The sequence below is a fragment of the Hyperoodon ampullatus genome (assembly GCF_949752795.1).
Source record: "Hyperoodon ampullatus genome assembly, chromosome: 10".
Taxonomy (NCBI): Eukaryota; Metazoa; Chordata; class Mammalia; order Artiodactyla; family Ziphiidae; genus Hyperoodon; species Hyperoodon ampullatus.
Genome location: NC_136923.1, coordinates 97,956,843 through 98,101,021, shown reverse-complemented (window position 1 = coordinate 98,101,021; position 144,179 = coordinate 97,956,843). Strand labels below are relative to the sequence as shown.

Here is a 144,179-nt window from a genome sequence, read left to right as displayed (position 1 = left end):
CACGAAATGGTTCATTGAGTCATTCTCCTACTAATTGAAAATCAGTCTGTTTTCTTTTTTTTCCCACTATGAGCGATGCTACAACAAATATCCTTGTGTGTGCCTATGTGTATAGACGGATGTATAAAGACTGACAGCCCCACCCCTAGCCAGGGACCCAAGGCCTGTGCCCATGTGTGGGTAAAATGAGGGGGTGGAGGTGAGAGGGGGAGATTTTCTGAGACGCCTTGACACAGGGGCCCAATGCGCTGTGAATCTGAAACCTGTGGGTGAAGTCTTAATGTGAGCTAAGTTTAGATGGGGAGGATAGAGATGCAGTGGTTGACGGGATTAAGGTGAAAGTCTGGGGACTTCCCTGGCAGGCCAGTGGTTAGGACTCCGCACTCTCACTGCTGAGGGCCCGGGTTCAATCCCTGGTTGGGGGGAACTAAGATCCTACACGCAGTGTGGCACTACCAAAAAAAAAACATGAAAGTCTGAATGAAAATTGGGATTTTCAAACAGATTTTATGTGAAATGGTAATGGCTCCTTTACCTGAATGCATTATTAGGATGGATATTATGTCCTACTAGGCATTGCTTCTCCTAATTAAGTTTGTAAAACAGAGGCATGTAAGTTTGCCCTCGGGCCGGTCTTGATTGAATATGATGAATGGGAACCTGAGGACTGCTGAGCCCCCACAGTGGTTGATTTAAAACAATATAGAATACCTGGTTGGCAAAAGGAGATTACCACTTTAATTAATGACATGCTAGAAGCTGGCGGGCTGGTACCAATGAATGCTCTGCACAGTAGCCCTGTGTGGCACAGGGAAAAGGTAGATGGCGCCTGAAGATTCACAGCAGACCAGTGAGGCTTAACTAAGGTTGTGTTGCCCACAGCCCCAGCCTCACCCTCAAAAAATACAACAGGCTCAAGAAGACTGGGGCTCTGATTAATCTCTAGAATGCTTTCTTCTCTGTTTCAAACTCAAAAAGAGCCAACTGTAGTCATGTGAGAAGGACTCCAGTTTCTGTTCACTGTCCTGTCACAAGATTACCTGAACTCACCAGTTTACTGTCATAATTTGGTTAGAAGGGATTTGGCCTTGTTGCAGGTCCTGAGTGTAAGATTATAGCATACTGATGACATTACGAAAATATTGGAAACTGCAGAGCAAGCTAGGACTGACTTGAATGCAGTGATGGATCACATGACCAACTGAAGCTGGTTAATAAATCTAGCAAAGATCCAAGAGCCTGCCTGAAACGTGAAATTCTCAGGACTGTCATGGTCCAGAACCATTCAAGGTATTCCATAAGAGACTAAAAATAAAGTGCTGTCACCACTCACCCTTAGGACCCAACAAAACCTCCAGCCTTTGGTTAGCTTATTTGGATTCTGGAGAATGCATATTCTACATCTGGAAATACACTAGCTCCTATATGTAAGAATACCCAGAGGAAAGCCATATCTAGTTGAGGATCTGAACAAAAGCAGGATGTATCTGAATTACAAAATGCGATGGCTCTTTCACCACCTTTGGGGCCTTGGGATCCCCACTCAAATATGATTTTGGAAGTGTCTGCCTCTCCCACTCACGCAGACCAGAGCCAATGGCATAAGCCCATGAGCACCTACCAGTGGCAACCATTGGGATTTTGGACCAGAAAATTTCCAAATTCTGCCTCCCGCCCCTTACACATTATTTGAGAAACAATTACTAGTGAGCTATTGGACATTGATTTGGACTGCCTTAATAACTGTAGGTCATCCAAAATCATGAAATCTGAAGTGTCCACAGTGTCCTGGTGATGTCAGAGAAACACTCTTACAAGGAAGGCAGTGCTCAGAGGAGTTCCATTAAAAATGGAAATGGTTTACACAGGAGCATGCTACCAGGGGAACGCAGGGTGGTACTCACCATACCCACATCAGGTAGCTTCTTTTCCCCATGACTGACTTTGGAACCACTTGAAGAACTGCTGGGACTTACTGCCTCATGGCCAGTGGTGCTATGAACGTCTCTCAATTGACCAACAAAGAGCTGGCTGGTTTACAGATGACAGTTGCAAGATGAATAAACAGTATCCTGTCTGGAAAGACCGATTAAAGAAAGTAAGAATAAGTCAGCTCAATGGGCTAAATTGCAGGCTATTCTCCTAGCAGCGATGGAAGAATTGAACAATGGGAAAAGCTCCTACGTTTGGGTTTTCACTGACTCATGTGCAGTAGCTAATGGCCTGGTCGTATGGTCAGGTGATTGGACAATGGAAAACTGGACTATTAAAAGGATGCTCATGGGCTTCCCTGGTGGCGCAGTGGTTGAGGGTCCGCCTGCCGATGCAGGGGACACGTGTTCGTGCCCCGGTCCGGGAAGATCCCACATGCCACGGAGCGGCTAGGCCCGTGAGCCATGGCCGCTGAGCCTGAGCATCCGGAGCCTATGCTCCGCAGCGGGAGAGGCCACAACAGTGAGAGGCCCGCGTACGCAAAAGAAAAAAAAAAAAGCTGCTGGGTTTGCATGTGTGGCAGGTCACTGTGAACCACAGTTGCTCCACTGTCTTTGGTAGCCTTGCTTCTCTTCCTTATTCGTGGCCACCTGTGTCAGCTTTGCAATCTGAATGGAATGAGACTGAAGCAGGACCTTCGGATGGCGCCCCAGAAGGCTGGGGTGGCTGGTCACTCACCCTGCTCTTCCTTTCCTGGCAAGGGGACCTCTTTCTACTGCTGGTGCTGAGCACTGCCAGCCCAGGGATGGGCTGATGAAAGCAAAATTAAGCTGTCTTCCTTCTCTCTGTGTGCACTTATTCTTGGGTTTGTTGTTCTGCTCTATTGCTGAAGTTTCTTAAGTTGACGTAAGTGGGCTCCAGAGCCCTCTGTTTTTGTTCATGGATAGCCGTGTCACTGTGGCCCTTCACAGGGGTGGGGCAGAGCCTGGGGTCTCCTATGCTGCCATCTTGGTGACATCATTCTAAGGGGCACATTAAGTAGGACATGTCAATGCCCATCAGAAAAACTCCCTTCTTGGGACTTCCCTGGTGGCGCAGTGGTTAAGAATCCGCCTGCCAATGCAGGGGACACGGGTTCGAGCCCTGGTCCGGGAAGATCCCACATGCCGCAGAGCAACTAAGCCCGTGCGCCACAACTACCGAGCCTACACTCTAGAGCCCGAGAGCCACAACTACTGAAGCCCGCGCACCTACAGCCCGTGCTCCGCAACAAGAGAAGCCACTGCAATGAGAAGCCTGCACACCGCAACGAAGAGTAGCCCCAGCTCGCCACAACTAGAGAAAGCCTGTGCGCAGCAACAAAGACCCAACGCGGCCAGAAATAAATAATAAATAAATTTTAAAAAAAGAAAATGAGAAAAGGAAAACTCCCTTTTCGGGTATTCCCTGGCGGTCCAGTGGTGAGGACTGTGTGCTTCCACGGCAGCACTGCAGGGGGCACGGGTTCAATCCCTGGTTGGGGAACTAAGATCCTGCATGCTGCACGGCATAGCCAAAAAAAAGAAAAAGAAAAATTCCCTTCTAGGTTTGGAAGGTGATTGGATCCACCAAGTGGACCTTTTGGACACCTGGGTCCATGAAATGAGCGGATGGACGTGAGGCGTACTGCAGCAATGCAGAGAAGGACTAAAGTCAGACGCCTTCTGAGGCACAAAACAATAACCAGAACTGTTCTGTCAACAAGAGAGACAGAGAGTGCAGATGACTATGGGGGAAATTCCCTGGGGGAAGGCCTTGCACATAGCTGGCAAGTGGACTACACCCCCGGGGACTATGAATGGGTTGTAACAGTGATAGACACTTACTCTGGAATGGGCTTCCCGTAGGCAATGGTAGACACAAATGCTCAAAATACTGTTAAAGGATTGGAACAGAAGATCCTTACCCATTTGGGCTGCCAAGTTACATTTCTTCAGACCAAGGGATGTCCTCTCCAGCCCATAATATCCAACAGTGTCCATTATCAAATGGACAAATCGCATTGCATATCCTCATTAGAGTAATGTTTTAATAGAGGAGCAGAACAGACAGTTGAAACATTGGTTGTCGTAAACCGGGGGTGGCAGGGGGGAGAGAAAGGCATGCAGCACAGGCTTACATGCCTCCCCGAGTGTGTGCTCACACTCCACAAGAGGGGGCCTCAGTAGCTTCCTCTGCCGGGGTGGGGGGCCGGTGTGGAGGAGAGGGGGTGAGGGAGGATGCTGGTGCGACTCTGTAACTTTCTTTTTTTCCTACTCGATGCAGTCACCCCAGGACTAGGGATGCAACTGCAGGTGCTGGAAGCAGGGATGAGTCTTTTTTCTTTTCTTAATATTTATTTATTTGGCTGCACGGGTCTTAGTTGCAGCACGCGGGTCTTCAGTTGCCGGGTTCGGGATCTTTTAGTTGTGGCGTGTGGGATCTAGTTCCCTGACAAGGATCGAACCTGGGGCCCCTGCATTGGGAGCACAGAGTCTTAACCACTGGACCACCAGGGAAGTCCCAGCAGGGATGATTCTTGAGCAAGTAACTATCTCTTTCAACCTTTGGATCAGAATTCCTACAGTCCTGATAGGGTGAATTGTACCTTCACCCTGTCTAGAAAAGTTGGGGTGACAGTGAATGTACTGTTCTTCACCTGGGTAACCCCCTACTCTATATGAATGTGGGGGGACCAAGGGGGAGACACTGGCTAGACTAGTATAGCTGCCAGCAACCTGGACCAGCACACAGGCCGAAATGAATGTCCCTTCCAAAGGTGAAAAGGTCTGGGTAAAAATAAATGACAAATGGAGAGAAGGAGAGATAATAGCTGAGAGGAAAGGAATGAATAAGCGGGGCATGCAATGAGGGAAATCCAACTTTATATTATTGATAATACCTCAAAAGAGGCTCAGAACGAGAGGTTCATATTATCTTTTAGGACAATTGTACCTGACACCTGGGAGGGTAAAGCGATGTTTGCCAAGACCAGCCCAGGTTTGGGAACCTGAAAAGGTCTAGTGGCAGCCTGTAAACTTGAGGCACCACTCTGGGAGTCATGCTAGATGGATGGTTAATGACTAAATGGACTCTAGTTAATGACTAAGAGGATGTTACTAGACTCCGTTTAGCCATTAACAATAAGTCCAGTTTTGACTCTAGTTTTGTTTTGTTTTGTTTTGTTTTGTTTTGTTTTTTGCGGTACGTGGTCCTCTCACTGCTGTGGCCTCTCCCGTTGCAGAGCACAGGCTCCGGATGCGCAGGCTCAGCGGCCATGGCTCACGGGCCCAGCCGCTCCACGGCATGTGGGATCCTCCCGGACCGGGGCACGAACACGCGTCCCCTGCATCAGCAGGTGGACTCTCAACCACTGCGCCACCAGGGAAGTCCTGACTCTAGTTTTTTGACTCCTATTTTTCAGGCTCTATTTACTACAAGGAATGTGAGAGTGAATTCTGGGAGCACCTTTTCCTTCTGGGACTTCAGAACATGAGGTGTATGGCTCCTAGTGGACTGATGTCTGTGTAACCATGAACCTTGATGACTGAATACTTGGAAAGGTCCCTAGTTACAGTGGACAAAATACAATGGCAGCATGTCCAACATGCCACTGCTATGCACGAATGCACATCACCCCTTTTTTGTGGATGGAAAATTATTATGCAGAAAAGAGGAATACAATAGGTGTCGGATGAGATTATAGCATAAGCGCCATGTGGTGGATCCAAGCGCTCCTGCGGTACAGCCCCGCTCTGAGACCGAGGAGGCTGTGGGAGGCTTTGTGGCACACTCAAACTAGATTACATGTACTTGTGACTACCACTCATCTACCCCTATTACGGGGAACCCAACATTGTGGGGTGCAAAATAGGTATCCCAACTGCACCCATGCTGCAGCACACGATGCAACAACATGCGTGGTAGATTATACAACACTGGCCCACAAGACAGAAAAAGACCGTAGGAGAGAGAGGTGCTGGCCCAGGTAGTCTGGGACAAGCAAAGTTGGCTTTAATGAGGAGTGACATTAAGAGGGAAAAGACTGATTAACTAGAATAGACGGATTAGAGGGAGTTCTCTTCCTGGAAGAAGGAAAATGTTGAGTCAGCCTGGAAAGAAACAGAGGCTTTAGCAAAGTGAGTCAGGCAGACTCAGCAAATAATGCTGGATAATGCTAGAACCCAGCTTTGGGAAAGGTTCTGGGCCACCACCCAACGGAGCCTCTTGAGTATTTTAAATACCAGTGGAGGCTGAAGCAGCCACGGGTCTTGTCCCTCAATCCTAGCTGCAGCCGGCCGCTCACGGGCACACCTCTGGGAATCTCGTGGTTCTCCAAATTTATGGAAGTTTTCTGGGGGCACTTGTAACTTACACTGATGTACTGTGACTGCTCTCACCCTGGAATAGGTCAAAATCATATCGGGACTTCCCTGATGGTCCAGTGGTTAAGACTCTGCGCTCCCAACGCAGGGGGCCCAGGTTCGATCCCTGGTCAGGGAACTAGATCCCGCATGCCACAACTTAAGGTCCCGCACACGGCAATGAAGATCCCACATGCCGCAACAAAAGACCTGGCGCAGCCAAATAAATAACTATTTAAAAATAAATAAATAAATAAAATCAAAATCATATCATGTCTGCTCAAGCCCTTCTCTGGCTTGCCTCATAGTAGAAGCCAAATTATCCTAAGTTCCTGCTGATCTGGCCCTGCTGCCTCTCCTCCTGACTTTCCTCTCCTCATCCCTTCCTTTCTCTCCTCACTCCTTTGGTTCCATGTTGCCATGTGCTGCTATTTGCCTGTGCCAAACACAATCCCACCTCAGGACCTTTGCATGTGCTGCCATCTCTGCTGGATTGCTTTTTCTCCAGAAATCTTCAGGGCTCACTTCTCCTCCCCATTCAACTCTTTGCTCAACAGTCACCTTGATTGAGAAACCCCTCTGACCGCTCAGTTTAAATGGCACATACCCCCGCCCCATTGACCCTCACACTGTCTATCCCTCCACCCTGCTTGTATTTTCTCCATAGCACCTGAAGTATTATACATGTGTTTGTTTATGTGTATATTAGCTCTGTGAGTACAGGGGCTCTGTCTTAATTTCTGAAGTATCCCCAGAACAAAGAACAGGCAGTATCCCCAGCATCTTGGCACACACTGGGCACTCAACCAATACTGGCTGAATGAATAAGAAATAGCAGATAAAACTAAAGTTTTAATGACTATACTGTACCACTGAACTATTTGCATTTTACTTGAAGCTTAAAAAGAGACACACTTTCATCTGAAGAAATGGTTGGTGAACATTCACAGAATCTTCCTTGTAAGTGAGGGAAATGTTTTTGGTGGAGGGGCCTTTCACATACCCTCATGTTACAGCAGGTCAGAGAAATTCTGCTCTTGCCACCTGCCAGCTGGGCTGTGTGTGGGGGTCAGGGATGGAACCCCGGATCTAACAGCCCTGTCTGATAGAATCTTCTATGCTGATGGAAATGTTTTATACATGTACTTTCCAACAGGGCAGCACAAGCCACGAGAGTGTGGCTATTGAGCACTTGATATGCAGCTAGTCTGACCGAGAAACTGAATTGTCAATCTATCTATTTAATTTCAACAACTCAGGGGGCTGAGTCCAGACGACCAGGGTCCTCTGAAAAAGAGAGCCAGAGAGCTCCCTGCAGGCTTCGTGACAGACCCCGCCCCCAGCCCCACCCCGATGGCATGGACCAGCCCAATTACATTTCCCCTGTAGCTTCCACCAAGGTTTAAAAGGACCTGAGACAATGTGATTCCCTAGCTAACTACTTCTATATGGACCAGCCCAATTACATTTCCCCTGTAGCTTCCACCAAGGTTTAAAAGGACCTGAGACAATGTGATTCCCTAGCTAACTACTTCTATAAGGCCCAGCCCAGATCAATTTCTATTCCCCAAGAGTCCCAGGACCCCGTGAGATACATCCACTCTCTCTTGTCAAGAAGAGGAAACTGACTCACAGTATGACTGCCACAAGCCAAGGCCTCAGAATAATTTGCAGACTAGGTGAGGCTGGGCTTAGCTACATACCAACCCTCACCCACTCAGCAGGTGGGTGGGTCTGTGACATAAATACAAACCTGTTAGAACCTGGGCGTGATTATAATAGCTTTGATGGTATGCCAGATGCTGTTCCAAGTGATTTACATGATGGAGCAGATGCTAGCATTATTCCATTTCACAAGAAACTCATGTACAGACAGGTCAAGTTTGCCAAGATGACGCACCTTGTGTGAAATGATCAATGTTTTAAGCTGCTACATGTTGGAGAGCTTTGTTATACAGCAAGAGCTGACTGATGTTGGAGCTTTTCTGGGGGGACTCTGCTATCCCGGCTACAGCAGGATAGCACATTGGCCAAAGATGGCACAACAGGTAAACGGTAAAGGGAGGATTCAAACCTGGGAGTCTGATGGCAGAGCCACTAACCATGGCTGTATCAGCTGAGGTTCTTGGTGGCCAGCAACAGAAAACAATGCTCGCTAACACGTCTTTCAAGTTTTTGTAGAAAAGGCGATAGCACAGCCTGCGCCGTTTCCCCATTCTCTTTGAGATCGTGACCTTCTTCAAAGCCTGGGCCTCTAAGGTGACTGCTTATCTTTATTGTCCTTTCCTACCTGCTCTTTGTTTAAATTAATTAATTAATTAATTAATTAATTAATTAATTAATTAAACATCTTTATTGGAGTATAATTGCTTTACAATGGTGTGTTAGTTTCTGCTTCATAACAAAGTGAATCAGTTATACATATACATATGTTCCCATATCTCTTCCCTCTTGCGTCTCCCTCCCTCCCACCCTCCCTATCCCACCCCTCTAGGTGGTCACAAAGCACCGAGCTGATCTCCCTGTGCCATGCGGCTGCTTCCCACTAGCTATCTATTTTACGTTTGGTAGTGTATATATGTCCATGCCACTCTCTCACTTTGTCACAGCTTACCCTTCCCCCTCCCCATATCTTCAAGTCCATGCTCTAGTAGGTCTGTGGCTTTATTCCCGTCTTACACCTCGGTTCTTATGACCTTTTTTTTTTTTCTTAGATCCATATATATGTGTTAGCATACGGTATTTGTTTTTCTCTTTCTGACTTACTTCACTCTGTATGACAGACTCTAGGTCCATCCACCTCACTACAAATAACTCAATTTCGTTTCTTTTTATGGCTGAGTAATATTCCATTGTATATATGTGCCACATCTTCTTTATCCATTCATCTGTTGATGGACACTTAGGTTGCTTCCATGTCCTGGCTATTGTAAATAGAGCTGCAATGAACATTTTGGTACATGACTCTTTTTGAATTATGGTTTTCTCAGGGTATATGCCCAGTAGTGGGATTGCTGGGTCATTTGGTAATTCTATTTGTAGTTTTTTAAGGAACCTCCATACTGTTCTCCATAGTGGCTGTATCAATTTACATTCCCCCCAGCAGTGCAAGAGTGTTCCCTTTTCTCCACACCCTCTCCAACATTTACTGTTTCTAGATTTTTTGATGATGGCCATTCTGACCGGTGTGAGATGATATCTCATTGTAGTTTTGATTTGCATTTCTCTAATGATTAGTGATGTTGAGCATCCTTTCATGTGTTTGTTGGCAATGTGTATATCTTCTTTGGAGAAATGTCTATTTAAGTCTTCGGCCCATTTTTGGACTGGGTTGTTTGTTTTTTTGTTATTGAGCTGCATGAGCTGCTTGTAAATTTTGGAGATTAATCCTTTGTCAGTTGCTTCATTTGCAAATATTTTCTCCCATTCTGAGGGTTGTCTTTTGGTCTTGTTTATGGTTTCCTTTGCTGTGCAAAAGCTTTGAAGTTTTATTAGGTCCTATTTGTTTATTTTTGTTTTTATTTCCATTTCTCTAGGAGGTGGGTCAAAAAAGATCTTGCTGTGATTTATGTCATAGAGTGTTCTGCCTATGTTTTCCTCTAAGAGTTTGATAGTGTCTGGCCTTACATTTAGGTCTTTAATCCATTTTGAGTTTATTTTTGTGTATGGTGTTAGGGAGAGTTCTAATCTCATACTTTTACATGTACCTGTCCAGTTTTCCCAGCACCACTTATTGAAGAGTCTGTCTTTTCTCCACTGTATATTTTTGCCTCCTTTATCAAAGATAAGGTGACCATATGTGCGTGGGTTTATCTCTGGGCTTTCTATCCTGTTCCATTGATCTATATTTCTGTTTTTGTGCCAGTACCATACTGTCTTGATTACTGTAGCTTTGTAGTATGGAGTTTATTCCAGGAAAGCAAGGATTCTTCAATATATGCAAATCAATCAATGTGATACACCATATTAACAAAGTGAAGGAGAAAAACCCTATGATCATCTCAACAGATGCAGAGAAAGCTTTCGACAAAATTCAACACCCATTTATGATAAAAACCCTGCAGAAAGTAGGCATAGAGGGAACCTTCCTCAACATAATAAAGGCCATATATGACAAACCCACAGCCGACATCGTCCTCAATGGTGAAAGACTGAAACCGTTTCCGCTAAGATCAGGAACAAGACAAGTTTGCCCACTCTCACCACTATTATTCAACATAGTTTTGGAAGTTTTAGCCACAGCAATCAGAGAAGAAAAAGAAATAAAAGGAATCCAAATCGGAAAAGAAGAAGTAAAGTTGTCACTGTTTGCAGATGACATGATACTATACATAGAGAATCCTACAGATGCTTCCTACCTGCTCTTGCTGCAAGTTCCTGGTAGAACTCCCAGCCAAATTTCACACATCAATTCCTTTTGTTGAGAAAACACCCTCAGTGTCTGGGGAGTAATTGTTCCCAGCAAGGGTAAGGCAACTCTTTTTTCCCACCACCTACCTCATTCTTGTTGGCCCATGTCTCAAGATTACCTGTTCAGATTTGGGGCAAAACAGGGGATAAAGGGGACATTGTTTTCACATCCTACAATTTCTATACCCCATTCTCTCAAGGAAGAGGGTCAGATGTTTATCTGTTTGCTTTTTTTTTATATTAAAAAAAATAGATGTAGAACCTGAGCTATGGGCCTTCAAATCACTAGTAAGCAGAGGTCATTTTTTTCCATTGAAATATCAATACATTTGGCACATAACGTTGTGTAAGTTTAAGGTGCACAATATGGTGATTTGATACATTTATGTATTGCAATATGATTGCCATTGGAGCTCTGGCTAGCACCTCTGTCTCATCACGTAATGATTCAACGTATGAATTTGGGTGGAACACAGTTTCATCCAAAACAGTCTTTCTCCAAGAGATGACGAAACTAAGACTGAGAGAGGGCATACCCCTTGCCCAAGTTCACAGTGAAGATGTAAAAGAACAAGGATTTGAAGCCACATGTGTTTGTCCTCAAAACCTACACTCTTAGCCAGCACAGCACACTGCCTCAGGTGTCAGGACAGAGAGGGCAGGACTGGCATACACTGCCTGCTGCCCTGGTCCCGCGGAAAAGTGGGGTGCTGTCCTACCTAGTAGCTTGTGCAGGGAGGATTCTCTCTCTATGTTCTTAATGACGCCGATGGTAAGCGTGGATTACTGTTCACCTGTGGACACGTGTCAAGAAGAGAAGGCAGCAGGGCCATCGCAGGACAAGCCTGGCCAAGGCGGGCACAGAGCCCAAGCTTTCCAGTGTTTATTAATCCACCGGGCACTTATCAGCAAGTCTCTTGGTTTATCAGAAGGGTGGAACGTTTGTCTAAGTTAATATTTCTATCCAACCTTTCTAGACCCAAAGTTTCTTCTGGGGACATCCCCAGCTACTGAGGTTCCCACTGCAGCCGTCTGTCCAGGCCCACCCCTTTGGATGCTACTTACCCAACCCCCTCTACTTTGTTCGTTCACCTGGGTTGTATTGGAGACATTTCCTAAGGAGGGGCTCTGGACTCACACTGTGTTCTTGTGAAAAGAGCAAATGAGTGAATGAATAAAGGAATGAATGATTTTAGAAATCAGACAAACATGTCTCCCTTCAGCTTTTGAAGGACTCCAGAAAGTTTAAAGAGACCACAGGACATGAGCTCTGATTTCCTAAGCTAATGATTTCCAACGTGATGCTTAGTACAGAAGAGCAGTGAGGACAGTGGACACCGCCTTCGATCCGCCTAGGTTTGAATTGCATCCCCACTGCTGCCACCGCCATGTGACCTCAGCAAGTCACTTAACATCTCTGTGAGTCAGTTTCCTCTTCTGCAAAGTAAGTAACAGGAAAGCATCTAATTCACAATAGTGCTGTAAAGATGAAGTGAGTCACACCTATAAAGCACTCAGACTAGGGCCCAGCCCAAGGCAAGATCTATGTGTTACCTGCCACTGTACCGTTTTTATTTTTACAATGAGTGCTTCAGGTAGAGCTGCTTGTGAACCATACTCACCATGTGGGTCTCCTGAAATGCCTCTGACATGGGCTTTAGCACAGGAGTAGTAGGTGCCCAATAATGCCATGACAATAATGTCAATAATCACAACCATAGTGACAGCTGTGTGGCAGGCACTGTGTACCATGCGTTCCACATGCATTCTCTGAAACCTCCAGCAGCCTTGCAGGATAGTCATTTAATCCCTGTTTCCCAGAAGAAAGGATGGAAGCTCAGAGGGGAAAGAATGTCTTGCCTAAGGCTACATCATCAGAAGGTAGAGTTGGAATTCTCACCAGAATTGTTTGAAAGATCATACAATTTTACTGCTTTAGGCTAACTTCTCATTTAAAATCATTTAAATTAGAGATGAAGATAATAATTGTATTCATCTCTTTCCCAGCATCCAGTATGTGCAGGACACGGTAGAGGCTTTCCATGCAATTATTCAATTCTTACAAGGACCCTCTGAAGGAGTAAAGATTATTGTTCACACTTTACAGAGTGTGATGGTTGGTTTCAGAGGTCAGCATGGCTAGGCTCTGGTGCCCAATTACTTGATCAAACCCAGTTTGGATGTTGCTGTGAAAGGATTTATAGATGGGATTGATTACTGACATAATTAAATCAATTGACTTTGCTTAATGGAAATTATCCTTCATACTGTGGATGGGCTGCGTCCAGTCAGTTGAAGGCCTCAAGAGTAAAGACTGAGGTTTCTACCGGTTTGCAGGGCAGAAATAGAGACACAGATGTAGAGAACAAACATAGGGACACCAAGGGGGGAAAGTGGCAAGGGTGGGGGCAGGTGGTGGGATGAACTGGGAGATTGGGATTGACATATATACACTAATATGTATAAAATGGATAACTAATAAGAACCTGCTGAAAAAAAGAATTTTTTTAGTTAAAAAAAAAAAGACTGAGGTTTCCAGAAGAAGCACTTCTGCCTCACAGCAACACAGAAACGCTGCTGAGTTTCCTACCTGCTGCCCTGGGGGAATTCAGACTTAAGACTGCAGTTCAACTCTTGCCTGAATTTCTTATCAACTCTCAGCTGTATCTTCAGCCTGAGAGTCTACCCCACAGGTTGCTGTCTTGCTAACCTCCACAATCATGTGAGCCAATTCCTTAAAATAAATCAATGTCTCTTGATGTCGATCTATTGAGAGAGAAAGAGACAGAGAAGAGAGAGAGCCTCTATTGGTTCTGTTTCTCTGGAGAACCCTGACTGATACACAGAGTAAATGAAGACTAAAGATATTAACAGTCTGTTCCAAAGAACACAGCTTACGAGGGCCAGAGATGGGATTTAAACCCAGGTCTGTCTGTTCCCTGCTGCCCAGCTCTGAACAAGTCCTGAGGGGGATAAGTAGAAACCCAGACAATCATCCCTGGCCCTGAGCTTTCAAGGACCACAGCATCTGGGCACTGACTTTAGGTATCGGTGAGAATGGCTCCTCTGGACACTAATCCCAATAAGTAATACAAATAAAAACAGACCTGTGACATGTACACACTATCTGTGTGCCCTCTCTCCATCATCACCAAGGCAAAGTCAAAGGGCTTCTTCCTAATTCTCCCACAGATTCACCCTCCAGGGAGTGATCTGTCCATTATTTTCCTTTCAAGAACTCTCTCAAAGAAAGACCCAAACGAAATAAAATGTTGGAGATTTGTACTAATGGAGTACAAATCAGAGCAGACTTCTCTAGCTGCTCACTGGGATTCGGGGAACTGTCGCGTTCGCCACCTTTCCTGCCAGGCGCTCAATGGGCTGCGAGAGAAACTGTAATCCTTGACGCCACCTTCTTGCCCTCTTTACAAAAATAGGCACTGCCCTCTGACTACCCGGTTCTTCCATGCAGCTCCCAAGCTTTCCAGCCCTTGGGAGGCTCCGCGGAGCCAGCTGGGGCAGCAGAAGCCCAGGGTTCAGAGCCAGGCTTAGACCCTTTATCATCGCAAATGTCAGCCGAGCTCCTTTTTGACCTGATATTTATGGGAAATAAATGCTTCCAGAAATAAAAACAACAGAGAATAGGCCTGACGAGCCTTTAAGAGCCTTTGGTGACACTCTTTCCCAAGTCACTGAGTTTGATCCGAGGAGAGAGGGTGAGACAGGATTCATGGGGCCGCCTAGACCCAAGAGGTGGGAGCCAGTCTATGAGCAATTTTAAGAGGGAGAAATGTAAGCGACCACGTTTTTCTCAAAGCAAGGTTAAAGCTGGGGCAAGATCAAACTTGCTCAAGCATTCTGCCCAGTAACTGTATTTGCACTGCAAAGAGACAATCATCAGTTCTAGAGAAAGGGCGCTGGGAGCTGGGGTAGGGGGGCGGGTAGTGCATACTTTAGGAATGTACCCTCCTCTCCACTCCCTCAGGGCTCGCAGGGGACCAGAGTCCGAATGCTCCCGGATCAACGTGAATGTCTGAATTATCGAGGCAGACCGCCCCCAAATCCGTTTAGTTAGCTAGTTAGGGGACTTCCCTGGTGGTCCAGTGGGTAAGACTCAACGCTCCCAATGCAGGGGGCCCGGGTTCAACCCCTGGTTGGAGGACTAGATCCCGCAGGCCACAAATAAGAGTTACCATGCCGCAACTAAGGGTTCGCACGCCACAACGAAGTTCCCTCGTGCCGCAGCTAAGACCCAGTGCAGCCAAAATCAATCAAGCAATCAATCAATAAAAATAAATAAATAAAATTTAAAAATAAGTTAGCTAATTAGAACTGCTCCTCGGGATTGCATTCCGGACTAAGACGGAGATCATGATGGCAGCTCCAGGGCTACCCAAGGCCAGCTCTTCTCCATGTTGATGACTAATGGTTTTTTACTCCATAGCCAGTCTCAGTGTTGGGATTTTACTGCAAAGGTGTGGGGTTCTGGAAAGTTCTGAGATTGTACCACTAATGCCTGGGGGGAGGGTTACACAGGAAGGGAAGATGAAGGAGGGAGTTTGCCCAGAGATAAACCTATAGGGGTGTGTGTGTGCGTGCGTGTGTGTGTGTGTGTGTCTGAATGTCTGTCTGTCTGTCTTTCATCTAGGTTCCTCTGACTTCAGAATCTTGCTCAAATTTACACAGTAAGGGCAGGAACCAGAACTCTGCTCTTCTTACTAGAGCAGCAACCCAATAATAGGATTGTGCGTGTGTGTGTGTGTGTGTGTGTGTGTTCACCTTATCCCAAACTCTTCTGGAATGTTATCAAATTGATTATCAATGGATGCCACAATTAATGAAAGAACACATACCCTTATTCTCTTTATGGACACAGAGGACCTGAGGTCAATTTTTCACTTAGTGGCAGATTAAAGCTGTCAATGTTTAAGCTCCCCTAACAGCGTGAAACTTAAGCCAGTTGGCACTTTGGGCGCTCAGGGCTCGTGCTGGCATCGTGGCTGCAGAACTGGATGCTCCAACAGCAATGCTGGGATGGTCTGAAAGCCAGGCTGCACCCCTGCACCCCTAAGTGTTTCTTCCTGCACAGTAAGGGTCCAAGCTCAGCTTTTGCTTGAATAAAAGCTGCTGATTCGATTTTTAAGATACATTTTACTTTGGACTAATTCTAAATGTACAGAAAACTTGCGAAGATATTACAAAGGGTTCCTATATACCTACCATTGGTTTTCGTTTCTCCTAATGGTGTCGTCTCTCGTTACCTTTGTGGTATGTTTGTCAAAGCTTAGATATTGACATCAATACATTACTAATAACTAAACTCCAGACTCTATTTGGATTTCACCAGTTTTTCCATTAATGTCCCTTTTTGTCCCAGGATCCAGCTCGTGGTCCCTCATTCACTGAGCTGTCCTGTGTCCTTACTACCTCTGGTCTATGACAGTTTCTAGCTTGCCTTTTTTGCCTTGACTGTTTTGAGGAAGACTGGACAGATGTTTTCTAGACTGGATCTCAGTTGGGGTGTATCTGATGTATTTTCTCAAGTTCATAATGCGATTATGAGTTTGGGGGGAAGAATACCACAGAGGTGAAATGCCCTTCTCATCCCATCCTACCTGAGGGTCTCTGACATCCACAAGTGCCACTGAGGTGTTAACTTTGATCACTTGGTCAAGGTCATGTTTGCCAGATTTCTCCGCATTAAAGTAACAATTTTTGTCTTTCCATATGCTATTGTTTGGCAGTGAGTTACCAAATCCAGCCTACCTTCAGGGGTGGGGGAATTACCTGAGGTAATTGCTTTACCTCCTGAGGCGGGAGTAACTGGATTTGTTTTTTTGAAAACTCGGGATCACTCTGCTATATCCGACCTCGTTTATAATTTGCCATTTCTTTATATTATGTGAGGGAGAATGTGTCTCTCATCTTGTAGCTGATTTAGGGATTAAATCAGGGACACGGGACATAGGGAAGGACAGGAAATACACCGATGAACAAAGTGGATGGTGAGGCAGGCGAAATGAGGTTTATGCTCACATATGAAATCACTGTGGAACATGCTCTGAATTTAAGCAGTTTCATCTAAAAAACATGAAATGATATCTTCTATCTTCTTGAGTAATTGTGAGAATTAAGTTGTACAAGGAACCCAGAAGTACTGAGCACAATGTTTGGTATACAGTAGGTACTCAATAAAGGTTAGTTACCTTCCTTCAAGAAGAAAATGACATAATGTAGTTTTCAGGAGCATGGATCCTGGCTCCTGGCCCCAAACTGCCTGCTTTTGAGACTTGGTTCTCCTGCTTCAAGCTGTGTGACCTTGGGCCAGTTACTTAACCTTTCAGTGCCTCAGCTTTTTCTTGGGCAAAAGGGAGATAATAATAGTATCCCTCTGTTGGTGGCAATGTTAACTGATGCAGCCACTATGGAGAACAGTATGGAGTTACCTTAAAAAACTAAAAATAAAGTTACCATATGATCCAGCAATTCCACTTCTGAGCATATATTCAGAAAAGATAAAAACTTTAATTTGAAAAGATCCATGCACTCAAATGTTCATACCAGCACTATTAATAATAGCCAAGACGTGGAAGCAACCTAAATGCCCATCGACAAATGGATAAAGAAGATGTGGTACATATATACATATATACAATGGAATATTACTCAGCCATAAAAAAAGAATAAAATATTCCCATTTGCAGCAACAGGGATGGACCTAGAGATTTTCATACTAAATGAAGTAAGTCAGACAGAGAAAGACAAATATCATGTGATATTGCTTATATGTGGAATCTAAAATATGACACAAATGAACTTATTTACAAAACAGAAATAGACTCACAGACATAAAAAACAAACTTACTGGGCTTCCCTGGTGGCGCAGTGGTTGAGAGTCCACCTGCCAATACAGGGGACATGGGTTTGTGCCCCGGTCCGGGAAGATCCCACATGCCATGGAGCGGCTGGGCCCGTGAGCCATGGCCGCTGAGCCTGCGCGTCCGGAGCCTGTGCTCCGCGACGCGAGAGGCCACAACACTGAGAGGCCCGCGTACGGCAAAAAAAAAAAAAAAAAAAAAAAAAAAAACCCTTACAATTACCAAAGTGCCGGAGTCCAGCTCCAGCGAGTCCAGGGATACCCAAGGGATGGATAGCGTTGGCGAAGGAAATAATTCTATTACACTTCTTAAAGTATCAGCATCTCATGTTTTCTCTCTCTCATGTCTTTATTCTTCTTCTATTGTTTACAATCACAGGTTTATATATTATAGTTGATTACATTACCAGGTATGTGACCAAACAATCTTAGCACAATCAAACCTCAAAATATTCTATAAAGATTTTTAAAAAAAATATCCCCTAGTTTCTAGATGTCCTATTAAAATATTTCCCCAAGTTCCCATTAATCACAGGTTATTTCTTAGTAACCAAGCCAAGCAGTTATATGATTATTTTAATTGTAAAAGTTGGAGCTACTTGTTCCTATTTCTCTTCTTGCATGGGCAAGCTTTTACAATGGTTCCATGAAAATATTTACAATATACCCTGCATGCTCTTTTTTGTTGTTTCCTTCAACTGAGACAGTGTTTTCTCCCTATCCTAGCAACCAATTCTGCTCTAGTCATTTGCTTTTTTATAATTAATCTTCCTTTATAATAGAACCATAAATTTCCTATGTCATCAGGAACTCTGGCCCATGGCCATAACTCCATACTAGAGGGTGTTTTTCGTAAAAACATCCCCTTAGTTCCAGGCTCTTAATTCTTTACCCATTTCCCCGGGGCTTTAGTGGGTACTTCCCATTCTATGGTAGTTTCAGGAGGGGGAGTCCTAGAGGAATTTTTCTTTCACGTGGAGCAACATCCCCCCAAAATTGCCCCTGTATGTAAATTTATTATCATAAAACATAACAACAGAGCTGTAGTCCACCTTCCTGGCACGGCGCTGCCTTGCAGTTTCACCTTCCATTGCTCATGACTTTGTCATGATGCAATGGCTCCAGGATGGCTTCCGACACCAAAGGAGGGGAGGGATAAATTAGGAATTGGGGATTAACAGATATACACTACTATATGTAAAATAGATAAACAGCAAGGGCCTACCGTATAGCACAGGGAACTGTACTAAGTATCTTGGAATAACCTATAATGGAAAAGAATCTGAAAAAGAATATATATATATATATATATATATATATATACACATATATATATAACTAAATCACACCTGAGACTAACACACTGTAAATCAACTATGCTTCAGCAAAAAAAAATTAGTATCCCTCTCATGAAGAATAGTCGATATGAGTTTTAAATGATTTATTGTATGTAAAGGGCATAGAACAGTGCCTGGCACATTTGCAAATATTCCATATCATTCAGTACATTCATAGCTTGGGCATCAGGAGAAAAATACAATATGCATTATTTTAATATTTAATCATTCTCTGGATTACTATATCCCACTTTTTTTCTGTCAGATTTGTCCTCAGCATTATTGAGGTATCACTGAGATACAATAAACTGCCCATACATGTACAAGTGAAAAATTTTGACACATTAATATATCTGTAAAGCCATCAGTATAATCAAAATACTGAACACATCCATTAGGCCCCCAAAGTTATCTTATGTCTCTTTATAATTCCTCTCTTTTTTGCTTCCTGTTCCCAGGAAACTACTGATTTGCTCTCTGTTACCATAGATTAGTTTGTGATTTCTAGATATTTCTATGAATGGAATCATAGAGTAAGTACTTTCTTTTTGGGAGGTGTGGCTTCTTTCAGCCTGACTATTCTGAGGTTCGTCCATGTTGTTGCTTATATAGATAGTTTATTCCCTTTTATCCTGAGAAGTATTCCATTATATGGCTATATGATAATTTTTTAATCCATTCCTCTGTTTATGAACATTTGTATTATTTTATTATTTATTATTTTACTGTTATTATGTTTTGCTGTTGCAGATAAAGATGCCCTGAACAGCCATGCCCAAGACTATATATGAACACACGCTTTGATTTCTCTTGAGTAAACACCGTTGATCCTCATTATTCACTGATTCTATATTTGCAAACTTGTCTACTTTCTACAATGTGTAACCCCCAAATCCATACTTGTGGTCATAGGCCCACATGTGCAGAGCAGCAAAAAAACCTGAGTCGCCAGACTTGTACGTTCCCAGCTGAGGTCGAACAAGACAATGCTCTGCCTTCTTGATTCTGCTCTAAGACAGATGAGCTGAGAATGGAGATGGGGGCGGCAGGGTGCCTCCGTGCCATCAAAGACTCCAGCTCTGGGGCCAGTCGATGGGGCTTGAATCCCCACTCAGGCTCCTATCAGTGGGGCGGCCTCAGACAAGTCACCTAACATGACAGAACTTCTGTCTGGGTGGGTTTCTGTCCCTGGCAACCACGTGATTCCTAAGACTCTCACCAACTGGGCTGCGACTCGGACTCCAGAAGTCCTTCCTTCCTGTTATCACAGGCCTCTGGTGTTATACTGGCCTTGCTCTTGGTGATTAAGTATTGGTGGCAGTGGTTACCAGGGGCTGGGTGGGGAGGGGATATGGGAGTTGTTGTTCAATGGGTAGAGAATTTTCATTATGCGAGATGAGAAAGTTCTGGAGTTCTGCTGACAATATGCATCTATAGTTAACACGACTGTACTGCACACTTCAAGGTGGTTATGACGGCAACGTTTATGTTATATGCTTGTATGCCACAATAAAATTTTTAAAAAATGCTTTAACAAGTCTTCAGTGCCAGTGATTAGGGGTAGAATATGAATTTTCCAGGTTTCAGATCTCGGTATCAGAGACCGGAAGGGGATTCTGTGTTAAATTTTCCTGGGTCAGCATGTGCCCCTGATTAAAAACTACTCTTCCATTCAGCTAATTTGACAGAAATGTAAGAATGGGACAGGAGTAGGGGGCGTGCGGGGGAAGAGGGGTGAAAAGATCAGCAATGGCCTTCATAGTGGGGACAATGGGTAAGTGCTTGGAAATACGCTGATGGATTGGGTTAACTCTTGTTTTTATGAGAAATAATCTACTTACAGAAGATAACTAAGGATTTAGAGGACAGTCATAAATACAAATGTTATTAGAATTAGATGCCCTTAACAAGAGTTTTGAATAAACCTGTCAGTTTTGGTCGCAAAGTTTCCAAATTGTCTTTGTTTGGCTTTGGATATATTTACCTACTCCTGCTAAGACTAGCCCAAATACTGTATAAAAAAATAAATAAAATAAAATTCAAAACTTAAAAAAAAAAAGACTAGCCAGAATAAGTGTTATCACACTGGACTTCAAAGTGCAAATATGTTATCAGCCTCGTTTAAAAGCACAAATATTATCTTTAGCTTAGGTTTCTAAGGGTAGAATCTGAACTGAAGACCAATCTCATGAAGTTAAGATAATCTTGTGTAATCTGTCCTTCAGTTGAATAGGCGTATAGAAGCACTTGTGAAATGTTGTTTCCTGAAATCTTTATCAAAAGGAAGGAAACATTTTTGGAAGCAGTGCCTTGCGCTGGATCAGCCCTGACCAGTTGCCCCTCCTGGCTGTGGTGCTCACGGCTGTTTCCTTCTCTGAATGGCATCCTGCTTTCCTCTATAAAATGACAGCAGGTGACGAGATGACCTCTAAGCTTCTTCCCAGTGCTGTCACTGGACAGTTCTATTATGTGACCATTTAACTTTCCTGGAAAAAAAAAAAGTGAGAATTAAAAATTTGATACTCAAATTACATGAGAAGAATTAAAATTAAATGATTTGAGGGCTTCTCTGGTGGCGCAGTGGTTGAGAGTCCGCCTGCCCATGCAGCGGACGCGGGTTCGTGCCCCGGTCTGGGAAGATCCCACATGCCGCTGAGTGGCTGGGCCCGTGAGCCATGGTCTCTGAGCCTGCGCATCCGAAGCCTGTGCTCCACAACGGGAGAGGCCACAACAGTGAAAGGCCCGCGTACCACCAAAAAAAAAAAAAAAAAAAAAATTAAATGATTTGATTTTGATGTGAGTGTGCCTAGGACATTGGGGAAATTTTTATTTTTAGGACTGATATCTAATTCTGCAAATGAATAATAGAAGTGATGGCACACAACCCCTGGTGCATCCTACTGCCTTCATATGCTCTACAGGCTGCTCAGCTGTCCCTGCCGGAACATTCCAAAGAATCCCCAAGAGTACTCCGTGCTCCAGACCTTGCTTGCTTTTCTTCCATCTAATCTAACCTGTCTCTTGTCCCATTTTTTCAGAACCTTCGTTAAATGTCATTGTTTCCAATGACTTTTTTTTTCTGTCTGCGCCACACAGCACGCAGGATCTTAGTTCTCCCAACCAGGGATCGAACCATCCGTGTCCCCGGCATTGGGAGCGTGGAGTCATAACCACTGGCCTGCCAGGGAAGTCCACCAATGACTTAATGAGATGTATAGAAGTTATTGCTATGGTGTTTTTCTGGAATAACTCACAAAAACAATTTGCTTGCTTATGAGACAGCTTAAATGTCCTTATGGAAACCGCGGCTGGCTGGTTGGGTTGGGACCTTGAGGTCAGGGAAGTTCTTCAGGGTCGTTCAAATGCCATGTTGAGCCCTCCTCCTTATGTCTTCAAAGACGTGTTCTTCCCTCCGAGTTGCTCCCAGTCTATTGGGGGAATAAAATGCTGTATTGGCACAAAAATTCTCCCTTCCTGCCATGCACAAGATTTTCCACCTTGTCCAGCTACGCTGTACAGGGCCAGTGTGTGGCAGCACCACGTTTTGCCAGAGTTTGAGGAACAGTGGAGTCAGGCAAAGCAGCGTGCTCTGAATTTCCGGTTCACCAGAGGTGCAGGTGAGCCTCTAGAAGTGACCATCTGCAACTCAGTAGTTAGCAGTTTTAGTAGTCAGTAGTTTTCTATGTGCCAAGGTCTGAGCAAATTGCATTCCACTTATGAACCCATATTCATCCGCCAAACGACCTTACTGGTATTTTCTTTATTTGACAGATGACAAAACTGAAACAGAACAGTAAACCCCTTGCCCAAGCTCATACCACTAGGAACCAGCAAAACCAAGATTCAGGGCTTCCCTGGTGGCGCAGTGGTTGGGAGTCCGCCTGCCGATGCAGGGGACACGGGTTCGTGCCCCGGTCTGGGAAGATCCCACATGCCGCGGAGCGGCTGGGCCTGTGAGCCATGGCCACTGAGCCTGTGCTCCGCAGGGGGAGAGGCCACAACAGTGAGAGGCCCGCCTACCGCAAAAAAAAAAAAAAAAAACCAAGATTCAAACCCACCCAAGTCTCTCTCTCTCTTTTTTTTTAAATAACTTTTTTTAAGCGAGCATTATACATTTTTATTTATTTTTTATTTTTTATTTTTTTGAATTTTACTTTATTTTTTATACAGCAGGTTCTTATTAGTCATCCATTTTATACACATCAGTGTATACATGTCAATCCCAATTGCCCAATTCATCCCACCACCATCCCCACCCCTCCTGCCGCTTTCCCTCCTTGGTATCCATACGTTTGTTCTCTACATCTGTGTCTCTATTTCTGCCCTGCAAACCGGTCCATCTGTACCATTTTTCTAGATTCCACATATATGCGTTAATATACAATATTTGTTTTCCTCTTTCTGACTTACTTCACTCTGTATGACAGTCTCTAGATCCATCCACGTCTCTACAAATGACCCAACTTCATTCCATTTTACGGCTGAGTAATATTCCATTGTATATATGTACCACGTCTTCTTTATCCATTCGTCTGTTGATGAGCATTTAGGTTGCTTCCATGACCTGCCTATTGTAAATAGTGCTGCAATGAACATTGGGGTGCATGTGCCTTTTTCAATTATGGTTTTCTCTGGGTATATGCCTAGTAGTGGGATTTCTGGGTCATATGGTAATTCTATTTTTAGTTTTTTGAGGAACCTCCATACTGTTCTCCATAGTGGCTGTATCAATTTACTTTCCCACCAATAGTGCAAGAGGGTTCCCTTTTCTCCACACCCTCTCCAGCATTTGTTGTTTGTAGATTTCCAAGTCTCTCTTTAAAGCACGTGCTCTGCTACCAAATAGGGTGTCATTCTAGCATTCATGAGGAAATCCAGAAAATACAGGAAAAAGTGGTAAAGTTGTACCAAGTCCACAGTAGTCATCTTGGTGTGGTGAAAATATACTGGTTTGCAGAGACATCAGTAATTATAGGGGAGGGATCAAGAAATCTTTTCTGTCAAGGGCCAAAGAGTAAATATTCTAGTCTTGGGTGGCCAGATGGTTTCTGTTACAACTGGCCAGCTCTGCTGTTGCCATGGGAAAGCAGCTATGGACAATCTGTAAACCAATGGCTATGTTCCAATGACATTGTATTTATGGACACTGAAATTTGACTTTCATGTATCATGAAATATTCTTTTTCTTCAAATTTCCTTTCAGCCATTCAAAAATGTACAACAATTCTTAGCTCACAGGCTGTACAGAAACATGTGGCAGGTGGACTGGCCCTCACCCGTGATGCCCATTGTAGTTTTGTCCACCCCTGGTACAGAGGGAAGAAAAATGACGAGACTTAATTTAATGATGACTGCCTAACATCAGCGAGGTGCCAAAAACCCAGTGATCAGTAGACAGAAATCGCTCTCCATAGGCTAGAGGTGGGGCAAACAGACAAGCAAAGAGAGGGGCACCAGGTCCTAGTAGAACAGGTGGAAGGGCTCCTAACCCAGACTTGGCAGGGCAGGGAAGGGGTGCCACACGGGGGGCCTGATGGACGGGACGAACTCATCAAGAAAAGGGGGGGGGCGAGTATTCCAGGTACCATATTCTCGACCCTATTAGGGTTGAGACCTCATGCTACCATGAACTCATTTTTGACCCTCAGGCAAGTCAGTGCATGTGTGGGCTTCAGTCTCGTGGGTGTAACGTCAGTGCTCACCTCCTAGGTTGTCAGTGAGAAAACCGAGCCAAGAGGGTGATAGAGCATCAGTGACAGTTCATTTTCAAGATGCTCCACTTGTGACTTGAGCGAGCTGGTCTGAAAAAGCTGCAAGATTCCTTCCAATCCCGCGTCTCTGAATTCTTGATTTTTATCTTTAGGTAAAGAGAAACCCTGCTATTCAGCAATTCTGGGAGCTGTCAACATTAATACCAGTCACTACTGGTGGTGACCTGCCTCACAACAACTGATATGGCCCCAAGATGAAGAAATATACCGTCCCTTGTGGTCAAACATGATGTCGGTGATGGTGATGGTGTCCCTCTCCGGGGTAAAAGCGCTGCAAGACGGACACACGTTCTACCCCCTCCACACCGGGGGAACACCTTGAGTCAGCAGCCGTGACAGATTTGCTAGGGTCTTAACTTGAGATGGACCTGGACCAAGGTACCTAACACTGCTCAGCTCTTGCTCCGTTGGCCCCAGTGGCTCATGTTCTCAGATCCACTCAATCCCTTCATCGTTAGAGAAGAACTTCAGCTTGTGGTTGATCCACTGTCCCTTAAGTGAGCGGCAGTATTTCTCTTCTTGCTCAAAATAAGAAGTGGGAGTAGATTCCCCAGCAGTCGGGGGATGGACCTGAAGACTGCCTTCAGCAATGATATGAAGTGACAAACACAGAAGAGATGGTAGGAAACATGAAGCTGAAGGTATTCGAGTTCGTTGTAGGGCTTATGGCCGTTTCTATAATTCTTTTGTTCCTCTATACCAACAATTTAGTCCTGCCAAAATACCTGCCAGCGGGAAAAATCTCAAACTCTTCAGTGCTTGCAGAAGTCTGTGACATGATTATAACAGGAAAGAAAATCTTGTATGGAAATATACCAATGACACCACTGAGAAACAAAACTTGCCAACAATACTTGACCCAGAATCACTACATAATGAAACCTCTGTCCAAAGACGAAGCTGAGTTCCCTTTGGCATATGTCATGGTCATCCACAAAGACTTTGATACATTTGAGAGGCTTTTTAGGGCTATTTACATGCCTCAAAATGTCTACTGCGTTCATGTGGATGAGAAAGCCACCTCTGCTTTCAAGGATTCGGTAGGAAGGCTGCTGAGCTGCTTCGCAAATGCCTTTCTGGCTTCCAAGAGGGAGTCTGTGGTCTATGCAGGAATTTCCAGGCTCCAGGCTGACCTGAATTGCCTGCAAGACCTCATAGACTCGGAGGTCCCGTGGAAGTATGCCATCAACACCTGCGGGCAAGATTTCCCCCTGAAAACCAACAGGGAGATCGTTCAGTATCTGAAAGGATTTAAAGGGAAAAACATCACCCCAGGGGTGCTGCCTCCTCCTCATATTATCCGAAGGACCAGATATATGCACTTGGAGCAGAAATACCAATTGTTTTCCTTCATGCTGTGGACTTGGATAAGAAAAATGTCTCCTCCCCATAATCTCACCATTTACTTTGGCTCCAGCTATGTAGCCCTTACAAGAGAATTTGCTAATTTTGTTCTCCAAGACCAGAGGGCCACTGATTTACTTGGGTGGTCGAAGGACACCTACTCTCCTGATGAACATTTCTGGGTGACACTTAACAGGATTCCAGGTATGTGGAACTTGATTTCCATTCTACATAAAGTCTGGAAGCATTGTGTGTGTGTGTGTGTGTGTGTGTGTGTGTGTGTATTTTACACTTTGAAAATATCTTCAATTGCAATATATATAGTCACCTATGTTTCCAGCTTTATGGACACCCTGTAGACTGTTGTGTGTGTGTGTTTCAGTGGAATTCATATAACATAAGTTACAGTTCTTACATATCAGTTCTAAGGCTCTGTCTTTGTGACTGAAGGACAGGCCTTTGGGGGTGGGACTCAAGGTAAACAGAACTTTGCACTTCCACATTCCAGCTTTTGCTATTCTGCTTTTATTTTTTGTTAATGTTATTTTTTTCATATTTATTTAATTATTTATTTGGTTGCTCCAGGTCTTAGCTGAGGCAGGCAGGCTCCTTAATTGCAGCTTCAGGTCTCCTTAGTTGTGGCATGCGAACTCTTAGTTGCGGCATGCATGTGGGATCTAGTTCCCTGACCAGGGATTGAACTCGGGCCCCCTGCATTGGGAGCATGGAGTCTTATCAGCTGTGCCACCAGGGAAGTCCCCTGTTATTCTGCTTTTAAACAACAGAGTTAACTCCATTAACTGCCTCTACCTTAAAGAGAAGGAGAGACTTCGCACTAGTATGCTTCCAGGCAACTTTATCCTCCTGGGAATGGAGAGAGCTGTAGGAAGGGGCTGATTTTCTGGAAAACTACTGGAGGGAGGAGGTTGGAAGGAGATGGTTTTCTGGAAACATTACCTCATCCTTTTAATTGAAGTATAGTTGATTTACAATGTTGTGTTAGTTTCTGGTGTATGGCAAAGTGATTCAATTATATATATTCCTTTTCAGATTCTTTTCCATTATAGTTTATTACAAGATATTAAATATAGTTCCCTGTGCTATGCAGTAGGAGCTTGTTGTTTATCTATTTGATCTATAGTAGTTTGTATCTGTTAATCTCAGACTCCTAATTTATCTGTCCCCTCCCTTTCCCCTTGGTAACCATAAGTTTTTATGTCTGTGAGTCTATTTCTGTTTTGTAAATAAGTTCACTTGTATCACATTTTAGATTCTACATACGTGATGTCATATGATATTTGTCTTTCCCTGTATGACTTACTTCACTTAGTATGATAATCTTTAGATCCATCCTTTTTACTGCAAGTGGCATTATTTCGTTCTTTTCTATGGCTGAGTAGTATTCCATTGTATATATGTAATCACATGTTCTTTATCCATTTATCATTTTTTAAAATAAATTTATTTTTTTTTTTGGCTGTGTTGGGTCTTCATTGCTGCTAGCGGCTTCCTCTAGTTATGGCGAGCAGGGGCTACTCTTCGTTGTGGTGCGTGGGCTTCTCATTGTGGTGGCTTCTGTTGTTGCAGAGCTTGGGCTCTAGGCATGCAGGCCTCAGTAGTTGTGGCTCACGGGCTCTAGAGCACAGGCTCAGTAGTTGTGGTGCACGGGCTTAGTTGCTCTGCGGCATGTGACATCTTCCCGGACCAGGGCTCGAACCCGTGTCCCCTGAATTGGCAGGTGGATTCCCAACCACTGTGCCACCAGGGAAGTCCTCCCTTTGTGTGTTGATGGACATTTAGGTTGCTTGTCTTGGCTGTTGTAAATAGTGCTGCTATGAACACTGGGGTACATGTATCTTTTCAAATCAGAGTTTTTGTCTTTTCTGGATATATGCCCAGGAGTGGGATTGTAGGATCATATAGTAACTCTATTTTTAGTTTTTTAAGGAACCTCCATACTGTTTTCCACAATGACTGCACCGATTTACATTCCCACCAACAGTGCAGGAGGGTTCCCTTTTCGCCACACCCTCTCTAGCATTTATTATTTGTAGACTTTTTTAAATGATGCCCATTCTGACTGGTAAGAGGTGATACCTCATCGTAGTTTTGATTTGCATTCTCTAATAATTAGCAATGTTGAGCATCTTTCCATGTGCCTACTGGCCATCTGCATATCTTCCCTGGAGAAATGCCTATTTAGGTCTTCTGTCCATTTCTTGATTGGGTTGTTTGTTTTTTTGTTATTGAGTTGTATAAGCTGTTTGTATATTTTGGAAATTAAGCCCTTGGGACTTCCTTGGTGGTCCAGTGGTTAAGACTCCACGCTCCCAGTGCAGGGAACCTGGGTTCGATCCCTGGTCAGGGAACTAGATGCTGCATACCGCAACTAAAGATCTGGTGCAGCCAAATAAATAAATTAATTTTTTTTAAAAAAAGGAAATTAAGCCCTTGTTGGTCACATCATTTGCAAATATTTTCTCCCAGTTCGTAGGTTGTCTTTTTGTTTTGTTTATGGTTTCCTTTGCTGTATAAAAGCTTATAAATTTGATTAAGAAACATTACCTCTATTTAATCCCCAATAGCATTTTAAGATCTAGTAGCTGTGTACTCATTTGGGCTACACTTATGTTTTATATTTCCAGAATCTAGCACAGTGCCTGCATAAAGTACACAAGTACACACTAAGTACACAAAAAATGTTTGTGAATGAATGAATGAATCATTTGATTGGGGTACATGAGATTTCTATTTCTAAAGGTTTTTCAAAGCATAGCACTTATTAGTATGTTGTTTCATTATGTAATATACTTACAACGGTGATCATGAATTTTCATGTCTTGTTAAGTCATTAGTATCCATGTATATCTTAGCTACAAATTTTACTTTCTTATTAAAGGACAATGTTTCTTTTTTTTTAATAAATTTATTTATTTTTTATTTATTTATTTTTTGGCTGTGTTGGGTCTTTGTTGCTGTGTGTGGGCTTTCTCTAGTTGTGGCAAGCAGGGGCTACTTTTCGTGGCAGTGCGTGGACTTCTCATTGCAGTGGCTTCTCTTGTTGCAGAGCACGGGCTCTAGGCACACGGGCTTCAGTAGTTGTGGCACGTGGGCTCAGTAGTTGTGGCTCGCGGGCTCTAGAGCGCAGGCTCAGTAGCGGCGCACGGGCTTAGCTTCTCCGCGGCATGTGGGATCTTCCCGGACCAGGGCTCAAACCCGTGTCCCCTGCATTGGCAGGCGGATTCTTAACCACTGTGCCACCAGGGAAGCCCAGGACAATGTTTCTAATTAATGGTTTGCACTGTTTTCCTCAGTTCCCTTCAGTCAAAGGGAAAATGTTTCCAGAATTTAATAAAGTACTTGGCACCCTCTGGCATTTCAAACATGCTTTATTTGATTATTCACTCCACACAACATTCCTGTGAGGAATGAACTTCATTCCATAATATGTAAAACTGATAATGAAACCCTGGACCCGTTAGAAAAGTGATGGGGGGACTTCCCTGGCGGTCCAGTGGTTAAGACTCTGTGCTTCCACTGCAGGGGGTGCAGGTTGGATCCCTGGTCGAGGAACTAAGATCCCACACGCCTCGAGCCATGGCCAAAAAAAAGGAAAAATTTTGAAAAGTGATGAGGTCATTCTGCAAGTAGTTTCTATGAAAATCCATCTTCCAGAATTAAAGACTGATCTACTAAGTAAATTCAGGTTTTGCCAAACACAAAGCTATCTTTCTGTCTTCCATACGTTTTCAATCTGGGCTGTTGATGGTCATCCGTTGTAAAGAAGGTCTTTCCGCATCCAGCTGGCCAAATAGAGAGTAGGCATCAGGTTCCTCGTAGACTGTGAGCTTTGAGAAGAAATGGGGATACTGCGATCCAGCACCCAGGGACCCAAAAGAGTAGGGGATCCATTTCTTTGCACTCTGTTCTGATTGAACAGCATATTGCAATTGGAAGGAAGGGCTAGTGTCTTGCAGCACGGAATTCTCAGTGATCAGAAGCTCAAGGTCTCCCCTGGCTGGAAACACTCGCTGTAGCAGTGACCATGAGTTCCTGTAACTTCAAACTCATCAAGGACTCTGTGGGGTGCAGAGTGGAGGAAGGAAAGAGCAGAAGTCTAGAAAGGTGGAGAGCCCAGTTGGCACTGGGATTGGACCCTTGTTTTACCTTCTCCTTGCGACACCAACCTCTCAAATCCAGCCAAAACTCAAACCTGAGGCCTTTCTGAGCAGAGACATGTTAGACTGTGAAAACCTCAGAGGTTCTTGGGCTCAGCCTCCTCCTGTTAGCCTTTGGCATTGAAAGCCAAGGGTTGTCAGGTACCCTTTCAAGGGCAAGTGCAGCTGGAAAGGGCTTTGGGGGCACAGACTCTACTTAACGCCGAGGTGCTCTTCATCTGTCAGCTCTTCACCTCCGCTTTGGGTTGCCCCAATGATATCTAGTTGACTGTTTAGAAAAGAACCAGTTTTTTCTTGCACTTTCCTACCATTCTAACTGGGGTGATTTTATGTTAAATAATTGCAACCCTCCTCATTTCCTCTCTTCACTCTTTTCTTCCCAATGTCTTTCCCTCAAGGTATGAAATTAGCTCTGATGTCTCTGGCCAGCCCCCAGCTGGGTGCTTTCTGTATGTTACTTCTGGAATCCTCCAGCTGCACCAGGAGGTCGATGTTGGAAAAAACTCAGGCTCAGAGGTGTAGGTGACGTGGCTGGGAGGAAGCCACCACTGGTGACCCCCAGGAAGAACAGGGGTTGTTTTCTCAAATTCACCCCAGAGGAAGCTGTGAGGTGTGAGATCAAATCACTGGTTCAAGGGCTCCCGGCTGTCAAGAGTGGCTTTGGCCCAACTGGAGACCTTCTTTTTATTTTATTTTATTTTATTTTATTTATTTATTTTATTAGTTTCTGCTTTATAACAAAGTGAATCAGTCATACATATACATCTGTTCCCACATCCCTTCCCTCATGCATCTCCCTCCCTCCCACCCTCCCCATCCCACCCCTCCAGGCGGTCACAAAGCACCGAGCTGATCTCCCTGTGCTCTGCGGCTGCTTCCCACTATCTATCTACCTTACGTTTGGTAGTGTATATATGTCCATGCCTCTCTTTCGCTTTGTCACAGCTTACCCTTCCCCCTCCCCATATCCTCAGGTCCATTCTCAAGTAGGTCTGTGTCTTTATTCCCGTTTTACCCCTAGGTTCTTCCTGACTTTTTTTTTAAATTCCATATATATGTGTTAGCATACGGTATTTGTCTTTCTCTTTCTGAGTTACTTCACTCTGTATGACAGACTCTAGGTCTATCCACCTCATTACAAATAGCTCAGTTTCGTTTCTTTTTATGGCTGAGTAATATTCCATTGTATATATGTGCCACATCTTCTTTATCCATTCATCCGATGATGGACACTTAGGTTGTTTCCAGCTCCGGGCTATTGTGAATAGAGCTGCAATGAACATTTTGGTACATGTCTCTTTTTGAATTATGGAGACCTTCTGACACACAATCCAGGCTCTCTCTCACCACCCTCCTGGGCTATTTTAAGCCCTGTTGCTTCCAGCTATTTCCTGTGGCTAAAAACAAAAACAAACAAACAAACAAAAACAGTGATGATGAGAAAACAGTGTACAGAATTTAACATAGTAAATACATAAATAAACAGAGAAAGAAGATGGAGGGAGAAGAGAGCCTGGGCAGAGAGAAAGAGCTGCAGGAGTTCAAAAAGACAAAATGTCACGTGCACTTAAGACCAATTTAACCCAAGCTGCTCTTTCTCTGTGACCTCTGTGGACGCTGAGAAAGTTTCCATTTGGTTTCCCTGGTTTCTCACTTGGGCACAGAGGTGATGTCATGATGAAATGAATACTTGAAAAGTGGTTTGGGTACCACGTGGCCCCAAGAATAAGACGAGCATGATGCACAGTGCATCCACGTCTGTAGAAATGGAGCCCTTTTCTTCTGCTCCCTTTCTACAGTCAGTTGTTGAGATTAAACTCTAAGCACAATTTTCTTAGTGGAATAAAAATTAGTTTATGTCCTGGAGTGAGAATTCATAAGAGTGTATGTTATATAGAAATAAGCAAGTGTAGGTTGAATTCTGGGACATCAGTGAACACCTCACCACTTACAGAGCGGCCAGGCCACAAGTCTGTGTTGGTTGCCAACTTCTTCAGAATTCTATCCTACCCAATCACTGCCTCCAACTTAGAATTTGGGGTATTAATTTTGATCTAATGTTCAAGTTGGGATAAAGGAGCACGTCTGTTTTTTTTTTTTTTTTTTTTGTTCACTCGTTACCATCCCCTTCTACTATTTTGTACAAATGGCAAGAGCATTGTACCCAGAATTTAGAAGAATGATGAGTGGTATATTGCAAAAGGTCCTCAGGAAAGTCAGGAGGGTCCGGGGAACCAGCGTTTCCCACATGACCACCGGGAGAGTAAACATCAGATAGCACTGGGGTGATGCACAAAAAAAGATTGATATTAACTCCTGTAAAAAATGGCTAGTGTTGCCAAAATCAAAAGACCCTTGAAGCATTTCAGGTGAGAGGCAATTAAGGACTCCACTGCAGCAAAGTGCCAACTTGCAAACGTTCTTTACCCTGTAACTTTAAACTCAGGGAGCTGTAAATTCAGGGTAGAACAGGCAAATTATTAGAGATGCTTTTATGCATGAAATCTCTGGAGGGATGGAATTGTGTCAAGAATGAGGAGATAGCCAAAATCAACAAAGGAAGAGTTGATGTAATCAGCTGAATATATTAGGAGAAAAAGTTGTAAAAATTATTCAACTAGTTTAGAAAGCATAATTAGGCATTGATGCCACCATTTATTTATTTTATAATTTATTTTTTTAAGTATTTATTTATTTGTTTGCACCAGGTCTTAGTTGCAACAGGTCTTAGTTGCAGCATGCGCTCTTAGTTGTGGCATGCATGTGGGATCTGGTTCTGTGACCAGGGATTGAACCCAGGCCCCCTGCATTGGGAGTGTGGAGTCTTAACCACTGCATCACCAGGGAAGCCCTGAGGCCTCCATTTATTCATCCCTATAGTCGATTTCGTTTGATGTGGGCAGTGGCTGCCTAGAGAGATATTACAAATAAAACAAAAATTAACAAAATTTTAGTCATCACTTTAGAAAAGATTGCTCTCGTATGGCTACTGTATTGAAGAAATGATTTGTTCCAAAGAATTCTAGGTAGACACATGAAAGATAGTTATGTAGATAGATATTTGAGTTGTTTGAATTCATTTTGGGTCTTACAGACCAATCTGTATTCACTTGGATCATATTGTATGTAGAATCTGATTCCTAAAGCAAGTGAAGTCTGACCCCTTGGCTCTGGAAAACTTCCCTAAGTCCTTTCTTATCATCATTTCCTATGCTCCTGAGGATTATGAAACAGAGTTGGCAACCTTCTTGTTAATGCATTAGCTTTCAGCTGGGGTGGGAAAAAAACAACAACAAATGATAACTCCAGTCTTGTGTTCTAAGGTAATGGTGTGAAGACGATGTCCAGTGAAAACTGAGTAGCACGATGGAAAATGTTATGCTTGGGCTTCCCTGGTGGCTCAGTGGTTGAGAGTCCGCCTGCCAAGGCAGGGGACACGGGTTCGTGCCCCAGTCCTGGAAGATCCCACATGCCGCGGAGCGGCTGGGACCGTGAGCCATGGCCGCTGAGCCTGCGCGTCCAGAGCCTGTGCTCCGCAACGGGAGAGGCCACAACAGTGAGGGGCCCGCGTACCGCAAAAAAAAAAAAAAAAATGTTATGCTCTGACAGGAAGTGCAAAACGCAGGATGCAAACTTGCATCTCCCATGTTCTTGGTAAAATCAGAATGTGTATATCTATGGACAAGAGGGAAATAGGAGCACAGGACATGAAAACACTGTGTTCACAAACTATCTATAATATTATGTTGTCTTTATAATTAAGATGTATTGGAAAAACTAGGTACTTCGAACGTCCCCACATCCACAGATACAAATAGAGATCACAGATGACAAAATATAAATCACAAACGTAGGAACCTCACACTAAGGTGATCAGGGAAACAGGGAATACAAAATAGAGCTTTTGAGCGATAAGTATCTGATTGCCTAGTGTGTGCAGACAGTGATGGGAGCCAGAAACAGATGTGCCACCTGTGAGCCCAGTGCTGATAGCCCCTCCATGTGTGTGCACAGTGTACGTTCACCCCTGTGCAGCTGACTACCAAATAAAACAAAACTGATCAGAGTTATCCTAGATGTATACAACTTGGCATGGGCTCTCAGAGGGAGGAGTAGGGAAGACTAAGAAGATTTCAAAGGAGAGATGGTAATTGTGTCATTTCCTTGACGTGAGTGTTGGGGGAGGGGCTTTTGTTTATTCTTCTCTCCCAGTCCTGACCCCACGGGCTACAGGGTGAGGTGGCTTGAAGAGAGCGCAGAAACCTAACCACTAGATCACCAGGGCCAGCAGGCTTGAAACAGGACCTCAGTCCTTGTCTTCTCTGAAGAAAGAATTCAGCACAGAGACAAAAGGTAGTGAAGCAGGTAAAGCGTTTATTAGAAGAAAAGTATGTGCAGAAAGACACGCAGGCAGGCTCAGAGGGAGAGTCACGCTTTGGGGGTGGCAGGAATTACTTATATGGGGGCAGTTTTATGGGTTCCCTCTGGCCAATCACCTTGCTTTGTCTTGCTTCGTGCCCAAACTGGGTCTGACTCAGGGCCCCCCCAATGTGCCTGCACGTCTTTTAGCCAAGATGGATTCCTGTGTGAGGGTCTCTGGGAGGCTGGCAGGACCTATTACAGGCTAGCGCCGCCTCCCTTTTTTTGTTTTTGTTTGTTTTTTGTTTTTTTGGCTGCACCACACAGCATGTGGGATCTTAGTTCCCCAACCAGGGATCGAACCCGTGCCCCCTGCAGTGGAAGCGTGGAGCCCTAACCACTGGACTGCCAGGGAATTCCCACCCCCTTCCTTTTTTGACCCTGAGGAAACTTTCTGCACATGTGTAGTCAGGGAGGTCTCCTTGACCTCAAGAGTGAAGAATATGGTTGTCTTATCTTTTTACTCAAGCAGAGCTCAGCTCCTCTCTGCTACTGCCTTTTTTTTTTTTTTTTTTTGGCTGTATTGGGTCTTTGTTGCTGTGTTCGGGCTTCCTCTAGTTGTGGCGAGCAGAGGCTACTCTTCATTGTGGTGTATGGGCTTCTCATTGCGGTGGCTTCTCTTGTGGAGCACGGGCTCTAGGCACGTGGGCTTCAGTAGTTGTGGCACGCGGGCTCAGTAGTTGTGGCTTGCAGGCTCTAGAGCTCAGGCTCAGTAGTTGTGGTGCACGGGCTTAGTTGCTCTGCAGCAGGTGGGATCTTCCTGGACCAGGGCTCGAACCCGTGTCCCCTGCATCGGCAGGCAGATTCTCAACCACTGCGCCACCAGGGAAGCCCCTCTGCTGCTGCCTTTATTTTACCTTGAAGCACCAGCATCTCAGCCTGGGGCCCAGCTATCTTCTATCTCTGCCTCATTCATTGCTGGGCAGGCCATGAACCCTTGATGCGCTTTCTCATTGTGTTCTCACGACTGACCTATGAAGGTGAAAAAATTATTCTCATGTTTTACAGATAGGGAAACGGAATGGTTTATATATATATGAATCTAAGAGTTGGGAATGGTTTATATATATGAATCTAAGAGCCTCTCTCCTTAAGTTCTAAAACATCCCAAACTGAGATGATTCTTCTCTCCTGCCTCTCCAGGCCTCAGGCTGGTCTCCCTGCATCCTACCTGGGCTTGGGTGAAATAAACTTGACATTCACTAACTTCAGCTTTAGCAATTTGGGGGTTACAATGGGCTGTCAGTTTTGGGGGGGGTTGGTTCTTTTTTTTTTTCATTAGCCTTTATTCATCATACGGTAGCAAGTTAGGTGGGGAGGTTCCTTGCTAATGTGCCTTTTTAAGGACCTTACCTCGCAGCAGAGAAAATTAAGTGCTGGAGAGAATGGCTCAACAGTTAGTCATACGCCGTGCTTTAATAGCAGAGCCAGCCAGTATGGAGAGGGGGCGTGTGTGGAAAAAGGCAGGGTTAGGTGATTAATTTTTAAGCACTAAATATTTATTGACAGAATATCTCTCCAGGCAGTGTTCACATGCTTAGAACCCACGCTTTTAACTTGGCAGTGCTGTTTAAGCAAACAAACTCAGTCAGTTGTACACAATGATTAACAGGAAGTTGGAGCTGACACAGTTGCCAACCTTTTGGCCAGGAGAAGAGGCTGGGGTTAAAGTCTTAGAGCAATGGCTTTCAGAATAGTCAGTTCGCCCCTTGGTGATTTTCCTGTAGGGAAACGTGGACACATTGGAGTCAAAACCTCCCTGAGGCAACGTGTTTTTATGTAGAAACAGGTTGCAGGAAGGCAGCGTGGGGTCTGAGCAAAGCAAATCCCAAAGAGTTACTTCAGAAATGTGAGGAAGAAAGGTGGAAATGCAATGCAGTGGCAAACGAGGAGAAAAGGAAGACAGAAAAAAAGGACAAGCATACTCAACTGGAAGGTTACGGAACAGCCGATCAGAACTGCACCTTCTAAAAGGATGGTTATGGATTCTGGAGAAAATGTAAGTTAAATCTACCTACGCTCTGATCAGATCCCAAGAGACATTTTACTGATTTACTGGTTTTGAATGATGGGCTCTTGGAAGCAGTGTCTTTTTTGTGTGTCTCTGCTCACTGCTCTGATTTTTGTGTTTGTTTACAATCATGAGTTATGGGAGAATAAAAATTTCCTGGGAGCATCTCTGTCCAATGCTTCGCTATTAGCAGAAGTCTGTCGTCAGATTTTTAAGGGGAAGGTTTTTTACCCAACAGAGAATGCACTGAAAACTACCCTCAGTGAATCTACCTGTTATGAGTACATAGCTCAAAGTCACTACATAACAGAAGCGCTCTCTAAAGAAGAGGCTGGCTTCCCTTTGGCTTACATGATGACCATCCACAAAGATTTGGGCACTTTTGAGAGACTCTTCAGGGCAATTTACATGCCCCAAAATGTCTACTGTGTTCACGTGGATGAAAAGGCAACAGATACATTTAAAGATGCAGTGAAGCAATTATTGAGCTGCTTCCCAAATGCTTTTCTGGCTTCCAAGATGGAGCCCGTGGTCTACGGTGGGATTTCCAGGCTCCAGGCTGACCTGAACTGCATCAAAGATCTTGCAGGCTCTGAGGTTCTGTGGAAATATGCCATCAACACCTGTGGGCAAGATTTCCCCCTGAAAACCAACAGGGAGATAGTTCAGTATCTGAAAGGATTTAAAGGGAAAAACATCACCCCAGGCGTGCTGCCTCCCGATCATGCTATTGGACGGACTAAATATGTCCACCAAGAACTACTGAACAAAAAAAATTCCTACATGATTAAAACCGCGAAATTGAAAACTCCGCCTCCTCACAACATGACCATTTACTTTGGCACTGCCTACGTGGCCCTCACAAGGGAATTCGCTAATTTTGTCCTCCAAGACCAGCAGGCACTTGACTTACTGTCCTGGTCCAAGGACACCTACAGTCCTGATGAACATTTCTGGGTCACACTCAATAGGATTCCTGGTATGTATGTCTCTTAACTTTTGTTTTTATGAATAAACATTGCATGGCCAGTACTGAATGAACCACTGAAAAATAGTAAAAAAAAAATAACATTTTTAAAGATTTTTACAGTTTCAACTATTCATTAAAAAAATCTTTACAGCAGCTCTGCTCACAGAGTGGGTGATATAACTCATCTCCATTTTACAGATGAAGAAACTGAGGCATAGTGATTAGGGCAGAGGTAGAGACCGACTGTCTGACTTGATTTTGCTGACATACCAAGCTACCTTTCTGAACCCATAGACCCACTTCGAATATGTGCTGTAGTCATTTTTTTTTTTACATCTTTATTGGAGTATAATTGCTTTACAATGTTGTGTTAGTTTCTGCTTTATAACAAAGTGAGTCAGTTATACATAGACATATATCCCCATATCTCTTCCCTCTTGCGTCTCCCTCCCTCCCACCCTCCCTATGTGCTGTAGTCTTGAGACATGGCAAGGAACTGAGGAACACTGACTGGCAAATGAAAGATTAAACACAATTCTCCTTTAAATGTGATGGTATTTAAAATCAGGCATAAATATGATAAATTAAATTTGAGCAGCAATTTGAACACTTAAATAATACCTTTGCGCCTATTGAAGCTCCAATAGCTAAATTCAGATCATTTCAAAATGAGAGCAAGATACAACTTTAACAGTTTTCATTTGCAAGTTCTTTCCTGGAACTGAGTCCAAAATTTAGAGCATCTTAAAGATTCCTAGACCAGTGCCTTTATTTTATAGACAATGAAACCAGTGTGGTTATTTGATGTGCTCAAATTACCCTGCTAGTAAGCAAACATGCCAATTATAAACCAGGTTGCCTAAGCCTGATGTTCTTTTAAGGTGATTTTCAATTCCGTCTCAGTTGTTCCTAAACTAACTCCACATTTCCTTGGTCCAAGTTCCAAATGACTTGAATAATCTCCAGTTGTTTACAGTGAACTAATTCAGTTCTGCTAGTTCAATTTGAAATAAAAATTCAGATTCACCGCTCAAAGGAAAACTAACTTGAATCAACATGAGCATCAAGGTCATGGTTTCTTGAGATTAGTGATTCAACCCTGGATACATATTACAGTCGCCTGGAGCTTTTAAAAATACATTTCCTGATTTCCTGGGTAGATGTGGACTTCAGTATTTGTTCAGCCTCCAGGAACTTCTCAGGAACACCCAGGGCTGTGAACCATCGTGGATGCTTGATTTTGATGTTTGTATACAAAGCTTCCTAGACTTAGAATGCTTTTTAAAAATAATTAATTAATTAATTAATTATTTTCCTTGGTAATACTTGGCAAAATTGCGAAAACAGAAAAATCCACTGGGGAAAAAGTAGTTGCAAAAGAAACAACATGCAGCCAGGTTAATATCTTTAACACATAAATACATCTCACAAATAGGAAAAAGGAACACATCAGATTAACCATGACATGTAGAAATACATATGCTAAACAATCATATACAAATGCTCACCACCAATACAAATTAAAATAAATGATTACAATTCTTTACTTCTCAAATCGGTGTTAAAAAAAAAAATCTAACTCCAGAATGGGCAATGACTGTTCTGATACAGACCACTAGAAAAGTATAAACCTGCACAGTCTTTCTGAAGGACAATTTGGCACATATATATCAAACGGCTTTGAAAATATTTATATCCTTTTACTTAATTTTACTCCTAGGGATTTATTCTTAAAAAATAAACAGAGATAGGGAAAAGATTAATTTAAAAGTATTTTCATCATAGTGTCACTTATAATAGCAAAAAAAGAAAAATACTCTAAAATCCTAGTAATAGAGGACTGGTGCAGGCATAAAATCAAAGGAAATACAGCTACTTAGAAGGCTGTTGTGATAGAATGCTTTTTAAATCTGTGGTTTTCCCAAAGCGGGAAGGGGTAATGTCCTAGTGATGAAAGAAATCAGGACAGGACTTCCCTGGTGGCTCAGTGGTTAAGAATCCGCCTGCCAATGTAGGGGACACGGGTTCGAGCCCTGGTCTGGGAGGATCCCACATGCTGCGGAGCAACTAAGCCCGTGCGCCACAACTACTAAGCCTGCGCCCTAGAGCCCTCGAGCCACAACTACTGAAGCCCGCGCGCCTAGAGCTGGTGCTCTGGAACAAGAGAAGCCACCGCAATGAGAAGTCCGCGCACCGCAACGAAGAGTAGCCCCCGCTCGCCGCAACTAGAGAAAGCCCGCGCGCAGCAACGAAGACCTAACGCAGCCAAAAATAAATAAATTTAAAATAAATAAATAAATATAATTGTTAAAAAAGAAATCAGGACAAGGACCTACTGTATAGCACAGGGAACTATACTCAATACCTTGTGATAACCTACAATGGAAAAGAATCTGAAAAAAAGAGATATATATATGTGTATATATATATGAATCACTTTGCTGTACACTTGAAACTAACACAATATTGTAAATCAACTATACTTCAATAATTTTTTTTATTTTTTATTACTATTTTAATTAAAAAAATAAAATGACCTCTTTTGGCAGAGATCATGGTCAAAAAAAAATCAGGGCTCAAGAAATTGAAGTGGGGAGTCATGACCATTAAGCTGTTTATATGGGATTGTAGTACCCAGAATAAGGGAGGTAAAAGCCCCTCTTCTCACTTTTGTGTTGCTTGGACCAAATACGTATTGACCATTCAGGTCTGGGCACCAACCTGTAAGGGGAGACATTGACAAAGCAGATTCCAAAGAGAGTAGCCAAGAAGGTCAAAAGGCCAGACCCCATTTTCCAAAGAAGGGACCAAGACAAACAAAAAGGATATTCAATCTGCAAAAGACTTGAAAAGGGATCACTGCCTTCACATAATTAAAACGTTTGCCCAGGAAACAGAAATTGAACCAATGCTGTAGTTTTGGAAGAAGAATCCAGGGTCAATGGTGGGAGATATAAGAACTCACGGATCTGGGATCAGAATGGGTAGCTTCCTCAGTGGTGAACAAGCCCAAGGGATATTCAGAAGTAGAGGCTGAAGAAACCCTGTCAAGGAACTCAATTATCAAGTGTTGGACAAGATGGCCTGTGAGTCTCTTCCACTCTGAAGTTCGTGATACTAACTAATGATTCTAATCAATTTATAGAACAGAAGTGTTGAGTTCTCAACGTGATTTCTCTATTGGAACTAGATTTTTACACCTCTGGTGAATACCAGCAATTACAGATCAGCAAAACAATGGAAAACAAATGGACTGCTCCGTGTATTTCAAAAATTTAAAAGAGTGAGCCCTTAAAATTGTTTCTGTGTTATGGGTATGGGATCCTCTCGTTAGAGGCCTGTGGCCCTTCACTGGTCCAGCCAACTCTTGCAGGACCTGAGGTAGGCCTGAGTGTAGGGCTTAGTCATGAGGAGGTAAGGGAATCAGAAACTTAGGTGGCTGTCTTGTTTAACTGTCCCTCCTGCTATGTGAAAATCTGGGTCATTTCTGTTTTGAGGGTCATTCTTTGCTGATGCATGAGTATGTTCATTGTTTGTTCTGGACATTTTAAGATTGTTCTAGTTGATTGCAGTGATTGGGGCTTATTAGGATTCTCAAGGAGTAATAGGACAGAAGAAAAAAGATCTCACAGTTGAAACGGCCTCATGGTGAACTAGAACACCACCTGATAGAAATACAGTGTGAGCCACATGTGTAATTTTAGGTCTTTTGTGGCTACATTAAAGAAACAAAAATTAACAGGTCAAATGAATTTAAATCATGTATTTTATTTAACCCAATATACCCCAAATATCAGTTGTGCCCGTGGCTACTGTAGTGGACAGAGCAGGCAGCCAGGTGTCCTCCCTGCTCTGGGGAGAATGGTCAGCCAGCAGTGGTGCCGTCCAAGCCACACAGAGAAGTCGGCTGTGCTCGTGTGTCAGCATCTTCATTCTGCTTCTTTTTATTTATATGAAAGTCTTACATCTGCTTCAGAGTTTTCACTTGCTTGTGGGCCCCGCGGCTTCTACTTTCAATGCCTTCCCCTCGTGTCTCCAGCCAGATTCTGGGCTGTTCCGTTGATGGCAATTCCTCTGTCTCCTTCAGGTATTTATTCCCAGAGAGGCTTGCTGTGGGTCGTGTTGTCACTGTACATCGAGCAACCCTTTTCTCATTCCAGGCCACTTCCTGGGCTGTGGCTGACTTCTGTGTAGACGCGCTGCCCTCCATTGAGGCCCCAGACCATTCGGGTCAGGTGTGGCCAGGGTGGCAGTGTCAAAACGCAAAACAAAACACGGTCTCCTCATACACAGTAAGGCCCTTCGGCCATGACAGGTCCTCTGGAAGCCTCTTGGAAGATGAGAATTCCTGGGTGGTCCACTCAAGCGAAGGGGCCCATGAGGACAGAAGTGTTATACAAAGAGAGTTCACAAGGGCCTTGAAAGATACTGCCCAACAGACTTCACCAGCTGTTGTGAAATGAGGGTTCCTCCCCACTTCTCCTCCCTCCATCTTTCCCCCACTTTCCCCCCAACTCTCTCCTCCCCAGTTCCATTCATTAATCCCATCTACAACAAGATGGCCACATTTTAGTTTCTCATCTGACTCAGCTGTGGCTGACTACCAACTGGAGAAAAGATCCTTTTACCGGCCAGACATTCAAGTTCACTGCCTCCTACTTCCCTTATGAGTTATGCATCATGTGCCCCTCCAGGCTGCATGGCTCTCCTGTGACAGGGGCTTGCCAGACGTTCAAGTTCACTGCCTCCTACTCCCCTTATGAGTTATGCATCATGTGCCCCTCCAGGCTGCATGGCTCTGCCTGTGACAGGGTCTTTCAGTGGGCATGCTTCATTCATCATGTGGTCTGTGGATTTAAAGATTTCAAAACTGACCAGTGGTTTCTGCCCCACTTGCTACAAAGGAATATTTCTGATATGATTCAGTGGTAGCTTATTTCAAATTCATATTAATGAATGAATGAGAAAAGAGCCTTTCCTCCTTTCTCATTCTGAAAAAATCTCAGAAAAAAAATCTGAGAGCAGGCTTTGTTGGAGATGGGAGGAAAAAGGAATGCCAAGATATCTGATAGGGAAGGAATAGAGAAAAGAAGAAAATTGGAGATTGTGGGCTTGGAAGACAGATTCTACTTGCCTCTCATTTTTTCCCCCCAGGAACCAGACTATGGACCAGCCCTTCTGGAATTCTCTGTCTTGTATGTACCCATGTGCCCTTGAAAGGGGAGGCTTGTTGAGTCTCTGCTATAGAGTCCATACTGGCCGGACTCTCTGTCATTATTGGAGGCTGGCTAGTTGCTTTAGTCCCTTTATACATACAGATGCAGTGCTGAGGTGCCGAATGCTGGAAACTTGAGAGGAGGGAGGAAGAACAGATCTAAATAAAGCTGCTTCTGGGAACTCGTAGTCGTGGCCCCAGGGATTTGGCTGGGATCTTGCTATGTCCAGAGGGAATTTATGTTTCTCAAACACATCATGCTCACAGAGTTTCCAGGATCACTGGGTGTGTGTGCAGACTTGCAGGGGAAGGAAATTTGGGGGATAAGTTTTACTATTAGCTTGAACAATCTCTGTTTTTGTATCTGCTAGAAATACTGACTTTTGTCAACTGCATAGGAAAGGAAATCAGTGAGTTGGGATATCTGTGAGTTCTTTTTCAAGGAAATACCATCTCTCCTCAAAACAATTAAAAATAGAACTACCATACGATCCAGCAATCCCACTGCTGGGTATTTATCCAAAGAAAACAAAAATGCTAATTCAAAAACATGTATCATGGGCTTCCCTGGTGGCGCAGTGGTTGGGAGTCCGCTTGCCGATGCAGGGGACGCGGGTTCGTGCCCTGGTCCAGGAAGATCCCATGTGCCGCGGAGCGGCTGGGCCCGTAAGCCATGGTCGCTAAGCCTGCGCGTCCGGAGCCTGTGCTCCGCAACGGGAGAGGCCACAACAGTGAGAGGCCCGCGTACCGCAAAAACAAACAAACAAACAAACAAACAAAAAACGTATCAGTATATAACCCTGTGTTCGTTTCTGCATTATTTAGTATAGCCAAGATATGGAAACAACCTAAGTGCCCATCAGTAGATGAATGGATAAAGAAGATGTGGTATACACACACGCACACGCACACACACACAGGAATATTACTCAGCCATAAAGAAGAATGAAATCTTTCCATTTGTGACAACATGGGTGGACCTAGAGAGTATTATGCTAAGTGAAATGAGTCAAATAAAGAAAGAAAAATACCATATGATTTCACTTATATGTGGAATCTAAAAAACAAAACAAATGAAAAAACAACAAAACAGAGTTGTAGATACAGAGAACAAACAGGTGGTTGCCAGAGTGGGGGAGGTTGGGGGATGGAGAGAAATATGTGAGGGAGATTAAGAGGTACAAACTTCCAGTTGCAAAGATAAATGAGTCGCGGGTATGAAACGTACAGCATGGGGAACAGAGTCAATAATACTGTAATATCTTTGCGTGGTGACAGATGGTAACCAGACGTATCGTGGGGATTATTTTGAAACGTGTAGAAATAGCAAATTACTGTGCTGTGTAACACGAACTAACATAGGTCAATTATACTTCAAAAACCAACAAACTCATAGTAAAAGAGATCAGATCTGTGGTTACATGGGGGTGGAAATTGGATGAAGGCAGTCAAAAGATACAAACTTCCATTTATAAGATAAATATGGGATGTAACCTACGTCATAATTAATATAATGAACACTGCTGTATGTTCTATATGAAAGTTCTTAGAGTAAATCCTAAACGTTCTCATCACAAGGAAAAAGTATTTTTTCTTTTTCTTTTGTATCTATATGATGGAGATTCACTAAACTTATTGCGGTCATCGGTTTCGTGATGTATATAAGTCGAATTATTATGCCACATGCCTTACACTTACACAGTGCTGTGTGTCAATTCTATCTCAATAAAGACTTTTAAAATATCAAATTAATATTAAAATTTCATTAGTTTAATGAAAATATTATTAATACTTCATATTCAGAAATAACATTTCTTCCTATGGTGACCTATCTTAATTTCATACTAAGGAAGCTAAAAGGAGATTGAAGACAAAAAAATAATAATAATAGGAATTAGGCCCAACTGAACTAAAATCAGTGGTCACCAGTTGAATGCATTTCAGGTTTAAGCAACTGTAGAGTGTTTTTGACAAATGACCTAAATAAAGATCTGTTTACTCTGCAGCGTCAGACGGCGGCTCCCAATTTGCTGGGGGGATTTAAAAGCAGTCCTGGCTCTGCCACCTGCAGTCTGTATAACTTTGGGCAAGATGTTTAATTTCTCTGAGCCTGATTCATCATCAAAATATCTCCTTGTCAGGGGACTTCCCTGGTGGCACAGTGGATAAGACTCTGTGCTCCCATCGCAGGGGGCCCAGGTTCGATCCCTGGTCGGGGAACTAGATCCCATATGCATGCCGCAACTAAGAGTTCGCATGCCACAACTAAGGAGCCCACCTGCTGCAACTAAGACCCGGCGCAAATAAATAAATAAATATTTTGGGGGGCGTACAAATTGTACCCCATCCCATTGTAGGAACTCATTAAATGTTCAAAGAGAGGGGGAACAGATGAACTTCTTTGATGTGGATTGTTGAAGTTTTAGTGTTACAATTTTAAAACTTCTGTGTGCGATCAAAAAAAAAAAGAAAAGAGAGGAAGAACCTTTGGTTTTGAAGGTACAGGGATAATTTTTTGCTAAAAACTGGATATGTGGCCCACAGAGGTTACCCCTCAGCTGTTGCTTTTCTTAGCAACATCACATGCCTAGAGCCTTAAGTGGCTGGTTTCTCTTTCCTCTTATTAGGAAGCAGCACCCTGTGATGAGTTGAGAGCCTCTGAACTCTGCCAGGCTTCTGTCATCCTAACAATCTAGAAGACAAATGGTCTGCAGGCCCTTGCTCATGCTGTTCCCTTGTTCTGAAATGCTCTTTGCCTCTTCTGCTCACCGTGGCTTGTTCTCCAGATCTAGCTGAGATGTCACGTGCTTCCTCAGAGACGCTTCTCTGCTCTTCCCCCGCCAGAAGCAGCCACCCTGCCCACCCACTTTACTCCTACTTCAGTCATAAAGCCACTTCCATCGCATCTTAACTGGGTGCGTGGGTCCTGGTCGCCCTCAGCCCCGCTTCTGTGCCTCATCCCCATCTCCTGTACCCCAAAAGTGAGAATGTGAACTGGATGATTGGCACCAGGACCTAGACTTTTGGCTTGGCCAGAAGTTGAGTGGCCAAAGCAGAATGTTGAATGAGGAGCCAATGAATGGGAGAGAAAAGAGTATGATTCTGCTTCCCTCCTTTTTAAGAAAAATTTTTAAATTAATTAGTTTATTTATTTTTGGCTGTGTTGGGTCTTGGTTGCTGCGCACGGGCTTTCTCTAGTTGCGGTGAGCGGGGGCTACTCTTCGTTGTGGTGTGCAGGCTTCTCACTGCAGTGGCTTCTCTTGTTGCGGAGCACAGGCACGCAGGCTTCAGTAGTTGTGGCACGTGGGCTCAGCAGTTGTGGCACGTGGGCTCAGTAGTTGTGGCTCGTGGGCTCAGTAGTTGTGGCACACGGGCTTAGTTGCTCCGCGGCATGTGGGATCTTCCCGGACCAGGGCTCGAACCCGTGTCCCCTGCATTGGCAGGCGGATTCTTAACCACTGCGCCACCAGGGAAGCCCTCTGCTTCTCTTAAACACGATATTTTCTCCAAATGAAGGAAATTCTCCTGCAGTTTTGCAGAAAGTTTATTTTGTTATTTTCAGTTCTATTTCAGCCTCTAAGCAGGCCCGGGGGGCAGGAATCCTGCCCCCTACTTCCTTTTCCAAAGGGCAGGCATCCTTACCACCTATGCTAAATCCATCAGAAAACTTTGGGAGTGTGGGTGGGTCTGCAGGAGTTAGGGGTCATCTGATTGCTGAGGTCAGCATACATCACCGTCTTCATGCATTTGGGGATTGAAGCTGTCTTAGTTCAGGGCTAGAAAAGTAAAATCAACAATTAAGGGAATTTGCCAGTCCCTTTGACCCTGAGAAGCTCTGATTTTAAATATTCAGAAAATGTAAAGTGCTTTATTTTGCTACCACTTGAATTCCATGTATAATTGCTAAGAAGACTGCTTGGCCTTTCAGCCAGTTTTTCCCCTAGGCCTCTCTTTGCCTAGAGAAATCCTGATTATCTTTGAGGGCCCAGCTGAACTGTACTGAGCTCTGTGAAATCTCTGACCTCGTACCTCTGACCTCAGGCAGAGTTAGTCCTCTGTGTTCTTTTTTCCTCCCTGGTAGCCCTTATCTTCTTCTGAGGGTTTATTGATGTTTCAGTATCTCTGGAAACCCGACAGAGTGGAGTCCTGGAGAGACAGTAAGACTTCTATCTTTGTGAGCCTCAACTCACACACAGTGCTTGGCGTCAGACTGAATTTGATTCCCCTATGTTGCTACTATAAAATAAGCGTGGTGTTGAGGCAGGTTAAAAGAATGACAGAGCCCTTGAGGACACGACATAAACTGGTTAGAACCAACTAAGCCCAAGATGGTGGAAGATTCGACTTCCAGTGGACCTTGAGCCTCATTGTAATGCATCAGCTAAATGACACACCCACAGGCGCCATGACAGTTCCCAGACCAACCGTAAAAGGCCAAAACATGGGTGGTGACCCAATGCCTGGAAATCTCCGCCCCTTCCCCAAAATAGTTGGAATAATCCTCCCACTCATTAGCCTATGAAATTACCCATCTCATAAAAACTAACAACCCCTTACCTTACCCTGGGGCCTCTCGCCTGTGGAGTGTGTATCTCTTTGAAAAAATCTGCTTTCACTGTACTTCCGCTCGCTCTTGAATTCCTTCCTGCACGAAGCCAAGGTCCCTCACTTGGCAGCCCCGTCCCAGGGACTCGCCTGAGACCCCGGGATGTGACCGTCCTCTCGCGCCCCATTTTTTTTTTTCCTGCAACAGTGTTGCTTTCATGCAAACCCAAAAGTCTTCTACTGCCCGAATCACTGACAGCTGACAATCAATCCAGGTCTAGTCACTACAAAAGAAGGCAGGTACATCACCATCACATGAGTTCTTTTCAGTCTCAGGCACTGGACAAACTTCCTTTTTTCCTCTAAGTTTACAGCTTTATTGAGGTATAATTTATACACCGCAGAATTGAGGTATGTAATTCAGGTATATAAATCACATACCGTTAAACACCTTTTTCAAGTACAAAAGTCAATGATTTTTAGTATATTTACAGGTGCACTGCCATTACCCCAATTTAATTTAGAATACTTTTATCACCTGCAGAAGAAACCTCACACCCGTTTACAACCCTTTGTTTTCTGTTTTCGTAGATTTGCCTTTTCTGGACATTTCATATAAATCAAGCTATATATATGTTTTTTCATGTCTAGCTTCTTCCACTTAATGTAATGATTTTGAGGTTTATCCAGGTTGTAGCATGAATCAGTACTTCACTCCTTTATACAGATGACTACTATTCTGTTATGTGGGTAGATCACATTTTGTTTATCCATTCATCTGTTGTCAAACTTTTGGGTGGTTTCTACTCCTCGGCCATTATGAATAAGGCTGCTGTCAACATTCCTGGGCAAGTCCTTGTATAGACACATGTTTTCATTTCTCCTGGGTAGATTCTAAAAGTAAAATTGCTGGTCCAGGGACTTCCCTGTTGGTCCAGTGGTTAAGACTCTGCGCTTCCACTGCAGGGGGCACAGGTTCGATCCCTGGTCGAGGAACTAAGATCCCACGTGCTTGCCAAAAAATAAAAAAATTGAAAAAAATTTTTAAAAATGGTTGGTGCATATGGTAACTCCATGTTTAACATTTTGAGGAACTGCCAAGCTGGTTTCCAAAGCAGGTGCACCATTTTGCATTCCCACCAGCAGTGTATGAGGGTTCCAATTTCTTCACATCCTTGCCAACACTCATTATTGCCTGTCTTTGTATTTTACCCATTCTAGTGGGTGTGCAGTGGTATCTCCTGTGGTTTGGTTTGCATTTCCCTAATAAGCAATGATGTGGAACATCTTTTCATGTGCTTGTTGGCCTTTGGTCTATCTTCTTGGAAGAGGACTAAGGGCCTTTTGGACTTTGTTTCTTTGAGCCTTGGATTGTTTCAATCTCTGTTTTATAAATGAGGAAGCCGAGGTACCGAGAGTTTGTGTTACTTTCCCAAAGATGCCCAACTCATAAGTGCCGAAGACACTTGAATTTGTTTTGAAGACTGGATGGATTAAAAGATGAAATTGTCCAACGTTGAATTAAGGACACATTGCATGGCTAAAAAGTTAATTCAGGTTTCTTCCTCCTGAATCCTTTGACTAAGCAATTAGCTAAGACACTTAAAACATAAAACAACCCATTTAATCAAGATAATGTCCTAATAGGTAGTTACTGAAATTTGACGCTTTTCTTTGGTTTTATGCAAACCATAATTCCTCCTCCTTTGAAGAATCAAATGGCTACGATTCCCTCCTGTCTAAAAAACCTTATTTGCTCTCTCCAGCCTATGACCTTTTTCTCCCAGCTCTTTAACAGTGAGATGAAGGGTTTGTGCTGGAGTCCCAGTTAGTGTTTTTGTGGCTTTTACCTTTTGTTTCTTCCATTTCACAAGATTTGCCCCTTGGCCGCAGTCTCCATTTGTATGTGTGTGCATTGGTCTGTGCTAGCTATATTTGACCACCTAGAAACTTAGGAGGGGGTCATTTAAATGCACACCACTTTGCTGCTTCAAAGACTATTTCTTGTGTTACCAAGCTTGACAAATTTAGGGCAGGGTCTGACAGAGTTTCACAAGCATTTGTTTTTATCTCTGAGGATCAATAAATGTGTGTCTCTAGTTTTGTCCTTATTAGGAATGAAGTGAATTTCAAATTCCTATAATCTTTGCAATCCTAACTGACCTCCTTCTAACCATGGTGAAAAATCATTAACAATTTTTATAGACGGTAAATCAGCCACCCTGGTAGAATTTTCCATTCGAATACTAAGCTGTGCGCAGCTGTTTTTAGCTGCTCTTTGTGACTTTACAGGGCTCAGTCCTGAGCCCTGTAAAGTCACAAGGCTTCGGTCTTGTCAATCAGGCAAAAGCTAGGTGTGGAGTGGCTTTCTAGCTTCAAAGCCATAAAAGGGAAGGTTAAGATAGGAGGGGAAGTGAAATTAAGGACAAGACAGGATTGGGAATAAAATTAATTGCAACAGGGCTTCCCTGGTGGCGCAGTGGTTAAGAATCCACCTGCCTATGCAGGGGACATGGGTTTGAGCTCTGGTCCGGGAAGATCCCCCATGCTGCGGAGCAACTAAGCCCGTGCGCCACAACTACTGAGCCTGTGCTCTAGAACCCGCGAGCCACAACTACTGAGCCCGCACGCCTAGAGCCCGTGCTCCACAACAAGAGAAGCCACTGCAATGAGAAGCACGTGCACCGCAAGGAAGAGCAACCTCCGCTCGCCGCAACTAGAAAAAGCCCGCGCGCGGCAACGAAGACCCAACGCAGCCAAAAATAAATAAATAAATAAACAATAAATAAACATTAAACACACACAAATTAATTGCAACAATAGGTCACTACTGACAAGACGTGGAGCCTGAGAATAGAACTGTGGAGTTGTTCTGAAGGTCCCAGGGCCCTGCACAGCCTCATTCTGAGTGCAGCTACAAACGGCTCCATCTTTTCCGGAAGTGTACGGAGTGCTTTAGGTTTGTTCCCAAACTGCTTCCTGTAATGGCAGCCTCTTTCCTTGTTATACTTTCTGTGCATTGCTGAGCTTCCCAGCTGTGTCTGTGCATGCTGATCTCCTGGGCGAGGCTACAAATTGGCTACATGGTGATCCGGGCAGCATGTATGGCATACAAGGCCCACGGCAGCTGGGGACCCTTGGCCAGACACCTGTAGATGAGAGAACTTTGTTCTTTTTTTTTTTTTTTTAATGGGTGCCAGACAATGACTGTCTTCTATGTGCCCTGGTGTGAAAACTGTTGAAAAAATTACTTCCTGAATATACCACCCTACATTAAAAACCAGATTTCAAAAACTCAGAGGGGCAAAGTTTCTATTTGGTCAGAAAAAGTGGGGAAGAGCTGACTCTGGTCATGATCTTGAAGTAGAATTGTTGTCCTAAGTTAATTCTGTAGACTGGGGCTATTTCTGCATCCTAGACAGCTCCAACACTGGCACTGTTTTGTTGATGCAGGTAATATAAATTTTGTCTAAAGAAGAAATTCTCCAGAACAAAGGTTTTCTCAAGGAGACAGCAGAAAGACAATACTGATGCTTCATTTGGCTGTCATTTAATACCTCTCAGAAATCCTCTGAGGGAGGTAGATATTATTATCTCCAATTTGTGGATGAGAAAACCAAGGCTATCCAAGGTAAAATGACTTAATCTAGGTTTGTTTGATCCCTAATTCATGATCAGTCTAATCCATCAGGCTGCCTTTTAGGAGTTCTGTGGCTTAAGTAATGTACTTAATGAAAATACTACTCCTTGAATATCTAGGAAATGTTTGAAGAGCTTCATGAGTTTTCAACCTTTTATTTTAAACTAATTTAAAAATTACTATACTTATAATACTTATATACTTATTAGAATAGTATAAAGAGCTCTCCTATACCCTTCACTTACGCTCCCCAACCCATAACATTCCACCATATTTGCCTTATTCCTTTCTTCCTCTCTCTCTCACATTTATGCTTTTCCTGAACCGTTTGCAAATTACCTCTTACTATTTCAAAGTGTATTTCCTAACAACAAAGAGGCTCTCCTGTATAGTATCATACCATAATACAACTGTAAGTTCGGATCTTAACAAACGGCACCGCGAAACAGAGGAAAGCTTCAAGTGAGCTTTATTAGGGGGCGCTCCCGGGCGAGGTTCACTGGTCCGAGAGAAAGGGGCCAGAGAAGTCGCACCCGGGCGAGGGTTGGGCAAGATTTTATAGGGGAGGAAGGGAAAGGGGTGTGGTGAATCTGGGAGGGCGCAGGGTATTCCTTATCTGGTGGTCTCTTCGGGTATCGTGGCAATATCTGGTGCCGGCTACATCAGTTTTGGGACCGCTAGTCCCGCCCCTCGAAAGGCGAGAAGGCTGGGCCGGGTGGAAGGTCCCCAGGTCAGTTCCTGGAACTGGGTGGTCCGGAAAGCCTCCAGGTCAGTTTCTGGAACGGGGTGGTCCGGAGAGTTTCGGTCTGATGCAACCTGTGAATCTGATTGCGTTCCCCTGCCTCGGGCCAGTTGGCCTTACAACAACCATCAAGCGCTACAGCATTACTCTTTAATCCACAGGCCCTATTCCAGTATCACCAGTTGTATTAATAATGTCCTTCATAAATCTAAGACCTGAGTAAGGATCTCGAGCTACACGTAGCTGTCATATCTCTTTAGGCTCCTCCAGTTTAGAACTATTTCTCAGTCTGTCTGTCTTTCAAGATCTTATAAATTTGGAAGAGTGCAGGTCTGATGTATCCTCATGATTAGGTTCAAGTTCTGCCTTTGGGCAAATATGTCAGAGAAGTAACGCTGTGGAAGCATGAGATGTTGATTTGTTCTGATGGTGGTGATTTTTAAAAAATAATTAATTAATTAATTAATTAAGGCTGTGCCGGATCTTAGTTGAGGTATGCAGACTTTTTTAAAATATTTATTTATTTATTTATGGCTGTGTTGGATCTTCGTTGCTGCGCGGGCTTTCTCTAGTTGCAGTGAGCGGGGGCTACTCTTTGTTGTGGTGCATGGGCTTCTCATTGCAGTGGCTTCTCTCGTGTGGAGCACCGGCTTTAGGCGCAAGGGCTTCAGTAGTTGTGGCACGCGGGCTCAGTAGTTGTGGCTCGCAGGCTCGAGAGCACAGGCTAAGTAGTTGTGGCACACAGGCTTAGTTGCTCAGCAGCACGTGGGATCTTCCCGGACCAGGGCTTGAACCCGTGTCCCCTGCATTGGCAGGCAGATTCTTAACCACTGAGCCACCTGGGAAGTCCCTATAGTGGTGATGTTAACTTTGACCCTTGGTTAAAATAGTGCTTGCCAATGTCTCATCTCTAAAGTAAATTCCTAAGTATTTTGAATTGATACTAATAACTGATACATATTTTTCAGGAGAAACTTTGAAACTATGTAGATATCCTGTTCTTCAAACGTTCACACCCCAGTTATATCATCCACTGATGGTTCTTGCCAGACTCTATTACTCTGTCAGTTGCCAAATCCCTGCTTCTATATTGATTAGTTGGCTTTCATCTATAATGTCGAGCTTTCTCTTCTCTCCATGTGTTTGTTTGTTTGTTTATTTATATTCCCATGGACATGGATTCCCATTTTATTCAATGGGTTATAATCCATTACTGGTTATACTTATTTTGCTATTCAGAGTGTTCCAGACTTGACCAGTGAGGGCCCCTTCAAGTTGGCTTCTTCAACACACCCCTGTCATTCTTCGAGCACTTCCTGACTTTCTGGGACAAGGAGACCTTCCAAGCTAATCTTGTACTTAACCTGCCCCAGCTTTGGAGTCAGCCGTTTTCTCCAAAGAACCCTGGCTCTATTTAGTACAGATTGGTATTTAGAAACCAAGATCTGGTCACGCAAGGGTATTATGACTTCTGTGCCCTTTCAGGGTTCAGAGTTAGAATAAAATTATATATGTACGTGTATACACAATATCTATATACACATGTGACACACACATACACACTCACACATGTGCATTCTATAGCACCTACTCCAGGAACTTCCCTGGCGGTCCAGAGGTTAAGACTCCACGCTTCCACTGCAGGGGCCATGGGTTCGATCCCTGGTTGGGGAGCTAAGATCCTGCAAGCCCCGTGGCACAGCCAAAAATAAATAAATAAACAAACAGTCATACCTTATTAAAAAAATTTTAAAAATAAAACACATACTCCAACTCATTCACACATTATCTCACACCTTCACACACACATGCCTATCTATCCATCTCTCTATTTATATGTTAAAAACCATAGGGAATTCCCTGGTGGTCCAGTGGTTAGGAGTCGGCCCTTTCACTGCCATGGTCCAGGTTCAATCCGGGGTCAGGGAACTATCCTGCAAACCACGTGGTGAGGCCAAAAAAAAAAAAAAGTAATCCACAAATTCACACGATCTCCAGTTCCAATCCAACAACAAAGGCTTTATTCCTTTATTCTCCATTTCCTTCCGCAGAAATGAGGAACCTGGCTCCCATTAACCTCAGTATATTCACTTATTTTCTCCATCCCACTCTGTGTAACTAGGCTTTCCCACAGTGCTTAGCTGAAGTCCTGGCTCTAGGACATGCTGGTCCCACCTCCACCAACTGTAGCCTTGGCCCCTGGGAAGAGAAGGAGCTCGGAATGAATTTTTTTATTTTATTTTATTATTTTTTTTTTTTGCGGTACGCGGGCCTCTCACTGCTGTGGCCTCTCCCGTTGCGGAGCACAGGCTCCGGACGCGCAGGCTCAGCGGCCATGGCTCATGGGCCCAGCCGCTCTGCGGCATGTGGGATCCTCGCGGACCGGGGCACGAACCCATGTCCCCTGCATCAGCAGGTGGACTCTCAACCACTACGCCACCAGGGAAGCCCGGAATGAATTTTTATATACCCTTATAAATCTGTTTTTATTGGGAAGCAGTTCAATATGTAAATATATAAATTCAGAGCTCGGCTCTAATGCTGCCTGACTTCCTGAGGTTGGGTAATAGCTGGGCCTAAGTCTCACTTGCTCTTCTGTAAAATGGTGATAATAATTTTGCCTACTTCACAGAGGTGTTGTGAACCTTAAAGGATCATCTACATGGCAATTGGTGAATTGTTCTCTGCAAAAAGAGAAGAGATAAGGATGGTTCACAAGGGCTCTGTCCCTTGGGATTATTTCCAGGTGCCTGGTTAATTATTATCAGTTCAAGGATCTGGCTTGAGAAACCCAGTTTGGCCCAGGGCCAGTTATTCCTCTGGATCAGGTCAAAACCTGCAGAAATGTGATCACCTGAAGAGGGAGGTGGAATTTGGAATTACAACATGAACCGAAGGAAAAGATTTGTCCAGATGGTTTTCTGAGCGATAAAGAAGCTGGAAGAGGGGCTTCCCTGGTGGCGCAGTGGTTGAGAGTTCGCCTGCTGATGCAGGGGACGCGGGTTCGTGCCCCGGTCCGGGAGGATCCCACATACCGTGGAGCGGCTAGGCCCGTGAGCCATGGCCGCTGAGCCTGCACGTCCGGAGCCTGTGGTCTGCAACGGGAGAGGCCAGAACAGTGAGAGGCCCGCGTACCGCAAAAAAAAAAAAAAAAGAAGAAGAAGCTGGAAGGAAAGGAAAAGAAATTTCATAGTGCTTCAGGTCCAGGTGCATTCTCAGCACATGCTGATGGACTGAATGTGAGAGAAAGAAAAAGAAGGCTGGAGAAAGAAAGTCACGTGTCTTAGTGAAAGTGAAAACGGCTCTCCTTATTTCTCATGGTTCGACTATGAAGCAGATCTGGGTGCTGACACCTAGACGTCCCTGAACCTGCCTGAAGGGCACAGGATGGCACAGTGACTAACAGCACGCACGCTGGAGCAAAGCTGCTCACGCTCGAGTGCTGGGTTAGCCTCTGCTAGCGCAGTGACCCTGGGCTGGGAGGTCACTGGGAGACCAGTGACCTTCTGAGTTGAGACTCAGAATTTCCTCATTGAGCAAGAAGGGGTGAGAGCCCCTGATGCCAGCTACTAGCTCTGTCATTCACACTTCTTTGTACCCTGTTGTTTTTTTTTTAAACCCCACATTTGTTTATTTATTTTATTTTTTTGGCTGTGTTGGGTCTTCGTTTCTGTGCCAGGGCTTTCAGGGCTTTCTCTAGTTGCGGCAAGCGGGGTCCACTCTTTACCGCGGTGCGTGGGCCTCTCACTATCGCGGCCTCTCTTGTTGCGGAGCACAGGCTCCAGACACGCAGGTTCAGTAGTTGTGGCTCACGGGCCTAGTTGCTCCGCAGCACATTGGATCTTCCCAGACCAGGGCTCGAACCTGTGTCCCCTGCATTGGCAGGCGGATTCTCAACCACTGCGCCACCAGGGAAGCCCCTTGGTACCCTGTTTTAACATACATTCTGCTTGTCCATGCAGGTGCCCCCTCCATTGTTGTCTAATCTATAATTTTTTTTTTTTTGGCCGCTCCGTGCAGCTCATGGGATCTTAGTTCCCCGACCAGGGATTGAACCTGCACCCTCAGCAGTGAAAGCGTGGAGTCCTAACAACTAGACCGCCAGGGAATTCTCATCCTTATCTAATGTAGCTTATAAGTGCCTTAATGCTGGCACTCAGTTTTGTGTTGATGAGCACAAGGGGTTTTTAAATTCACTTTTGACCTCCTGTTCTGTTTCCTCTTGACTCCCTTTCTGCTGGGCATTGCCCACTGGTAGGAAGGAGAGGTCGTCGGGTCATGGCTAAGGGTGGCTGGTGTCAGGAGCCGGAGTGGAAACAGCCTTGGTCTGCTTAGGGAAGAAGTGATGTGGGCTCTGGTATGTGGTCCTGCAGAGTATTTGATTAGAAGTGATAACCATAAATACTAGTTATTCCAGAAAGACACCTGATCCCCATTCACCTGGGAGACTCCGCTGGAAGAATATTTCTGGGAGAAGGACTTTGACTCATTATTTATGCATTCATTCATTCATTTCTGGTGAGATTATATAACATAGCAAGTGCACATATCATTAGGGTTCAGAATGATGCAGTTTCACAAACTAGGCACACCCATGCAACCGGCATCAAGACACAGAAATAACCAGCATCCCAGTCACTACCCTGATGTCTGACAGCATAGATATTTTTACCTGCTTTTGTCCTTTATAGAAATGGAAATATACAGCATGTACTTTTTCTGTCTGCCTTTTTTTGCTCAGTGTTATGTTTGTGAGATTCCTTTTTTGGTTGTTGCAGGCAGTTCTACCGATTCATTCTCACTGCTGTGCAGAGAGAAGGAGGTGTGTGCGGTTGGGGAGGGGGGATGACTTTGCCCCCCAGGGAACATTTGGCGATATCTGGAGACATTACTGGTTGCCACACCTTGGGGAGAGGGGGCAAGAGATGCTACTGCATCTAGTGAGTAGAGGCCAGGGATGCTTCTAAACATCCTACGGTGCACAGGACGGCCCCCCCAAACAAGGCATATTCAGCCTAAAATGCCAGTAGTGCCAAGGTAGAGAAACCCTGCTGTATAACAACCGTTGGTGGGCATTTGGGTCTATCATGAACACGGCTGCAGTGAATGTTGAGCTATGCGCCCTTTGATAAACATGTACGCAAATAGCTGGGGATGGAATTGCTTGGGGAGAGGATACGTCTGTGCTCAGCCTGAGTAGATACTGCCAGTTTTCCAGAGTGGTCCCAATTCCCGCTTCCACCAGGAGTGCGTGCATGTTCTGGTTGCTCTGCGTCTGCACCGATATACGGTATTTTCTGACTTTTTCTCATTTTTTAAAAAAGTTTGTATCCTTCTCCTGCACCCTCCTCCATTTCAGCTTATGGCACACTAGATACTCAAAACATCACTGTTTGTCGGTAAATAGTCCTAATCTATATTTTGTGAAAGACTGGGATTATGCACAGGTGTGCACACTGTATATAGTAAATTAGAAAATGCATTTGGGGCAGGATGACCTGCAACTAGGGTTTCTCTTATTTAAATAACAGCAACTAGCACCTTTCTGTATATCCATTTTCTGCCATTCTTCCTAAAAGTACCAATTAACTTTCCAAAGGAAATCTTATTCAAGAGATCCGATTATCCACCATTTGAATTCATGTTTATTAAGTATTTCCAAATTATACAGTATTGTTTATCCTGAAATATTGGTTGTTTTGTTTTCAGTATATTGTTTAGTCCTAGGGAAACAGATCAGGTGGGGTCATTGAGGAAAAAAAAAATCATAGAATTTTGGCATCTGATCTGTTGGTTCTCAAACTTTTCGTCTCAAGACTTTGTTAGAAATGGAAATGATTGAATTCCACCTAAAACTAACTGATGTCTTGCGGCAGGGGCCCTGCAACCTGTATTTTAACAACCCTCCATGTAATGAGATGTCAAACAGAAGTTTGCAAACTTTTGACCTAGACTATCCTTAACCTCAAGTCACAGGCACACCAGTTTGGCTTTTGGAAACAAGTGTTTTGCTGAAACAATGAGTCAGTTCTTCCAAGGTTAAGTAATTAATTTCCACAGGTGAATTCAGTCAAGTTTCATCCTGAAATGTTAATTGGCTGTGACTTTTGTGGGATGATTGATTGTTCATTTTCTAAGCCCCCCAATTTCAGGCTGTTCATAGTACTAATGGCTACATTTCTGCCACTAAAAGGTTGCCTCCTACCTGCACAGGCTTTGACATTTGCCTCTGGGGATTTGTGTAGACTGTCTTTTGCAAATATTTGCTTAGCATCCTTTAGCATGAAGGAACTGTTTCCATGACACCTTTGTTCCATCAAAATCAGATGCAGATCACTTCAGCTCACACTACCATGATATGATCTGGTCCCACGCCTCCTGGACCTGCCACTTAGGCCTTGAAAATTCTGTGTGTTAAACTTCTTACCCCCTCTGAGATGAGAATTTGAAATCACGCTTTGAGTCTGTAATCTAGATAGCAACTTCTCCTGTTGCTAATTAGATGAACGGGATAGAAAATAAAATGGGTCCCAGGAGAAGGTGGATTTTCCCCAGTGAACCCCCTTGGAGGCCTCCTCAATTATGGGAGAATTGTTGTTTTAGTGAAAGATGTGCTTCAGAAATATCTTCTTCTTCTCCTTAGCGTCATAATCATTACTGATAGGTAGATAGATAGATAGATAGATAGACAGATAGATAGATATAGACAAATAAATAAAAGGCTTCATTTACAAACCATCTAGCCACCCAGAACAGACTAACTTAACCGGTTGTCCAAAGTGGATTCGATTATCACCATTCTTTACTTTCTTGCGAAATACTCTTAGTTCCAGGGGAAAAAAATAAATCTCTATAGGGACTTCTTTGGTGGCGAAGTGGATAAGACTCCGCGCTCCCAATGCAGGGCGCCCAGGTTCGACCCCACATGCGTATCGCAACTAAGACCCAGTGCAACCAAATAAATAAATAAATATAAAAAATAAGAATAAAAAAATAAATCCCTATATTTTATAATTAAGGAGTGAATCCCTGAGTCATTTGACCTGCTTCAGTAACAATGCAAACCACACAAAAATGACCATCCAAAGAACAGCCATCAGTGAGACCAAGAAATGATACCATCTCACCTAACCCTTTCTGCCGATATAACTTCACCTCTCCATGCCACGTCAACAAAAACTTCATCAGACCCAGTCCTTTTGGTGCCCTTTTCACTATTTTAACATGATAAATCTAGCTTTTGCTCAAGCCTGTGTTTCCTCCGTTTCTTCCTCAACTCCAGGATAGCAGTTAATTGAGAATGGAAAAACAAGTCCCAGAACAATTATGAAGGTATAATGAAGTTTGCATTAGTACATGCAATTAAACCAAGGAAAGATGCGTGAGGAATTATGAATAGAATTCAGTGTTGATGTGGTACATTTATAGTTAGGTCTTTGTACAGGCGTGTGCTAGGGGGAAGAGAGAAAAAAAGCACTATTTGTACCGTAAAATCACACCTCCAGATAGCTAGAAATCAGCTTAAAAGAAAAAAATCCTGGGGACTTCCCTGGCGGTCCAGTGGTTAGGACTCTGCGCTTCCACTGCAGGGGCACGGGTTCAGTCCCTGGTCAGGGAACTAAGATCCCCACATGCTGCATGGTGTGGCCAAAAAGAAAAAAGAAAAAAATCATGGATGGCTCTCCTAGCCTATGCTGTTCTAACATATAAATTAAAAGTGGGCAAACATGGGTTTCAACATTCCTTCTTCCATAGCTGAAAATTGCACTTTCAAATGCCCAGATGATTCTGGACCCATTCTCGAGCGTTGAACACACCGTGTGCCAGGCCCTGGCTCAGCTGGTGAGCTGTGGGAAGGACAGGGGGCAAAAGTCCTTACTCTCACCCTCGAAACATGCCTGGTACTTTGAGGTGGTTCACTGACTGGAAGGTTTTTATCTGCTGCCACGTCAAAGAAGTTCTAGATTTACAACCCTCCCTGGGAAATTTCTCCACATTGGGCTTTCTTGTTTTTGTGTTCTTGCTCACTCTTGTAATTTCTCCAACTGAAATGTCTTCTCGGTGTCTGTGTTTCACCACCGGAAGCCCTTTCTAACCACCCTGCCTCCAACGGAACTGTTACTCCTCTCTGAGTTCCTGTCACATTTGGTGGACATCCTCTTGTTTGGAACTGAGCCATAGGCTTTCTTGTTTTGTTGGTTATCTTTTCAGCTGTATATATTTTGAATCATAGGGAAGGTATACGCTCCTACAGGATAGGGGCCATACCTCATACTGCCTGGATTCCATCACTGCTGCTTGGTGATTCGCCTTACAACAGACTGAATTGTAGCTCATTTTAAAAAGCTGGAAGGGACCAGGGAGAACATCCTTTATAAAGAGGAAGTGAGTAGGGGCCTAAGAGCACACAATCGGCTAAAGGTAGAAAAGTGACCAGAACCCAGGCTTCCTCGTTTCTGCACCATGCCCTGTTAGTAATCGTGGGCGTTAATGACACACAAGACAAAGCACGTCTTGCATGGTTTCCTCCAGAAATTTGATTAAAAGTTGTGTTTTTTAAAATGTCATTTAATCTATCTGGTCAATCAATCTGGTCAGAGTTTTTGTTTGTCAGAAAAAAAGATACCCGGGCTTCCCTGGTGGCGCAGTGGTTGAGAGTCCGCCTGCCAATGCTGTGGACACGGGTTCGTGCTCTGGTCCGGGAAGATCCCACATGCCGCGGAGCGGCTGGGCCCGTGAGCCATGGCCGCTGAGCCTGCGCGTCCGGAGCCTGTGCTCCGCAACGGGAGAGGCCACAGCAGTGAGAGGCCCGCGTACCGCAAAAAAAGAAAAAAAAAGAAAAAGAAAAAAGATACCCGTTGCTCTGTTCCCAATTCCAGTTAAAAGAACATTTATCCATGAGCACCTGGAACCATGGGGGATGTGGACTCCATTCATTCAACACATTTAAAAATAAATAAATGACATAAATAAGGCAACAAACGTATTTCTCATTACTAGTTTGAAGGAGTGGAAGAATAATAATACAAAGTAGACTTTCTACTAATTCCCAGTCCATTAATTCCTTAGTGACCTTGGGACTTTAAATCTTTCCCCTATCTTTATTTCTTTATTTAAGAAAAAACTCAAACAATGCAGTATCTGATGTCCTGTGAATATCTACAGGACTAAAGCCTCGACTGTAAGAGCCTTCGAACTGTTTCTAGGACATGTAGTTAACTGAGGCATAACGAGCACATTTATCTCCTAGTTTAAGAGGCTTTACTTCCTCGTTTTTGCACCATGCCCTGTTAGTAATCGTGGGCGTTAATGACACAAGACAAAGCAAGTCTTGCATGGTCTCCTCCAGAAACTTGATTAGAAGTTGTGGTTTTTTGTTTTTTGCGGTACGCGGGCGTCTCACTGTCGTGGCCTCTCCCGTTGCGGTGCACAGGCTCCGGACGTGCAGGCTCAGCGGCCACGGCTCACGGTCCCAGCCGCTCCGCGGCATGTGGGATCTTCCCGGACCGGGGCACGAACCCGTGTCCCCTGCATCGGCAGGCGGACTCTCAACCACTGCGCCACCAGGGAAGCCCAAAAGTTGTGTTTTTTTTAATGTCATTTAATCTATCTAGTCAGTAGAAATACTACTACTATTATTGTCATTGACGTGTGCCTTATGCGTTTACCGGCTGATGTGTAATTTCCACCATGATTTATTTTGCTCTTGTTCCTCCTCCGGTTGACACTTGTTGCCCGGGAGCTCCTCGACCTAACATCTTAGGTGGTGCTCCTTTGGCAACAAGTTGAAGTCCAAGTTTTTCAGCACAACATGCAAGGTCTTTTATGACATTTTCCTTACGACCAGCTGCTGCCTTCCTCAAGGGTGTGACTTAGCCTGGCAGGCAGCGGACTTCACGTGCCTCTCCCTCAGCTCACCCTTCTGTAGGCCTTCCAGAGTCAGGCGAGTCCTACCTTGCCCCTTGCCACAGAAAGCCTAGGGGTGCTGAGGCTTGCCTTTCCCCCTTTGACTATTTCTTTATTTCACTGAGATTCCGAGTCTTCCAGTATTTCACAAAAAGAATACCCTCTTCATTTTGGAGCTGTGCTCTAGATAGTGTCATAATTGGAAAAATTCCTTTTTTTTAAGTTGCAGTATAGTTGATTTACAATGTTTCATGTGTACAGCAAAGTGATTCAGTTATACATAAACATATTTATCTATTCTTTTTCAGACTCTTTTCCATTATAGGTCTTTACAAGATATTGAATATAGTTCCATGTGCTGTACAGTAGATCTTTGTTGATTATCTATATATTAGTGTGTATATGTTAATTCCCAAACTCCTAATTTATCCCTCCCCCCTCCTTTCACCTTTGATAACCACAAGTTTGTTTTCTTTGTCTATTTCTGTTTTGTAAATAAGTTCATTTGTATCCTTTTTTCTTTAGATTTCACATATAAGTGATATCATATGATATATGTCTTTGTCTGACTTACTTCACTTAGTACGATAATCTCTAGGTCCATCCACATTGCTGTAAGTGGTATTATTTCATCTTTTTTGTGGCACAGTAATATTCCAGTGTGTGTGTGTGTGTGTGTGTGTGTGTGTGTGTCTGTGTACACCACATCTTCTTTATCCATTCATCTGTCAATGGACATTTAGGTTGCTTCCATGTATGTCTTGGCTATTGTAAATAGTGCTGCTATGAACATTGGGGGTACATGTACCTTTTCAAATTAGAGGTTTTGTCTTTTCCAGATATCTGCCCAAGAGTGGGGTTACACATCATATGGTAACTCTATTTTTAGTTTTTTAAGAAACTTGCCTACTGTTCTCCACAGTGGCTGCACCAATTTACATTCCCACCATCAGTGTAGGAGGTTTCCCGGAAAAATTATTAAATAATGTAAAAAACAATAAAGCCTTCTGAATGGAAGAAAGAGCAAGCTTTTAAGGTGGCCCCGGAAAGGGTAAACATGTCTAGCCTGATTAATTGTCTAGTTCGGGAATAACTGCTTCCAAAGTGAGCCAAAGGTGCGTCAGTCTTGTCCTGGCCTGCAGTCACGGGCAGGTAGGGAAGACTGAGCTGTTCAGTCTCAGCAGCAAAAAAATGCCTGGTGTCTGTGCTGGAAAAGCAGGTCACATGGCCTATTAGGAAGGAAAGGGAACAGGTAACGGCCTTCCCTTCTTACAACAAGTGGTTTTTAAAAAAGTTCTCCTGTAGGCATTTTTCAATGCCCAAGGACAGCCAAAAGGGCAGACAGGAAAAAGAGCCACATTTTCAACACTCACACAGTGCCGTTTTCAATAACGTACTGAATACCAAACAAATAGGATGAAAGTTCCCAATTTGGCTAATGTCTGTATTTCTCAATATAGTAACATTATTCACGTCAGTGCCTAAGCCTGTATACATCTGAACCCCTTTGTTGTTGGCCAGTTGGAAATAATAATGTAAACAGACTCTGTTGGCCTCATTGTCATGTACCTGAACACTTTGTCAAACTGCAAATATTTAAAATATTTTAATATTCACTCTAAGCCAAAAAGTCTTTGCCAAACTAGGTACTGAAATTACTCTCCGTTGTCTTGAAATAGGATAGACTATAACCTGATATTTAAAGGTATTATTTGGGAAAAAAAGAAGCTTGGGATTGAATTTTCCATTATCATTCATTATCATATTTTCAGAGTCACTCTCTTTGCTCCACTCCATGGGAACACTAAGAATTAGATTGATCTGCTCTGTCCAGATAAGGGCTCCATTTACTTTTTTCCACTTTGCATAAAAAGCCAAAGGTGGGTTCTAGGTAGAGGTTATTTGTGATGGGTCTTAGAGAATGAGGAGAATTTAGTAAGCGAGAGAGAAAAATAAGGTACAAGCTGGAATAATGAAAAATGGGAGCAATAAAAGCTAGAATGAAAACCTACTGTGGTTCAGGAGGTGATGTGTCATTCAGTTGAAAAGCAGGGTGCCTTGAATCAAGGGGGCTTAGCGTTGGTTTTCCTACCTCTGCTGAAAACAAGGAATAAGCATATTGTTCTATTAATGTCATTAATAGCAGGGTAGAGACTTTTCAAAAAGGAGGAGAGAAAGGACATTCAAGGACATTTTTTCTTCATGTGGGGGTGGGGGGTGGGGGCTCAGTCTCTGATAGTGAGTTACTGCTACAGGGTGGAGGCTCAGAGGGGTTACCTTCACCTCAAAGGGGAGGTGAAACAGGAAGGCATGAAGTAGTCGTATGGGTATGTTAGAAGCCATCATAAATAAAATATGTTGATCTGTATTAAAGAAAAAGCTGGTTGGAAAAATAAAAGGTTGAAGATGAGAACCTTGTAAGTTAAAGAGCTTCATGCTCTTCAGCCAAAACTCTGCTATTTACAAATAGGGGCAAACAATATTCGTTTCCTAGGTGATCTGACAGGCTTAATCGGGCAGGTATAAAGCACTTCTCTGGAGTATTAGATGATGTTCTTTGGGTAGTGAAGACCTGAATGCGCTCTAGGTGCCCTTATCCGAACATCATTTGTGCCAGGATTCGAGTGCTTTCCGGTGAAGTTTTAAGGTCTCATCTAAATCAGGGGATGTAGCTTGGCATTTGTTCATTGGACCCCAACATCCTGTTACCAAATCAAACTCAGGGCCGCTCTCCGGAGGGCAGTAAGGCCAATCTAATGACACCAGGATGTGGTGAAGGAAAGTGCAGCATTTATTGCAAAGATGCCAATACAGAGAGGATGGGTGGCTCGTGTTCTAAAACCCCGACGGTTTGGGGGGGAGTATTTAATGGGAAAAATTTGGGGTGAGGGCTACAGGGCTTGTGACTTTGTTCCGATTGGCTGGTGGCGAGCTAGCAGGGCGGTGCTCCAGGGATCTTGCCCTCAGCCTGAAGTTACCATCCTCCACCTGGGTGGAGGCCTTAGTTCCCGCAGAAGAACTCAAAGATATTGTTGTGTGTATCCCTTGAGGAGGAACCAGGACCCTGCCCCAAGGCTGCAGTATTGTTTCTAGGCTGTTCCTCCCTTGTTTCTGCATCCACGCCCTTCCCTGATTAGCAACTGTTTGAATCTGCTCTTGGGAGCTCAGGGGACGTCCAGGAGCCTGAAGGAAGCCTATTTCCTACAAACAAGAAACGGGGGGCACGGAAAGAATTTGTACCAGGGAGGACCCCACAGGGTCCTGCTCCGTTTCAATCCCTCTGATAAACACCACGGTGGGGGCTTCCCTGGTGGCGCGGTGGTTGGGAGTCCGCCTGCCGATGCAGGGGACACGGGTTCGTGCCCTGGTCTGGGAAGATCCCACATGCCGTGGAGCGGCTGGGCCCGTGAGCCATGGCCGCTGAGCCTGCGCGTCCAGAGCCCGTGCTCCACAACAGGAGAGGCCACAACACTGAGAGGCCCGCATATAGCAAAAAAAAAAAAAAAAAAAAAACACCACGGTGGGAGGAGAGGGGCTGTCACGACGTAATCTCAAAGGCACAGGACCCAGAGCCTGGCACTTTCAGATCCCCTAGGACTGGAACCCCGGTGAGCTCTTGTTTTAGAAAAGAGAGTGCCGGGGGAACTTCCCTGGCGGTCCAGTGCTTAAGACTCCGCGCTTCCACTGCAGGGGCTTCGGGTTCAATCCTCGGTCCGGGAACTAGGATCCCGCATGCCTCGCGGTAGGGCCAAAAAAAAGAAAAAAGAAAAAGAAAAAGAGTAGGGCGGGGCTAGAAAGCATTACAAAAGAGCCCGGTTGATGAGGTTTTTTTTTTTAATTTTCGATCTCGTCACTTCAGTCATTTTTTCACTAAAGCGGCATATTTGAGAACGGAGGCAACATTATATACCCCGTGGAGTGGGCTCGAAGAGTCGAGGGACCATGCTGTGGATCGTCGCCACGAGCAACAAGGGTGTGGGGGCGGGGGGAGTGCCGCAGCCTGTCGGATGAGTAGCAGGAAACGGCACGCCTGCCAGGACGCATCATTTCAACTTTCGTTCTTACTGTATTGATTCTCTGAATGACAGTAACAGGAGGGGGAAAAAACCCCTTCGGAAATGAAGGAAAAGAGATCTGAGAAACTAAATCTGCAGGGGAAAAGGAGACTAAAACCAGAGTTCTAGTGAAACAGCCAGCCGTTGGGAGCTGGGAGCCAGAGGGAGGGAAAAAGGCTGGGCTTAAGCAACCTGCTACCGGGATGTAGACAAAGGCGGTTTGAAAGGCAGAGAACGAGGCGGGATATCAGCATGGGGTGTGCGCCAGCCGCCGGATTCCCGGGATGAAACCGGATGAATTCACAGTGTCTCCTTCAGGGCACGAATTGCTGGAGTATGCACCAAAATAAGAACTCAGAGAAAAAAGTAAGTTTGGGAGAGGACTTAGATTTTGACGGTCTTTGAAATCTCCTCTTGGAGGCAATGCCTTCATTGATGCGTTACCTCTTTATAGTTTCTGTCTCTTGTGTAATCATTTTTATCGTGTTCTACGTGTTCAATTTTGGGGGCAAGCAAGGCTTCCAGAGGCTAAATAACTCGGACACTTTGATGCTGAGTCAAGTTTGCATATCCTTTATCAGTGGCAAAACACCTTTCCTCTGGAGAAACAAACTCATGATCTATGAGACGTCTTCTTGCAAGGAATACCTGACTCAAAGCCACTACATCACGGCGCCGTTATCTAAAGAAGAAGCTGAATTTCCTTTGGCATATATCATGGTCATCCATCACAATTTCGACACCTTTGCAAGGCTCTTCAGAGCTATTTACATGCCTCAGAATATCTACTGTGTTCACGTGGATGAGAAAGCGACTGTTGAATTTAAAGATGCAGTGGAGCAATTACTGAGCTGCTTCCCAAATGCTTTTCTGGCTTCCAAGATGGAACCCGTGGTCTATGGTGGCATTTCCAGGCTCCAGGCTGACCTGCACTGCATCAAAGATCTTGCAGCCTTGGAGGTTCCGTGGAAGTACGCCATCAACACCTGTGGGCAAGATTTCCCCCTGAAAACCAACAGGGAGATCGTTCGGTATCTGAAAGGATTTAAAGGGAAAAACATCACCCCAGGGGTGCTGCCTCCGGCTCACGCAATTGGACGGACTAAATATGTCCACCGAGAGCACCTGGGCAAAGAGCTTTCCTATGTGATGAGAACCACAGCACTGAAACCGCCTCCTCCCCACAATCTCACCATTTACTTTGGTTCTGCCTACGTTGCCCTGTCAAGAGAGTTTACCAACTTCGTTCTCCATGACCCTCGGGCTCTTGACTTGCTCCAGTGGTCCAAAGACACCTTCAGTCCGGATGAGCATTTCTGGGTGACGCTCAATAGGATTCCAGGTATGTGGGATTTCCTATTTCACGTGAAGGCAACGTGCCATCCTTGAAAGGGCTTTTCGAGAGCCAGCTCCTTTTTATTAGAAGTAGAAGATGAAAACAGAAATATATAGTTTTCACCTGCATCCTTTATAAATTCCAAACATCTAAAGAAGGATGTTCTTTAGAATACAGTATTCTAACCAAGCCAAATCATACCTTTTCGTGGTGTTGCTTTGCAGTTCATCCTGTTCTTTTGCATTCATCATCTTATTAATCTTTAACCACAATCGGTATTATGGTTCTCCATCCCCACTGGTGTTCTTTCTTTCCCCCAAATTTGTCAGACTTACTGTAACCCCAGGGCCATTGTCTTGGCCACTCCCCTGCCTATCCCCAGACCTTCACAGGCTCCCTCTTATCAGCCAGAGGTCATCAGCTCAGAGAAGCTGAGCTGACCACCCCACCTTTTTTCCTTCAAAGAGTTTATTATCATCTGGAATATCCTATCTACTTACTTGCATGGATTTGTTCTTGGCCTCCTCTGTATTAGCTCCGTGAAGTTGGGTCATTTTCTATCTTGTTAACTGCTGTATCCTCCCTGCGTAGAACACATAGCACATGTTCAATAAAAATGAATGAATGAATGAGTGGCAAAGCATGAGACTTTACTGTGGCACCACAGCTGTCTCCCTAAGACCCCGTGAGCAGAGAAATATTTAGACTCATGCATGTACTATACCACAGGTATAAAGTTTTAAATATATATATATTCTAACTTCAGATAAATAATGAGATTCCAGGAGAAGCTCCTTCCTTTCTCATCAAAACAGTTCTATCTGTACTAACAGACCAGATCAATTATTTTTAAAACTATATAAAACATGGTAGGGTTTCTTCTGAAGGAAACAGCATGCTTTGGACTCAATGAAAAGTACAAAATGGATCTCTGATGAACTCGACAGCATTATTATAGCAAGAGAAAAGCAATCATTGTTCTGGTGTTTGGGGGGTTGCCAAGTTGGAAACACTGGTAGGTGCTCTCAGGCTGCAGGGTGGGGCCTGCTGGGCGATAAACATGCCAGCGTTTTCTGGAAAATACCGTGTTTGGTCTCTGAATCCCAGGGTGACTGGCCTGGTGAACAGGGCTTGCTCTTGAGCTGTGCAAGCTCTCTTTCTTGACCTCCCTCTTCCTATGGCCATCTTTTCACCTTTTATCTGTTGTTTCCATCATTGGCATCTAATCGGTGAGCATTAAGGTAATTAGAGGCTGATTTGCATATTTAAATATTTATTCCCTTTCTATTTTCACTATTCCCTTAGGATTTATAAAGATTTGATACTAGCCTCGTGATTCCATAGATATCATACTAAAATGAAGGCAGTTCGTAACTTCACAGAAGCCTGAATTGTCGTTTCTTAAAAAAAGAAAAACGTGGGTTTGCCTTAGTGTTAAATGTCTGTTTGGTTTGCAGAAGGGTGGTCAGTCTTATCAATGTCAAATCAATTTAACAAAATGGAGGAAGAATAATCTCTTACCCCCCATTTTTTTTTCCTTACCCCCTCCTTCTTTCCAGCCCTGGTGAAATAGACAAGGCAGGAGACAAGACCTTTTTTGCTGTAGGTTTGTGGGGTGACTCGCTGGCTTCTACCCTCTCTCAGCGACAGTATGACCCCATATAAATAGCCTCTTGGAATCTCCAATCTCCCCAGCTACAAACTAAGGGCCCCAGGAGGCAAGATCCTTTTCGTTCCTACATATGCCTTTCTTTGCAGAGGACACAATACCCAGAACCACATAAACACCTAGCAGACAGCTGTCGAGAATTTGTAGAAAGGCCAAAATGCCTTTATTTATAAATAAATAAATAAATAAAGTGAGACTCAATAGAAAGTATACTCATAGAGGTGAGTCTGGACTCCAACAATCTTGTTGCCCCTTAGCCTTGGCAAATGCCTTTCATTACCCCTGTAGGAAATCGGAGATGAGAGCCCCGCTAAGAGAACCTCAGCGGTCTGATTCTGCAGGGGATGTTTTTCAGGATAACGTGACATTTCCTAGGGTCTTGCCTCCTTCCTCTCTTACATTCCAGATGGCATCCTGGTTCAGGGAGCAAGCAGGAAGATATCCTGCTTGTAGGTGGGCCCTTCCTGAATTACAAGTGATTTAAAGAAAACAAGCCATCACATGCTCTAGCCCCAGTGATGGACCTCCCCATCATCAAAGGCGATGCAAAATTCAGTCACATGCTCCAGCCCCTTCAGTGGTTTTCCACTTGAGCGTTCTTTGTGATTTAGGATTTGGTGAGTGAATCTGGTTCTTTATTACCAGACAGCCTTTAACCATATCACGTCTTCTGTTTTCAGTGTCATGTTTTAAGGGGAAAACTCCTTCGGTAAATACAGCGTAAACATTTTCGCAAATGTGCAAGTTCAGATGGTGCTGTTCCTTGCCTCCCTCAAAGTTCCATTCTGTTTTTATCCTAAGCATCCTAAATTAAAGTGTTTGTGTTAGAAAGACCCGGCACAGTCATACCAGGCTCCCTGAAACACCCACAAGGGGACTAAGACCAAGAACATGATTAGTACCCTGTTACTTACTAGATGATATCAGACAACAAAATGAGACTAGTTTAAAATTAGTGAGACTCGGGAATTCCTTGGTGGTTCAGTGGATAGGACTCTGTGCTTCCACTGCAGGAGGTGCAGGTTTGATCCCTGATTGGGGAAGTGAGATCCCACATGCCGCGCTGCACGGCAAATAAATAAATAAATAGAGACTCAATAGAAAGTATACTCATAGAGGTAAGAGTAAATCACATATCTTCACAGTGTTGTTGTTGTTGTTTTTTTTTCATGTTGTCTTTCTGTTGAGAAAATGACTTCTCTCTTGGTTTTCAACACTTAAGTTTTTTCCAAACTGCATTAGATATAGAAATGGTGCCGGGCCATGTCCCTTGGGGGCCCCAGTCTCACATCCTTCTTCAGGGAAGGCCAGAAAGAGTGGTTGTCATTCCATCCTGTGTGGCTGTGTACAGATGGATTGTCTAGATTTCTCCCTTCTGGCCATATTCTCAAAGGAAACCCTTCTGGAGCACAAATTTCTCTCACTCATCCTATAGCGCTTGAGGGTTAGGGTTAGCATGCGGCTCTGACATATGCACGCTGTATGAATTCTGGTGCACGCTGAGGTTTTCTAACTTCTCCAATCTTTGTAATCACTGCTGTATGTCACCTTAAGAAAAGCTCATTTCCTCTAGGTTTTCTGGTTATTCCCATAGCATTTTCTTTGGCCAACCTGTCCCAGGGTGGAGTGCCAGAGACCACTGAGATGTTTTGCTTTAAGTCTTCTGGAATTGTTGAGGATCTACAGAAGCCTCTGCTTGTCCAGTTTTTTCACAGTCCACTTCTTTGGCTCACTTGTCTTCTTGTCCCACTTTATGGTGGGTCTGTCTCTAATGAAAAGGCAAAACTGCTCCATGTTTTGACTTCAGCTACTTTTTTCCCCTCACTGCCTTGAGCTTGTTCTTTTGGATTTTTGCTCATGCGTTTCTCTGACCTTTCTCATGCCATGAGGTTTTTGTTCCATAAGAATGTTTTCATTTGCCGCTTCTTTTTTCCATTTTGTATACATCTTTTTTTTTTTTCCAGAGTCCCTTCGTCAAATAAATTACCTCAACTTCAGAAAGGACCACATGATCACATTTCCTCATGTTTCAATGCTAAAAATAGCTTGTTTCCTACTTTGATTTCTTTTGCTTTTTTAACTTTGTGCCTTATATGTGGACATTCTTTGGGCATGTGTTATGACTCTTTGAGTTGCATGTGACAGAAACACAACTCAGAGTTGCTTAAACAGACCCTAGAACTTACTGGATCATAGAATTGAGGTGCCCAAGGAGGGCCTCCGAGTAAAGCTGGATCAAGGCTTGGTATGGTATATGCAGGACTCTTTGTCTCTGTGAAGTGACCAACCGTCCCTGTGTGCCCAGGTCTGAGGGGGGTCTTGGGCATGGGACCTTCCATGCTAAAGCCTGGGAAGTCCCAGTTTGGTCTGAACTGGTCACTCTATCTGTCTGTCTGTCTGCCTGTCACTGGGTTGACTTTATTCAGTTTGGTCCTCCCCACATGGTGTCAGAGAGGCTCAGAAGTAGCTCCATCTGCTTGCTTCTCGCAGCCGGCACTCCCGAGAGAAAAGAAAGGTTTTTTTCCTCATAGTTCCAGCAACAGCTCAGGGAAGTCGTCAGCTTGGTCCTGCTTGGTCCAAATCCCTATCCCTAAACAAACCAGGGGCAGGAAGAATGCTGACCAGCCTCTCTTGGGTCACTTTTTCACCCTAGAGCTAAAAGTTCAGGGCAGGCTATGGTGAAGGATGGTTCTTCACTGTGATGCCTGCCAGACAAAAGCACACGCCCACTGCAAGGTGGTTCAGGGTCCTGCAGGCAGGGAGGTTTCAGTGAGCATCTCCACCTGGATTTGAAGGACAAGATTTAATGAGGTATACAGTTTTCAGCACTTGGGCAATTATAACTTGGAGAAGACTAATTAAATTACCATTGTGGAAAAGGCATGATCTCAATAAGCATACTTCTCTTCCCTCATAAAAACATTTTATTTATTTATTTATTTTTAAATTTTATTTATTTTTGGCTGTGTTGCGTCTTCATTGCTGTGTGTGGGCTTTCTCTAGTTGTGGCAAGCGGGGGCTACTCTTCGTTGTGGGGCACGGGCTTCTCATTGTGGTGGCTTCTCTTGTTGTGGAGCACAGGCTCTAGGTGCGCGGGCTTCAGTAGTTGTGGCACGCGGGCTTGGTTGCTCCACGGCATGTGGGATCTTCCTGGACCAGGGATCAAACCTGTGTCCCCTGCATTGGCAGGTGGACTCTTAACCACTGCACCACCAGAGAAGTCCGTCATAAAAATATTTTAAATAAAATTATATTTTATTTATATTTATAGATATAAATAATAAGTATATCAATAAATAACTTAATTATTTAATATAAATTTGATAATTTTATACAAATATACCTTTATATTTCTTTTTAATAATAATTATTATAATTGGATAGTACTTAGTTTGCAGAGGAATTTCTAACACATTATCTCCTTTAATTCTTATAAGAATTCTATTAAGGGGAGGACTGTTGTTCCCATTTTGCAGATGAGAAATTTAAGATTAAAATAAGTGGCTTGTCCAAAGACAAATATTGCATATACCTAGCAAGAAATAAGAATGAAAAGAGGGAATTCCCTGGCCATCCAGTGGTTAGGACTCAGCACTTTCACTGCCAGGGCCCAGGTTCGATCCCTGTTCAGAGAACTGAGATCCCGCAAGCAGCGCAGCGCAGCCAAAAAAAAAAAAAGAAAAAAAAAAGAATGAAAAGAAACATCTAGGGGGAAGTAGGGGGAAGCAGAGGTAAGATTTATGTAGTAAGCTTAGGTTAAATTGAACCTAGTTTTATGAATTCTTCATTTGATTATTGCAATAACAGCAAGTGTTCAGAAGATGAAACTTAGCTAATTCTAAGTCTCATTAAGCTTGGGGAATGATTATATAATTGGACCCACCCAGGAATTTTCTCTCTTGTTCCTTATGTCATCTGGATACTTAGCCCATTTTCCTGAAAGTGTTGGCTTTTCCGTGCGAGCCGAAGGTACAGAAAAGATCAGGAGAGTAATGTTTATGAACATCTGCCCATGGGTCTGCATTATGTTGGGTCGGTATCTAAATTCACATTTTACAAGTGTGAGGATGGGATCAGAGGGGCTGAGTGACGTGTCCTGCTCCAAAAGCCGGAAGCACAGTAAAGGAGAGAGTGCGTGCAGAGGGCACCTGGAATTCTACACGCTCAGAACTCAACCCATGCTCGCCTTTGTGTGCCCCTCAATCAACACCGCCCTCTGTTAGCTTAGACCTGCCGGCCGGCTTCTCTCTCCTCAGTTCTCACCACCCCCACCCCTCCAGCCCTGGAGCTTGGTTTCCAGAGTGGAGAGAACCAGGTTGGAATCCTGGCTCCTCCATCGCCAGCCTTGTGACCCGACGACTGGAAGGCCCAGTCTTAGATTATCCGTGTAGCGTAGATATTGAAAGCTGGACCCTGGAGCCAGACTGCCTGAATTTGAATCTCTGCTCTGCCTTTTACAGCTTTGTGACTTTGGACAAGTTACCTAAATGTGGGAGCCTCCGTTTGTTCATCTATAAAATGGGAGAAATAATGATATTTACATCAAATCTGTGAGGCTTAGATGAGTTTGACCAGTGCCCAGCACATATTTTGAGTGTTAGTTTTTATTGTTCTTACTGTTATTATTATTTTCTTCATCTGTAAAATGGATATTCATTCAATAAATTTATTTTATTTTATTTTTTATTGAAATATAGTTGATTTACAATGATTCATATATATATACACGTATATACGTATATATATGAATATATATCTCTATATATTCTTTTTCAGATTATTTTCCCTTATATGTTATTACAAAATATTGAGTATAGTTCCCTGAGCTATACAGTAGGTCCTTGTTGGTTATCTATTTTATATATAGTAGTGTGTCTATGTTAATCTCAAACTCCTAATTTATCCCTCCCCCTACCCCAATAAATATTTATTGAGCACTTAGACACTGTGCTGGGTACTGAGAAATAATAGTGAATAAGTATATAATAGTGAATAAGACAAATAAGGCCCTCTACTCTCATGGAGTATTCTAGAAGGAGGAGACAGGCAATAAAAAGTAGACAGATAATTAGAGATTCTAAGTGCTACGAAGGAAACAAGCAGGCTGACGCAGGAAGGGACCTACTTCTTAGTGAAAGTAGCACATGAACTGCACCTCCAAAATGAGAACAAGCCATCAGAACAAGAAGGAGGTTCCAGGCAGAGGGATGAGAGATTGCAAAGGCCCTGAGGTGAGCAAGGGCGCCATGTGTTCAGGAGCCAGAAAAGCAGCCAAGGGGGCGGGGGTGAGGGCTGGACCTGGCGTGACGTGGGTGAGGCCCTCGTGTGACGGTCACGGGGATGCCTTGACCTCGCAGCACCCGGTTCATAGGGTTGTGGGCAGAAGACGCAAGGGTGTGTGTGCAAGGGCTCAGCTCCTGCCAGGTACAGGGTAAACGGTTAGTGAATGGGATCTGGCTGTTGGCCTCCTTTCCATGGCTGGTGCCGCCATCCCTCTCTCTCTTCCTGTCTCTCCTACAGTAGCCTGATTTCTTTCTATCTACTTTCCCTGACTCCATCCTCAGCCTGCTTTAATGCATCCTCCATAGTGACAGAATGACCTCGATAAAAATGCACGTCGGTCTCATGATCACGTCTCTCACCTTCTTAGAAGCTTCCTGGGCATCCCCGTCACATACAGCCTCACATCCTCGCCCCTTTGCTGGAAGGGAGCTCATTGCAGTGTGGCCCCTTGACCTCTGCAGCGCCTTCTCGCCCTGTGCTCCGCCCCCCATCCCATACTGCACACCAGCTGTACCGGACAGCGCGTGGGTCCCAAATGTGCCACTTTTCAGCCTCCCTGCCTCGACTCATGCCAGCTCCCCTCCAGAATGCTCTAGAACGCTCTTCCTCCCTCTCCCTCCTCTGACTGGCATGTGCATTTCTTTGAACATTCGGCTTAGAGTCATAGTCTCTAAAGAGCCTTTCCTAATTCTCCCTCCTGTGGACTCCATCCCCCTGTATCACATTGTACTACAGTTAGTCTTGCAATGCTGTGTTTGTGCTCCTAGTGGCCTTCTAGACTGACCTGCAGGGGTAGCACCAGCACCTGCTAATTTCTTCTTCCTCATTCCTAGCACAACGCCTGGCACACGAACAATGGAACCCTGGTTCCTTGGTGTCATTCCACTTGCACAAACTCAACTGTATTCTCTCTCTCTCTCTCACACACACACACACGTACACACATGCACACTCACAGTGTATGTAAGTCTAAATGGCCATCCCTCCACCGCACTCCATTCCACCCAGTGAGTCTGGGGTCCACAGTGAGCAAGGTGGATTCTGCATTCCCATGATGGGTCTTGGTTCCCATGCTCACGAATCTTAAAGATACAGTGTGCATCTCATGACATGGCCCCTCAGCTCAAATTAACTTCTTCATCTGGTGCTCGTAAGAAGAAACCACCATATGGACCAAGATTAAAAGGAAAATTGTCAGCATTGGAATTATGGAGAGACTCTGTGCCATCTTAACGTGGCATATTCCTAAAGGATTTCTCCAGAGGAATTTTGACTGTATGCTGTCTTCCCTGTACATATTGGCTTTGTAACCTAATCTCCCGGTAGGATGTATACCTCCTCTAAATGTTTGCTGGATTTATTGATTGGCTAGTAATTGGCAAAGTATGGGCACAAATTCAGATCATCCTATTTCTAATCTAGTGTGCTGCCCCCATCCTCAATGCAATGTATAGCATCGCTCTTTTTTTTAAAAAAATAAATTTACTTATTTATTTTTGGCTGTGTTGGGTCTTCGTTGCTTAACATGGGCTTTGTCTAGTTGCAGTGAATGGGGGCTATTCTTCGTTGCAGTGCGCAGGCTTCTCATTGCGGTGGCTTCTCTTGTGGAGCACGGGCTCTAGAGCGCAGGCTCAGTAGTTGTGGCACACGGGCTTAGTTGCTCCGCAGCATGTAGGATCTTCCTGAACCAGGGCTCAAACCCGTGTACCCTGCATTGGTAGGCGGATTCTTAACCACTGTGCCACCAGGGAAGTCCCTAGAATGACTCTTTTCTAAAAGTTGTTTGTACTCAGAAAAGGCAGATAGGATAAAAGTGCCACGAAGAGACGATGATCTGAAGCCAGCAGTCTTTGGACAATACTTTGTCACAGAACTTTGAGCAATAACTTCAACATTAAGAAAAAGCTCTCATGTGTTGCCAAAAGTGTTAAAGGGCGATGCTTTTATAATCCCTCTTTGGAAACTTATGTTTAAATGGATTCTGTTCTTCTCGTTTCTTGGTTACCAACTACTGAATTGAGACTTGGGTAATAGCTGATTTTAGAGCCACTCTTCTCAGTGAAATGCGGCACTAGGGAGAGTGAAGTTTTCAGTAAACAACCCCTGTGAGTCTTTTCCCCAGTTTGCTTGTTGGCTTTTGCTGTTCTCTCTCCCTTGGTGATCTCACTGGCCTCCAGGCTCATCACCATTCCTGTCCTGATGAATCATGACCCTGCATCGTGCTCCCAGGCCCTCTCTGCGTTCCTCCCAGGCCTTTGGGCATCTCTTCCTGAGGGTCCCACTGGCACCTGCTCAGGTGCCCCCACTTCCATTGCCCTGCTCCCCAGAAACCCCCGTCCTTCTCCAGAACCTCTGGGACAGGCACTGCTGTCCTCCATGTCAGCCGACGTCTCCTCTTCCAGCCTCCCACACCTAATCAGCACATTCTGTACGTTGTGTGTGTGATAGGTTTCTAGGGAGTATCACCGATCGGTTCCCGTCATTACTGCTCTAACTCCAGCCCATCCTGCCAATCTCTCAAGTAGATTGTTAGACCCATCCATGTGGTCTCTCTGGCCCAAGTCGCCCTCTTCAAAACATTCTAACCCTCAACATATTTTTCTTCTAAGAATAACTTCTCAATTCCAAAAGCTTCAGTGACATTTTTCAACAGCTTATTGAATTATTCAATACAAACATCTCAGCGTGGCACGTTGGATGTTGGATGGTTGCATATCCCTGTTGAAAATCACATCAATATCACTGATTAATCAATTCCCACGCTACCTTCCCTGAAAGGAACACTCCAGAAAAACCACGCCTTGTATTCCTGCCTTTGGTACTTTTTTCCTTCTCAGTCTCCTTCCTTGGGTCATTCTCCTCTATTTCTCCTGTTTAAATAATGGCCTGAATAGGTCTGCATTCAATGCCTTGTCATTTAGGGAGTATTCCCTGATTTTTTTTTTTTTCTCTATTGTACATTTTGTAAACCTTTGTTGTAACTCCTTTTTTTTTTTTTTTTTTTTTGGCTGGACCACCAGGAAAGTCCCAGTTGTAACTCTTTTATGCCATTCTATAATCTTCTTTGAACTATAATTGTGAATGTGGATATCATATTACCCTGACAACTATTATCTCTTCAGGGTCTTTTACATTTTTGGCAGCTCAACATAGGGCACACCCAGTGGGATAAGAATAAATATTTATTGAACTGGAAATAACTGAAATAACATTTAATATGCCCCTCAGCACTGCTGCCAACTCAGCTGCAAATCACCCCCTCCACTGCCCCCTTCACCACCACCACACATACACACACACACACACACACACACACAGCCTAGATTCCTTTGCCAAATCTTAATAGGTTAGCTTCAGACAGCATCTTCCAGCATGTTCAGTTTTTCTGGGAATTTTCCTGAAGTCCTTTCTGCCTCTAGTCAACAGCAATGGCACTGTTCTCTCTCTCTCTGTTTTTCCAAAGCATCTTGCTCATCTTGGGAATGCTTCTCAATGCCAAGTTCATCCTGGGGGCAGCACCAGCTCAAGCCAAGGTCCACCATCTGTGAGCTTAACCAATGAGCACCTAACTCTGCACCAAAGAAGTAAAAATAACAACCTAACATCAGAGGACCCTATTTTAAAGACCAGATCTGGGTTTTTACAGGGCTGCTGCTCTGATGGCAGTAACCCATCATCTGATGAAGCAAATGACCCTGCTAAGATTTTTAGTGATTTTTTTCTGGGTCTTGGAGTGGGCAATTTGCAGTCTTAGAAAGCTACATCCAAAGCAACAGTTATAGGGAATTTCCTGCGCTGTGCGGCAAAAAAAAAAAGGAACCCACTAAGCAGCAGTTGTATCAATTACTTTTCTCTTTTTTTCATATTCATTACTTGTATTTTCATCATTACATCATTACTGATTGCTTGACTTTATTTAGATCAAGAATGATATGAAAGCAATGCTGAATGAACTTAAGGTAAAGAAAGCAAACATTCTGAGAGCCATTTTTTTACATGAACATGGATTATACCATTTAATGCAGACCCAAGGCCATGCAGTTTTTGCAGGTAGGTTTTACTTCCATTCAGATTCTTTTCATGTAGATCATAAAAATACAATACAGCGTGATGAGCCCAATTCAAAAATTACATGCTGCAGCCCATATTAACACTGACAGTTCTTAATAGAGGAAAAGAAAATTAAATTTTCTTTTTTTTATTTTTTGGCTGCATTGGGTCATCATTGCTGCGTGTGGGCTTTCTCTAGTTGCCACAAGCAGGGGCTGCTCTTCGTTGCGGTATGAGGGCTTCTCATTGCGATGGCTTCTCTTGTTGCGGAGCACGGGCTCTAGCCGCATGGGCTTCAGTAGTTGTGGCACACGGGCTCAGTAGTTGTGGCTTGCAGGATCAGTAGATTTGGCTCGCGGGCTCAGTAGTTGTGGCTCACAGGCTCTAGAGAGCAGGTGCAGTAGTTGCGGTGCATGGGCTTAGTTGCTCCGTGGCATGTGGGATCTTCCCGGCCAGGGCTCGAACCCACGTCCCCTGCATTAGCAGGAGGATTCTTAACGACTGCGCCACCAAGGAAGTCCTGAAAATTTTCTTGACCTAACTAACCAGTTCTTAATGTGGCTTCTCAACGCCTGTCTTTCATTCTCTGATCTGAATAGTACGTGACATTCTTTCTTGACACGCTTTTGGACAAAGCCATGAGTAGAAGAAGTTTTTTCCCAAATATGTTTACCTTTTTTGAAAATTGAGATATAATTAAGACAAAATAGTAGATCAGTTTCAGGTGTACAACACAATGAGTTAATGTTTGTATATCCTGTGAAATGGTTACCACAGTAGGTCTAGCTGGCATCCATTGCCACACACGGTTGCAATTTTCTTTTCCTTGTGATGAGACCTGTTAAGATCTACTCTCTTAGTAACTTTCAAAGATACAATAATGTATTATTAACTGCAGTCACCATGCTGTACGTTGCATCCCTATGACTTAGTTATTTCATAACTGGAGGTCTGTGCCTTTTGACCCCCTTCCTCCATTTTGCCTAACCTACCTCCGCCTCTGGCAACCACCAATCTGTTCTCTGTATCTGTGGGGTTTTTTGGTGTTTTAGATTCACATGTGAGTGAGATCATACCATATTTATCTTTCTCTGTCTGACTTACTTCACTTAATGCCCTTGAGGTCCATCCATGTTGTCATAAATGGCAAGATTTCCCTCTTTTTTTATGGCTGAATATATATATGTGTGTGTGTGTGTGTGTGTGTGTGTGTGTGTGTGTTTTCAATTCCTTCGGATAAATTCCCAGAAGTGGAATTGATGGATCATATGGTAGTTCTGCTTTTAATTTTTGGAGGAAACTCCATACTGTTTTCCACAGTGGCTTCACCAATTTACATTCCCAATAACAGTGCACAAGGGTTCCCTTTTCTCCACACCCTCACTGACACTTGTTATTTCTTGTCTTTTTGATAAGAGCCATTCTAACAGGTATGAGGTGATATCTCATTATGGTTTTTTTTTTCTCGAGAATAACATTTTATTATTATATTTTTATGGCTGAATAATATTTTATTATATATACATACCACAACTATATGTATACATATACTACAAGTTCTTTATCCATTCATCCACTAATGGGCACTTAGGTTGTTTCCATATCTTGGCTATTGTAGATTGTACTGCAATAAACATTGTGGTGCATATATCTTTTCCAGTTAGTGTTTTAATTTGCTTTGAATAAATATCCAGAAGTGGACTTGTTGGATCACATTGTAGCTCTATTTTTAATTTTTTGAGGAACCTCCACACTGTGTTCCACAGTGGCTATACCAATTTACATTCCCAGTAACAGTGCACAAGGGTTCCCTTTTCTCCACACCCTCACTGACACTTGTTATTTCTTGTCTTTTTGATAAGAGCCATTCTAACAGGTATGAGGTGATATCTCATTATGGTTTTAATTTGCATTTCCCTGATCATTAGTGATGTTGAGCCCCTTTTCATGTACCTGTAGGCTGTCTGTATATCTTCTTTGGAAAAATGTCTCTTCAGTTCCTCTTCCCATTTTTTAATTGGATTGTTTGTTTTTTTGCTATTAAGTTGTATGAGTTTTTTAATATATTTTTGATACTAACCTCTTATCAGATATATGATTTTCAAATATTTTCTCCCATTCTTAGGCTATCTTTTCATTTTGTTGATGGTTTCCTTTGCTGTGCAGAAGGTTTTTAGTTCAATGTAGTCCCACTTGTTTTTGCTTTTTTGTTTTTTTAATTTTTAAAATTTATTTATTTATTGGCTGCGTTGGGTCTTCATTGCTGCGCACAGGCTTTCTCTAGTTGCGGTGAGCGGGGGCTACTCTTGGTTGCTGTGCGCGGGCTTCTCATTGCAGTGGCTTCTCTTGTTGCGGAGCACAGGGTCTAGGCATGTGGGCTTCAGTAGTTGTGGCTCGCGGGCACTAGAGCGCAGGCTTGGTAGTTGTGGCGCATAGGCTTAGTTGCTCTGTGGCATGTGGGATCTTCCTGGACCAGGGCTTGAACCCATGTCCCCTGCATTGGCAGGCAGATTCTCAACCACTGCACCACCAGGGAAACCCTATTTTTGTTTTTGTTGCTTGTGCTTTTGGTGTCAGATCCAAAAAGTCATCACCAAGACCAATATCAAGGAGCTTAGCCCGCTACGTTTCTTTCTGAGAGTTCTATGGTTTCAAGTCTCACGTTCGGGAATTCCCTGGCCCTCCAGTGGTTAGGACTCCACGCTTTCACTGCTGAGGGCCTGGGTTCAGTCCCTGGTCAGGGAGCTAAGATCCCACAAACCGCATGGCACAGCCAGGAAAAAAAAAAAAAAAGTCTCACCTTCAAGTCTTTAATCCTTTTTGAGTTATTTTTTGTATATGGTGTAAGATAGGGGTCCAGTTTCATTCTTTTGCATATGGCTGTCCAGTTTTCCCAGCACCATTTATTGAAGAGACTGTCCTTTCTTTCCAAATATATTTACTTTGTATCCACTTTAATGCCATGTTTTCAGAGAGCGGATGATTGGAGGTTGTACTTTCAAAGCCTTTACCCTTGAGCTCTGTACTTACTTCCATGATATTCATTCCCCCATAATCTTTCTCTTCAGCCAGATTTAAAAGATCAGAACTTAACTGTGAAAATATCAGAGGATAAAACTGCAATCTTTCCTAAGCAAGCTGAAGATACTAAGATCATCCTAAAGGAGTTAGCTTCCTGCCATGATCAGCCCCCTCTTCTAGATATTTCCTCATTATGTACCCCCTTCCCTAGCCCCAATCCTCACATAATTCCTCCTTCATCGAAAATCTGTAATTCTGCCCTCAGTTCAAGTTGAAGCTACTTTGAGCTCCTTGGGGTTCTACAGAAAAAAGGCCCTCCTGCCTAGGACTCCAAATGCCCTCCCATGTCCCTTATGAAAACGGCCCACCCCAGACCCTGAAGTCCCGGCTAGGTGTCGAGTGGTCTCCTGGAGAGGCTGAACACTTCCCCGTCGGGTTTCTCCTCCCTCGGGACTTTGGTCTGTCTAGACTAACTGCTCCCCACCCCCACTTCCAAGAAAGCCTTCTTGGTTTCTCTCTGGTCAGTTTTGCTATCACATTTTCAACTTTCTCCTGCACTTAATCTAAGCAAAACTCCCTAAAGCAGTTTTCCTGTAAAAATAGCCTCCTCTTTATTCTGTGCAGAATCTAGAAATATCACAACATTTAGAGCTGAAAGGAGCCTTAGGGAACATCTTTAGTTCCTAAAGTTGTACAAATATGGAAATTGAGAGTCAGAGAGATCAAATGGCTAGTTGACTACACTGTTCCGTAAAGTGAGTTAACATTTGCTGGCTTCATTGCCCATTTATTATAAATGTTAATAAAAGCATTTCCATTCATAAGACCACATATTTTTCTATTAATTCCTTCTTTACAGAAAGAAGATGTGCCAAGTCATATGTGGGGTGGAGGGAGGGGATTTTAGATATAGTTAACACTGTAATAACAGTTATTGTCCTTTTAGGTTCTCCCTTCATTGTATAGGTTGCTACTAACACATTCTTATAGCCACTGGGGAACATCTGTGTAGTTAGAAGTGTTTAAGTGTATTCTTTTAGGTTCACTATAAAGTTACCCCACAAATGTACATCATTTCGTCCTCATGCCTCAGTGGTTCAGGGATATGTTTGGAAGGGTCATGTAGAGTTTGTCTGCACTACAGTTTGCAGACTTTTTATGACCTGCCTGCACCTTTCACCCAGATCAATGGTTTCAGCATTTCCTCTCCTTCCATACTGATCAGTTATTGAACATCCTGTAGTTGGTATATCTTTCAGCAGTGAGGGCTTAGGACCGATGGTATCTAGGATAACCAATCCATCCTGGTTTGCCCAGGACTTTTTCAGTTTTAGCACTAAAAAAATCCCATGTCCTGGGAAATCCCTCAGTCCCAGGCAAACTGGACAGTTGGTCACCCTAAGTACTGCCCTTACACATTCCTGCTCATCTTTCCAACGACCAAGGCATCTCGGGACTGAGAATGTAGTGCCCTAGATATTTATGTTCCACAGAACAGCACTGATCATTTACTGGAAGAATAAAAAAAAAAAAGATAACTGAAACTACTCCATTATGTAGGTTACAACACATTTAAGACACACTGAAGGGTAGTAATCAAAACTACACTATCAGACCTGAGAGCCCTAACCAAAGCAGACCAGGACTGAGCCTACCCTATTTATAACAATTTTCCCATTGTTTTTGAAGGCAAAGGATCAAGTTTAAGGATTTCATTTAAAGGGATGGATTGGTAAATATAAAATTTGAATCTAAAACCACTTTAACCAGTAGGAGAATCAAATGCAAAGATTTTCTTCAATTCAGTACAAACACAGAACATATCCTGGAGGCAAATTTTTTTCAGGTTTAATTTCTAGGAAAGCAAAAGAAACATCTGCTTTGGGGGATTTATCCAAGCACTCTCCCCTAACAAACTGTCTAAACTCAAGTAAATGACAGGTTCTATGGGAAAGAAGCTAGTATGATAGTGGATTGAATAAACTGAAAACGAGTCAAGAATTTAATAGGGCTATTAACATTATTTGTTGGAGGAAGCCACTGCCTATCTCTATTTTAAGACTTTTGTTTTCTTTGAGTATCTTCAAAATACAGATCTCTGGTAGCAGCTGAATGATAAAATATTGTCTCTTAGCAGAAACATCTCCTTGAAACTTCAACTTTCAAAATCATGGGGGTGGAGGAGTTTGGCAGTACTTTGTATGAGAAGGGTACCAGAAGAATATCCCAGATTTGGAAAGATGTGGGACATGCAAGGTCTTCTCCTTAAGAATTTACCATCTTTTTTCTCAGAGCACACATTTGGAAACAGAAAAGTTGTATAGAAAGACAAAGAGTCACCAGTTCTATCCCTTGAGATTTAACAGAATATAGCCAAAGGTAAAATTTGTGTGTGTTGGTTTTTTGCTTTTGTTTTTGCTTTTGCTTGGAAAACTGGAATTAAATCTGGGCCATTCACCACAAGAGGGAAAGAAATTTGCTACCCAAAGGAGGCTGCTAGGGACGTAGGAAAAAGCAGTGTGATCTTGGAAGAATGAGGTTAAGCTCGGGTGACGGTACGCGGAATAGTATAGTAAAATACAGAAGGCTTCTTAGCCAGATTTACTTTCATAGACTTTCTATGACGCTTTTTTAAAAATTGGGACACTAAGGCACAGTGATCCCAAGAAACTTTCTTAAGGTCACATAGTAAACAGCAGAGCCCAATTTAAACCCTGTTCCAAAGCCTTGGTCTTTGCCAGCATGCTCTATCACAACCTTTTTGCAGGGTGCACCAGCTCGCTGGGTCTCTGGAGAACAGGTTCAAGAGACTGCAACTGGGAATGAAGGACAATTCCCTTACTCTGGGGTGTAGGGAGAGGGCTGAAGGGGCTGGCGCTGCCTTGATGGCTCCCACCTGTACTTTGGGGTCTTTTAGGTGAAGAATGACCCATCAAGCACTACTGTTCTGCTTCACTAAAGGTAGCTAGGAAGGTGGGTGGGTGCTTCAGTTTCTATATGAACCAAGTTTGGCAACAGAGAGAGATTCTGTAAGTTTTGTTGAGTACGCCTTCTGTGCAAGGCATTGCTCTAAGCTCTTTTTAGGTACTCATCTATTTAAATCTCTTTGGAACGCTATGAGATGAGTGTTCCTAATATATTTGTTTTACAGAAGAAGGGAAACCAAGGCATATAGCCCAGCGCTCTGCACTGTAACCCCAACGGGGTGTGCAAAGGGATTCATGCAGGTACAAGGATGACCAAGATTACCATTTTCCCTCATTTCACATTTCTTCCTCTGGAAAGTGATTGCAAAGACTCTGATATTACAAAATTTAGGCCTGGAGAAACTTGATTATTATCTAGAAAAGAAATCAGCCAGTGAAACACAGCCTGGGGGCTAAATCTGGCCTATTTTTGTACTGGCCACAAGCTAAGAATGATTTTACATTTTTAAATGGTTGTAAAAGAAAAAAAATTATTTTATGACATGAAAATAATAAGAAATTGAGATATCAGTGTCCATGAATAAAGTTTTAGCAGGACACAACCTCATACGGTTATGGCTACTTTCAGAATTTTCAGAACACAGTCATAGAGTTGAGTGGTTGCCTCAGATACCAAAGGGCTCTCAAGCCTAAAATATTTACTACCTGGCCCTTTACAGAAAAAGCACTGACGTCTGATATAGAAGCATGTGGTAGACATATTTGCCTAACATTTTTTTCAGAAAAAGTTTTGTCAGAATTGTGAGCTTCCTAGATAATTTAAAGGCTGCCCTTTTGTGCACAAAATGGTTAATAATAAAAAAAAAACTATTTGAATAAACATATTTCAGAAATTCCTTTTTAAATAGACTGTGCAAAATATATGTACAAGAATATATTAATAAATTTATATTTCAGAGTGTTTGTACTCTGCTTATTTTCAACCCCAAAGCACTGGGCTGGCCTTCACAGTTTTCAAGCCCTTTCATTAACTTATTTGATAATTTTAAATACTAGAGGTATTGATCTATAGTAATAAAATGGTCATGGGGCTGTACAAATGCCAGTCATTCTTTAATTGAATGATCTTGCACTGTTTTTGGAGTTTTTCTTTTTTTTTTTTAATTGAAGTATAGTTTATTTCCAGTATTATGTTAGTTTTAGGTATAGAGCAAAGTGACTCAGTTAAATGTGTGTGTGTGTGTGTGTGTATATATATATATATAATTTTATTTTTAGATTATTTTTCATTATAGGTTATTACAAGGTATTGAATATAGTTCCCTGTGCTATACAGTAGATCCTTGTTGTTTATTTTATATATAGTAGTCTGTATCTGTTAATCCCATACTCCTAATTTATCTCCCTCCTGTCCCCTTTGGTAACCATAAGTTTGTTTTCTATGTCTGTGAGTCTGTTTCTGTTTTGTATATAGATTCATTTGTAGTAATTTTTAGATTCCACATATAAGTGATATCATATTTGTCTTTGTCTGACTTATATGTATATATATACCACATCTTCTTAAGCCAATCGTCTGTTGATTGGTACTTGGGTTGTTTCCATGTCTTGGCTATTGTAAATAGTGCTGCTGTGAACATTGGGGTGCATATATCTTTTCAAATTCAAGTTTTCATCTTTTCTGGATATATGCCTGGGAGTGGGATTGCTGGATCATTTGGTAGCTCTATTTTTAGTTTTTAATGGAAACTTTTGGAGTTTTTCTCAAACCTACTTCACTCTGAGTGTATCACTTATTGCTGACAAAAGGGTGCCCAATCTACCAGTTCTACATTCCTCTTCTCATTTGTGATTTCTTATCTGCTTAGATCTGAGAAAGTTTGTTATGATTGTGTCTAAACTAAAAGTGAATAAGCTAAGCCTCAAGAGAGCTTCAAATACAGGAGCTTTGATGCTTAAACCAAAGACGATAAACTGCTTCCTGGGGGCCAGTGCAGTCCTCAGGGTGCATATGTGTGCGTGCACTCGTGTCTTAAAAATTTGTTAATTACTTGATAACATTTAAAGAGTTTGGAAATTGTTTCAAATAAAATTCAGATTTCTCCTTCCTCTTCAAATATCTGAGGAGCTGGCAGCCCTGGCCCCATGACCCCACGTTATTCAGGGCTGCCTTTGAGAGGGACGTGCTTGCTTTAGGTGGGGCAAGCGCCTGAAGGCTCTTTACCACCACCTGCACCCTCCCTCCCTCCACAACACCGTGGCCAAGTGTTTGCTGCCGCTTGTGAACTCACTAGCCCTGTTTTTCTTGCCCTCCACCAGCTTCACCAACTTTTTTCACTTACTTTTCTCGCTTACCCGCCTGTACACATTTGAGTGTGTGAATCCAGCCTACCATGTCTGATCATTATTTTGGTTGCTGGGAGACCTTTTCTTGTTTCCTGTCTGGGTCTCGCTTGTGGCCAGTGTTTGAGGTTGTCAGAATGACATCACCAAAGCCTTCGATGAGAAGCAGGATGGTGTAACCTTGGGAGAGATGAGACGGCCCAACAAAAAACATTGCCATGATTCAATAGCCAGTAATTGTGCCGAAAGAAGCAATCAGAGGTAAAGGAGAACGGTATAAGGACTTGGGAACAGGTCAGGCCCAGACTGTAGCGCTGCCCCTACAAGAAGTCATTCACGTTTGCCACTGAGAGACCAGCGGGGGTAGATGCACAGCTCAAACCAGGCTAATAAGAACTGAAGTGACTGTAAAGGAAAAAATATCCCACCGTGTTCTCCAGAAGCATCCCCCCACCCCATCGCCTAGCCTTTTGTTTTAAGGTTTGAGCCAAGCTGATTATGTGTTGTTAGTGGCTGTCCTTGTGCTGTCTCCTTGATTGTGACAGTAAAGGTTACCCTAGGGGCAGAGAGAGGCAGGGAGTGATACAAAATGTCCACTTGACCACCGTTTTCAATATGTTAAGCCAACTAGAGTGGAGGGAACAGAAATCCTGTCCTGGTTGGAAGTTAATAGCTTAGCCTGCCCAATTATGTGCGGGAAGAAAATTCCTGTTCAGTTGCCACAGATACCAGGCCAAACAAACCTACAGCTGGGCCAACCGCTAAAAAAGGCATCGCATTCTAATCTCGGGCTGTTCATCTAAATCATTGTAAATAAGGCAGAACAGACTAGAGAAGGGGTTTGGGATCCTGCTCTTTTGAGCTGCTAATCACATTGTACCCCCTTCTCATTTGCAACCTGCTTTGACTAAATCATGATGAAAGATTTGTTGAGTTTGCTTTGCATTGGCATTGGATCAGAGCTCCCCCTTGTAGGATCAAGGGTCCAGACAAGGGGAGGGGGAAAACCAACAGAACCTGCACTGAGGGCCCTTTGCGCCCACTTCCCTCTGCCTCTCCTCCCAAGTCCTGCTGATCCCTGCCATTTACTTCGCAGAAAAGGGTGTGGGTCTAGTAAGAACAAAGGGAACTGAAAGTATCAAAGCAGACTATTCAGTACTTCCCTTCATGAACCCACATTTCTACATCCGCCCCCCCTCCAGGGGGGTGAAAGAAGATAATGATGGGGAAGGAAAAGAGTGAAATTGAACCTTCATTCTTTTAGAGTGGCAATAAACCAACCCATCTGAAAGCCTTAAGAACGTAAATGTTTTTCTTTTCCATTACTAAGAACAGAAATCAAAATATCAGTTCCTTAACAGGGTCAGAAATGTTGGATGGTTCTCGAAAGGGAAACAACAGCAACAATAATTGCTAATGCTTATTGAACATATACAAACAGATACATAAACCCTAAACAAGGGTCATCTCACTTAATGTTCTAACAACCATGTGATATAGGAACCACTGTTGTTTCCCATCTTGCAGACAAAGAACCTGATGCTTAGAGAGGTTAAGTAACTCTACCCTGCTCGTATAGCTGGTCAGTGACCAGCTGGGATTTGAAGCTAATTAGACTGGCTCCAGTATCTGGACCAGGGAGCTGCAGAATTAAGGCTCTGGCTTCTATCTGGCTGAATGCCTTTGAAAAAATTATTTGTATTGGTCTTAGTTTGCTCATCTGTGAAATACAGGGTTGTGTTAGGTGATCTTTAAGATCCCTGCCAACTCTTTGGGCCTGTCTCCAAATCAGTATCTGTCGTGTTGACCGAAAAAAAATCGCACAACCTAAAAATTGAGAATTACGTTTTATTCGGTGGACATTCTGAGGACTTCAAGCCTGGGACAGCTCCGAAGAGGTGAGGGAGGAACCAGGATACATAGGAGTTTTTGCAACAAAGATCAGGTAGTTGGACCATCAAAACATTACTGTTGGGCTTCCCTGGTGGCGCAGTGGTTGAGAGTCCGCCTGCCGATTCAGGGGACACGGGTTCGTGCCCCGGTCCGGGAAGATCCCACATGCCACGGAGCGGCTGGGCCCGGGAGCCATGGCCGCTGAGCCTGCGCGTCCGGAGCCTGTGCTCCGCAAAGGGAGAGGCCGCAACAGTGAGAGGCCCGCGTACAGCAAAAAAAAAAAAAAAAAAAAAAAAAAAGCATTACTGTTAATTAAAGAAAACCAGGCATCTCAAGTAAATGAATTTAGCACTTTCCTATGTATGAGAAGATGCAAAAGTTTGGGCTCATCGAGATCATGCCTTTGATATGTACCTCAGGTCTCTGGGGCCAGTATCCTGTGCTTTCTCATCCTGAGTCTCCTCAGGGTGCACCATTGGGTGTGGCTGCAGTGGCAGGCATCATGATGGCTTCATGGCAGGCAGCCTGTTTCCATCTTGAGTTCCCTCAGGGCTCACCATCAGGGGCGGCTGTCCTGTGATGGCTTGATGGCTGCACCATCCTTTGTTTACTGCTGGGCAGGCAACCTTTTTCATTCTCAGTCACATCCATGCTACGGTTGTCATTCATTAGTCCAGAGCTGTAGGACATGAAGGGGTGGTGTGGGACGGGAAGGGACGCAGGGAGATTGCTGCGTTACACACCAGTGCCTTCCTAACGGAAGCAGCTGCTTCAGTTGCCACGTCATGCCCAGACAGGTCGGAGAGTTGGGTTGACTGTGCGAGTGGGATGGGGGCAGGGCCCACTTTTAGCTCCTGTGGCTGCCAGAGTTGATCTATTAGCTGGGCCAGTAACTTTCCTCCAGAAGCCTCCTTACCACGGGCATTAGTCTGCAACGCACTGCATGTTTGCTGAGCACAGGCACAGGTGACCTAGGAGAAAGCATCTGCAGTGTGACCAGACCTGCTGGGCTTCTCTTCCTGGCTCCCCTGAATTACACTGACGGATACTTCCAGGAATTCTGCAGCAGCCCTGGGAGCCTTTGATCTTTCTTCAGAGTGAGGAAGTAGGAGAGGGGGTTGGGTAGAAAGGAGAATCGTTTGAGTTCTATGAAACGACCTCTAGTCTGAAGATGTCTGGCTTTTAAAGAGACCCAGTGGCTAGTCACTCCACATATGGTGGATCATGCTGTGTCAGCAGCTCAGGTTATCTGAAGCTCTGTGTGAAATGGGAACCACCTCTTGTTCTCTAGGAACAAAGGGTATCACCTTTCTCCCAGGGAGACGAACTAAGGTGTGTTTATTTCATTTATGCCTCCACACCCACCCTTTAATGTCAAAAGTCACTAGATTCCTTCTACCCTCATCTCATGCCCCCAGGAGTGTAATTCTTATTTCCCTCTACTCACAGCCTGCACAGACATATAGGTACTATGTAACATCATCAGGAATTATCTGATTTAATTCAGGGAACACCTACCTCTCTATCAGACTTTTTTTTTTTTTCCTCGCCTCTGATAATCTTCTACTTAGGCATGTTGCAAGGGCATTTTTTCCTTATCTGTGTCTGCATATGCCCAGAGGTAGAGGTAACACTGAAAGGAAAAGAAGTGGCAGAGAAACAGGAAGAGAAATAAACCCAAGGAGCAGAAGTCCAAAAGGCTGTGATTTCCAAGGACGGCTAGCACGTTGCGGGGCTAACCAGAAAAATGAGAACCACTTAATTCGAAAAGGAAGGGGAAAGCCTGAGACGAGAAGGGAGATCAGATCGGAATAGATTGGATGGAGGGGGTGGGGTAAAGCCAGAGAAACAGCCTGGGTGAAACGAGCCGTCATTCCAGACCAGAACGCAACTTGCTAAGATCCACGGGCGTCTTGTATGCAAATGAGAAGGGCTTCCCGGAGGCTGGGCTGAGCCAGACGCATTCTGCTAGCAGCCGGGATTCAGCACCGAGGCATGAAGACCAGTGCGCGTTAAGAAGCATCCCTGGCCATCACCAAGAGAGGATGGATGCTACCCAGAAGCAGAGAATAAATGAGGATTAAAGGACCTGGGAAAAGGAAGCCCTCTTGAGAAACTGTTGAAATTCAAGATTGGCAAAGGAGGTTCAATTCAACCTCTTCACACCTGTGGTTTCAGGACCCGATGGTTTCTCAATCCCTGGAGAGAGACTCCTTCCCCAGGGAAGTGAAAATAATGAGCTTTTGGAGGTATTGCTTTTTTGCTTTCACGGTGGTCAGTGTGGTTATTTTTGTGATACTTTACAATAGCCAATTAAGCCAGCCAAAAAGTTACGGGAAGCTGAATAGTTCCAATGAAAGGGATTTTAGGATACATGCCTGTAATTACGCCTTAGAAGATAAGTCATCCTTTTGGTGGGAAAAGACACTGACATCACCTGTGGGAAGTGTCCCTTGCAAGGACTACCTGATCCAGAATCACTACATCATGAGCCCCCTGTCGAAAGAAGAAGCTGTGTTCCCTTTGGCATATGTCATGGTCATCCATAAGGACTTCGATACTTTCGAAAGACTCTTCAGGGCTGTCTATATGCCCCAAAACGTCTACTGCATTCACGTGGATGAGAAAGCCACAACTCAGTTTAAGAAATCTGTGTGGCAGCTACTGAGTTGCTTCCAGAATGCTTTTCTTGCCTCAAAGGTAGAGCCTGTGGTCTATGCAGGAATTTCCAGGCTCCAGGCTGACCTGAACTGCCTGGAAGACCTTTTAGCTTCTGAAGTTCCGTGGAAGTACGCCATCAACACCTGCGGGCAAGATTTCCCCCTGAAAACCAACAGGGAGATCATTCAGTATTTGAAAAGATTTAAAGGGAAAAACATTACCCCGGGGGTCCTGCCTCCCAGTCATGCAATAAAGCGGACTAAATATGTCCACCGAGAGCACTTAGGCAGAGGTGGCTCTTTTGTGAAAAGTACTAATATTTTGAAAACCTCCCCTCCACACCAGCTGACCATCTACTTTGGCACTGCCTATGTGGCCCTTACCAGAGAGTTTGTCAAGTTTGTCTTCCAAGACCAAAGGGCCATTGATCTGCTACACTGGTCCAAAGATACCTTTTCTCCAGATGAACATTTCTGGGTGACACTTAATAGGATCCCAGGTAGGTACGAATTTCCATTCCCCTTTTTTCTTATCCATACTCAATTGAGTTTGCTAACATTCAGCTCCTCTTTGAAATTATTTGGGAAAAAAAATGTTTAGAAAGCTATTAGTCTGCTTGCTTTATAGTGACAGTTTGGTGACAGCTCTACTGTCTTATAACTGTGCTATGTAGAGATAGAATAAATATGCCGGGTTCCCGGAGTTCCGGCAAAACTACCTTTGAAGGTGTATCACATGGTTCCCGACCTTTGGCTCAGTCTTTGGAATGAATGTCTTTTGTAGTCCTTGATAAGCACAGCTATGACATAATGAGACTGATTTTGAATAAGCATTGTAGAATTTAGGAGTTGAAGTAGGTAGTGTTTCTTTCAGAGGCTGTTACACAGTATTACACTGATGCTCAAAGCTCCCGGGGGCTGTTTTCAGAATCTTTGACTCCTCTTTGGATGTTTCCAAATTATCACTGTGGCTTAAACGTTTCTAGTCTTAGGCCTGAACAGGTGTCCAGGTCTCAACTGACTGGGTTCAGTAAATCTAGTCTGATATTTTATTGCCTGGAAGAATGGGTAACAGTGAGTTGAAACATACAAGAGAGATTCTAGCTGGAGTGGACCCAAAGTCAGTTCTCAATTTTTAAGTCCCATTTTCTTATTAGAAATTTGCATTTGCAGCCTCTTGTTTTTATATACTGTGAAGTCTTTCCCGTTGTTCATGATAATTTGGGGCCAAGGTATGAGAGGCATGCAGGCAGAAAACAGCACCAAATTCCCTCTTTGATTTAGGACCGGGTTTCTTTTCAAAATTCTGTTTTCCATATGTTGTCTAGGAAATGTGACCCGTAGGGCCTCTTCCTGGTGATGTCCCAATGCACTGGTTTCTACTATTGTACCAGTGTGGGTGTGGGCGTCAGCTCTGTGGGGAGGTGACCCCATGCCTGCCATGCTTGAAATACCTCTCTGCTCTTGCCTGTATCATCGTTATTGCTGACACGTATGGGTGCTATCTTCATACCTGGAAGTAGGCTCATAGCAATTATTAGGTGCTCAATGACTCAACATCCCTAAGTGCTAATCTCGAATGGCGGTTATAGAAACCTACTTAGAGAGGGGCAGAAAAAAAGACCTGCCAGGTGGCTGGGGACAGAGGCATGCAGTTAATTTCAGACGATACTAGGTTAACAGTTCACAAAAACTCGCAGGAGGGGGAGTGAATCAACATTTATCACAGTGAAGTGAGCATCCTAATTATTCACACAAAACCATTTCACACACATGTAAACGTACTATACGTGGCATCTGACACTGTTCTTGTTAATACAGTTTGTGCCAGATGTGTTACGCTCTACATCATCTCTCTTTTTTTTTTTTTTTTTTTGCGGTACGCGGGCCTCTCACTGTTGTGGCCTCTCCCGTTGCGGAGCACAGGCTCCGGACGCACAGGCTCAGTGGCCATGGCTCACGGGCCCAGCCGCTCCGCGGCATGTGGGATCTTCCCAGATCGGGGCACGAACCTGTGTCCCCTGCACTGGCAGGCAGACTCTCAACCACTGCGCCACCAGGGAAGCCCCTACATCATCTCTTTGAATTATGAGAAATTCTCATTGTTATCCTCGCGTACAGATGAGGAAAATGAGGCTTAGAGAGAGTGAAGTATGTGCTCGTATCACACAGCTTGTCCAAGGCAAAGCTGGGATCTGATTCTGGATTCGTGTGGCCTAAAGTCTGAAGTGTTCTCTTGCACCAGGAAAAGGAATAGTCGTTTTTTCTTTCCTGTATAGCTAAAGCAAATTCCATGCAGAACCCCAGAAAGGTAAAAAAGGTGAGGTTGGGGGAAAAATGCGGAAGGCAATGGAAGTAAGCCCCACCTGACCACTCTAAGCTGGAAATAAGGTTAGCAGGGATATGGGTTGCGTGTGTGTGTGTGTGTGTGTGTGTGTGTGTGCGTGTGTGTGTTTTGGAATCATAGGAAGTTGTCCTGCTGGAGCCAACTGCCACACCCCACCCAGGCTTCTGTGCCTGCTCCCACAGGCCCCATCCAAAACAGACTTTGGTCTGGTTCTCCCTTCTCTGAGCCAGTGGATGTGGAAAGCATTCCTCAGGTAGTGCGCTCACAGAGGCTGGCGCGAGGCGCAGCCAGGCTGAATTTGAACCTAATCACTGCTATGATAACAAAAGAAAATGAAGTCTCTTGAGGACGTTATCTTCCTACAGAATAGAAAAGAAGTCTTCAAGAAAAATAATAGAACATTCTGACATGTCTATTTTCAGCACTCAACAAATATTTATTTAGCCCTGCTAAATAAATTTCGCGTGGTACCCGTCACTATTCTGTACACTGAGGGTGGTTCTGGAAGCAGATGACTATGACCTGATGGAATTTAAGTTTGGAGATTTGAGTGGTTGAGTATTAAGTGTAGTGTGACTCTTTAGTATATGGGGCTAATTTTAGTATGTTGAGCTAATGTTCCCCCCGCTCGAACCCCTCAAAATGTTGTGTTTTTTTTTCTGAATATCTGTCCCTATTTTAAAAACGTTTTTTAAAAGCTTTAAAAAAAAACAGGAAATCTATTCATGAGTTTTAACATTTAAAAATTTTATACTCCATCAGCTGTTGGTTTTAATTCTTCCAGAGATATTTTATTAAGTTTATAGACAATAAAACTAATTAAGCATCATGTGTGGAAAACAGCATATGTACTTTTTTTTTTAAGTTCACCACAAAAATACACAAAAAGAAAAATGGTCCTTATTTTAGGCACCCTATTGTCTGTAAGTGAGAAACAAAAGACTACAAGATGTATTCTTTGTTTAAATAGATCATAGGCAGACATTCAGGAAGCTAATTTTCATTTAAAAGCCCAACTATTTTTTTTTTAAGTTTGAAGCATTTTTAAATCTAGGTGCAAGGAATTTTATGGGTCAAAGGCGCCAAGGAGCTTTGCTTCCAGAGTCAAGGGGTGGTGGCTGTACAGAACTCTCAGATAGGCTGGTAGAATACCCGTCGTTCCCTTGCTTAAAGCTTTTCAGTGACTTTTCCTTATCTTGAGGCTCAAGTTGAAGGTCTTTTTTTAGGGGGGGCGCACCCCGCAGCCTGTGGGATCTTAGTTCCCTGACCAGGAATCGAACCCCCACCCCCACTTTCGGCAGTGAAAGTGCAGAATCCTCACCAACCACTAGACGGCCAGGGAACTCCCAAAGGCAGCATAACCTCTGTGACCCGACTTCCCCTCCTCCCCCGCCTCCCCCGCCCCATTCTCTACCATCGTTTCTTCTTCCCTGACACCTCCTACTTCATGTTCCAGCAACTACTTGGTCCTGCACACTTCTGCGACTTTCACTTACATTTTTTCTGGTGGCTTTTTATGATGTCTTCTCTGGGCCACCCTTCCTATCATCTCTCTCTGACTAATCCCATTCATCCTTTGTAACCCTCCTTGGATGTCACCTCCTTCAGAAGCCATCCCTGATAACCCACCTCCCAGATGGTTGGTATGCCAGCTCTGGGTTCTCCTATACTCCCTGACACTGCTGCCAGCATGGAATTATAATTACCTGCTAAGTGAAAATTTCCTCTGTCCTTCCTCCTCAGTGTTTGGGTTCCTCAAGGGTGAGAAATGTGACATCCATTTTTATCTTCCCCATCACTACCCCGACACTGCGACCTATCACTGTGCCTGACTTGAAGATACGGGTACAGTGCTGGGTGCTCGTGGGTTGGGTCTGGGGAGGGGCTGGATGGTTATGAGAAGATCAGAGGGTGGTGCCCCCTACCTGGGGTGGGTAGGGTGGAGGTCATTTTTGACAGAATTAGAGAAACAGTGAGTAAGTCACTGCTTGAAGGTCCAGTTCCATAATAGCTAGGCCAGCAAATGATACCAGTAAAGATAAAGATATCCAATACCTTGTAGAATTAGCAAGAGTTCCAGTTGAAATGTTAAGAGGGCAGAACCCTTCCTTAGAACATCTGGTTCCCAGGTAGCCCACCTGGGAACAGGTTGGCCCAACATGCCCTCAATTCTGACAGCCAGAGAAAGCACTGGTACCCTATGTGAATGCCTCCAGTTCGTTTCTGTCTTACCTGCACCTGGTTTGAGATTCTCCAACAACTTGGCACTTACCCAACCCTGCTGTTTGTCCCATTCCTGGCCTACTCTCGGTTCCTGTGGTGGGTTTCTTCTGTTTGAATTTGACCTAGAGTGCCCCTTGGCTACTGGCTTGGGGCAAAAAAACGTGAGGTAAGGAAATGAAAGGTTAAGGAAAGACAACAATAGAAAGAAACTTGAGAAACATTTCTCCAGGTGTAGCTCTCAGCAGATGTAAACACTGAGTTATTTGGAAGGTATGTGCTGACGGAAAGGTTACCTGGGGCTTAAATCTGGGTGGGGCTGGATCAGCCCCAGGCTTTTTCAAAGTATGTGTTGTGCTCTCTGTACATCAGCCTAAATTTACAGTTCAGTTTCTAGCACCACAAAGGATGCATTCAGTTATGCTGATTTTACCAGTGACCAAGAATTATGACCATCTGGGCTTCCCTGGTGGCGCAGTGGTTGAGAATCTGCCTGCTAATGCAAGGGGACACGGGTTCGAGCCCTGGTCTGGGAGGATCCCACATGCCGCAGAGCAACTAGGCCTGTGAGCCACAACTACTGAGCCTGCGCGTCTGGAGCCTGTGCTCCGCAACAAGAGAGGCCGCGATAGTGAGAGGCCCGCACACCGCGATGAAGAGTGGCCCCCGCTTGCCACAACTAGAGAAAGCCGTCGCACAGAAACAAAGACCCAACACAGCACAAATAAATAAATTAATTAATAAACTCCTACCCCCAACATCTTCTTTAAAAAAAAAAAAAAGAATTATAACCACTGATGGACTGGTAGAATCATGTTTTATTGAACATCATGAGAACATTCAGGTTTATAATAAAGTTATTTTGGGGGGGGGCGGATGATAATCCACATTGGCACTTATTGTGTTGATATGGAGATAAATTCAGATTGAAGGAGAAATTACACAAAACAGACACTTCCTTGGGTTCCTGTCCATTGAACAGAGTTTTCGAATGACCTCATTTTTGTATGGCCAGATAATATTAAATACACATAATAAATGTGGACATGATTTTCAAAATATTGTATTAGCGATGTGGGCTTGTTTGGCTTCTTTTGCCTCCTTGGTAAGTGCTCTAGGCAATTCTTGGGGCAGTAATTTGGGTGAGGTCATAGGGCAAGGCTTATAATCTACAAGGTATCCTGGCTCTTGAGAACCTAGATGCCATGCTCCTTGTAGAGAAACCATAGGCAGGTTACAGAGTATTTACTTAATTAAACTATACTGAAGCTAGAGCTATTTGAAAGCTCATTTATAATGCCTCTGGACATTGGCTGTGCTGTATAATAATTGGATCATCTTCTTCGTTGGGGAATCTGTGCCCCAATATTTTTTGCCCCTGCTACCCTGTGAAGGAAATAATCTGGAAATACTGCTCTTAATTAGCTTTTAACCCCTAATCCCTAGAACAACATTATACAAGACAAGAAAATTTGGATTATAGTATATGTGCACATTTAATTAAGTACAAATACCATTACAATTGGTAAATATCCAGTAAGCTGAACTTAGCATGACTTTAATTCCTGCAAAAAGGATTAATGTATTGATAGGTACTGCTTTAGAACTGGCAAGGCCATTTTTCCAGCTTTCACTCCTCCTCCAGTTATTTTCTACCAACTGTCTGAAACTAATCTTTTCTAGAAGCATCAAGGTTTTAGTTTTTTTTTTTTTTTTTTTTTTTTTTTTCTGTACGTGGGCCTCTCACTGTTGTGGCCTCTCCCATTGCGGAGCACAGGCTCCGGACGCCAGGCCCAACGGCCATGGCTCACGGGCCCAACCGCTCCGCGGCATGTGGGATCTTCCCAGACCGGGGCACGAACCCGTGTCCCCTGCATCGGCAGGCGGACTCTCAACCACTGCGCCACCAGGGAAGCCCTTTAGTTTTTTTTTTAACAAAGCATAGTATTGCATTTCAATGACTCTTTTTTTTTTTGGCCACACCATGCAGCATGCACGATCTTAGTTCCCCAACCAGGGCTTGAACCTGTGCCCGCTGCAGTGGAAGCATGGAGTCCTTACCACTGGACCGCCAGGGAATTCCCTCAATGATTCTTTAAAACAGTAAAATATTAGTTGCATATCAAAGTCATAATAGATATATAATCAGTGTCTCCATGATTTCGTTATCATCTGTATCTCTGCTTTCTCTGAACCACGGCAACAGAATCTCCTGATATCCCCCCTGGAGTCCCCATGATAAGGCTTTGGAACCTGATAAGTGTAGTGTAAGTTTTGGGTCCCGTTACCTGCTAAGTATGTGATACTGGTCTTAGTCTATGCTGAGTCTCAGTTTACCCATCTGTGATGATGGAAATAATAAATAGTATTTAGTTTCAGGATAAGTTATGAATATTAAATAAGATAATGTATGTAGTGCAGTGGTTACCAGACAGAGCATACTTTAGAATCCACGGTAGGGCCTGTTAAAACACAGATTGCTGGGCCCCAGCCCCAGGGTATCTGATTCGGCAGGACAGGAGCACGCCCCAGAATGTGTAGTTCTAACAAGTTACCAGGGGATAACCTCGCTAGAAGCCCCCCTTGAGAACCGCTGGCACAGACCATCTTTTACAGATTGGCACGTTCACAGATTTGCAGCAAATGCTGGTTCTGTTTATTTCCATCTCCTTAACTGAGAAAAAAGGCAGCCACCAGTAAAAACGAAAGTGAATTTGTATAAGGCAAAGCTTTACAGTGTTGGTTGCTTATGGAGGAGTGCTGTGCAAATGACTGATGCTTGGGAAGGACTCATGTTGAAGAAATATCCCCGACTTTGGAGTGAGACAAACCTGATGATGAATTTCAGCTCCGCCCTTATTAGCTTTGTGACCTTGTGTACCCGAACCTTAAGCTCCCCATCTGCACAGTCACAATAAGATGGCTACTTAGTAAAATTGTTTTGAGAATTGAATGAAAATATTGGGAGTAAAGTGAGAAGTGAAGTGTTTTCCTATTTATTAATATGGTCTAGAATTCCTAAACTAATGAGATTCTCAAGGAAGGTGTTAAATAAAATCCATTTAAATGTCTTTTCATTACAAAAGGACGTCTGCACCATGGCTCCACAACCATGTAAAACTAGATGTAAATACACCCAAAGAGGAATAGGAGGAAGTATAAGAAAATTTAAGCAGTTTAACATATTGGGATGAGTACTTATTTTTTATAATTTTGATTTCCCTTAATGTTATTGGTGTAAATTCTGAATACTGAAAAACCTCACTTAGGTTTTACAATAATACTGTGAAGTATGTTCTCATATCCATGAGAAGAGTGTTTCCTTAAAAATGCAAAGGATGAGTGTCTTCAGGACCCTATTTTTGAGATTACATCACATGAAAGGAGCAGGAGTTGGGATTAATAGGATTGTTTTATTTTCTTAAACCTTACCATGTACAGATGTCTGTTTAGAATAAATGTAATTTCTTGGAAAAGGAAATCAACATAGCCAAGACTTGAAAGAAATTAGAGAGTTTTTTCACAATCATTCGGTACAGGTTTCTGCTGACTCAACCACATCCTTCCCATTTCAATGTTCAGCTTCCTTGATGTTAAAACAAATGTTGCCCCTCCTAGCTACTTACACAGGGATAATTTTAAAACTCTATTATGAAATTTACAAACACACAACAGAATGGAGAATGATACAGTAATCCTCATGTGCCCATCAGCCAGTTTCAACAACCATCAATATATTACACACACTAAAAGCAAGAAAACTTAAAATTTATGACATCACTGAGTTGACTCATTTTCAGAAATGAGTAACTTCCTTTTTTTCAAAAGAAATGCAAAATTCCAATATTCCATGCTAAGGATTTCTATATATTCCATAATAACGATTTGCTGAAAAGTGAAAACCTTTTTAACCCAACTTTTAGGACATATTATATCAACCATACTGAGTTTTCTTCTTTCTTTTTTTTTTTTTTTGCGGTACGCGGGCCTCTCACTGCTGCGGCCTCTCCCGTTGCGGAGCACAGGCTCTGGACGCGCAGGCTCCTCGGCCACGGCTCACGGGCCCAGCCGCTCCGCAGCATGTGGGATCTTCCCGGACTGGGGCACGAACCCGTGTCCCCTGCATTGGCAGGCGGACGCTCAACCACTGCGCCACCAGGGAAGCCCTCTTCTTCCTTTTTAATTTTTATTTATTTATTCTGGCCACACTGCACAGCTTGCAGGATCTTAGTTCCCTGACCAGGGATTGAACCCAGGCCCCGGCCGTGAAAGCTCCGAGTCCTAACCACTGGACTGCCAGGGAATTCCCTCTTCTTCCTTTTTTTAAATGGACAAAACTGAATCTATAAGCACAAGTTCTTCAAGCATTAGAGGCAATAATGCTTGTTAAGATGTTCATTTTCTTGGCCTTCCTCTTCCTGCAGGGAACGTGGGAGGAGTGTGTTACTAAGAGTAAGACTTGATTAGTGTGCAGTGTTTAGAGGTACTTTTTTCCATCTCTTCTAGCGTCTGAATATTCTGCTTCCTCTATATAGGAAAAAAAAAAGACAAATTGATAGTCTTATTATTTTATGAGTCCCCTGTATGTTTGACTTTGGAATTGAAGATATTTTGCCAAATTTCAGCCAAATCTTAATGTATTTACTGTTACCAGATGTTCTCATGGGCCTCTGTTGGGTTCAATCGTCTTGTTAATTTTTTATGTATATAATGTAATCTGAGATTGAAGGTTTCTCTGGTCTTACAGGGCAGCGTGGAGGGAAGAAAATGGACTCTGGCCTTCTGGCCTTGTCAGCTAACGGCTTGTCTGACACTGGACAAACTGTTAACCAACCTTGGCCTCAATTAATTTGGGTTTTAGGACTTAAAGTTTAGAAGGAATTTCTAGCTCCAGCCACTGGACCCTGTAAGAGGGGCCAGTGACCTAGATATTAGGTGTGCACACGACAAAATTATTTTCTAGGTTCTAGGCTCTGTCCTTAATTAGCTGTTTGACCTTGGGCATGTCACTTAACCTCTCTGGGCCTCAGCTTCCCCCCTCTGTAAAATGAGGAATTTGAGCTAGGTAGTGAGAAGGTGCCCACTGAATGTCGTTTTGGTGATAGGTTTTTTTTTTTTCTTCTTCTTTTTTTTTAAGTGGATGATTTGGAAGGAGTAGAAACTCTGGAATGCCTACTTCAAAAATAACAAAATGATTTTGTGAAGTGGATGAGTAATTTCATGCTAGAGTTGGAAAGGATAATCTCATCATTTAAGATTAGAGAAACCAAGCCCAGGAAGGTGAAGTGATTTCTTTGGGTCACATGATTTAGCAGCTGATCTGGGTCACGAAGGTGGGACTTGTAAGTCATAATACAATAGACTTTATATATTTAGTGCTTCTCACAATTTCTCTCTGAAATACCCTAGGTACTCGAGGAAAAGGGCAGTAATTACGTTTTGGTATGTATGTTGTCTAATACTGAAAGATGGGTTTTAATGACAGGACTCCATAAAAAGTGTTCAGAATTCACTTTTTAAAAGATAGTGAATATTACTATTTCTCAAATGAAAAATTCTCTGGGTATACTACAAAATCGAATTTTTAAATTTATCCATTTACCATGAAGGAGAATTTCATTCTATTATACATTGTTGCTAAATCTGAAACAGCCCCCCTTTTTATTTTTAAATTTATAGGCAGTAAAATTCATTCTTTTTGGTGTCCAGTCCCTTGCGTTTTGGCGTTTGCATAGAGTTGTGCGTTCACTACCACGATCAAGAACAATTCCATCACCTCCAAAAATTCCCTCATGGTGCTCCTCGTAATCAACCCCTGCCCCCAATCCAAACCCTTGGCAAATCCTGACCTGTTCTCCATCCCTATGGTTTTGCCTTTTCCACAATGTGGTAAAAATGGAACATAGAATACGATGCCTTTGGGGTCTGGAAAAGCAGCTTCTTATTCTTCCTTTCTTTTACTGTAATGACTTCATTTTGCATGTTCCAAGGTGAATATAATGGTTTCTTATAGTTCGTCTGGCAGTTATCTGTTGACTGTTGGTTCCATTTGGCAAACTCTTCTTTTCCCATGTTATATATATATTTATTATTTTCTGTAAATGATAGAAATAAATAATAAATAAATAATAGTTTGACCTCTTATTATTTAAAAAAAAAAGTAGGGTCGTTTTTAGTAATATTATTCATTTGGGGTGATAAAGTAAATACAGAGAATTCCCTGGTGGTCCAGTGGTTAGGGCCCTGTGATCTCACTGCTGAGGGCCTGGGTTCAATCCCTGGCTGGGGAACTAAGATCCCACAAGCTGTACAGCGCAGCCAAAAAAAAAAAAAAAAAGTAAATACAGTATGTAGTTATATCATTGTTAAGCTTGAATTTGGTATGCTTTTGTTACCTTTGATTTGACAGTATCTGTAATTTAGAATAAATAATGGGAACATCGTGAAGTTAATTGGAGAAGGGGGCAAGGAACTGAAGGGGCCAACATTTCTTTGAAGTCTCATGTTTTGTTTTACAAATTTATGTAAATATCACATTCCCACCTAGTCTATAACTTTCTTAAACGTTTCATTGAAATATAATATTATACATACAGAAAACCGCACATATCAGAATCGAAATCACTGAATTTTCAAACATCCTCACCTGAGTAACCAGAACAAAAACCCGCGTTACTACAAGTACTCCAGGGAACCCCCCTCTGTTCCCTTCCAGAAGTGACAGTCATCTCGACCCTCTCAATCAGGTCTGCTGCTTTTGTGTCGTCCTAGGGCTCCTAACTGTAGCCTAGTGCTTTTCATCCAAATGTTCAGGTTAAATAGATGTTTCAAGAAGAAATGCTTGGGCTGTAGTGTGACTTCCTGTGTTTCTAAAAACTGCTGGAAACTCCATGGGGTCGGGGGTGAGGGGTAGGGGTGGGGTAGGAGACCCACATACATCAGGCACATCCTAGGACACTTGCTCCCATGTTTCTTCTCTTTTTAAAGTTTTTTTCCTTTTTTTTTTTTTAAAGATGTTTCTCAACATCTGCAGAAGAGTATAAACAGAAGTGCTTCTGCTGCTCTGTATAAAAGGTTAGGCTTGTTATAGATAGGCACTTAGTTCCCAGAATTAGCAACCTATATATATACACCCCAGTGCATGCAGCAACAAGTGGAATTTACCACTGACCTTCAAATCCTTTGGACCTGTCTTGGGTTGTCAACAGGGGTTAAAATTAGACAAGTGTCCTAAGCAATGGTGATTTTTATTTGGCTGCTTTAACATGGAATTGGAGGGAATGTTTTATAACTTGGGAGTGAATTCTTGATTTACATCCAACTGGGTGTAACCTGGCACCTTGTTTTGAAGGTGAGGAAGGCACTGTGTGCAGGGCAAGATGAAAATTTGTCTAATGGATTCATTAAGGACCTTTTGCCCAGGCGGGAAACACAGCAGTACAGGTCATGCTGTGTTCTATTGATTCCTATAAGGAACGAACCGGCCATGAAATTGCTTTGCGTAATGTAGTGAGAAGGGCAATCAATACTGTAGATACTTTTATTTGAAACAGTCACATAAAATCTAGGAAATGCCGCTTGAAATGCATATACCTAATTCAAGCTATGAACAAACACATCTAAACAAATAGATCACAGAGAAAATTTATTACTTGATGTTCACATGATGCAAATAACAAAAGCTTAGGTCCTAAGAAAACAGGTTTTTGGACTGATAAACCTATAAAAGTGGTAAACGTACATAAGATGTGCCCAAACTCATTTAAGGAAACTCAACCCATACATCTTAATGGTAAAGGCCACTTGTAAAAGGTTATTTGCAATCTATATTTGGTATAGTTTAGTCAACTAGTTAACAGCTATGTCATAGTCTTAAGGTGACATGGAAGTATTTATCTGTACAAAAAATGCTTTATGAAATGATGCTTTCTTAATGATGGTTACCTGTAAATGTAAGATTTTGTAGTGTTTTGGGTTTTTTTAACTTTCATTTTTGTTCTTTGTACTTTTATGAGTCATTTGAATCCATTCGAATAAAGTGTTCGATTTTTCACAAATTATAGAATAATTTTTTTGTTTGTTTTTTTTGCGGTATGGGGGCCTCTCACTGTTGTGGCCTCTCCCGTTGCGGAGCACAGGCTCCGGCCGCGCAGGCTCAGCGGCCATGGCTCACGGGCCCAGCCGCTCCGCGGCATGTGGGATCTTCCCAGACCGGGGCACGAACCCGTGTCCCCTGCATCGGCAGGTGGACTCTCAACCACTGCGCCACCTGGGAAGCCCTAGAATAATATTTTTAAGAAAAGAAAGGTAAAGATTCATAAGGTAAATGCCCCAGGATGCTTAACACTATCTAATTTGGGGGAGTGGGAAAAAAAAATTGGTCTCTTCTCTGAACTTTTCTGTATTTTTTGAAATCTTCAAAACTTACAAATAAAGTTGCTTTATTTGGTGAAAAATGAAATCTCTCCTTACCAAGGCATAATGTTTGGTGTTTTAGAAGCTGAAAAGTATTATCCCTATAAAGGGATGCTCAATGAAATAGTCTCTGAAAAGCAGGGATTCTCAACCGTGGTATATTACACACTGCACGACAACTACATGAGGTGTAGGGACTGTTTTGATTCTTGTTTACAGTTAGGGAAACCCAGGAACAGAGAAGTTAGGTAACCTGTCAGTGGTCCCACAGTTACTAATTGGCCAAGCAGGCACTTGAACGCAGGCAATATAGTTTCAGAGTCTCTCCTTTTAATTACTATATTACATTGCCTCTTAAATAAGAATTTACAAAGAACTTCCTTAAGCCAAATTTCAGTACATTAAGTTGTCAAAGGGTATGCACGTTTTTTAAGGATTTTGATACAAAGTGTCCTACTGCTTTTCCAAAAATTGGTCCAGTTTGTACTCCCCCTGGCAGCTCTGAAACCGCTATTTCCCTACACCCTCTCCACCACTGGGTATTAACATTTTCTAAATCTTTGCCAGTGTGCTACATATACAATGAGGAGAGGGGCAGGGAATATATAGGAAATCTGTGTCCCTTCCACTCAGTTTTGCTGTGAAACTAAAGCTGCTTTAAAAAAAAAGAGAAGTCTATTAAAAAATTATTTTTTTAGGAAAAGAGCCTCTCTTAGGATTTAAACTTTACTAACTTTAGTTTATAACACGTATGAGCTTGTTTTCTTTTTTAAAAAACTGAGACATAATTGACATACGACGTTAGTTTCAGGTGTACAACATAATGATAAGATATTTGTACATACTGTGAAATGATGATCACAATAAGTCTAGTTAATATCTATCACCACCACCATAGTTACACGTTTTTCTTACCTTATAATGAGAACTTTTAAGATTCTCTCCGAGCAACTTCCAAATATGCAGTACAGTATTAATAACTACAGTCACCATGTGGTACATTACAGCCCCATGACTTACTTTGAGCTTGTTTTCTTAGATATTTGCATAAGCCAGGGTATAAAGAACTACGTGAAAATGGAAGACCCATTTGGGAATTCCCAAAAGGATGGCAGGACAACTGGGTGCGTGGATAGTGATGAAAGATGCCGTGGGCAGTATTGAGAGACGAGGTGTGGAAACCCAGTGTTTCAGACTACACGTTGACAGGGCCAGGCAGACAGTGTGAGCCAGTGCAGCAAGGTGGGCGGCAGGAGAGCTCCAGGCTGGATAAAGTTCTAGTGAATTGTGGGCAGGGGACTCTGACAGTCCAGATTTTCATGGGAAATCTTTTTTTTTTTTCCCACTGTTCTACCCCCCTTCTAGGGGGGGTCAAACCAAACAGGCCTACCAATCAGATGTGGTTTCTGCCCATCTGCGGACATAATTGCAAAAATCCTTTTGTGCCACGGTCAGCATTTTGATATCTCCCTGGTGTGAATGTGACCTAGAGCAGTGAACTGCTGGACCCAGCCAGGTTCATGGTTCTGAGGAGCTAGCTGGGGAATTGATTAGTGACAGTCTGCAGCAAAAGGAAAAAATGCCAGTTTTTATACTCAAGTTTTTGAGGGAAGAGATAACTTTAAACTGGGTCCCGGGAAGCAGAAGCAGCCATGTAAAATGAGAAATGGGGTGAGGGGTCGGAATTCTAGTAAGAGGTGGAATGGACACCAGCGGAAGGGGTTTGGGATGGTAAGCCTGAATTTGCTTTCATTTGTCGGAGGGTGAGTGATTGGTGGATAGGCATCTCAAAGTGGCTTGAAGAATCAGACACAGGGCAAATGGTTCAAAGTGATCCCGCATCCCCCAAATAGGAAGGCAATAGGGTCAACGCTAATGATAGAAAAAGCCATTTGCTGGTATTGCCAACAAATTGGGCAGACTGGAGGCAGAGAATCTGGTTTGTAGGCAATTGAAATACTCTTGGTGAGTGATGATGTCAAGCACCTGAACTAAGGCAGTGCCCGCAAAGGAAAATGGTGCTATGAAAAGCCAGGTGAGGCTTGAAGAACGGCCGGTAGATTGGAAATCAGTTGGGACTCAACTGAAAACCAGTTCGTTGTTAACTGGACTTATGGTGGTGATCATTTTGCAATCTATACAAGTATCAAATCATTATATTGGGACTTCCCTGGTGGCGCAGTGGTTGAGAGTCCGCCTGCCGATACAGGGGACACGGGTTCGGGCCCCGGTCCGGGAAGATCCCACATGCCGCGGAGCGGCTAGACCCGTGAGCCATGGCCGCTGAGCCTGCGCGTCCGGAGCCTGTGCTCCTCAACGAGAGAGGCCACAACAGTGAGAGGCCCACGTACTGCAAAAAAAAAAAAAAAAAAAAAATTATATTGTACACAGCCTGAAACTAATATAATGTTATATGGCAAGTATACCTCAATTTATAAACAAAGAAAAAAGAAACTCTGAGACTAGAGCCCAGCAGTCTTTATTTTAAGCCCTCCAGAAAGCTTAGATGTATTCTGAAGCTTGAAAACATGACTTCAAATTCTGTCTTTCTTCCTTTCTTCCTCTTCTTCCTTCTTTCCTTCCCCTTTTGCTCAACAATGTCCAGAGTATTTGCGAGTTATCTGGCCGCTTGTCTGAGGACAGATCTATCTATCAAAGACATTATGGTATTTCTGGAATGCCTGATAAGAGTCTAACATGAGAGTACTTCCCTCCTGTTCATGCCAGAAGTCAGCCCTGCCTGACACAGCTCCCCCATCGGATACTCTTACCACCTTGGAGTGAATGGTTTGCCAGCCAACAGTGGGCAGACGCTACAATGTGAGTTTTTTCTTCCAGGTGCTTTCATGAACCTTGAAACAAAAGGCCCAGTCCTTTAAATGTGGCCACTCAGTCTCAAAGTTTCATGAGATATCATCATCATAAATTTGCTCTTGTCTCATACTTGACTCACAAAACTTCACAGTCTCAAGAAAACAGAATAACTGGAGGAAAGTTACAAAGAAAAAAGCATGATCAGGGTTCCTTGAACAGTACTAGAGAAATAATGACACAGCATAGTGCATATAAATGAACCCAATTGCTCTTCATTTCAGTATTTCTTTCTTTTCTACATTGAATTAGCATAATTTTGCACTAAAGACAAGCAAAGCAGATGAAAGGAAACTTATTTCGCTTTGGCATATTAAAAAGTACAACGTGTACCCACACAGACCAAACTCTTCAAAACAAAGTACAGAGAGAAGATGCTGAAAGACAAATCATTTATCCAAGTTTATTCTCAGAGAGCTAGAACTCAGGAACTTGCTCTGTGCCCCTGGAAGCAATACTTTGTAGAACAGAAACTGTTCTTAAAGTTTGATTTTTTAAAATTCTTTTCATTCTCTGTTAATATAATTGTAGGGCAGCCACGGGAGGGGTGAAGTTCTGGGCTCTTCTCAGATCCTCAAGCCATTTTTACCTCCAAACAATGACTGTGGGGTTGCTTCCTAGGCAATACTTTGAGCTCATCACACTCTCCCCATCATTCAAGATCCGTCTCAAATTCTACCCGTCTACTTTTTTTTTTTTTAATATTTATTTATTTGGCTGTGCCGGGTCTTAGTTGCAGCATGCAGGATCTAGTTCCCTGACCAGGGATCAAACCCGGGCCCCCTGCATTGGGAGCACAGAGTCTTAAGCACTGGACCACTGGACCACTGGAGAAGTCCCTACCCATCTACTTTTTTAGTTTTCTTTTTTTATTTTATTTTATTTATTTATTTATTTATTTTTGGCTGCGTTGGATCTTCGTTGCTGTGCACCGACTTTCTCTAGTTGCAGAGAGTGGGGGCTACTCTTCGTTGTGGTGCGCAGGCTTCTCATTGCGGTGGCTTCTCGTTGTGGAGCATGGGCTCTAGGCCCGCGGGCTTCAGTAGTTGTGGCACATGAGCTCAGTAGTTGTGGCTCACGGGCTCTAGAGTGCAGGCTCAGTAGTTGTGATGCACGGGCTTAGTTGCTCTGCGGCATGTGGGATCTTCCCGGACCAGGGCTCGAACCCTGGTGTTCCCTGCATTGGCAGGCAGATTCTTAACCGCTGTGCCACCAGGGAAGTCCCTACCCATCTACCTTTTGATGGAGGCTTTTCTAAAGCCTTGTTAAGATGAAGGTCTTCTAGAAATAAAATCTGCTGTGTCCTATCCCCGGAGTTTCTGATTCATTCTGGGAGGGGGCACAAGAATTGGATTTCTGTGCTTCACCACTATTGATCGAAGTTAAAAAAAAAATCCTTTTAAATAGCTTTATAATTGTTTTTTTGTTTTTTAAAGCCAGGTAAGACTTGCAGAGCCGCCGATATAGATTGGAATCGGCTGGGGGCTCCCGTACTGCACAAAATTTCAACAGTTCTAGCTGGAAGGGAAGAACGTGAGTCTTGGGATTCATCACGAAGATGGAGGATATAACTGAATCACTGTGCTATGCACCTGAAACTAATACAGCACTGTAAATCAACTATACATCAAAAAAATAAAAGTAAAAAAGTTAAAATATCAATATATATAAACCTTTCTGGATATGCTAGGCCAAAATATCAGTATCAGTAAATCAATATCAATAAATATAAACCCTTCTGGATACTCTGGGCCAAAAGCTCCCAGAACATCTAATTTGTGGCTTTACCCCCAGCATCTCCTGTGGAACATAGGAGGCCCGCAAGGAAACTGTTTGAATGAGTGAATAAATTATCTTGAAACAAAATCGACAAGTAATTTAGCATGTTCACACTCCTGGGCAATTCATTTAAATGTTCTAGGCTCTGGTTTGCACAGTGAACCAGAACATATTAAAGGCAGTGAAGGGAACATATTAAAATATTAAAACATGAAAATTTCTAAAATCCCTTCCAGTGTAAAATGCTAGGTTTCTCTTCTTTTCCTCATTTCATCTTTTCCTTTTACAACCAAAGAAGAGTTAAGTTGTTGGCAATTATCAGAGTTGAACGCTGAGAGGTCATTACCTCAGGGACTACAGAATTCTAAAAAATATCCACAGGAAACAAAAGAGGATCTCTTTTTTTAAGTTTGATTTGTTAAAAATCCTAAGTGATTAATGAACCATTGGTAAGCGAAAACAAATGTACCTTTTTATTTCTAAAAATAACCTCAAACCGGGGGCAGTTTTGCTCCCCAGAGGACATTTGGCAATATGTGGACACATTTTTCGTTGTCACAACTCGGGGTTCAGGGTGGGGGGCAGGTGTAGATGCCACTGGCATCTCGTGGGTAAAGGCCAGGGATGCTGCTTAAGCATTCTGTGAGCTTGGCGGAAGATGTTACGGAAAAACCCGAACGAACTTTTGGGACAGCCCAATACAGTGCACAGGACAGTCTCCACGGCAAAGAATTATCCAGTCTAAATGCCAGTAGTGCCGAGGCTGAGAAACTTGCTTTAGGTTATAGTAAAAAAGTAGTCTAAGTAGTCTCTTCCACAGCTACTCTGTCCCCGTGATTTTAATAGAACGATTATACTTTCAACCATTTATTTAGTTAAGCCTGCCAGGCACTGTGCTAAACACAGCACATACATTATCTTTTTTTTGGGGGGGGGTACACGGGCCTCTCACTGTTGTGGCCTCTCCCGTTGCGGAGCACAGGCTCCGGACGCGCAGGCTCAGCGGCCATGGCTCCCGGGCCCAGCCGCTCCGCGGCATGTGGGATCCTCCCGGACCGGGGCACAAACCCGTGTCCCCTGCATTGGCAGGCGGACTCTCAACCACTGCGCCACCAAGAAAGCCCCATACCTTATCTTATTTAACACTAACAAAAACACTGTGAGGTTTCTTTTAACATCTTTATTGGAGTATAATTGCTTTACAATCGTGTGTTAGTTTCTGCTATATAACAAAGTGAATCAGTTATACATATACATATATCCCCACATCCCCTCCCTCTTGCGTCTCCCTCCCTCCCACCCTCCCTATCCTACCCCTCTAGGTGGTCACAAAGCACCGAGCTGATCTCCCTGTGCTATGCAGCTGCTTCCCACTAGCTGTCTCTTTTACAGTTGGTAGTGTATATATGTCCATGCCACTCTCTCACTTTGGCCCAGCTTACCCTTCCCACCCTGTGAGGTTTTGAAGATTAGTATTGATACATGATGTCTTAAAGAGATTACCATAACTGTTAGGTCACACACTGGGATTTGCTGAGTGTTCCTGTCTTGTTGAGTGCCAGCTGTACCAGACAGGACAGATGCGGAGAACAGATGACTGTTGGCTACCCAGGTAATTGCTGTAGGGTAAACTGAAAAGGGTTGGCCCTTGCTAAGAGGGTAGAAGAAATACTTTTCCATACATGTCAACTATCTGACTTCAGAGCCTCTACTGTTAGTCTTTATGCATAAATAATATCATAATGAACACCTTCATGTACAGATTTTCACATATAAAAAGTTATTTCCTTAGCTTATTTTGAAACTGTTGGCTTAAAAGGCCAGAGGGAATTGGTGATTATAGTGGCTTCTCCTACTTTTCTAAATTGATTTTCCAGAGTTGCGCCCATTTCCTGCACCACCATGAAGTTGTGAGGAAACCTCTTTCAATACACTGACACCAGCATTGACTTTTGACATTTAAAACCAAAATTCTTGCTTATTTAACAAGCTAAGAAGTATGCATCTGAGCTTAAATAATAAGCAGGTGCTAGGATTTGTTACCACATATACAATGAGGACCACGCTGTGTAAGAACAATAAGGAGAAAGTCAAGTCAATACAAATAAAACTTGCGTTTCAAAGAAACACATTCGTTTATTCAACAAATGCAATTATTTGTCTAATAAAGGCTAAGCCCCAAGAAAACATTCCTGCTTACTCTGTAAACACTATCTCAAATCTTTGTTTAAATAAGTCTATGAAGAGCAAATGAGAGAATTGGATTTTATAGTTTAAAATGTTTTCTCTGATACGATTAGTGTCTTTTTTGTCCTAAAAATAAGGCAAAATAGATGCTTCCTAGGATACTTGTGGTTTGAGGTAGACGTCTACCCACATACCCCATAACTACCCTCCTGACAAACTAATCATAATCATAATTATAACAGCAACAATAATAACACAATCACCTAGTCCAGTATTTAAAAAATATATAGTATATATATAATATGTATTGTGGGATATAGTAGTATATCCCATTAGTGGATCATTTCAGTAGGTTTTTTTTTTTCTTTGGCTGAGTTGGGTCTTCGCTGCTGTGTGCCGTCTTTCTCTAGTTGTGGCGAGCGGGGGCTACTCTTCGTTGTGGTGCTCGGGCTTCTCACTGCGGTGGCTTCTCTTGTTGTGGAGCACGGGCTCTAGAGAGCAGGCTCAGTAGTTGTGATGCACGTGCTTAGTTGCTCCACGGCATGTGGGATCTTCCTGGACCAGGGCTCGAACCCGTGTCCCCTGCATTGACAGGCAGATTCTTAACCACTGTGCCACCACGGAAGCCCCATAGTAGATGTTTTTACGGGAGTGAAAGGAGCAACTGGACGTTGGCACAAGTAATGGGATCAGTAGCTTTGGGGTTTCCATGTATGTTTTAACCTAAGACAGATTGAACTGCTTACTGAATAGTGGTCACACTGTATATTCAGGCTATTCCATCTTTTGCTTGCCATTATCTCCTCAAAATAATAAGCAAGGGGGCTTCCCTGGTGGCGCAGTGGTTGAGAGTCCGCCTGCCGATGCAGGGGACACGGGTTCGTGCCTCGGTCCGGGAAGATCCCACATGCTGCGGAGCGGCTGGGCCCTTGAGCCATGGCCGCTGAGCCTGCGCGTCCGGAGCCTGTGCTCCGCAACGGGAGAGGCCACAACAGTGAGAGGCCCGTGTACCACACACAAAAATAATAATAATAATAATAATAATAATAATAATAATAATAATAAGCAAGGGATACCTACAAAGTATTCGAATAGAGCTGTCACTAGAGTCTTGCTGAGTGTTTGCTCTCTCCCTAAACTAGTTGTGCAAGACAGGACAGATGTGGAGAATCGATGATTGGTGGCCACCTAGGCAGTTGCTGTAGGGCAAACTGAAATGGGTTGGCCCTGACTAAGAGGGTAAAAGAAATATTTTTCAATACTGAGAAGTAGGACATTATTATACCTTCAAGTATGGTAGCCTACTGGGAAGCCAAGGGAGCAACCAGGGCTGTCTGGTCCACACACAGCTAAGCGGTCCTCACCATCAGCACTAAAGCCTAAGGCGATGGCACATCCCTTGCGTGCCACACTCATCCATTCCTTTAAGGTTGATCAGTATCTCCAAATGCTGGGCCAAATGCTGTGAAGTCAAAGGCACCGTGACAACTGGCCCTCCACTCAACTCAGCTTTTTCCAACGACAGGTGGGCTGATTGTCTTCAAGGAGGTGATCTCGAGGTTCAAATGCATAAACAGTTGACCCTTGAACAACACAGGGGTCAGGGGGGCAGACTCCCGAAAATCCGAGTATAACTTATAGTTGGCCCTCTGTATCCAAGTTTCCTGTGTGTCTGAGTGTCCTCTGGATCTGAGGTTCCCCTGTATCCAAGGTTACTCTGAATCCAAGGTTCTACGTCCATGGATTCAACCAACCTCCTATTGCAAAAGGCTGTAGTATTTACTACTGAAAAAAAATCCACATATGAATGGACCCTCACAGTTCAAACCCGTGTTGTTCAGGGGTCAACTGTATTCTCAGCAGAGGGCACTAGGATATAAGTACCAGATTCCTTCATAAGAGCAGAACTTGAGTGAGAATAGGAGGATGAGAAGCTACCTGGAAACTTGATGAAGGCTGAGGGGAGGACTTCCAGGAGAGGAGGAAATGAAGCTGAGTCCTTGGCAGTGTCAACTGTAGCCCAGGCTTGATTGTGCACAGGAATCTTCTGGGGACCTTGTGAAGATGCTGATTCTGGTGCAGGAGGTCTGGGCGGGGCCCGAGATGCTACATTTCTAACAAACTTCCAGGTGATATTGAAGCTCTCAGTCCAAGAACCACATTTCAGAAGCAAGGGTCTATTCCCATTCCTACCGGATATGGCTGTGCCTCACGGGTTCTTTGCAAAAAAAACAAAAAGCAACAAAAAAAAAAACCCAAAGTAGAATTCAACGTTGTCTGTGTTTGTCCCTCTCCCTACTTCTGCTCTTACAAGTGTAATTTTTAAAGCGCAACATGAATAGTATTTAAACAAACATGTTTGAGATTTGTCATCCAATAGAAAGTATAGAAGTTGAGGTTTGTAATTTTATTAGCAGGAGGTTAATAGGTGTTATGCGTGGGGGTTTTTTTTGTTTGTTTTTTGTGTTTTTTCTTGGCCACGCCATTGCAGCTTGTGGGATCTTAGTTCCCGGACCAGGGATTGAACCTGGGCCCTCAGCAGTAGAAGCACAAGAGTCCTGACCACTGGACCACTGGGGAACTCCCTATGTGTTTATTTTTTTTTATTTATTTTTTTTGCGGTACGCGGGCCTCTCACTGTTGTGGCCTCTCCCGTTGCGGAGCACAGGCTCCGGACGCGCAGGCTCAGCGGCCATGGCTCATGGGCCCAGCCGCTCCGTGGCATGTGGGATCTTCCCGGACCAGCGCACGAACCCGCGTCCCCTGCATCGGCAGGCGGACTCTCAACCACTGCGCCACCAGGGAAGCCCTGTGTTTATTTTAAAGACAACAGACATTAATTATAAATGTCATGGTCTTATCTCTAGAATAATGGAATGTGTTTCAGAATAAGAGTCAGTTTGTGATGATCAATATTAATGAGAATGAAAGGGAAGAAAAATATTTTGTCCTTTTAAAAATGCAATCCTTTAGAAGAGGTTAAGGGACCTTTTGTCATGGCAATGTTTTATTCATACTTTTCTGCTATAGTTATTTAATCAAAATAGACACAAAAATCACATCAGCTGATCTTGCTGACATGAGTCAATATACCAGATTATCTCTTTGCTTTCCAAACCGCCCTTTCCCCACCCCCTAACTTAACCAAGGCGACTTTTATTCTAAATTCTTTTAAAATGTGTGCTAAGAACAAAATAAAGAAGCTTCTTTTTGGATAGGCAAGCAGTAAAGTAACTTTTAAAGTATTAAATGCGAACTAAAACAATAGGAAGAAATATTGCTTAATAAAGAGTGTTTTTCTTGAGTACTCCACATTTATAAACACAATTTTCAAGTTTGGCAGCAAGAAAAGAAGAATCTTGCCTGATAGAGAGCCCTCAGGGGTGATGACTCATACTATTTTCAGAAAAGGCTGTGCAAAATTTAATTTTAGCTGGGAGACCTTAGTACGATACTTGATTTAAATCCTCATATATTATTATGTGACATGAGGGCAAAAGAACAGAGCTTTTTTCTGTCTGAAAATGCATGTTTTCATTAATGTTTTTAAAGAGGAAAAAAAATTTATAACTAAGTTTTATTAGAGTACGGTTGCTTTACCACGTTGTGTTAGCATCCACTGCAGAACAGAATGTATCAGCCATACGCATACAGGTATCCCCTCCCTTTTGGACTTCCTTCCATTTAGGTCACCACAGTGGGTTAGGTAGAGTTCCCACAGTGCACTAGGTGAGTTCCCTGTGCTATACAGCCTGTTCCCATCAGTTGTCTATTTTATACATAGTAACAACAATGTATGTGTGTCAATCCCAGTCTCCCAATTCCTCCCACGCCACCCCTTTCCCCCTTGGTATCCATACCTTTGTTCTTACCAAAAATTTTTTTTTTTGGCTGCAGTTGGGTCTTCATTGCTGTGCATGGGCTTTTCTCTAGTTGCAGCGAGCTGGGGCTTCTCTCTCTTCGTTGCGGTGCACGGGCTTCTCACTGCGGTGACTTCTCTTGTTGCAGAGCATGAGCTCTAGGCGCACGAGCTTCAGTAGCTGTGGCTCGTGGGCTCCAGAGCGCAGGCTCAGTAGTTGTGGCACACGGGCTTAGTTGCTCTGCGGCATGTGGGATCTTCCTGGACCAGGGCTCGAACCTGTGTCCCCTGCGCTGGCAGGCGGATCCTTAACCACTGTGCCACCAAGGAAGTCCTACTCTATGTGATTAAATGGACCCTTCAATCTCTGTGACCCATCCAAAATTTATTGAGATGGAGAGGTTTATTGGAGATAGCACAGTGTTTCTCAAATAGGGAAATTTTGTACCACCAGGGGACATTCGGCAATATTTTTGATTGTCACAATTGGGGTGATATGTATTACTGGCATCAGGTGGGTGGAGTCCAGAGATGCTGCTAAACATCACACAATGCAAAGGAAGATTCTACAACAAGGAGTTGTCCAGCTTACATTGTCAATAGTGCCAACATGGAAAAGCCCTGGTTTAGCAAAATGGCAGCCTAATGCCCTCCTCTCCCTTTTAAAGGCTTTTTACGGTTCAAAGGTGAGTTAAATATTAATTGATAATGCATCAGCAAGTAAACTTTTGGTCAAAAGAACGACTGAAAGAACTAGAGAAGATGGGTAGATCAGTGCACACCAGTCTAGGAAAAACTCAAAGCTCAAAACCCATTGCTTGGGCTTCCCTGGTGGCGCAGTGGTTGAGAATCCACCTGCCAATGCAGGGGACACGGGTTCGAGCCCTGGTCTGCGAAGATCCCACATGCCGCAGAGCAACTAAGCCCGTGCGCCACAACTACTGAGCGTGTGCTCTAGAGCCCGCGAGCCACAGCTACTGAGCCCACGTGCTGCAACTACTGAAGCCCGCGTGCCTAGAGCCAGTGCTCCGCAACAAGAGAAGCCACTGCAATGAGAAGCCTGCACACTGCAGTGAAGAGTAGCCCCTGCTCGCTGCAACTAGAGAAAGCCCGTGTGCAGCAACGAAGGCCCAACACAGCCAAAAAAAACAAACAAACAAACAAACCATTGCTTGGGGGCTCATCATCTTTACTGGATGATCAGGAATTTTGTCTTGTTACTTACACTATCCCTTACTGCCCAGCACAGCGGTTGGCAACACCAAATGCTCAACAAGAACTTTAGCATATAAAAAGGATATTGTGTTAAGAGATTGCTTGAGTTCCATATGTCTAATATTGCAAACTTCATATAGGAGTGACCCTGGAATCTCTCTCACTTATTAGCACTAAGGAAATAGAGTGGCCTGTTTCCTGAGCTTTCGCTTTAAGATAGATGTTATCTGGGAAGTCCTAAAATTTTTTGATAATAGCACTATTTACAATAGCCAAGACATGGAAGCAACCTAAATGTTCATCGACAGAGGAATGGATAAAGAAGACTTGCTTGGTACATATATACAATGGAATATTACTTAGCCATAAAAAAGAATGAAATAATGCCATTTGCAGCAACATGCATGGAGTTAGAGATTATCATACTAAGTGAAGTAAGTCAGACAGAGAAAGACAAATATCATATGATATCACTTATATGTGGAATCTAATTTTAAAAATGATACAAATGAACTTATTTACAAAACAGAAACAGACTCGCAGATCTCAAAATTAAACTTATGGTTACCAAAGGGGAAACATGGGGGGAAGTGATAAATTAGGAGACTGGGATTAACATACGCACACTACTATACATTAAATAGATAACTAATAAGGACCTACTGTATGTCACAGGGAATTCTACTCAATATTCTGTAATAACCTATATGGGGAAAGAATCTGGAAAAGAATGGAAATATATATCTGATTCACTTTGCTGTACACTTGAAACTAACACATTGTAAATCAACTATACTCCAATAAAATTTTTTTAAAGTAAATTTGTTTATTTTTTAAAAATAATATTTATTATTATTATTATTTATTTATTTTTTGGCTGCATTGGGTCTTCTTTGCTGCACGTGGGCTTTCTCTAGTTGTGGCGAGCAGGGGCTACTCTTCGTTGCCGTGCACAGGCTTCTCATTGCAGTGGCTTCTCTTGTTGCGGAGCACAGCTTCTAGGTGCACAGGCTTCAGTAGTTGTGGCACGGGGGCTCAGTAGTTATGGCGCACGGGCTTAGTTGCTCTGTGGAATGTGGGATCTTCCCGGGCCAGGTCTCAAACCCGTGTCTCCTGCATTGGCAGGTGGATTCTTAACCACTGAATCACCAGGGAAGTCCCTTAAAAAGTAAATTTAATTAAAAGGCATTGAGACCAAAAATCTTCAGCTTCTTCACCTGCATTATGTTTTCATGCAGTGGCATTTCTCACAGGCTTGGGCACAAATTATGAATAAAACCAATAGATTGTTTTTGCTGGTGGCAAGTCTAGATCCATAACTACCAACTATTCGCATTCGCACTATAAGCCTGCTGTGGGGTTTTGTACCAATGATGAAAAATCTGAAATGAAAGATAATATACTGGGGGAAAATAAGCATGACTTGGCAGCTTAACTGATGAAATTGACACCTTTCTTTCTTGGTTCTTATTTCTGCTTTTCTTCTTTATCAACATTGCAGGTGTTCCTGGCTCCATGCCAAACGCATCGTGGGCCGGGAACCTCAGAGCTGTAAAGTGGTTTGACATGGAAGATAAACACGGAGGCTGCCACGGTGAGGCATTCATTTGAAACTGTGAGGCCACGCTGCTTGTTGGTATTGGCATGAAGGTTGTGGAATACAGGGGTTCTCACAGAGAGCCCTGCTGGCTCATTTAGACCAATCTGTGAATTATTAAACAGAGTAGCAAGAGGCTTCAAGACACGGTCCTTGAAAAGTAAATCTAAGTATAGTAAAGACATTCTCCAGCTTATAATTACCTAGGGCGATGTAGAGGTAGGTTCAAATTATAATGGTGCTTTCTTCTTGCTAGTTTCTGCGTTTTCCTTATTATTCATTCCTCTTGCTCCTCCTTTGGGCGTGCAGCGGTTACGAGGAGAAAGTGGTCAGGATGAGAAGTGACATCATGTTCTTACCACTGACTCCCATCCCTCATGTCAGCCTCTGCTCCCCCTACAGACAGGTTTCCAGGTGGCTTGGAGGTGTTTTCTGCAGCTCTGGCACGATGGCAGGTGACAGCAACAAGAGAGGTTTCCCCTCCAAATGGATAAGAACTAGAAAACAAGTAGTTTTCATTTCTACAGAACCTTGTAAAAAAGGCTTTTCATCAGCCCTGGTGTATATTCAAACGCTTGCCTGGTACATGGTGGGCATGTGTATTTGTTGACCAGGACCAACATAACAAAGTACCATAGACTTGAGTGTTTTAAACCACAGAAATGTGTTTCCTCATGGTCCTGGAGGCTGGAAGTCCGAGTTCAACGTGTCAGCAGGTTTGGTTTCTTCTGAGGCCTCTCTCCTTGGCTTGTAGACGGCTGTCTTCTCCCTGTGTCCTCACATGACCTACCCTCTGTGCGTGTCTGTGCCCTAATCTCTTCTTATAGGGACACCAGTCATATTGGATTAGGGCTCATTCACATGACCTCATTTTAACTTAATTACTTCTTTAAAGGCCCTACATCTAACACAGTTACAGTCTGAGGTGCTGGAAGGTTAGGACTTCAACATATGAATCTGGGGGAAATACAATTCAGCCCATAACAACAGGCAGTAAATAGACATACAGTGAATAAGTGATCGTGCGAACGGATGAGTGAGTGAATAGGAAGGTTTGCCCCGTTCTCCCTGTGGTAACGAGGTTTGGCCTCCTCCCCTCTTCCACTCAGTCTACGGCTCTATCCTCAGCCCATCTTATCTACACCTAACATTTCAGATGAAAACCTCCAAGCTGCTGCTTCTCTACATCTCTCCATTACACTCACCCTCCTTCTGGTGTCTGTCTCTCGGGGGTCCCCTTCCATTATGGCCCTTCCATTATGGATGGCAGCATCCTCGTGTCACTGCACAATCTATTCTTAAGCATAGTCACATCTTTACCTCAGTCAGCCCACATGTTCCCCAGAGGACAGCTCATTGCCACCTGCCTGCATTCTCATCGTGGCCTGCCCTCCTAGTCGGGGGAGGAGGATGGAGAGGAGGGCACTTTGCTCTTTGATCTCCTGGGTTTTCCTTAGAACATGGACCATTTCCATCAGTTAGGGTCCCAATATTGGGGATAGGTTGCCTTCTCCACTTCCTTCTATAACCCCGATCACCTTCCCTTTAGAACCACTGTGGTCATCCTCTGATCTGCTTCTCCACCTCTTCTCCAGCTGTGACACTTGACTCCAACATCCACAACAAGGACCCACATGATGTGATCGCTTTACAGCTCTAGCCCTCCCCACCCCTGCCAAAGCTCCTGTCCACTGTGTTTCAGCCACACACACAACCCACCCAAGTAGAGCTTTACCTTCAGTCTCCTTGTCATCACCTGTATCCAGGACCTACCTCAGTAGAGAAGGTATAGTCAAGTCAGGTTTGCATTTTATAGGGACCTTTACCCTACATGACAGATAGGGGCCATGAAGACAGCCCCTAGCCAGGAACCTACACAGGGTACGATGTTTGGGTAGCCCACGCCCCTCTCAAACAAATGTCTCATTTTTTCTTCTCTTAGTATCTGTTATGCCATCTGAAAGCCATACAGGGTTCATAGGATAAAAAAAATGTTTGTCCCCAGACCACTCTACAGGGAAAAGAAAAAGACATACTCCAGAGGAAATAAAACATTTTGCTAAACCAGCAAGTCAGTAACACAATCTGGACCTTTTCCCCTTGGCTGTGAGTAATAGGATTTGTTCCAAACCTGTGAGTGTACCCACTTTACAAACTCTCTTAGCATTTCAAATCACAGAGTACCATTCTAGACCTATGGTCTTGAACTTGGAGCTCCCATCTCTGATTACAGTCTCTTTGCCACCCTACTAGTTTCCTTCACCAACTTACATATTATATATTTTACTGCCTTTCTCCCCAGAACAGAATAGAAGCTCCAACAGGGCTGGGATTTTTGACCAATTTGTTCATTGCTGTATCCCCACATCTGAAATATGTTGTTGTTGTTTTAAATGTGTTTGCTTTTTTAAAATTGGAATTTCCAGAGGTTTGACTTTCCTCCTCCTACTAGTTTCTTTCTGAGGACCCCTTGTCCAGCCTGTGTACTGTATCAGCTGTTGTGTGCTGTTCTTGCTAACATCTTAGGTTCCCTTGCCGTTTGATCCTACAAGGCTGATTCCTACATGTAATCATTACTGTCATCTGCTTTTTGCCATTTGTGGCTCCTGAAGCAGGACATTGCTGAAGAATGTCACAGAAGTGCCCTAAATTCACCCACTGTCTACCTTCAGCTAGACCCTCTGGCTGCCTACTTACTTATTCTTTTATTTATGTCATTATTGTCCTGGTACTCTTCCCGGTGTACACCTTTTGAGTTTTTCTGCCCACCTTTTTTTTTTTTTTTTTTTTTTTTTGCGGGACGCGGGCCTCTCACCACTGTGTCCTCTCCCGTTGCGGAGCACAGGCTCCGGACGCGCAGGCCCAGCGGCCATGGCTCACGGGCCCAGCCGCTCCGCGGCATGTGGGATCTTCCCGGACCGGGGCACGAACCCGTGTCCCCTGCATCGGCAGGGGGACTCTCAACCACTGCGCCACTAGGGAAGCCCCTGCCCACCTTTAAGCTCCCAATCTTATGTTAAAACAGCCTTTCTACTCTCAAAAGGTGATCAGTTCAACTTTAGGAAGAACTTTGAAGACATTTGATTAAAATCTTCTTATCAATTCCTTTGTCATGTCATCCCTTTCCGCCATCTTAGAGCATTTTGGACCCATTCTCTCATTGTTGCTTCCTGTTTCAAGAGGAAAACTTACCTATCATCACAACCAAGGTCACCATCTGGTCCCAGTTGTGTGTGGATCCCCCTAAATTATCCCATTGCTCTCTTGCATTCTCAGTGTCTCCCCCTCTGCTGGTTCTTTTCCTAAGCAAAGGTGTAACTTACCACCTCTATCCTGACGACCAAGCTGTCTAGGCACCTCTACTTGATCCAGCCTGAAATCTCTCCTGTTCACTGCCTCTTTTTTTTTTTTTTTTTTTGCGGTACGCAGGCCTCTCACTGCTGTGGCCTCTCCCGTTGCGGAGCACAGGCTCCAGACGCGCAGACTCAGCGGCCATGGCTCACGGGCCCAGCCGCTCCGCGGCATGTGGGATCCTCCCGGACCGGGGCACGAACCCGCGTCCCCTGCATCGGCAGGCGGACTCTCAACCACTGCGCCACCAGGGAAGCCCAGCCATTTCTTAAGCATGGGCGTGCTGCCCACGTACCGACCACCCACTACCCGGTTATTCTTTAACTTCCTTAAACTCCGGCTTTTTTCTCCAGTGACTCTCTCTGTCTGCTGAACTTCCTTCCAGCCACATTGAGTTAATCACCAAGTCCCGTCAGTCCTTCTGTGCTCTGCCTCTAATAGCCTTCTTTTCCCACTCATGGCAGCCATTAACTTTGAACAAACTCTCTGGTTTACACAATTACTGTAGTCTCTTGATTGGTTCCTAATGTACCCTGCAAAGCTCTGCAAAATTAATCTTGCTAAAACCTATTTCATCATTTGATTCTTCTATTCAAAAAAGTTCTTCAGGGGCTTCCCTGGTGGCACAGTGGCTAAGAATCCACCTGCCAGTGCAGGGGACACAGGTTCGAGCCCTGGTCCAGGAAGATCCCACATGCTGCAGAGCAACTAGGCCCGTGCACCGCAACTACTGAACCTGAACTCTAGAGCCCGCGAGCCACAACTACTGAAGCCCGCGTGCAACAATTACTGAAGCCTGCGCTCCTAGAACCCGTGCTCCACAACAAGAGAAGCCACCGCAATGAGAAGCCCGCGCACCGCAACGAAGAGTAGCCCCTGCTCGCCACAACTAGAGAAAGCCCCTGTGCAGCAATGAAGGCCCAACGCAGCCAAAAATAAATTAAAAAAAAAAAAAACACCACTTCTCCAGCCCTTTCATAAGAAAGGGATAAAAAGGCCCAACCCTTTATGGGATAAAAGAGGCCCAACTTTCATCTATTTTAAGTCAGTCGACCATAGTCGTTCTACCATATGTAAACAAATGCTGGAAAGAGTACCAACTTCCTTGTTTTGAACCTGTTCCCCAACAAACTCTATTCTAGCAGAAAATTCTCATCTCTACATTTTCCAGAGGCATTTTCCCACCTGATGCTTTCCCATCTATCCCCCTGATGTTTCCCAATCCTACCCACCCGTGAACTCTCCACGCATCCTTCTCTACCCTTTTATTCAACACCTATTAATTTAACACTTGATATTTACCAGGCACTGTTCCAGAGGCTGGGGACACAGAAGTGAACACAATGGTCTCAAATTCTAGCTCTTCAGGAGCTTATATTCTAGTCTGGGGAGAAAGACGATAAACAAACAAACACGTTTGTTGGTAATAAGCGACCAAAGGAAAATGAATCAGGGAAGAAGGGAAGGAGGTCAGAGACAGCCTCATGAGAAGATGACCTTGAAGCAGAGACCTGGGTGGTGCCAGAGGGAGCCTTGAGGCTGTCTGGTAGAAGGATGTGGTACAGGGGAGAAAGAGCAAACACGGATGGATGCCTGGGGGTGCTTGGGACCAGCAAGGAGGCCAGTGTGGCTGATGTGAATGTGGAAGGGTTTTTTGGGTTTTTTTTACAGCTTTATTGGAGTATAATTGCTTCACAATGGTGTGTTAGTTTCTGCTGTATAACAAAGTGAATCAGTTATACATATACATATGTTCCCATATCTCTTCCCTCTTGCATCTCCCTCCCTCCCACCCTCCCTATCCCACCCCTCTAGGTGATCACAAACCACCTAGCTGGGAAGGGTTATTAAAGGTTATAACTGAATGAGTAAGTGGTGGGAGGTGAGTCCAGGTGATGAGCGGGCCAGAGTCTGAGGAGTCTTGAATGCCATTGGTAGGAATTTGGCTTTTACTGCAAATGAGATGAAAAGCCATTAGAGGGTTTTGAGCAGCAGAGACATCTTCTGCTTACATTGAAAACAATCACTCTGGCTATTGTGCTGGGAATGTACTAACAGGCAAAAATGGAGGTGCTGGAAACCAGTTATTGTAACAATTCAGACAGGAAGATGGAGGCGGCTTGGACTAGGATGCAGGTAGTGGAGGTGGTGAAAAGTGGTCAAATTCTATTAGTATTTTGAAGGTTGAGCTGACAGGATTGCTACCAGATTGGATGTGGGGTGTGAAAAACAGGGGGAGGAGTTCCCAGGGCACTGAAGAATAGACTTGCTGTGGATTGTGATGGGGAAGACTTGGAGAAGATTAAGGACTTCAGACCTGACCTATGGGTGAGGTTTATTACTCACCTAAGAGGAGAGATAAAGTAGGCACTTGGCTAGACCAGGCTGGAGCTCAGAGAAGAGACCTGACCAATACAGCCCATAAAGACTTCTCCCATCTCTACACTTCTAGAACTTCTCATCCATGAAATCCAAAGTTCATGATACAGTCCATGAACGGCCTTGTGATGCCCGTTGTGTTACTCCTTTGTATTATTTAACTCTCATTTTCTTCAAATGTATGTTTGTACCTCTTTCTCCCCGTAGAAAGTTTAACTTCCTCGTGGGCTGGGCCAGCACAACGCTGTTTCATCACAATCCCGTAGCCCTTGACACAGTGCTAGCCATGCAGCAGTCAGGCAGTAACCCTACCATTTTGCAAGCTCACTACCCCTGACTCAAAAAACAAGCCTGTTTTCACTGTTTCTTGTTCTCTTCCTTTACAGGCCACTACGTTCATGGCATTTGTATCTATGGAAACGGAGACTTAAAGTGGTTGATTAATTCGTCAAGCCTCTTTGCTAACAAGTTTGAGCTCACTACGTACCCCCTGACTGTGGAATGCCTAGAGCTGAGGCTTAGAGAAAGAACCCTAAATCAGAGTGAAATTGCAATACAGCCCAGCTGGTATTTTTGATCTACTGCCACTCACGACTGCAGGAAAATCACAGCTGGAAAGAAGAGCTTTTCTTTGTGAGAAAAACTTGGCCTGGGTTATATGAACAGTCTCAGGGCCAAGGTTATGGCTTCAGGACCTGACTACATGACTACATGTTAAAATATTCTCTGGACACCATGAAATATGCTGTCAGGATGGTTGCGCAGTGATGCTGGCGCTTTGGCCACTCTGGCAGTTTCTTGAGGCTCACTCTGTATCAGGCTAATGTTCTGATCAGTGATAAACTGTCCTCAGATTTGCATCTGATCCTCATCGTATATAAATGTTCTAATGAAAAGGAGAGTTGTGGATAATACTATTTAGGAGAAAAAGAATTGGGTTTCTTTGAAGAAGGAATCTTTTATAACAGATCTCTAGCCACACATTGATGGATATCCCCTGCTCTTTGCTTACCTGCACGTAGGCATAGAAATCGCTTTTTTGGGTAACTGACCAATCTCCTTTACAGCTTGAGCTCCTAGAACTGAGAACTAGATCTTGTTCCTGAGTTTCAACAGTAGCATTTTCAAGTTTCCTGTGTCTAAAGTTCTGTATAGAATTTAAAGCCATTCACAGGAGACAGAATTTAAGACAACAGTCCCTGCCTGCCGCTTCAGTAAAAAGCCCCCGGGGGGGATCAGTTTCTTGAATGTTTGTCAGAATGTGCTCTGATCCCATTTTCTTGTTTTCCATTGAGAACGTGGAAAAGTTCTTGAAGCATGAAGAATTTCTAGAAGAGAGGTGCTATTGCATGGGTTTAGCCTCAAGCCTTGAATATCTCAGAGTAAATCACTTTCCTTTATTGCCACTGCTCTCCACCCCGACCAAAGTGATCTTATCTGCAAAGTGGAGACCGAATTCTGTCCCGTGAGCCTTTAAGGAGTCCATAGTTTTCTCTGGGTAGCTTTGCAATGCCTGGGGGGTCATAGGAGTGCCTGGATTTTTAAAAGCTTTCAAATGTGTGTGAGCCTTTTGGTCACTTATCCTTCGTCCCATTCATGTATCCAATTCATTCATTCAGCGTCTGGTCAATAAGTATTTCTTGAGTGTTTATTATCCACCAGACACATGCAGAGACAAGGAGGAGAAGTTAAGTCAGAAGCTTTTTCACTCTAAAAGTCCTGGCAATAATGTCAACGTTGGAAAGGCTGCTCTAGAGAATCTCACAGGGTGGTTGTATTTTAACACCTTCATGTGTGGGGTTGTAGACTGTGATATCAGGCCCAGGATCTCAGAAATTACAAAGTGAGGTCTAAATCAGAGATTATTCCCAAGAGAGAAGGGAAGGAGGAGACGGAAGCCACAGCCGATTGTGTTCTAGGTGTTCTGCTTGCTCCTTACGTCTCATGGCCTTCAAATCTCACAACGCTCTTGGGAAGCTCGCATGATTACCCCCATTTTGCAGATGAAGTGAGTGAAGCTTAGAGAGGTTTTTAGTCAGCATTAGGAAACAAGTTCTCTGTCTGAGAATCGGGATTCTCTTATTGGTCTCCTTTGTTCATTTCCTGAGGTGGAACATTTAGAGAAGGTGAAGTAAAGCCATATTTAGCATCCCAGAATGATCTCAGTGTTAATATTGAGAAAACGTCCGGTCACCTCAGAAGAATGTGAAGTCTACTCTTATATTCCATCCAGTTCCTTGATATTTATTTATTCTAATGAAAAACAGTAACTACAATTAATGATACATTTAATCCACACAACATTATTTTTTTCTGTAATTGTGCCTGTTGAATGTTAATCATATTTAATGACTTCTAGTGACTTTGAAGTAAAGCCTTTTTTTTTCCTGCTACCGAAAAAAAAGATGGAACTGTATTGGTTGATGAAGAGTCAAGGGGTAGCGAACACACCCAGAGCTAAAGGCAGAATCTGAAGATCACCTTTTTTTTTCAACTAATTTACATGACACCACTTGAGAAGAAGGGTTGCTTTACACTGGATCTTTCTCTTGTAGAACAAGAAATCTTTTGGAATAGAAGATGTTTACATGTCCATTGTTGGTCATTTCTTCTATGTCTTAAGTACTTTAATATTGGAAGAGTGTAGTGTTTGGACTAGTGGGTTTCTGCTAGCCCTTGGAGATGCCCTGAAAACTTTGTTTTCAATGATATTCCATGTTGTTTTCTTGGAAATAAATTAATATATTGTTTTCCACCTTTGGGGCTATTGTGTATTTTTATTTGATTGGCATTTGAAGATAATTCTCCTAACATTTTCTAAAAAATAAAAATAAATACATTCATACATACACACATATTTGTCTTAAAATGCCCATCCACTGAAAAATAATTAAGCTTTTCCTCTGTGGAGTGTTGGGGAGAATAACTGGGAATGATAGAGAGAGAATATAATGGAAGATCAGTTTCATTTAAATTGGGTACAACCATTTTAAAATCTGAGGAAGGAAGAAGTTAGCCTTCTACTCTTGCCCCCTTTATTTATTTTTTAAAAATCAAGGTACAATTTAGGAAAAAGACATGTTAATATTATCATAATTATTCGATTGTCAAATGCCAAAGTTTCTGAGCAGCCTTTCAGTGCTAAGTTTGGCTAAACAAATTTTGCCTCTAACAGACACATGGAAAATGACAGAAATACTGAGGAAAATAACTCATTTAAACAACATCTGATGCACCATTTTTTTAATGCAAAATGTTTAAAAACTAAAGTGAGAAACATTTCAAACTACAAAAACAATAAAAATATGTTCATAAAAATAGAAAGAATACATAAACCAACTATACTTCAATAAAATTTTTTTAAAATATGATAAAATCAAGTTCATAGGTAAAAAATAGAAAGAATACAGAAGAATATAGAATAAAAAGTGAATTCCTTTCTCCAGAAGTAATCACTTGATTGGTGTATATTCTTAAGTGTCTTTTCAGTGCAGTGATATCCTGTGGCAGTGCTGTCCAAAAGAATTTCTGCAATGATGAAAATGTTCTATATCTACACTGTCCAAGATAGTAACCACTCAATTTAGCCACTGGGCACTTGAAATGTGGCCAGTGTGACTGAGGAAATGTTACTTATTTTTAGCCACATGTGACTAGTGGTTATTCTACATCAGTTATATACACGTGCTTGTGTATACGATGGAAATATACACAAAGACACATGTACTGGCTTTTTTTTTTTTTTTTGCGGTACGCGGGCCTCTCACTGTTGTGGCCTCTCCCGTTGCGGAGCACAGGCTCCGGACGCACAGGCTCAGCGGCCATGGCTCACGGGCCCAGCCGCTCCGCGGCATATGGGATCCTCCCAGACCGGGGCACGAACCCGTATCCCCTGCATCAGCAGGCGGACTCTCAACCACTGCACCACCAGGGAGGCCCCTGGCTTTTTTTTAATGAGTTGATTATAGAGATGTATAATAGAAATTATACCTTTTTGCAACTTGCTTTTCTGGGCCCTTCAAAAATAAACTTACTTTTAGAATAGTCTTAATTTTACAGAAAAATTACAGATAATACCGAGTTCCCATATAACATAATATATAACATTAGTATAATACATTTGTCACAATTAATGAGCCAGTATTGATACATTATCACTATTACCTAATATTCATACTTTATGTAGAGTGCCTTAATTTTTACCTAATATCCTTTTTTTGTTCCAGGATCTTATGCACGTGCCACATTAGGTTTAGTTATGTTTCTACAGTCTCCTCTGGGCTGTGACCGTTTCTCAGGCTTTTCTTGTTTTGATGACCTTGACAATCTTGAAGGGGGCTGGTTGGAGATTTTGCAAAATGCCCCCCACCCATTGGTTTTGGCTGATGTTTTTCTCATGGTTAGATTGAATTTGGCGGTTTGGAGGAGGAAGACCACAGAGGTAAAGTACCATTTTCATCACATGATATGAAGGGTACACACTATCAACTTAGTTTATCACAGCTGATGCTGGCCTTGGTCACCCGGCTTAAGTAGTGTTTGTCAGGATTCTCCACCGTAAAGTGACTCTTTTTCCCTTTTTCCATACAACACACTTTGGAAGGAAGTCATTATTCCGAGCCCATACATAAAGAATGGGGAGTTATAGTCCATCTCTTTTATTTATTCATTTATTTATTTATTCATTTGTTTATTTATTTTTAAAATTTAAAAATTTATTTATTATTTTTTATGGCCACGCCGCCGGCATGTGGGATCTTAGTTCCCCGACCAGGGATTGAACCCGTGCTCCTTGCAGTGGAAGCGCAGATTCTTAACCACTGGACTGCCAAGGAAGTCCCTTACTCCACCTCTTTTAGAGTAGAGTATGTACATAAATTATTTGGAATTCTCTGAACAGGAGATTTGTCTCTTTCCCCCAATGTATTTATTTATTCAGTCATTTATTAATATGGAATCGTAGATATTTATTTCATACTTCAGGTTATAATCCAATACTACCTTTTTTTTCCTCAAATCATTCCAGCTTTGGCCATGGGTAGCCCTTTAAGTTGGATCCTGAGGCCCTTTGACATACCCCCCTCATGGGGGGGGGATGGTTCTTGAACACTTTCTTACTTCCTGGCATTACCAGATGCCCCATTCGAGCATCTCTTGTTGTTCCCTTGTTCAGGTTTTAGGATAAATAAGTACAGTGGCCATGGCCTGAGAAGTACATGGTGATCAGAGGCTCAGATCCTCCAATTAGGGTCTGGGTCACTTCACCAAGTAAGCTGTCTGGACTAGCAGAGGTGCTAATGAAGGATATGGGGAATCTGAAATGGGGAAGAGAAAAAGGAGACCCTGGGTATCAGTTACAGCTTCGAGACCAGCTGCAATGGTAGAAGCTGTTGGTCATTCCACTAAGCTTCCCTCCATAAGTTTCCCCAAGAGAAGACATTCACCCGATCTTGGAGGATCTGGTCCCTAAAGTTATAGGAAGAAGTTGATCCAAGCTGCTCCAGCATGGAGGCTGCACTGCACAAATGGGACCTCCCCAGTACTGAAGTCAGCCTCCTCTGGGAATTACTCTCAGCCAATGAGCGTGGCCTCACCCAAGGACACATCCCATCTGGAGTCAGCCTGCACCCAGTGCCTGGATGACGTGGGGCTGTAGAGGCCCAATGCCCTCACCTTAACTTGGTGTGCTCTAGGGTGGACCGAGGTCTTATTGTGAGCTCATTGCAGTCCAAATTTTCTATGCAATCCTGATCCCTTCTCTTCCCCCACATAAGTATGAAATCTGAAGTGCTCCCTTGCACGTCAATCTCCAGTTTAGGGCCTGGTATCTGGAGAACCTGACCTGTAATGTGTTCCCCCCCCAAAGTTGGTACAAAAATTCACCCGTATTTTCTTTAACTTTCATAGTTTTTCCCCACATTTAACTCTTTAGTACTCATACCATCTATAACTTATTTTGTCACATGATTTCAGATAAGGTTTTACATTTTTACTCAGTTAAAGAAAGTCAATTATCCCAATACTATCTTTCCCCATTGATTTAAAATGCCAACACGATCATGTATTAAGTTTCATATGTTTATGGTTCTTTTTCTGGACTCCTGTTCTACTGATCTTTTGGTCTATTCATGTGCCAAAACCATATATTAAAAATTACTGTAGGGAACTTCCCTGGTGGCACAGTGGTTAAGAATCCGCCTGCCAATGCAGGGGACACGGGTTCGGCCCTGGTCCAGGAAGATCCCACATGCCGCGGAGCAATGAAGCCCGTACATCACAGCTACTGAGCCTGTGCTCTACAGCCCGCGAGCTACAACTACTGAAGCCCGTGAGCCACAACTACTGAGCCCGCATGCCACAACTACTGAAGCCCATGCACCTAGAGCCCGTGCTCCACAACAAGAGAAGCCACCACAATGAGAAGCCTGTGCACCACAATGAAGAGTAGCTCCCGGGCTTCCCTGGTGGTGCAGTGGCTGAGAGTCCGCCTGCCGATGCAGGGGACACGGGTTCGTGCCCCGGTCCGGGAAGATCCCACATGCCGCGGAGCGGCTGGGCCCGTGAGCCATGGCCGCTGGGCCTGCGCGTCCGGAGCCTGTGCTCCGCATCGGGAGAGGCCACAACAGTGAGAGGCCCGCGTACCGCAAAAAAAAAAAAAAAAAAAAAAAAAGAGTAGCTCCCACTCGCTGCAACTAGAGAAAGCCTTCGCACAGCAACGAAGACCCAATGCAGCCAATAAATAAATAAATAAAATGTAAAAATACATAAATAAAATAAAAATAAAGTTACCATATGATCCAGCAACACAACTCCTGGGCATATATCCAGAAAAGATGAAAACTCTAATGTGAAAAGATACATGCACCCCAATGTTCATAGTAGCACTATTTACAATAGCCAAGGCATGGAAGCAACCTAAATGCCCATCAACAGATGAAAGAATAAAAAAGATGTGGTGTATGTATACAATGGAATATTACACAACAATAAAAAAAGAACAAAATATTCCCATTTTCAGCAACATGAATGAATCTTGAGATTATCATACTGAGTAAGTCCAACAGAGAAAGACAAATATCATATGATATCACTTATCTGTGGAATCTAAAAATTAATACAACTGAGTTTATTTACAAAACAGAAACAGACTGACAGACATAGAAAACAAATTTATGGTTAACAGAGGGGAAAGAGGGGGAGAGGGATAAATTAGGAGGGATTAACAAATACATAACAATGTATATAAAATAGATAAACAATGAGATTTTCTGTACAGCACAGGGAACTAGATCTAATACCTTGTAATAAACAATAAAGTTAGGGGCTTCCCTGGTGGCGCAGTGGTTGAGAGTCCGCCTGCCGATGCAGGGGACGCGGGTTTGTGCCCCAGGTCTGGGAAGGACCCCCATGCCGCGGAGCGGCTAAGCTCGTGAGCCATGGCCGCTGAGCCTGCGCGTGCAGAGCCTGGGCTCCGCAACGGGAGAGGCCACAACAGTGAGAGGCCCGCGTACCGAAAAAACAAAACAAAACAAAAACCACAGGATAAACAATAAAGTAAAAGAATCTGAAAAAATAAAAAATTCTTTAAAATAAATAACAGTTTTACCTTTTCCTTCTTTTTCTTGTCTTCTGACATGCAGAAATTTGCAACACAGTTTTAAATGGTAACAGTGATAGCAGCTGTCCTTGAGTTGTTCCCAGTATTAAAGGACATGTTTAACTCTGGTACATGATGTTGGAGGTTTGAAGTAGATTTCTGGTAGATATCCTTTACTGAGTTAAGAATCAGAATACCAGAAAATAAGTATAAATAAAAATATATTATGGGGACTTCCCTGGTGGCGCAGTGGTTGGGAGTCCGCCTGCCAATGCTGGGGACACGGGTTCGTGTCCCGGTCCGGGAGAATCCCACATGCCGCGGAGCGGCTGGGCCCGTGAGCCATGGCCGCTGAACCTGCGCACCTGGAGCCTGTGCTCTGCAACGGGAGAGGCCACAACAGTGAGAGGCCCACGTACCGCAAAAAAACCCAAACCAAACAAAAAAATATTATGATTCTAATGTTTTTTAAAACCCCAGTTGCTGTCTCTTCTTTGTTGCTTAATAGAATTATGAGTGACTTTGGTTTAAAAAACTTTTTTCTTGGGCTTCCCTGGTGGCGCAGTGGTTGAGAGTCTGCCTGCTAATGCAGAGGACACGGGTTCGAGCCCTGGTCTGGGAGGATCCCACATGCCGCGGAGCAATTAAGCCCGTGAGCCACAACTACTGAGCCTGCGCGTCTGGAGCCTGTGCTCTGCAACAAGAGAGGCTGCGACAGTGAGAGGCCCGCGCACCGCGATGAAGAGTGGCCCCCACTTGCCACAACTAGAGAAAGCCCTCGCACAGAAACGAAGACCCAACACAGCAAAAATAAATAAATTAATTAATAAACTCCTACCCCAAACATCAAAAAAAAAAAAAAAAATTTTTTTCTTTGCACATATTACTTCAAAAGATAAGAGGGAAATGTCACCACTGTTAATCTTTTTACACAGTAAAAATTTAGGATAACAGGAACTTCCCTGGTGGCCCTGTGGTTAAAACTCCGTGCTCTCAATGCAGGGGGCCTGGGTTTGATCCCTGGTCAGGGAACTAGATCCCACATGCCGCAACTAAAGATCCCACATGCAGCAACGAAGATCCCTCGTGCCACAACTAAGACCCGGCACAGCCAAATAAATAAATAAATAATAATTTAAAAAAAGAATTTAGGATAGCAGTCTATGCATAGCAGTCTATGCCAAGTGGGAAACGGGAGCAGAGACTCACTTGAACAGACTAAGCAAATAACTGGAGTTTGGGAAAACTAATGCCAGAACTAGAAGTTTCCTGTTGTGACTACTCCCTCTTCTGGTCATGATGGCTAAGGGCTTAAGAGGTCAAGCCAATGGAAAGACACTGGAGGTCAAACTCCCAGGGCCAAGTTCTGACCTCAGAAAGAAGACTAACAGTGATATCTCTGAAAGGAGGGGGGTAAGAGGTGACGCTGACCATGCTCACTTTTCCACGAGGAACGCCTACGAGCTTTGAAAGCAGTGGGCTTCCGTGGTGGCTGTCAGGAAGATTAACTTTGGTGAGTCCTTGGGAGCCAGCCCAGGAATCCTGACCTCCCTCTTGGGAAGGATACTGGGGGCTGAATGGTCCCAAACAAAAGGGTTCTTATGAAAAGAAGGCAAAATTCAGAAACCAATGGCCAGCATCATGTGTCAAACTGTAAAAGGGAATCTCAAGCATGTGATCAGGAGCTGAGGCTGTTAGGAGAAATGGTTGAAAAAGTTAGTGTAACGTGAAAGTGAATTATTTATGAACTTCAAGCCATTTATTTCTATTAAAGTGAATTAATTATTAGTGAGCTTCAGGGCATCAGCTGTACACAAGGCAACAATGGAAGGTTTTCGATGGCTTTCTAAAAGGTTTTATTTTAAAATAACTTTAGACTGCAGAGAAAAGTTACAAAAATGGTACAGAGAATTCTTGTAGACCTTTCACCCAACTTCTAATGTTAACATCTTACAAAACCAAAGTTCAATGATCAAAACCAGTTTTGTTTCGTTTTTAATTCTATGCTGGCTGTGTGTTGAGAGTCGGAGCCAGGTGACTTTCACCTTTGCACAGGACAGACCAGATGGGTAAGGTGAGTCCCAGTAACGTGTAGGTGCCATCACATTAAACCAAATGACAGCAAGGAACTGGTCTCAAATGATATTTACAGATGAATATTGCACTATGAAAAGGAAAGTTTTGTACATTCTCTATTCTAGACTATGGAAATGAGATACAAGAAAAGGATGGGGGAGGAGAGAAAATCCATAGTCACATCACTAAGAAAATGGTGGGGAAGGAAGCACGGGTAGGTCAGTTAAAATGTGTCCTGCGTCTTACAGATCACTGGTTGGGAAACTCTTGATTCATTTTCTTAGGATTTTACTAAATAGGGGTAATGGGTCGTGAAGAGCAAGGAGGAAAAGCACTGATTACTGCCAGGTCCGCACATTGAAACTCTGGCGCTTAACACCTTTTGTGATCCCCTGCCACATACCTCTGAGCAGGTGAGGCATGATAACTCCATGATTAGCATTCCATGGTGGCTTTCACAGAGGACTCAGCAGGAAGTACCCGAATTAGACTTTCCAACTGCATGGCTGTGTATCAGAGATGACCCAGTGGAAGAAGGATGGTTTAAAAAATAACCACAGTAATAACATGAGATTCTTTGGGAATAACAACTACCAAAAGCAACAGAGTGACTTAAATACATGACAGGCTGGTAGACAAATATTTGAAAATCTAGGAAATTTACTAAAACACTGATGTTGTAGTCACTACCATACATGGAAATTTTCCTACCTGGATATGTGATCAAGAAATTTTTCTAAGGGATGGTGGGAATCTGGGCAAATGCCATTTGAAAAACTTCCACAGTATAAAATGGGGGTAAAGAAATATTGTTGTGTTTTCATAGGATTTTTTTGAGCAGGAAGATTCCACTCATTCCTCTCTATATTTAACAAATGCACTGTGCCAGTTTCAGGTTCTGGGTATACAGCCGTGTACTAAGACTGGCAGATCCTTTATATCGTAGTTGAAGGGATAGAAAAATTACAAAAATATATCAACAAACAAGATAATTTTAGGTAGTGATTAAGTGTTACTGTGAAGCAAATAAAACAGGGTGAAGTGACAGAGGTCAACAGATGTGGAGAGCGTGTGTTTCCCCTAGATTAGGCTGCCAGGCAAGACCTCTCCATAGAGGGAAGTTTTGTTTTTGTTTTTTTTTTTTGCGGTACGCAGGCCTCTCACTGCTGTGGCCTCTCCCGTTGCGGAGCACAGGCTCCAGACGCACAGGCTCAGCGGCCATGGCTCACGGGCCCAGCCGCTCTGCGGCATATGGGATCTTCCCGGACAGGGGCACGAACCCGTGTCCCCTGCATCAGCAGGTGGACTCTCAACAACTGCGCCACCAGGGAAGCCCAAGGGAAGATTTTGAGACTGCAGTTCTGCTCTCTGCAATTGATCACAAAGACTGAAGTTGGATGTTGAGACTTGCCTTTACCAATGTATTTCTTGGCTTTGTTGAAAATCCAGCGAGTCAAGAGATGCTTGAAGAAAAAGTTGGTTCCTGTGCTTGGGCGGGGAAAGTACAAGTCTGCAACATAGTGTAGCACCAGAAATTAGGGTAGTGCTCAGAGAATAATGAGAACATATCAAAAGGCACAGAAGTCACCTTGAAGAGGCTCCTGCTGGCTAATCTGGGACACTTTGAGCATCCAAATAAATATGATAGTAATAGGTTGTAATTCAATAACTAAGAGTCCATAAATCCATACATGCATATACACATACATATATACACACCTAAATGGAGGAGAAGGGAAAGCTCTTATAGTAAAAGACCAACGAATAAATACAGAAGGAATATTGGAGTTAGGAAATCATGAATGGCTGCTGTAACTCATGGGTAAAAGTTTGACAAGGAACAGAATACTTACATAGGTTCAAAATATCTCCCCATAGATTACTTATTAATTTTAAGCATTCAATTGTAACTTTACAGTGAAAAAAAAAGCCTAAACACATCATCTAATCAAGTGATCAAAGTTATACCACTGAGAATTCCCTGGTGGTCCAGTGGTTAGGACTCTGCCCTTCCAGTGCAGGGGACACGGGTTCGATCCCTGGTCAGGGAACTAAGATCATGCAAGTGGTGCTGCATAGCTGGGTGGGGGGAAGTTACATTGGGATATAAGTTACATAAAAAGTTACATAACACTGGGACAGACTGACTCACAGTCAATCTGATAGAAAGCACTGAGAACATAACATCACTTTAGTGGTGTCCCTAAACTGAATAAACTGAATCTGTAGTCATGAGAAAACATCAAACAAACGCAAATTGATCAACATTGTAGAAAATAACTAGCATGGTCCTAGATTAAAGGAGATTAATGAGAAATGAAAATCAATGCAATACATGATCCTGGATTAGATCCTAAACTGGAGGTATAAAGGAAAGTTATAAAGGACATTACTGGGAAATAGGAAAAAATAGTATACAGATTATGGATTAGATAATACTATTGTGTCAATTTTAAATTTCCTGATTATACAAAACAATTCTTTTTACTTAGGAAGTACCAAGGTGTTTAGAGTGTAAGGTAGCATGATGTCTCCAACATACTCTCAAATGGTTCAAAATATGTACACGACACATACACACAAAATAGTAAAGCAAATGGAACATATACAAACAATTGGTGGATCTTGTACTGTTACTTCAGCTTTTCTGTAAGTATGAAAATATATTAACATGAAAAGTTACCAAAAAGCCAACCAACTAGCAAAACAAAAACACCCAAAACCTCACTTGCTTAAGCTTCATCTTGGTGATATGACTGAAGTCATCATTTCTGAAGGAACTCTGACCTTCATGGCACAGCTGTGTATAAGGTGGAACTGAGCTCCTATTAACTTGTACCTCTGGACATGGTGGTACCACAAGCCAAGTTCCAAGCATAATCCTCTCTGCCCTTTGAGTACAGCAGAAACCCTATTTATCCTTCATAATCAACACTTATCAATCTAGTCAAAACCATGATCTTTCTAGGATTAGCTTGTAAATTTCTTTCTTTTTTTAATGTATGCCTCTTTATTTAATAAAGTCTTAATCATGGTAACTTTATTTTTAATTAATTAATTAATTAATTAAAAAATTTTTTTGGGCTGCATTGGGTCTTCATTGCTGTGCATGGGCTTTCTCTAGTTGCAGTGAGCGGGGGCTACTTTTCGTCGCGGTGCATGGGCTTCTCATTGCAGTGTCTTCTCTTGTTGCGGAGCATGGGCTCTAGGCGCATGGGCTTCAGTAGTTGTGGCACGCAGGCTCAGTATTTGTGGCGCACGGGCTTAGTTGCTCCATGGCATGTGGGATCTTCCCAGACCAGGGCTCAAACTCATGTCGCCTGCATTGGCAGGCAGATTCTTAACCACTGAGCCACCAGGGAAGTCCCTCAGCTTGTAAATTTCTACCCATATTAGTACAGCTCTAGACACACTGACTGGTCTCCTTTTGATTCAAGGACACCAAGGTCTTGCACATGCCAGCTGGATCTGTTAGGTTACTTCTGCTACAAATTAAAAAAATTCAGAGTGGGTTAAAGAGTAAGAAAATACATTGTGAAGTAAGTCAGAAAAACAAATACTGTTTGCTAACACATATATATGGAATCTAAAAAAAAATGGTTCTGACGAACCTGGGGGCAGGACAGGAATAAAGATGCAGATGTAGAGTATGGACTTGAGGACACGGGGAGGGGGAAGGGGAAGCTGGGATGAAGTGAGAGAGAGACATGGACATATATACACTACCAAATGTAAAATAGATAGCTAGTGGGAAGCAGCCACATAGCACAGGGAGATCAGCTCGGTGCTTTGTGACCACCTAGAAGGGTGGGATAGGGAGGGTGGGAGGGAGACGCAAGAGGGAGGGGATATGGGGACATATGTATATGTATAGCTGATTCACTTTGTTATAAAGCAGAAACTAACACAACATTGTAAAGAAATTATACTCCAATAAAGATGTTTAAAAAAATACATTATCGTACGTAACAAGCCTAGACGTACAGAGACTCCAGGGTTAGCTAATTCAACAGCTCAATGCCGTTATCATGGATCCAGTTTCCTTCCGTCTTCCTTCATTGCCATTTCCATCGGCACTGCCTTCAGTTTGTTCCCCTAACAGTCACAAGGTAGCTGCAACAGTACTGAGCATTATATCTAAACCTAATGTCCAGAGAAAGAGAATGTATCTGTCTTCTGTTTCTCCTTTTAACAAATGAGGAAACATTCTCCTCACATCTCATTAGCCAGAATTTTATCATACGTCTTTACCTAAATCAATCTCTAGCAAGAGGATTGGGACCACTGCATGTGTCTCAGATCACACAAGAGCCATTCCCTGGAACCAGACATGATGCTGGCCCCCAAAACACATGGCTGTATCAGGAGGATGGATATGCGAACAGGTCAGGGCTCTGTAGGAAAGTGGGGCCTTGCACACCTTCTTTTGGGATGGGGAACATGAATGGAGAACCTTACCACTGTCCCAGGTAGAACTAGATTGAACCAGTTAGTAATTTCCCAGTGCCAGCGGTTCTCAAAGTGTGGCATCTGTACTGTCATCAGCAGCATTACCTAGAAACTTTTTAGAACTGAAACCTTCAGGTCCCATGCAGACCTACTGAATCTGTTTTAACAAGCCTTGCAGGCAGTTCTGATGTGCTCTAAGGTTTGAGATTCATTGCTCTATTCCAGTGGTTCTCCACTGGGGGCATTCTACCTCCAAGGGGACACTTGGCAATGTCTGGAGACATTTTGGTTGTTATAACTGGGGTATGGCATGCTACTGGCATGTAGTGGTAGAGGTCAGGACATTGCACAGACAGCCTCCACAGCAAAGAAGTGTCCAGCCCAAAATTTCAGTAATGCCAAGCTTGAGAAACCCTGTCCTATGCTACAGGGCTGGACAAGCTCCTTTACAGAGGCTGCAGCCCATCCAGCTCTCTTTGCTGGATTCAGCTCGTTGGGACAAGGATTAGCATGTATTAAACACTCTCAGAACGGAAGTCTATGGACAGAGTCTGGTTAACTCTCCTAAGTAACAAGTCTTCAGGCCTTCAGGTCACTCAGATCAGTCCCGGGGGTCTCCTGAAGTACCCATCCATGGCAAAGCAATCAACAGGACACGGCGTTTACCTTCAGAAGCGAAAAAAAAAAACCCCATATTTTATAAGAGACACAGTCAACATATGCATTGAAGTTTCAGAACTGGTGTTTATGGGAGTCCAATTCCTCTATCTTAGAGGCTGATAATCTGTATTGATCGAGCACACTTTTTCCATGCTGAGGATTCAGCTGTGACAAGTGAGTTTCCACTGTCTTCTGCTGTCTAGTTCTCTCATAAGAGAGCCTGAGGGTCAGGAAAAGGAAATCAAACATCTAGTTCTAATCTACATTTTTCTATACTAGATGCAGGCGAGAAACCTTGTATTGTCTGTGAATAGAGGAAAGCAGCAAATTATATCAGAGTAGCTAATGCCACCATCAGTTCAGGTTAGGCCCATCTCGTATTAAACCTATTATCTTTTTTAAAAAATTGATTTACAATGTTGTGTTAGGAAACGTATTTTCAAATGTCTTAACAGTGCGGCCTGTTCTACCATGATAGTTCTGCGACCTCTTCTGGCACTTACATAATATAACATACTTGGGACCTCCCTGGCAGTCCAGTGGTTAAGACTCCATGCTTCCAATGCAGGGGGCGTGGGTTCGATCCCTGTTTAGGGAACTAAGATCCCACATGCTTCGTGGCACGGCCAAAAAATGAAAAAACAAACAAACAAAACCATAATGTAACCACACTTCTGGAAATGAATGTGCTGGTAACATTTATTTACATTATGTTGTCTCATCTCAATCACATTTAAGTCTTGGAAATCTGTATTTGCATACAAAATCCAATACATTCCTGGGAGAATTTTTTTTTTAACAAAAACAAAACAAGATACAATTAATGTGATCGTTGGGTAGCTTAATGAACATCTTGCTTTTGGGGGGTCTCATCTGGGATTTCAGAGTGAACTGTATCCAGAGGCTGCCAGTGGCAATTCATGAGAGAGTCATAGAGTTCTTCACTTTCCACCATAAATTCTTGGTTTAACTCCTCAATATTCAGATGAAGATTTGGATCTGAAGAAGCCAATAACATATGAAAAAAAATACAGTTTTACAGGACACATATTAGAAATGGCTTAAAATTAGAGCTTTTAAAAAAACATTAGCAGGAAATATTGCAGACATTTAATGTTAAATTTTTTAATTGTGTGTTTACTTTCAATAAGACTTAAAAATAGAAATTGAAGCTAAAAAAGTAGTGCTACCAGACTCAATGAGCGTCTAGATGGTGGAAAAGATGGAGAAAATGGGTGGAATTGAGAGATAACGCCCGTGGAGATGAACGGACAGGACTTGGAAATGCATTAAACTTGGAGCAGCAGAGAAAGGAAGGGTCGAGGATGAGTCTTGAGTTTCTAGCATGAGGACTTGGGCAGATACAATGCCAAAGAGTGAACCAGAACTAAATCCCTACGACAGGGCTTTGAAAAATAAGCATGCTGCTTTATCTGTTTAGTTAACAGATTGATATAAGTGAATAAATTGTTTATAGCAATTAATTCAGAAACAGAGGGAGACCTACACTGGAATCCTCCAGTAGGATCTCTCAGTTTCTAGCCAGTTGAGTGAATGAGGAACCTGGAAAAGGGGTTAGTTTTGTTTTCAACGAGGGCAACAGGAGTTTTCTGTTACCTTCTAGTGAATCTTCATCTTGGTTTTCAGCCAGAGCTGTGGTTTCCTACAATGAAAATCAGTATTATTTTAAGAAAAAACTAATTTTACTTAAAGGGTTACTCATTCTCTTGGAAGAATTTAGCTCTCAAAAATAATATACACTAAACTCCCTTTTGATCAACTTTACTTTGAATTTTGATTAAAAGAACCTTTAGGGCTTCCCTGGTGGTGCAGTGGTTGGGAGTCCGCCTGCCGATGCAGGGGACACGGGTTCGTGCCCCGGTCCGGGAAGATCCCACATGCCGCGGAGCGGCTGGGCCCGTGAGCCATGGCCGCTGAGCCTGCGCCTCTGGAACCTGTGCTCCGCAACGGGAGAGGCTACAACAGTGAGAGGCCCGCGTACCGAAAAAAAAAAAAAAGAACCTTTAAATGATATAAGTGCAATGGGTGAACCGCGTCCATAGAAGAAAAGTCACAAAGGAGGGGCGTCAGACAAAGGCGTCTGGCTTCTCTGAAGTTTCAGGGAACTAACTGGCATCCTGGGGCCCCTGGGCGAGGAACCAGACAGCAGGGACCCTGGCATCAGACTCCACAGGTACCGTAATAGGTACCCAGCTCTCCACCTGGAGCTCTGCCCTCCCTTCCAGGTGACAATCTGCAAAGTCTCCATGAGTACATACCCCTCGTGGCCTTCTAATCACAACCCCCCACCCCACGTCTCAGTTAAGGACCAGGACAGTAGATGCTTAAGGAAGTGCAGAGGCTACAGAGAAGCAAACCAATCAATTAATCTCTGACTTAAGGAAAGAAGTAAATTCCAGAGGCACTCCCAAAATAAATCTTGGTTAGTTACTCCAGACTCTGTGGGCTCTCCTGGGGCAATGCAAGTTTTTACAACTCCTCTCTGCAGGCACCGGCTGGGAACCTGCCTTTGTCAAGGACATACAGCTGATTCCTGTATGTCCTGTATGTCCTTAATTTCTGAAGTTGATAATATACTCAAACCTATACTTCTCTATTTGAAGATACAAAGTTAACCACAGGAAGTCAGACCATCTCCCAAAAGAGCACAAAAAAGAGAGAAGTGAAAGAAGAAAAATATGATAAAACCTCAGGTGGATGTTCCCTGGTGGTCTAGTGGCAAGGACTTGGCACTTTCACTGCCGAGGGCCTGGGTTCAATCCTTGGTCTGGGAACTAAGATCCTGCAAGCACTGAGGCACAGCCAGAAAACCCCAAAAAACAGGCTTGAAAAATTGGAAATGAAAGTCTTGGCAAAAAAATACCAAGCAAATGCACGTTTTAAAAACTGAAGGCTTAGGTGTTAAAGCCAAGGCTATCACACAGAGTGTTACTGTGCACACAAATTGGGGGAAAAAATTTGTAACACTTTGACTGCAAAGTGCTAATTTCCCTATTATGTAAATACCTCACACAGTCAAGAAAAGGGTGGGGGGGACAACAAGGCAAAAGGAAAAAGGTAGACAAAGGACGTCAATGAAATCACAGAGCACAGATACCAATAAACATTTGAAAGTTATTTGCCCTCAATGAAAGACAAATGCCTTCCTCACCTGTCAGACTGGCTAATCACACACAGAAAATCATGGAGAAGCAAGCCATACCATCAATGGAAAGTGTTAAGCTCAGGCAGGCTTTTTGGAGAGAAGCTTTTGCTGTTTAAGATTTTAAATGTCATATCCTTTAATCAAGGACTTCCCGTTCTAGAATTTTTCCCTTAGCCAAAAAACACTCAAATTCTTGAAAAGAGGTAAAAGGAAGTTTGTTAAAGCACCAAAAACATTTAAAATGTCAGTCGATAAGTGATGAGCTAAAATCACAGCACATCCAAATAGGCAACTTTTAAAGAAAGCTCTCCTGGTAAAACATAACAGCAGCAAGGAATAAACTAGTAAACCTATCCGACACGGTCTATTCTAGCCAAGGCGCCCCGAACTCCCCAAACAGAAATTAAGCCCATTCACAGTGATTTAGTGAGAGTAGAAGGGAAAATCTAGAGGCCATAGATCCACTTGAACAATGCTTTCTTCTAAGTGGGGACGGAACGGGGAAGAGAGTGCGGTGGTGGAGGCTTTCTCTTACTCCAATACCTCTTTTAAAGAAATATGTTGGGGCTTCCCTGGTGGCGCAGTGTTTGAGAATCCGCCTGCCAATGCAGGGGACACGGGTTCGAGCCCTGGTCTGGGAAGATTCCACATGCCGCGGAGCAACAAAGCCCGTGAGCCACAACTACTGAGCCTGCGCGTCTGGAGCCTGTGCTCCACAACCGGAGAGGCCGTGACAGTGAGAAGCCCGTGCACCGCGATGAAGAGTGGCCTCCTCTCTCCACAACTGGAGAAAGCCCTCGCACAGAAATGAAGACCCAACACAGCCAAAAATAAATAAATAAATTTATTAAAAAAAAAAAAAAGAAATATGTTACTTTAGTCATCCAAAAATTAAAATGTGTTAATGTTTGCTGCTACAGCAAATTAAAAAAAAAAGTACCTCTTGTCCAATTTTAAGTGTTTACGGGTAAAATCTATTGAATGATGCTAAGCTACAATTTAGTAGCAAGAATTCCCGCACAGACTTCACCAACCTATTATTTTTAGAAAACAGTGAGGACTGAAATTGTTTGCAAGTCAAAATGTCTCAGGTCATCAGCTTTTACTCTCTGGTACTAAATTAGGGAGCAGAAGCCAGGGCTGTGCGAATTTGAATGAGAGGATCTGGAAGCGTGAGGAAAGGAAAAAGATGTTTCCATACGGGGCACCCAAACCACCCAGTATTAATGCCAGGGAGAGATACCTTGGGTGTAAGCGAAGTTTCAACTGGGTATCCGGAGGTCTCACACACAGAATAAAGGTTGGGTCCATTTCCACCCGTTCCATAGCCACAGCTGTAGCCAGAAGGAGGATAACAGCTGTGCTGTTGCTCATACCAGTTGCCAAAGGGGTAACTCTGGCAGGAATGGAAGTCTGGCTTCACTCTAAGAGCAGAAGGGAAAGGACAGGAATGACATCACCAATCAAGGCAGAATCACTCAAAACCCAGGACTCCCTCTACTTTCCCAGACGTTACAAGTAAGGATGATTTCCGCTTTCACTGTTTTAAGCACACCTATTTTCAAAGCAACAGTTTGTAAACTGCCAAATCGTATAAGAACCAGAACACGACCGGTCTTCCTTTTCGTTCAGAGTAGGAAAAATCAGCTCACCTTTGCCAGTACCAGTAATAATTATTTTGTTGCGCTATGCCGAAACCTGCAAAACTCTCTTGTTCAGCCATTTATCCAGACACTTGATAAAACGATCGGAAACCCACACTTTTGACTCCTGCATCAAAAACTCCAGGCAGCTCCTGGTCTAAACCCGCTCAGCCCCACAAATAACTCTTACAGCTGCCTCAGGGATAGGAATTGCCTGCAGTGTCAATTTCGGCCAGGTACTTAATTCCTTGACTTTCATGTGGGTTAAGGAGTGGGTGGGGCTGGGAAGGAGTGTATTGGGGTCACCTGGGGGAACTCCTGCAAACTTCCGCGGGCTTTGAGCTGCCTGCCCGCTCCCGCAACTGTCAGGCCAGGGAAAGCCAGCCAGAAGGGGGAGGCTCGGGAGGAGGGACCAGAGAGGGAGCGTGAGTTGGGCAACTGTGAAGCGCGCAGAAGCCTCCACACTACCCCCTACAATAATATGTAAGGGAGTCACTTTTTTTTTTTTTTTTTTTTTTTTTGCGGTACGCCTACCTCTCGTGCTGCGGAGCACAGGCTCCGGACGCACAGGCCCAGCGGCCACGGCCCACGGGCCCAGCCGCTCCGCGGCACGCGGGACCCTCCCGGACCGGGGCACGAACCCGTGTCCCCTGTATCGGCAGGCGGACCCCCAACCACTGCGCCACCAGGGAAGCCCAGGGAGTCACTTTTAATCACTAAAGCCTTAAGACAAAGACTACAATTTGATGCTTCCCTCCTCAGTTCCATGTCTGCAAAGAATAACTATCAGAACCAGCATCTAGTGGACCTTTTTTTATTTTGACTGCGCCCTGCGGGCATGTGGGATCTTAGTTCCTCCACCAGGAATTGAACCCATGCCCCCTGCACTGGAAGCATGGAGTCTTAACCGCTGGACCTCCAGGGAAGTCCCTGGACTTTTTTTAAAAAACATCCTCTACAGGTTGAAATCTTTACCCCAACCAGCTGGTGGGAAGAAGCGGTGTATATCACACATCACACACACACACACACACACACACACACACACACACACACACACCTACCTTAATGCAAGTGCAGGAAAAAATTTTAAAGACATATTTCTGTGATTCTGTGTGTTGTTTTGTTTTGTTTTGTTTTTTTTAAAACATGACAAAGCAGTGCTTCCTAAACTTTAGTGCGGGTTCAAATTACCTGAGCGTGTTTAAAATGTGGGTTCGGAGTCCGTAGATTTGGAGTGGAGCCTCAGAGTCTGCCTTTCCAGCCAGCTCCCAGGCACTTTAAGTAGCAAGGCTACACAAAATGTCAACATGCAAGAAGATAACTTTTGAGTCTAAACAAGGACACTTAGGGTCTGGCCATTTCCTTGTAGCTTGCTGATAACTATTCCACTATTCAAATGCTTAACGTAGTCTATATTTACCTGTAATGTGAAAAATAATCATCATGTTG

The 144,179-nt window shown here is 43.5% G+C and overlaps 3 protein-coding genes across 5 annotated transcripts; 2 read left to right on the top strand and 1 right to left on the bottom strand.

Annotated features, from left to right (window-relative positions):
- Window positions 1-25,338: 25,338 nt before the first annotated feature.
- On the top strand, window positions 25,339-36,621 carry LOC307059015 (N-acetyllactosaminide beta-1,6-N-acetylglucosaminyl-transferase-like; the record flags this gene model as incomplete). Its single annotated transcript, XM_079712698.1, has 2 exons — window positions 25,339-26,257; window positions 36,434-36,621. 2 exons carry the CDS (start codon window positions 25,339-25,341, stop codon window positions 36,619-36,621), a joined length of 1,107 nt encoding a protein of 368 aa, XP_079568824.1.
- Window positions 36,622-36,715: 94 nt separating this feature from the next.
- Window positions 36,716-123,713, top strand: GCNT2 (glucosaminyl (N-acetyl) transferase 2 (I blood group); the record flags this gene model as incomplete). Of its 3 annotated transcripts, none has more annotated exons than XM_079713526.1 (3): window positions 36,716-37,640; window positions 117,311-117,403; window positions 123,523-123,713. In XM_079713526.1, 3 exons carry the CDS (start codon window positions 36,716-36,718, stop codon window positions 123,711-123,713), a joined length of 1,209 nt encoding a protein of 402 aa, XP_079569652.1. The 3 variants fall into 3 exon arrangements, with proteins under 3 accessions (XP_079569652.1, XP_079569653.1, XP_079569651.1); XM_079713527.1 differs by lacking the exon at window positions 36,716-37,640 and adding an exon at window positions 66,158-67,076; XM_079713525.1 differs by lacking the exon at window positions 36,716-37,640 and adding an exon at window positions 90,477-91,416.
- Window positions 123,714-138,759: 15,046 nt separating this feature from the next.
- LOC307059208 (uncharacterized protein C6orf52) lies at window positions 138,760-142,807 on the bottom strand (the record flags this gene model as incomplete). The annotated part of the gene is made up of 4 exons (XM_079713001.1): window positions 138,760-138,917; window positions 139,536-139,581; window positions 142,328-142,508; window positions 142,737-142,807. The coding sequence occupies 4 exons, from the start codon at window positions 142,805-142,807 to the stop codon at window positions 138,760-138,762; spliced, it is 456 nt and encodes a 151-aa protein (XP_079569127.1).
- Window positions 142,808-144,179: the final 1,372 nt, after the last annotated feature.